The 144,179-nt window shown below is 38.1% G+C and overlaps 1 non-coding gene across 1 annotated transcript; it reads right to left on the bottom strand.

The window, feature by feature from the left end:
- Positions 1-51,593: 51,593 nt before the first annotated feature.
- On the bottom strand, positions 51,594-51,718 carry LOC149234215 (U6atac minor spliceosomal RNA). Its single transcript, XR_016246925.1, has one exon. It is a non-coding gene; the product is annotated as a U6atac minor spliceosomal RNA (small nuclear RNA).
- Positions 51,719-144,179: the final 92,461 nt, after the last annotated feature.

The raw sequence follows: 144,179 nt of genomic DNA, 5'->3' as shown, positions 1-144,179 counted from the left end.
TGCTTGGTACACCATGATAGATAGCTACTTCACTGGGTTGGGCTTCACGAAGAGTGAAGCAGGATACGAACCCGTACCACATAGTGGTGGAAGGTAAAGTGTTGATCATTATACTTTATGTTGATGATCTCATACTCACAAGTGATGATCAACTGATCAAATCTTGCAAGGAGAACCTTGCAAGAGAGTTTAAGATGAAGGACATGGGGTTCATGCATTACTTTCTTGGCATGGAGGTATGGCAAGAAGATGGGGAGTTGTTTGTGTCTCATGGCAAGTATGCCAACTAGATACTCAAAAGATTCCACATGGAGAGCAGTAAACCCATGGAGACTCCTCTAGCAGGTAAATGGAGGAAGGAGGATGCTACTTTAGGGGAAGTATTAGAAGCTATTGTTTACAAGAAGCTTGTGGGTTCACTCATGTAATTGGTGAACACATGACAGGATATGTGCTATGCAGTTAAACAGCATAGTTAAGCGATGGTTAGGCCTACCAAGCTGTATTGGAAAGCAACAAAGAATGCGTTGAGATACCTCAGGGGAAATTCTTGTTGGGTTGTGTTATATTCTTTCCATGTAGTTAACAAGGCGTTTGAGGGGAACCCGTAACCCCACTTTATGGGGTTCGGGGCAACACCCCGGAAAATTTTGGTTTTAGACCCTATGTTAAGTTGGGCGGACCCACCTATGGTTTTGTGCATGATTTTCGCACATGTTTTTTGGACGCGATGGTTTTCGGTCCATGGTATTGGACGTGATGGTTTTCGGTCCATGGTATTGGATGCTTCAACATGTATAAATATGTATTATAACATTGAAAGGAACATAATGAAAAATCAAGCTAGTAGTCTCAGTTTTGGGATCCAAGGGAAAATCTCTGTGTATATGTGTTTTATGTGTTCTACTCTCGCATTATTTTATTTTTTTTAGAATTCGTATGCAGGTAATCTCTGTACGGGGTTAAAACCTACATTTGGTATCAAAGCAGTTTTGGCTTCAAGGGGACGCCTTTGTTTGCTGAGGAGTTTTGCTTGGGCCTGTGGTAGACCCTGTTCAATGGGAGATCTGCGAGATCGATTCTGATGGTGAAAGAAGATGGTGAGTAGTGGAAAGATAGAGATCGAGAAATTTAATGGTCAGAGTTTTGAGTTGTGGAAACTCAAGATGGAGGATCTGTTGGTGGATAAAGACCAGTGGATCGCAGTAGATCCAGGTACTAAACCAACGGGAGTGTCCGATGAAGAATGGAAGAAGTTGGATCGGAAGGCAAAGAGCACAATACGATTGTGTGTCCCAGATTCAGTATTGTTGAATGTATCAGGGGAAGCTACAGTGAAGGCTTTGTGGGACAAGTTAGGGACTTTGTGCCAATCTAAGTCTCTAGTGAATAAACTGTTCCTGTGTAAAAAGCTGTATAACCTAAGGATGAAAGATGGAGACTCGGTGACAGAGCATTTGAATGCATTTAATACTATGGTAAGTCAGTTAGCATCTGTTGATATTAAAATTTCAGATGAAGATAAATGCATCAGTTTGTTGTGTTCTCTACCAGATTCGTGGGATAGTCTAGTTATTGCAATAGGTAGCAAGGCAACTGCCTTGCATTTTGGTCTCATCCTTGCTGACGGAGGAGATGAGAAGGAAAAATATGGAGATCCAAAATGGTGATGCCTTGTCTATACGAGGGTAGACCGAGAATAGAAACAAAAATAAGTCATCGAGTGGGAGATCTAAATCTCCAGGAAAACCTATAAAGGTGGTGTGCTGGAAATGCGGAAAGGAAGGCCACTTCAAAAGGGACTGTAAATCTAAAGCTCCTGACAAAGGAAAGGGATCTGATGAGACTCCTTTTGCAGAGGTGAAAACCACCTCAGATGAAGGTAGGGATGTGTACTTGGCTTCTTTAAGTACACATGTAGATCATAAGGCATGGTTGATTAACTCAGGTGCAGCCTTTCACTTCACTCTCCATAGAGAGTGGTTCTGCGAGTATGAGAAATATAATGGTGATGATGTCTTCTTGGGGGACGACAGGAAGGCTAGAATCATTGGTCGCGGAAAAGTAAAGTTGAAGTTGCAAGGTGGAAGGGTTAGAACACTTCTAGTTGTTCTACATATTCCTGCATTAGCCAAAAATTTGATTTCTGTAAGCAAGCTGGATGATGTAGGTGTAAAAACAGTGTTCGAGAAGGATACCTACAAAATGGTTCAGGGAGCACTAGTATTGATGCGAGGCGTTTGGATGGGAACTCTGTACAAGCTACAAGGTAGCACTGTTATTGATGGGTGCAATAGTTCTATGGTTCCTGAAAGTGGAGTGTTAAATCTAGTGGTTTTTGGAGAGAAGACCATGTTGTGGCATCAAAGGCTTGGACATATTGGAGAGAAGGACCTTAGAATACTTCATGGTAAAGGTATGGTAGAAGGTATGAGTAATAGCTCTCTGGATTTTGATTTTTGTGAAAATTGTGTATATGGGAAGCAGAATTGGGTGAGTTTCCCCTCTGGTGGTAAGAGGGTGAAACATATATTAGAGCTTGTGCATAGTGATGTGTTTGGACCTGTGAAGGTTCCATCATTAAATAAGTCTATGTACTATGTATCATTTATAGATGACTTCTCAAGGAATACATGGATATATTTCCTTAAGAAGAAATCTGAAGTCTTTGACAGGTTTAAAGAATTTAAGGCTCTAGTGAAAAACTAGACAGAAGAAGATAAAGGTGCTGAGGACAGATCATGGTGGAGAGTTTTGCAGTAAGGAATTTGAATAATTCTGCAAGAAGTGTGGTATAGCATGGCAGAAGACTACTCCATATACACCTCAGCAAAATGGAGTTGCAGAAAGAATGGACAAGAAGTTGATGGAAAGGGCAAGAAGCATGCTCAGTGGTGTCGAGTTAGGACAAGAATTCTGGGCAGAGGCAATGGATACTGCATGTTACCTGGTCAACAGGTCACCTTCATCAGCGTTGGAGGATAAGATTCCACATGAGGTATGGACTGGTAAGAAACCCTCTCTTTCACATCTAAGGGTATTTGGATGTGATGCATATGTACATGTTCCAAAGGAGAAACAAACCAAGTTGGATAGTAAATCTGAAAAGTGCATCTTTATTGGGTATAAGGATGGTTTAAAGGGTTATAAGCTTTGGAACCCAGTCACACAGAAGGTTGTGTGTTAGGCCCCTATACTACTAGTGTAACCCCTTATTGTTATTAGTATAACCCACTTATTATATTGATGTACCCATCTAGTGCCCATCTTGTTACTATTGTACCCCATAGAAGCCCACTATTGTTATTATTGTGCCTTTACATTATTATTGTTATGTCGGCTTTGATTATGTTATGACCCCTTAGACTCCTATATATAGAAATGAGGTATTTTCATTTGTATCATCGAAGAATTGTTCATTTATGTAATGTAAAGGAGGTTGCCCCCTCGAAGAGGCTGGATTCTAAGGTGTTGATCTATCTTTTCTATCTTTTCTTGAGTTGGTTTCATAACATTTGGTATCAGAGCTTTGGAATCTAGGGTTTCGCTGCTCCAAACAGGTCATCGTGGCATTTTCGCTATAACTTTTTTTCTGTAACGTTTCAGAAGTCGCAAAAAAACCCCATTTGAGAAGAAATCGCGTTGAACCTTGGGTCCAAATTTCAGAGCCTTTTGCACGATATTTGCGGAGATATGATCTGAGGAAGTTGGTCTTTTAGCAGACTCCTGAATTACATTCAAAACAGGTGACCTGGGGAAAATTGTCATAACTTTCTCTCTGGGAATCAGATTGAAATTTCGTAAGAAGGTACAGAAAGAGGATGGACTGTAGTTTGTTGTATATATTTTTTAGAACCAAATATCGAAAATTATACACGTGGCACGTCGTACAAGTTCGCTCTACTGAACTAGTCTATAATCAGGTCATCTTGGGAGATTGTGCATAACTCTTTCTTGGAGAATCCAATTTGGATCAGACTAGTGGCATTGGAAAGAGGACACAAAGGGCTACTACATGTCACAATTTCAGAACTTAAAGATCGGAAAGTACATAGTTATAGTCGTTTCAAGGTAGAGCTCCTAAAATCAAGAAAAAACAAGATGAGGAAGTTTGATGGCAAGGATCCGGTAAATTGGATACTTCAGATGGAGCAATATTTTGATATACATGGTGTACAACTGTTACAAAAGGTATGTATTGCATCTTCATATTTAGAACTAGATCAATTTTTATGGTACAAAGGGCTTTGTTCTCGTAAACAACTTGTTACGTGGTCAATTTTCACGGAGGAAATGATAGCACATTATGAGGATACAAAGAGCAACACCTTCTTTAGAGCAACACCACAACAATTGGAAAGAGTAAAAGGGATTTGTGACATAGTGGAAAGAAAAATTATGGAAACCAGGAAGTGTACCCCTCACAACTATAAAGATGGAAGTGTTGTTTCTCCTAGCCTTCCACAACCTACAAGGGTTACACCACAACAATTGGAAGAAAAAAGAGAAAAAGGGCTTTGTTACAATTGTGATAGCAAATGCACTAAAGGTCATAAGTGTGCTGAGAAGAAATTATTTTTACATAGAATATGAAGAGGAGGAAGAAAAGGATCAAGAAACGACAAAATAAAAAGATATACGCCAGGACCCCACCCCAGAGAAAGAAGAAATGAATCAGACCATATCTTGTAAAGCATTGGCAAGAATTACCACTCCTCAAACTCTCAAGATAGAAGGACATATCAAGAAGAAAAAGGTGCAAGAAGTGAAAGATCACATTGAGAAAGAAGAAATTGTTGGCATTATGATGCATGTGTTGTACTTGATGGCAACCCTCTCATAGAAGAATATCTCACTTATGTATAACTGGATGAATCTTCAGAAGAGATATCAGATGTGACTGATGGAGGATGGCTCAAAGGAATCAGATGATAGTTCTAAGTGTGACAAGTTAGCTTTGCCATCAAGTCCAAAGGGGGAGATTGTTGGCATTATGAGACAAGTGTTGTCCTTGATGGCAAACCACACTGATGACAAATCATAGTGCAGAAGGTCAGCAGCAATGAATTGATGATCAGACTATAAGAAGAAGAGAAAGTTTATACACGCAGGTTCATTAAGCCCAAGTAGCGTATACAAGCAGGTTCACTATATACCAAGTCGCGCATACGCAGGTTATATATATTCCAAGTAGCGTGTACAAGCAGGTTGGCTTCATCAAAAGAGCGTGTATGTGGAAATCTTATCTTTGGTCCACGGCGGTTATTCCTTGGAAGTTGTGCCTATGGTTTTGGACCTTGGTGTCTCGACGGACGTGCTGATCCCTAGTTTTGAAGTTGATGGTATTGGATCTCTATGGTTTTGGCCCTTGGTATTGAACAAGGCCTAAGGCTATATAAGGAGAAGGAAATCATTAGGCATCTGTATCTGAAATGTCTTGAATATCTAATGAAGCATTAGATCCAGTATGCAGGGTTATGGGTTGATGATGCATTGCTTGATCTGAGCTAAGGAGAGATGTCACCGGTTGATGGAGAACTAGATCTAAGGAGAGATCGGGGTCAAATGGTTTGAAATGAACTATCTTTATGATGCTTATTCTAGATCTACATACTGACGCATGTATAGTTCTATAAGTGTTATGAGTACGACTGATGTCTGGTACAGCTGCAAGTTATGAGAAATTATTTTTAGATCTGTACGCGGGTTGTCTTTGGTAAAAGCGCGTATACACACGGGTTTGATTCATCGAAGTAGCGTATACATTGTAAAGCTTGATATTTTGAAGTTGCAGATGGATCTGATGGTTATTACAGAGTTCTGTATCTGCTCTGTGTTCTGGTGACTGTTGTTAACAGGGTTTCAGTGATTCAGAGTTTGATGATTGTTTTGAGCTTCAATGATAGTTATGGGTCCAGTATGAAAAGTGGATGAAAAGTGGCCTTACAGATTATGTGTTGTGCTTCAGTGTATCCAGTCTGAAAATTGATGAAACGTGGTACCTGGAGGTGAGAAGATTGTAGGCAAGCACCTACGTACTAGTATCTAAGCTAGTACAAAAGCTAAAGGAGATCTTTGGAGCATTGTAGCAGGTAGCAGCCTGCGTACTAGTAAATGGATCGGCTAGTACAAGAGCAAAGGGGGTTGTAGCTCCCGTACTGGTATAAGACTGCACCAGTACAAACATTGTAAAAGGATTTTCTTATTAAGAAGAAGATTGAGATGACTTGCAGCAGGTGGTTTTCACCCACATTGGGTTTCCACCTTATATCTTTGTGTTCATGTGTGTGGCTCTTGTGTGATGTTCTGTTCTGTTATTCTGCACCTGTTTACTGTTAATATGCTTAATAATGATCTGATGCATTTACTGAAGATTAAGCTAACTGAATTATAAGATCTCTGGATATACGCGAGTTTCATTAGACACAGTAGCGTGTACACGCGGGTTCACTTAATTGAAGTAGCGTATATGTTTCTGAGTATGAAATTGAAAAGTTTGATTGATCTGATAATACTGATTCACCCCCCCCCTCTCAGTATTATTTCCAACAGAAATGAATCCAACCATATCTTGTAATTCATTGTTCGAAATTACCACTCCTCAAACTATTAAGATAGAAGGACATATAAAGAAGAAAAATGTTCCAGAAGTGAAAGATCACATCAAGCATCAAGAAATAAATCCGACCATATCTTGTAAAGGATTGGAAGAAATTACCACTCCTCAAACTCTAGAGATAGAAGGACATATCAAGAAGAAAAAGGTTCAAGCAGTGAAATATCACATCGAGCATCAACAACAAGTTCTCCAACTTTTAAAGGATAACACCACTTCGGTGCAAAATCAAACGAAACAACAGGCACTTAAAAAATGGCGACCTTACTGAATGGGAAGACTCTTCAAGGATGAGGATGTGGAAGCATTGTTTTGTGCTATTTATATTATCCAACCAGATTGGATAAACGAAGCAAGGGATGAATGGAAGAAGGACGAAGAAGTATGGCCACTTATTCAAAAGTTGCAAAAGATCCCAATTCAAACAATATTGCCAGAAATTAAAGAGGAAGGAAAAATCATATTGGAACCTGGAGCAGTCACAGAAACAAGAACCCGACAGCTACGAAATTGATCAATTTCAGAGTATCTCATCAAGTGGAAGAACTTACCTGCTGAATATTCCACATGGGAGGACAAGAATTTTATACAGAAGCATCAAGAACTACTCAAGCGTTGAGAACAACGCTTTTTGAAGGAGAGGGGCATGTTAGGCCCCTATACTACTAGTGTAACCCCTTATTGTTATTAGTATAACCCACTTATTATATTGATGTACCCATCTAGTGCCCATATTGTTACTATTGTGCCCCATAGAAGCCCACTATTGTTATTATTGTGCCCTTACATTATTATTGTTATGTCGACTCTGATTATGTTATGACCCCTTAGACTCCTATATATAGAAAGGAGGTCTTTTCATTTGTATCATCGAAGAATTGTTCATTTATGTAATGTAAAGGAGGTTGCCCCCTCGAAGAGGCTAAATTCTAAGGCGTTGATCTATCTTTTCTATCTTTTCTTGAGCTGGTTTCATAACATTGTGTACAACCGAGATGTGGTTCTCATAGAGGTAAAATATGTTATTAAACATGAAGTCCAACCAAAGGAACCTGAGAAGACAGAGTTTGAGCTAAAGGAGGAAGAATCAGACTCTATAGCAGAGGAGGAATCGAAAGATGAAGAGCCACAAACTTCGGCTGTGAGAAGATCAGTTCGAGAAAGAAGGCAGCCTGAAAGGTATAGTCCATCTGCTTTCTGTTCAAATTTTGCTTTGTCTGTTACTGATGATGATCCCAAAACTGTGAAGGAAGCAGTGGATTCAGAGGATGGAAAACTCTGGAAAGAGACCATGGTTGATGAAAGGGCATCTTTGCACAAAAATGAGGCTTGGGATCTGGTGGAGTTGTCGGCTGGAAGGAAACCCATTGGCAGCAAATGGGTGTTCAAAAAGAAGACAAATGAAGAAGGAAAAGTGGAGAAATACAAAGCTCGGTTGGTAGCAAAAGGTTATTCCCAGGTGTCGAGAATTGATTTTGGTGATATTTTTTCTCCTGTTGCCAAGGTAACTTCTATTAGATTACTTCTATCTGTTGCTGCTATTTTTGATTTTGAGGTAGAACAGATGGATGTGAAGACAACATTTCTTCATGAGGATCTGGAAGAGGAGATCTACATGAAGCAAGCTGAAGGCTTTGTGTTGAAGGGTAAGAAAGAACTGGTATGTAAGTTAAAGAAGTCTCTATATGGGTTAAAACATTCACCAAGGATGTGGTATCAGAAATTTGATACATTTATATGGGGACTTGGCTTCACCAGAAGCAAAGCAGATCACTGTGTGTATTTTAAATTAATTGGTGACCATGTTATTTATCTAGTCTTGTATGTGGATGATATGTTGTTGGTTGGAAATGACAAAGAAGTTATCCAGGATTTGAAGACCAAATTGTCCTCCAAATTCGACATGAAAGATCTTAGTGCTGCAAACTATATTTTGGGCATGGAAATTAAAAGAGATCGAGCAAAGAGGAAGTTCTGGTTAAATCAAAGGAAGTATGTCGAGACAATATTGCAGAGGTTTAATATGCAGGATAGTAAATTGGTGAAGGTTCCTATTCCTGTAGGTGTGAGGTTATCTGCTGAACAGTGTCCCAAGACACAAGAAGAGGAAGAGGACATGTCCCGTGTTCCATATGCAAGTGCAGTCGGTAGCCTGATGTACGCAATGGTCTGTACTAGACCAGACATTGCACATGCCGTGGGAGTATTGAGCAGGTTTATGTCAAAACTAGGGAAGGAGCACTGGACAGCAGTGAAGCGGGTTTTTAGGTATTTGCGTGGCACTAGTGATTATGGTTTGTGCTACCAAGGAAGACCAGGATTGGACAGAGTGTTGGATATCCATGGCTTTGTTGATGCAGACTGGGTTGGAGATCTAGATCAGAGAAGATCTACAAGTGGGTATGTATTTATCCTATTTGGAGGTGCAGTCAGTTGGATGAGTAAGAAACAATCTGTAGTGGCACTGTCAACTACAGAGGCAGAATACATGGCAACCACTCATGCAAAAAATGAAGCAGTTTGGTTGCAGAGATTGTGTTTAAGTATGGGGTTAGTACAGGAAGCTATAAGGATAGACTATGACAGCCAAAGTGCAATTTTCTTGGCAAAGAACCCCGCATATCATTCAAAGACAAAGCACATTGATGTTTAGTATCATTTTGTGAGGGATATGATAGAAGACAAAAAGGTGTTGCTGGTAAAGGTGGACACTTTGAAGAATATTGCAGATGCATTGACAAAATCTGTGAGCTCTGAGAAGTTCTCTTGGTGTAGAGAGACAATGGGCATTTCAGGGCTGGAAAACTGACTAAGCTCTCTTGTGGCCCCCCTATGGAAAGAAAACAACAAGTGGGAGAATGTTGGGTTATGTTATATTCTTTCCACGTAGTTAACAGGGGGTTTGAGGGGCACCCGTAACCCCACTTTATGGGGTCCGGGCAGCGCCCCGGAAAATTTTGGTTTTAGACCCTATGTTAGGTTGGGCGGACCCACCTATGGTTTTGTGCATGATTTGCGCATATGTTTTTTGGATGCGATGGTTTTCGGTCAATGGTATTGGACGCGATGGTTTTCGGTCCATGGTATTGGATGCTTCAGCATGTATAAATATGTATTATAACATTGAAAGGAACGTAATGAAAAATCAAGCTGGTAGTCTCGGTTTTTGGATCCAGGGGAAAATCTCTATGTATATGTGTTTTATGTGTTCTGCTCTCACATTATTTATTTTCTGTTTTAGAATTCGTATGCAGGTAATCTTTGTATGGGGTTAAAACCTACAATTCTCAATATGGATTATGGTACATACGGATAGAGGGAGTGAAGCTTCAAGGCTTCACCGATGCAGATTGGGCAGGGAGTCCATTTGACAGGAAGAGCACATCAAGAGGGACCTTCAGTATTGGGTCAGTGACAGTTTCTTGGTACAGTAGGAAACAAATATTGGTTGCACTCAGTTCGACAGAGGCAGAGTACATGGCTGCGAGTCAGGCAGCATGTGAGGCCATCTGGATGAGGAAGATCCTGGTTGGTTTGTTTTGGCAATAGATCGATCCGACTATGATTTACTACAATAATCAGAGTTGTATCAAACTCTCTGAGAATCTAGTTTTTCATGATCGGTCCAAGCATATTGATATCTGAATCTCAGAGATTGTGTATTGAGGAGGATTATGTTGTTAGAGTACATTCCCATGGAGGAGAAATATGCTAACATTTTGACAAAGACATTTTCAAGATGTAAATTCGAGTTTCACAGAGACAGGATCGGGGTAGGTGATAATCCCTTTCTTGTTGAGAGGGAGTGTTAAGAAATGGCAATAAGAAATTCCAGTTTAATTTGTCCTTGAATTAAACTGAGAATTAAAATCAAATTATATTCTCATAGCAACTTGTAAATAGTTAATTAAGTTTAATTCACTTAATTACCTTAGGAATTTCGAGTTGGAAGTATTTATAAAGTCATGTATATGTTATCCCTATATTATAGGGGTCCAAGATGAGTTAAGTATGAGTTGTAATTAGATAACTCAGTTTACTGAGTTAAGTTCAGTTAAATTAGTTCCAAACTGTTTGAGGAACTAATAGTGAGTTAATAGTCAGTTGGTGCACTAATGCATTAACTAGTGCTAGTCCAGGTATCTGAAGATTCGCTCATCAGAAACTCATGCATGTCAATTCTGAGAAAGGCCCACTTGAGACTAGAGTGCAGGGACAATGTGCTTTCAGTTGTATGATTTACTGAGTTGTATAGATCATGCATGCAATTAGAAACTGGACCTTGAAGGGATTGCATAGTTTTGGATGCACTGGTTTCCATTAATATGGGCTAATCATCCATAGGAATTGCATAAGGAAATAGGGGCTTGGAGAGTAGGAGAATTGGCTAAGTGTTGGCCAAGAGTTTTCTTGTGAGCTGGAGATTGATTTTATTGAGTCTTGGGATTATTCTTGTGAGAACAAGCATTGTAATATCATCTTGGATTTCTAATATATGCTGTACAGATAGGGCGGTTTTGAGTTGTGGCTTTCCCCAGATATTTATTATGTTATGTGTATTTGATTATCTTCCTCTTGTCAATTATTTTTTTCATCGATCTATTGACTTCCATTAAAAGAAAGTAGAAGTAGATTCTTATCCTATGCTTTATCACATTGCATGAGCTTGTGAATCTACAGGATTTTCTACAATATGTAGTCAAAAAACCTTTTTAAACAACACAAATCAAGATTTCACCACAAATGTTTCCACCATATTATGTCTATAAAACCACCAGAAACTAATATTATATAAATTTCACGTCTCTGTATATTAAAATATTCTCATTTTATCATTTTATTAAAACTTTCATTTAATCTGTGTATGAATATCTATGCAAAACTTTTAGTGGGTGTGAGGGTAGAGGGTTTAGATAAAAGAAAAAAATATATATTTCTTTCTTTTAGATTTAATTAAAAAATGTTTTAAAATTAAATTGAAATAAAATATTTTGATTGTAAAATGAGTTATGGTTTTTGGGAATGTGATGTTGATAATCCAGGGTATTGGTCCATGGTATTATTAGAAAACCTATTTACAAGTGAACATAACTCTCCATTTTTTATTATTAAAGGAGATATTTTTGAAGGTTTATCTCTCTTTTCTCTTTTGTTCTTGGGTTATGCACTATATTTTATGTCATTGCTTTGAAGATTTGTGGTTAAATACACTACAATTTTTGGGTCATATTACTTAATTGTGTGGGAATGTATGGGCCAACACATAATTCCTTTGACATGGTTTTTTGGCAATGAAATGGATTATGTTTCTCAAATTTTGTGTAGACTTCTAGACATATTCCATTATAAAATGTTCTCCATCAATTCATGGTGATGAAAATGGAAACATTTTCATACTAGTTGATATTAAAGGATCAAAATTCCTTACTTAGGTGACAAAAATGTGTTTATTCAATGTTCCCTTAATTGGACCTCCAGATGTCAAATCATTGTCCAACATAAATGTAACAACCCTGGTGAAAATTCCATGTAATAAAAGTTAATAAAGGAAAAATAATAACCACGGTTATGGGACACTTATTCCAAGCTGAATATTGGGCAAAGACATCCTAGTGTGGGTGTTCATTTGTTTTATTATGGCTAAGGAAATTGGAAAAGGAAATGAAAAAGCATTTGAAAAAGCAAGAGGAATTAATTGACATTTTATTTATGAAAATAATGGAAATTAGGAGAAAATGAAGGTGAAAGGTCACAGGTTACATGTGATGAGGAAAATGAAGGAAAATAATGGAAAATGAAGAAAATAGAGACCAGACATTGCACATGAAGTGGGAGTATTGAGTAGGTTTATGTCAAAACCAGGGAAGGAGCATTAGACAACAATGAAGCGGGTTTTCAAGTATTTGTGTGGCACTAGTGATTATGGTTTGTGCTACCAAGGAAGACTAGGATTGTACAGAGTTTTGGACATCCATGACTTTGTTGATGCAGATTGGGCTGGAGATATAGATAAGAGAAGATCTACAAGTGGATATGTGTTTAACCTATACGGAGGTGCAGTTAGTTGGATGAGTAAGAGACAATTTGTAGTGGCACTTTCAACTATAGAGGCAGAATACATGGCAGCCACTCATGCAAGAAAGGAAGAAATTTGGTTGCTGAGATTGTGTTAAAGTATGGGGTTAGTACATCGAGCTATAAGGATAGAGTGTGGTAGCCAAAGTGCAATTTTCTTAGCAAAGAACCCTGCTTATCATTCAAAGACAAAGCACATTGATGTTCATTATCACTTTGTGAGGGATATGGTAGAAGACAAAAAGGTGTTGTTGGTAAAGGTGGACACTTTGAAGAATATTGCAAATGCATTGACAAAATCTGTGAGCTCTCAAAAGTTCTCTTGGTGTAGAGAAACAATGGGCATTGCATGGTTGGATTAATGACTAAGCTCTCCTATGGCCCCCTATGGAAAGAAAACAACAAGTGGGAGAATTTTGGGTTGTGTTATATTCTTTCCACGACTAGACCCAGTAGTTAAATCAGGGGGTTAGAGGGGGGCGGTAGGCCCCCTCTATAGGGTTCGGGGCAGCACCCCTAGAATTTTTTTTTTTGGACCTTATATTAGGTGGGCAAACCTACCTATGGTTTTGTGCATGGATTTCACACATGATTTTGGGCGCGATGGTTTTCGGTCCATGTTATTTTGTAGATCTGGTCAAGGGAACTACGGTGATGTTCTAATCCAGGGTTAATGGATTGATTTTTATAAATGCTTCGATATATGTGTGTGTGTGTGTGTGTATTGTAACATTGAAAGGAAAATAATGAAAAATCAATCTAGTAGTCCCAGTTTTGGGATCCAGGGGAAAATATCTGTGTATATTTTTTTTTGTGTTATGCTCTCGCCATTATTTATTTTCTGTTTTTAGAATTTGTATGTAGCTAATTTATATACGGGATTGAAACCTACAACCTCATTAATAAAAAGTCTTATGAGGATCAGTTCATGGATTTTGGTCAGTTCAGTTTTGGAGCTCTCTCTCTATTCCCTCTCTCTCTAACGTTGGGGCACTTAGAGTTTTCTTGGAGCACTTCAACATTGGATCAAGAAATGAACATAAGGCAAGAGGAAGCAAATATCAAGCAAGGAAGAGCATGCTCTAGCAGGTACAATGGGACTATTTGCACGTATCGTTTTGCATGTGTGATTTCCTTGCTAGATTTAGCATGCATGATTATGCATGTGTGTTCGTGGTTCTCTTGTTGTCATGGGCATGGGTTTTTCTAGGTGTGACAATGTTTTTTAGCCTAGCCTTGGTATTTTATGAGAAAATGTATTGGTTCATATGAGACATTTATGGATGATGTATCTTTGATATTTATGTTGGTTGTATGTTGGTTATGAGCATGCTTTATAACAACAATGATGTATGTTTCTCATAATGTTTTGATTGGTAAATGAACTTACAATGTATATATGACCTAATAGATGATAATGTAGCTAATGTGATAAGGCATCAATGCTTCTTAGCAATTCTTAGATAAGTATGAGACCCCTATGCTCATATATGTTGTTATGACCTGTAGAATGCATATTTGTGACATGTTTGATGAAATGCCTGTCATGGCTAGTAGGGGTATAGTCAAGTGTTTGTTCAAGTATTTGCATTTGTATCATTGTTTTGATGTTACTTTTCATTCCTGAAATTTTAATGGAGTCTTGGCCCTGAAAAAGTGGCACAAAATTTGGGGTCGCGGGCTCAAAACTAGCCACAAAAGAGACCATTCGCTTACATGCCCATGCTGTGAGAGAAACTAGATGACCCTAGTCTCATGCATGCCCATGTCATGTGAACGAATGAGGCTCTAGTGAAGTGAAGTGTTAATTTGTTGCGGGGGTTGATCACCTGGAAGGGTTGGTTGGTTCTTGTAGGTTATGTGGTATGTGCAGAAGGTCAAATTGGTTGTGTTGTGTCAATTACACTTCCTTAAGGTGACCTAGGAGGTTGAATCAAATTGTAGTAGCCTCTTGTCACATGTTTACCCCAACAGACTGGTCAACTTGGGTAAATGTGGAAGGAATGTGTTACAGTAACGCTCATCTTCAATATCTCTATAGTAAACAATGAACCATAGTTTTTTTCCAACAAACCTAACTGTTAAGTAATTGATATTTTAAATAAATTATATTGATTGAAACATCTGAATGATAATATATATGAAGTGGTTATTTGAATTTTCTTTTCCACACTCATTTAATACAAGTAACATTCTACAATCTCGTAAATTGCTAAAAGATGGAAGATTTCTTAGCATCGAGAAACACTTTAACTCGTAGTTACCAAGTTCGAGTTTGAATTCAAATTCAAGTTAGGTATCATATATGAAAACAAATTGTGTCTAAAATTTATAAGAAGAGAACAAAATTCAAATAGCTATATATATCTATATATATATATATATATATATATAGAGAGAGAGAGAGAGAGAGAGAGAGATATCTATATATATGAAAAAATAGGCATTATTTTGGGATAAATTTCATAGTTGGATGCCAAGTCCTAAGCATCATGGTGATAACAGTAAATATGGATTCATAACCTTGTGTAAATGTAAATCATGCTTCTTATAAAATGTCAAAATGAAATCTCGTTGGTCACTTCCAAACATACTCAAATAAGGGGAATGTTGTTGATTTGTCTACTCTCCTTATAGATGCCAATCACTTAGAATTTGATCATAAACCCAATTCAATTCAATTTGAACCAATAATTAAGTTTAATGAAATGAATTAATGAATATCCAAATTTATTTCATTGATTTAGTTAAATTTGTTAACTATTCTTTAACTAAATTGAAACTTCAACAATTGTCCACCAATGATTAAGGATATTATTGGTATCCATCAAAAGACTAGTGTACTAATTAAGAATCAATCACTTATATGTTGTGAATGCCAGAGCACCTATAAAAAAATTGTGTATAATAACTATAAAATACTTATGAACACAAGTGCACAAAATATATTAGCATAAGCCTTGTATCCTTGTAGTGGTTCAGGGCATCTTCAATTTTTCTAGTTTTGTCCATTCTCCACCATCCAACCTCTTCTTCATAATACAAGTGATAGCCTATTCAATTTGGTTGGTGTGTTTTCATCTATAAATGTCCTACTCCATAACTTAAAAAAAATACATTCATATAAAAATGAAAGACTCCATAAATTGATGTATTTTCATCTAGAAATGGACTACTCCATAAATGCTCAACAATGCTCATATGAATTCTTCTCATAAATTTGAGACACAATATAATTCAAATATCGGAAATTTATGGGGTCATAGTTGAGGATCTTTATCACCTCCACCATTTCTCCTTCTTTTTCACTCTCTCAAACATTGTGTTATTTGATGGCATTAAAGAGCTTGCTAAAGTTCATTTCTCATACTTGGAAACCATTGGGCATCTTCATGCTCTCTACCCACCCCACTCCTCCAATATTTGCATGCACTCCAACTTGAAGGTGATGAAATCATAGGTGGTTGATTGATGTAAAAGTTGAAGGATGTCCTACAAATTTGTCATTAAACAAAAGGTTTGCAAGACTCAGTAAATGGAAGACATAATATGAAAAAGGGTTGCATCTCACTGGTGAGACAATCTCTCACACAGGAGACTGCACCACTCATGCACTTGCATTCACCAAGACAACAATATCTTAGATATATAGGATTACATTCTTATGGAACAAATTCCTAAAATATAGGACCTAACAACTAATCAAGGATTAATTAGGAAAACAATCGAAACAAACATAACACGCTCTATTATTAGGAGAATCTTCTAGATTTCTCCATTATTCCAACACTCCCCTTTAATGGAGAAATGTATTTTCTACTACACCTAATTGATTCCCACATACTTAAAATTTTTCCTTTCCAAGAGGCTTTGTAAAGATGTTAGCCCCATTTTCATTGGTATTACAATAGACTAAATCAATTTCCTAGACTATATATTTTCCCTAACAAAATGTGTTATAGATATAACCCAAAAAATATATGAGAATAGAAATAAACCCAAGAATAATAAGATCCAAATATAGCTCTGATACCACTTGTTATAGATCTAACCCAGAAATACTATAGATCTGATATGAAAATATAAGATAATGCAAATAAATCCAGAAATAATATGAAATGATTCTTTATTGATCAAACCCTTAAGGTAGGGCAACACCATACATTCACTCCTTAAGGAAGGAGAACACTCCACAAGCCATATGCTTGTTCATACGATAATCCTTCACAATATTCCTTCACATCTCTCCATGTAGAGTCTCTAGCCTCTATATAGGCCCCATACATTCAATACCATGGGTCATAACCATGGTTCCCTCATACCATCAAATTAATACCATGGGCCCATTACATTATTACTAACTACTTGTGGTCCCTTACATGATATGGGTTAACCACCTTATTTATTGCTATGGCCCATCCCATTATTACATTATTACCTTGGGTACTTCCGTTGGTACCCCATATTATCCCCCCTAGGTATGTAACATTCCAACCCCCTTAGCATGTTTTGTCCCCAAAACATGGGAAGAACACAAATAATAAGATCTACACAAAAGAGTAGTCCACTAGTACCATGCACGTGCATCTAGCCATCCAAGAGAAAGGTGAACCCTCGGTCTCGCTGGTGCCTCGTGTTATCACTCAGGTTGTCTTTTTGATCAGTGCAAAAGGATACGGCCGAGGTAACCACAGACCAATCTTTGGACTGCAGGTTCTATCCCACCTGCAATCAGAGAGGGCTCTCTCTTCTGATTTAGCTTTGTTGGAGATGATTTTAGGCTAGTTATTGAGTTCAAGGGGGTTTTGTTTAAGTTTTGGTGGGAAGGATGATATTTTCAAGTAAAGAGGCAGGGATAGCACGAAATTTTTAGAACCATTGGGCGTGGAGTCAAGGAGTAAGACTGCTGGTGCGTTTTCTTGGTCACAAGAAAGAATATGGAGCAAGCTAGCTGCATATGAAACAATCATTCAAGGTAAAAGATGGATTAAAGGCTAAGGAATGAGAGGCAATTAAGAATCTCTCAGTTAGTTTAGCAGAAAGGAGATAAATGAGCCCTATCTAGGAGTAGTTAAGAATTCCTAGATAACAGTCATTCATATGTGAAATAGATCAAACATGAGCCATAAAGGAATTCATATTTATGCCTAAATCAAGAAGAAAACATTAATAAGCCACAGAAACTGAGCATAGAGTGTGGCTAAGCAAATTCTAAACCAATCCTTTGTTCTGTAACTTAAGCATATGTGAAATTGGAATAACAGAGGTAAGAAACACTTATTGATTCATACTACAGCACAAGAATTCCACATTCATTTCTTCAGACCATTAGACAAAGATCATATAGGCATTCCTCCAAGCTTTTCAACAATCTTTGATTAAGTAAAACATTTCAGATATCCAGTGCGAGTCTCTAATGAAAACTATCAACCAACCAACCCTTAAAACAATACAGAGGGTGGTATATATAGGGAAAAATATCAAAACCTATCTATTACAGCTTGACCTAAACAGGTCCTAAAGAAAATGATCACTTTAACCTAATCCTATCCAGCAATAAATGCAAGAAAATATCTTTGAGCTGCGCTGAGGGCAGCCATATCAAAACTGAGTTAATGTGTTGTCCTTGGTGGCTTGGTGTAGTGTTTCTGCAATAACTGTGCATGGGTCTCTGCTCCATTTCCGTTCGGCAGCTTTAAATGCTTTAACTGTGATTTGAGAGCTTTAATGGGCTTACATCGCTTTATTTGACTTTGTTGGTGGCCATTCAATGCTAAGCTGCCTTGGGAAATGAAGATTTTGATTAAAACCTCCAACTGATACTCTTTGCCGCTCCATCTTTCCTCTGATACTCTTTCGCAGTTGAATCAGGCCGTTTCTCTCTTTTGTTGTGTATGAAATTGTCAAATCAATAGTTAATGGCCGTTGTTTGGCCTTCTGTTGCTTTAAAACCTTCGTTTGCCCCTTTCTAAATGCTTCGCGAAGAAAAACGGGTCATTCTGCGCCTTTCGGGCTTGCTGGGGGCTGCGCGATGAGGGTCTTTCCACTTTGGCCCATTTCCCGTAGCCATGTGCGATTAGTGCTAGGTGCTAATCGTGCATGAAAAAGTGCCTCAGAATTTGAATCCGGGCTTCCCAAGCACGATTTTCGCCTTCGCACCTTTTTTGCTGATGACGTCAGCGGGTGGGACCTAGTACGGCGGCGACGTGGCAGGGTGACGTCAGCAGGGTGACGTCAACATGTACGGCAGGTGACGTGGCATTTACACAGTGGCAGTGATGCGGCAGGGTGACTAGGCAGTGCGGTGGTAGGAGGCCGACGCAGGCAGATGACGTCAGCGGGTGACATGGCGCTGACGCAGGAGGGCGGAAGCGGTTTTCGGTTTTGGGCGCACCACCTTTGGGCAGATGGCGGTATCGGAGGAGGGGCTCCGCCACAGTCGAGAGGGTGACGCGTGGCGGGAGTACGGCGGGAAAACCGCCCATCTCCCGGACGCTAACCCTCGGGCTGTTTGGGATAGGAGGAGGCCCGCCCACCGTAGATCTGGGGCGCGGGCGATCGGACGGCCGACGGCATGGACGAGGCGGTTGAGGGTTAAGGGACAGGTGCGCGAATATTCAAATTTTAATACAATGCCGCGGGGGGGTTTAAAACTTAGGAAATGTGGGTTTTTGGGGATTTTAAAAGTGAGCGGGTCGAATATTTGGTGGGTAAGACCTTAGGATGAGGCGGAAAATGGGTTTTTTCAGGGTTAGGGCTTAGGGGAAATGGTTATTAGTTTGACCAGAGGTCAAACTAACCCCTGTAAGGACACGGATGGGCTAAAAACAGCCCCAGCTGGACTGTTTTTTCCCAGACTTAGATGAATAGGGCTATAGTGCTAGGGACGGGGTATTATTATATTTTTGGGATTTTTTATACATAGTTTTAGTAGGGGAAAGGAAAATAGATAGGGGGCTATATAGTACAGTCAGTAGTTAATATGACAAGTAATAAGAAAGCGCTAAGTATGTGAATCTTAGGCTGCAAAGGGAAAATAGAAATTTTAGAAAAGGTATGAGTGCCTCTAAGTAAAGCAGATCTGTACTTAGGCAAATGATATGAAAATGATGAAACTAAGAGGAATCAAGCAGATCTTGACCTCTTCGGGGAAGTTAGTAAGTGATTTAGGGAATAAGAAGAAAGGGGAGTTAGTGATGTCCAGCTTGAGCTCCTCCAAATGGAAAACTGCCTCCAACCTGTGATCTGAAAAGATATAACACTTTAAAACACAGAATTGATCATGAATCATCATTTTGCAACCTCAAAACTACCTACCCAGCCTACTGGCCTAACATTTTTTCTTCTTTTTGGTTTGGGTGCACTTAGACTTGTAGCCCCAGCTTTACAATTTTTCTTTTGACTGTCCTCCTATCTAAATCTACACTTATTTCTGCCAAGGACCCAGATTAAGCAGTTGGGCTTCTTTTATTCTCTACCTATCTACAAATCTGCCAAGATTAAGCTGTTTGGACAGATATCATTCTCTATATTCTAAAACAAGAAATTGAAACCTAGGGAGGCCAAGATTAAACTGTTTGCCCTTCCCTTAACTGAAAACTCATCAAAATTGGAATACAGCAGTGGCATTTGGACTAGCACACTTTCATGGCCTTTTCTTTGACCTCTTTTGGAAATATGGAACCTTGCAACATGAAAGTTGACATATTTGGCATGTAAAAATGTCAATCATGAAATATGAACACCTGTTGCAACAAGAGGCTAACAGTGGCTCCACTTGGGGATGGTTTTTCCTTGTGAAAAGCCAAGAACAGCAGGTCAGACTGCCTTGATCTTCTATGGTTGCTGTGGATTGAAAGAATTTATTTGTACTGGCTGCTGCTAAAAGTGTAAAAACTTTGAAATATGAACAACTCTTTTCAATAACTGGGCTACTGTGAACTGTATAGCATCGCCTGCTTTCTTCTGCGTGCTTGCTATTATGTAGCATGTTGCTTGAGCATTGTGCCTTTGAAACAATCTCAGAACATGGATCAAAACTGATGTGTTTGCCTTAGCCATTGGTCTAGAGACAGCTGTTGATATGAAACTTAAGACTGCAAGAATACAAACAACTTCTTTTTGCCATGAATTGCCATGATATGACAGTGTTACTCCTGCTATTTTGTTAAGATTAGTGCAGATACAGAGTTTTTTAAAACTGGAATACTTGCATTGGTTGTGTCTTTACAAAATTTACTGCTGCTCCTCCAACATTCGGAAAAGTAAAACAAAGTGTTGATATATACAAACATTATTGTACAAGAAATATATACAGAGCTGCATCGTATCCCTTAGAAGGGATCATGGTAATGTTTCAGCATACGGCCATTACCGGGGCCTTCTTCAGCAGAGTTGCCCTCTGCAGATTTGAGAAAATATGTGTTATTTCCTTGAACAGCAGAAATAACGAATGGCCCTTTCCATAAAAAATCAAACTTGGCATGTTTGCCCTTGTCTTCTCTTCGTGAGTCCCACCTTAGAACTTTGTCACCAATGTAGAAATCCTCAGCCTTAACTCTCTTATCAAACATCTTTTTGAGCTTTTCTTGCAAAATTTGAGCTCTGTCATAAACTTGTTCTCTAGTTTGCTGAAGATGAATGGTCTGATTAATCCTTCTTTGAATGTCATTTGGTTCAGCCTGAATTTCCTGTAACAGTCTGATAGTAGGGATGCCCAAGGATGAAGGAAATCTGGCCTCCATGCCATATACTAGCTCATAAGGGCTCATCCCAATAGATCTCTTTGTTGAAATTTTGTCTGCCCATAGGGCATTTACCAGCTTCTTGTGCCAGTTCTTCTTGTTTTCTTCTAGCACTTTCTTTATGATGTTGATGAGGCTCTTGTTGGATGATTCAGCCAAGCCATTACCTTGAGGGTAATAGGCTGTAGAGTGGCCCAAGGTAATATGAAATTGGTGGCAAAAATTGATCATCTTTTTGGATTTGAAGGCAGCGACATTGTCAGTGATGATCTTCTCAGGGCAACCAAATCTAGAAAGGATATTGCACTCAAGGAATTGGATAATGATGGTGTCATTGGCTTGCCTACATGGGATGGCTTCAACCCACTTGGTGAAATAGTCGGTAGCTGTTAGAATCCATTTGTGCTGGCCTGAGGAAGAGGGATGGATTTCTCCAATGAAGTCAAGACCCCATTGTTGAAAAGGTTTTTCAGTTGAGATGGGTTTCAGGGGCAGGGGAAACAGCTTTATTTTTCCCTCAAAGATTTGGCATTTGTGACATGACATGGCAAATTTCTTTGCATCTGCAAAAAGAGAGGGCCAGTAGAAACCAGCCCTTAAAATTTTATCAGCAGTGGACTTCCAATATAGATGTCCTCCACAGTCACCTACATGGAATTCTTTCATGATATTTTTAGTTTCACTCATGGTTAAACAATTAAGCAATATACCTTCATGATTTCTCCAAAATAATGCACCATTTATGACACAAAAATTTAAAGCCTTCATTTTCAAAAATCTTTTCTTGGTTCTGGACAATCCTGGGGGAGCAAACAGGTTTAACAGTACAAAACATATATCAGCATACCATGGGGATTGCAAAAAGGTTTCACTGATCTGTGGAGTCACCAGCTCCTGTTCATTGTCCAGTTGGTTAATGTCCAAGGCTCGAAAGTTTGTTTCGGACATCAGTTTGGCTAGACCTTGTCCCTTTATCAGTTTGGTTGGTTTTATTTCTATGTCATACTCAAGGATGTTTGCAATCCACTTGCCTCTTTTGCCTTCTAATCCCTCTTGGGTTAGTATGTCTTTTACAACAGCATTTGGGACATAGGAAATCACATGTGAATATAAAATGTACACTCTGAAATCCTTGATGGCCTTAACGAGTGCATAGGCCTGCTTCTCCATGATTGGGTACTTCAAAGGGGCATCTCTTAAGGCTCGGCTGAAAAATGCAATCGGCTTTTCAGCTCCCTGTTCATCCTTTTGCAGAAGGACAGCAGCTATGGTGTGATCAGATGCAAAAGAAAAAATGATAAAATCTTTGTCAAATTGTGGGCTGGTGAGGACAGGGGTTTGGGTTAAGGCAGATTTTATACTCTCAAAGGCCTGCTTGGTTTCAAGAGACCATTTTACCTTGGCATCCTTTTTTAACATGTTGCTTAATAATCTTATCAGCTCAGCTAGATTTGGAATAAATCTCCTTAGGAAATTGATCTTTCCAAGGAACACTTGCAGCTCTTTTATGTTTCTGGGATATGGTATTTGGAGGATGGCTTGGATTCTTTCAGGATCAATTCTAATCCCATCTTTTGATATGATGTGGCCAAGTAATTTTCCTTCTTCAAGGCCAAAGAGAGACTTCTTGGGGTTCAGGGAAATGCCATATTTCCTGCATGTCATGAATATTTGCCTTAAGTGTTTGAGGTGCTCTTGATCAGATTTGGAAAATGGGGTCAAGTAATCAAGCTAAACAACTAGGAAATCATGTATTTCCTTGGCAAATGCAATATCCATTGCTCTTTGAAAGGTGGCACCAGCGTTTTTTAATCCGAATGGCATCTTTACATACTTAAATGTTCCCCACGGTGTGGTAAAGGCTGTCTTGTCTTGGTCATCCGGGTGAACAAGTATTTGATTGAAACCTGAAAAGCCATATAGCAAAGAGATTCTAGATGACCCCACTACTCTTTGTAGGATGTGATCCATCCTGGGTAAAGGATAGTGGTCTTTTAGGGAGACTTGGTTTAAATTTCTCAGATCTACACAAAGTCTAATCTCACCTGTTTTCTTTCTTGTGGCAACAACATTGGATACCCATCCAGAAAATCTGATGGGTGCTATGATACCTGCTTCAAACATTCTTTTTACTTCCTTTTCAATCAAAGGGAGAAGCACAGGATTGATTCTCCTCAGTTTCTGTTTGAAGGGCTTTTGGTTTGGTTTTAAGGGAATGGTGTGTTGAATTACTGAGGTGTCATAGGACTTCAAGTCCTCATAACTCCAAGCAAATACATCTTGGAATTCTTTGAACAAATCAATATATTTGGGCTTTTGATCAGGTGGCAAATTTTTGGATAGTTTGATCATTTTTGGCTTCTCTGCTGTCCCAATGTTGTGTTCTTCTATATCAGAATTCAATGGTTGCATTTTTGGTTTTTTAGGAACATCATTTGCATCAAACATGTCTTCTAATGGAGTTAGGCCAGCAGGCAAAAAGTTATCCTTTAAGTCAATGATCTCTACCTCTGTTTTGGCCATTTCCTCCAAATGCATTTGTTTCAGCTATTCTATTTTTGTTTTGTCAAAAACAGTTGGATTTAGGATTTGTTTGGTTGTTGCAGCTGTTACAGCCTGCTGAATTTCATTTGTTTGCTGTTGTTCATCCGTCATAGCATCCATGTCAATGTTAATATTTGCAAATTCATGCTCAAGAGTGAGGAAATTATTAATCTGGGCATCATTTTCGAACACTTGCCAATCCTTAACGTTATTTGGGACAACAGGCCTATGTTTTATTTCAGCTGTAAAATGATGGTTTGGCTCAAAGGGAAGCTTGCATGTACTAGCAAAAGTGGCTAGGCTATGTGCATGAATGTTATGCTCTCTTGAAATCTTGGCCAGCTTGAATTCAGTGAATGCATTGAGTATATTAGTGGCAGCAGTCCTATAAGCCCTCATTCTATTGTCATTGGTAACAAAGTTACCTTTCATCTGTTATATGATTAAATCAGAGTCACCTAAAATGGACACTTTTGCAGCTCCTAAAGCTTTGAGCAGTTTAAGGCCTAAAAGCAGACCCTCATACTCTGCCATGTTGTTGGTGCATTTAAAGTTTAGTCTGTAGGCATGGCCTTCTGCATGATTTTTATGTGTATTGTGAATCCATACACCTACCCCTGCTCCTAACTTGTTGACAGAGCCATCAAACTCTAAATACCATGTGATTTCTTGCTTGTGGTGAGTACTAAGAGTTTTAGTGATTCTTGCAGCGGGCAGATTTGAAATTTCTGTTTGGGGAGTTTCTTCTTGTATGCTGGTTGCATTAACTGTTTTGACAATTTCATCAGTATGTGCAACCGATTCTTCATTGATGTGTGCTTGTTGTTCTAGAGCCAAAGGCTCATCACCAGTTGGAGAATTTGTATCATCATTAAACAAAATAAAAGAATCCATATCAGAATAGATTGAGTAAATGGGAAAATTTTCAGGCTTGCTCTCACTACTTACCACATATTTCATGAGTGTTTCTCTGTACAGTCTCTTTGGCTGCCCAAAGACTGAAATAGTGGCATAGGAGAGGTCTAACTAAAGGGATCCTTGGAGCTTTGCTCCCCATGATCTTGATAGGAGCATACCGTACTTTGGTGGGATGTCAGCCACCACCACATCCATGAGGATGGTCTTGTTGGGATATTGGACTAAGGAGACACACCAGTCTTTGATGAGGCCTAAACACTTGACTTGACTTGAGTCAAAGGAAAATAGATCTTTGTAGGGTCTTGTGATATCAAGGTTCAACTTTTCCATAACTGCTTTGGGCATAAGATTGTGCGATGCACCTGAATCAAACATGGCATTGTGCAAGATTTTGTCATGTATATGTAAACTGACATAAAAGGGAAAGACAGATCCATGTGTTGATTTTCCATTAACTTCTGGACCAAACAACAGTTCAGGGCTATCATCCAAAACATTTACATCGTCCTTAATCACTGGGATTTGAAGTGACCTTTGAATTTTTTTCCTACATACATCGTGTTTGGCAAGTTCTGAGAGGGGGATGGATATCTTAAGTTTTCCAATCTCTGCTTCTAAGTTAAATGACTTTTCCAATGGAGTCTTGGTGTTGATAATGGCAGTTTTTTCTTCTTCTTTTAAATTACCAGCGATTTTCCCTTGTTTATCAGCATTATGGGAATTGATCGCTTGCAGTTTTTCAGTTTTAGGAGAGCTTTTTGGAACACTGGTCGAATTTTGCTCAGAGGAAGAAGGTGGCAGAGGCTGATCAATAGAAGGTTGTATTTCTGTTATGTCTTCTACAGTCACTTGATGCGGGTTTGGGACAGGTATATCAGCTGGTTCTGTTATGACAGCCTTGATTTTAGTCTTGTTGGGTTGTTTGCCATCCTTTGGCTTGCTAGGTTCAGAAATATCAATGGTCCTAGTTCTCAGCTTATATTGTTTGTGTACTTCATGCATAGCAGTACCATAACCTTGTTTAAAATCAAAAGACTCACCAGACTTAGCCTGAAATTGACTAAAGTCATGCTCATCTTTGTCTTCTTGGCTCAGGAAAGTTTGATGCTCACCCTTTAGATCCATCAGATTCATGTGAGTGTCTTCTATGGGTTCACTAGAAGTGGATGCCTCAGCATAGTTTTCTTGGAAAGGGGGTCTTATGTCATGATCTAGGCTTGACCTACCAACATTTGTGTTCTGCATTTTCCTAAAATTTGGGTTCCTTATGGTATTGGACTGTTGTCCTTCCCATGATGACTTCCTCTCAACACTCTCTACTCTGTCTCCCAGCCTTTGCATGCCACTGATAATAGCATCAAGCTTTTGTTCTAAGGCTGAGGGTTCTTCCTTAAAGGTGGTTCTTCTTTCCATTCTAGCTCTGTTTCTTTTTGAAATTAGGTTGGCGTCTACGGTAACAACAACATTTTGCATGTCTGCAAGGGTCTGAGGGGCTCTTTCCTTTAATTGGTATGCCATATCCGAGTCGAATCCATCAAGGAACTTATACAAGGCAAGGTCAGTTGGTGGTCTTAGGTTTTGTGGTATTGCATTATAGACATTATTGAACCTTGCACAGTACTCCAAAACAGTCTCTTGAGGACCTCTTTTAATTGTATCATATTCAGCTAGTATGTGCAAGGGGTCTTTCTTTTTCTCCCATCTGTTGGTAAAGGATTGGTAAAGCTCATCCGGAGTGGTTATAGAATTTGCAGCAAGTGATCTGAACCAAGTTCTTACATCACCTGTTAGACTTTGAACAAAAATTTTCATTCTCACGCTATCATCATCTATTTCGTAGTTTTCAAAATAGTCCTGCATCTTCTTGGTATGCTGAAGTGCAGTGAAAGGACCAGTACTATCAAAATATGTAATTTTGGATTGGTAATCTTGGGGCAAGGCCCCAGGATTAGCAGGAAATTGCAGGGGTGCATATCTATTAGCCATATTCACAGGGATAAGTGGAACAATAGGAACAACAGGAACAGTTGTGACGACAGTAGTGGTAAAAGGAGTATGTGCAGTGAATGAAGGTGTGGAAGGAGTGCTTTGAGATGTGGATGATGAACAAGGAGAAGCAGGGGTTGAACGAAATAAAACCTTGACAGGAGTTGGAACACAGCTTGGGTGAGCTGCTTCAGGACTCAAATCAACAAAATCTTCTTGTCTTTCTTGCTTCCTAAGGATCTTTGGGATTAAGTTCGGATTTTCAAAAACAGCTGGGGGGTTTGGATCTGGATTTGACCTTGTGTATCGTGGATTCTTCTTGGGAGCCAGCTTCTGAATTTGTTTTAGGTATTTTTCTGGGAATTGCCTTTAGAATTAGCAAGGAACTGATCAAAATTTGGGAACAGCTATCTGCAGCTTAAAAATAGTGTGAAGATTGACTAAAGCAGCTTTTATTTACTCCTGAAAATGCAAAGTAAGAATAGTTTCAAAGGCTCCCTGGCTGATATTTAGACTTCATCTGTAGTTTTAAGGAGCAGACAACACTTGAACAATTGATTTGTCCTCAATGGAGTCGCCATTATGTTATCACTCAGGTTGTCCTTTTGATCAGCGCAAAAGGATACGGCCGAGGTAACCACAGACCAATCTTTGGACTACAGGTTTTAGCCCACCTGCAATCAGAGAGGGCTCTCTCTTTCTGATTTAGCTTTGTTGGAGATGATTTTAGGCTAGTTATTGAGTTCAAGGGGGTTTTGTTTAAGTTTTGGTGGGAAGGATGATATTTTCAGGTAAAGAGGCAGGGATAGCACGAAAGTTTTAGAACCATTGGGCGTGGAGTCAAGGAGTAAGACTGCTGGTGCATTTTCTTGGTCACAAGAAAGAATGTGGAGCAAGCTAGCTGCATATGAAACAATCATTCAAGGTAAAAGATGGATTAAAGGCTAAGGAATGAGAGGCAATTAAGAATCTCTCAGTCAATTTAGCAGAAAGGAGATAAATGAGCCCTATCTAGGAGAAGTTAAGAATTCCTAGATAACAGTCATTCATATGTGAAATAGATCAAACATGAGCCATAAAGGAATTCATATTTATGCCTAAATCAAGAGGAAAACATTAATAAGCCACAGAAACTGAGCATAGAGTGCGGCTAAGAAAATTCTAAACCAATCCTTTGTTCTGTAACTTAAGCATATGTGAAATTGGAATAACAGAGGTAAGAAACACTTATTGATTCATACTGCAGCACAATAATTCCACATTCATTTCTTCAGACCATTAGACATAGAGCAGACAGGCATTCCTCCAAGCTTTTCAACAATCTTTGATTAAGTAAAACATTTCAGATATCCAGTGCGAGTCTCTAATGAAAACTATCAACCAACCAACCCTTAAAACAATACAGAGGGTGGTATATATAGGGAAAAATATCAAAACCTGTCTATTACAGCTTGACCTAAACAGGTCCTAAAGAAAAATGATCACTTTAACCTAATCCTATCCAACAATAAATGCAAGAAAATATCTTTGAGCTGCGCTGAGGGCAGCCGTATCAAAATTGAGTTAATGTGTTGTCCTTGGTGGCTTGGTGTAGTGTTTCTGCAATAACTGTGCATGGGTCTCTGCTCCATTTCCATTCGGCAGCTTTAAATGCTTTAACTGTGATTTGAGAGCTTTAATGGGCTTACACTGCTTTATTTGACTTTGTTGGAGGCAATCATTTTGCATCTGCCCATGTGATAGAAATCCTGATCTAGGCACTAGAATTTCCGATCTACACTGCAACTCTCCCGTCGTCACCCAAAAATTATGAAAAAAAGAGCTGATTTTAAATCAGCGATATCTCCCTCATCCGGACTCTGATTCAACTGATTTTTTTTTTAATCGATTATTTTTCACAAAGAATTCAGATCTACAATCAGATTTTGTAGATCTTGCACAAGGACATCCATATCTACGCCGCAAACTCACTGCCCCGAAAAATTGTCTGCAACACCACTGATTTTTAGATCAGCGATATCCCCTTCATCCGGACTCCGATTCGACCGATTTTGTTTTTAATTTTTTTTTTTGAAATCAGGTAATTTTTCACATAGAATCCATATCTACAATTAGATTTTGCAGATCTTACACCAAAACATACAGATCTGATCTGCAAACTCGCCGCCCCCGAAATCTTGCAAAAAAAAAAAAAAAACTCCACTTTTTTGCCCAAGAAAGTGCTCTGATACCACTTGTTATAGATCTAACCCAAAAAATATATGAGATAGAAATAAACCCAAGAATAATAAGATCCAAATATAGCTCTGATACCACTTGTTATAGCTCTGATCCAGAAATATAAGATAATGCAAATATACCCAGAAACAATAAGAGAGAAATAGAAAGAAATCATTCACTTTATTGATATCGAACCCTTAAGGTAAGGCAACATCATACATTCACTCCTTAAGGAAGGAGAACACTCCACAAGCCATATGCCTGTTCATACAATAATCCTTGACACTATTCCTTGACACGGAGTCTCTAGCCTCTATATAGGCCTCATACATACAATAGCTCTGATACCACTTATTATAGATCTAACCCGGAAATACTATAGATCTGATATGAAAATATAAGATAATGCAAATAAACTCAGAAATAATATGAAATGATTCTTTATTGATCAAACCCTTAAGGTAGGGCAACACCATGCATTCACTCCTTAAGGAAGGAGAACACTCCACAAGCCATATGCTTGTTCATACGATAATCCTTCACAATATTCCTTCACATCTCTCCATGTGGAGTCTCTAGCCTCTATATAGGCCTCATACATACAATACCATGGGTCATTACCATGGTTCCCTCATACCATCAAACTAATACCATGGGCCCATTACATTATTACTAACTACTTGTGGTCCCTTACATGATATGGGTTAACCACCTTATTTATTACTATGGCCCATCCCATTATTACATTATTATCTTGGGTACCTCCCTTGGTACCCCATATTATCCCCCCTAGGTATATAACAAAATAATAATGTATCTAAATATGTTTTGATATTGCATGGTGCACAAGATTATATCTCTTATCTCCTTTCCTTTTCCCCTATCCTTTTCTCCTTTCCTTTTATTCTATTCCCTTCTCTTTTCTCCCTTCCTTCCCCGTGATTAGTTTGATAGTGCTTTGATTGTCACACTTGATAATCATTGGAATTTTTTGTACTTCTCCCACATCTTCAAGAACTTGTCTCAACCAAATTTCTTCACAAGTAGCATTGCACGAAGCTTTGTACTCAACTTCAGTTAATGACAAAGAAACAACTGGTTATTTCTTACTACTCCATGTGAAAATCCTAGGTCCAAGGTTGAATGTAGAGCTCGATGTTTATCTTATGTCATTAAGATTTTTTTCCCAATATAAATCAAAATAGCCTGCCAAATCCACATAAAAATCATTAGTATATTTAATACCCAAGTTAACAATTCCTTTCAAATACCGAAAAACTTGCTTCACTGCTTTCCAATGTCTTTCAAGAGGTTTGGCCATGAAATGACTTAGGATTATAACTAAATATGTTATGTTTGGCCTGGTTTTAGTGAGATAATTTAGACTTCCCACTAGCTAATGATACAATGCATCATCCACCTCTCTTGTCCCATCATCATGCTATAGAGTTTGGCATTTTGTTCTAAAGGTATTGATGCCTCCATACATTGGTCCATTTTGAAACTTTTGAGTATTTCCCTGCTATATTTACTCTGTATAATTAATTTATGACCATTTTCTCTCCATATCACAAGACCCAAGATATAATCTAATTCACCAAGGTCTTTCATTTCAAACACTTATGACAATTGTCTTTTAACTTGATTAATTAACTTAGACTAATTTCATGTTACAAAAATGTCATTAACCTAGAAGGAAATTATAATAGCATGCTCCTTTTGATATGACTTGACATAAAGATTATGGTCACTCTTTCTTTTCATAAAACCTTTATGAAGAAAGAAAGAATCAATATTTGTATAACAAGATCTTGGTGCCTATTTTAATCCATATGCTTTCTTTAATTTGCAAACAAGGTGCTCTTGACCCTTTTTAACAAACCCTTTTGGTTGAATAAGATATACTTCTTCTTTTAGTTCCTCATTCAAAAAGGAAGACTTAGCATCTAGCTGATACAATTTCCATTTATGTTTTGTAGCTAAAGCAATCGTCAGTCTAATTATATTTAACTTAGCTATGAGTGCAAAAGTTTCTTCATAGTCAATTACCTATTTTTGTGAGTAACCTTTTGCAACCAACCTGACCTTATATTTATATATACTTCTATGAACTATAATTTTGGATTTGAAAAACCATTTAGGTCCTATGGATACTTTAATTTCAGGATTTTTTGCTAATTCCCAAGTATCATTTTTCATTATGGACTCATATTCTTCCTTCATTGCATCTTTCCATTTTTTATGCTCTCTAACTTCTTTGAAATTTCAAGGTTCTACGATATTTATTAAAGCATAATATTTAAATCTTATTGGTGGTGTAGTTCAATGATATTACCTTATTGGAACTTCACTACTTCCATATCTTCTCCTACTTTGTGGTGAATCATCTCTTCCTCTTGGTGTCAAGTGGCTACTAGAGGTACCCATGTCACTAGATTCTTCCTTCTCTTTATATTCCTTCTAATCATCTGCTTCCTCTTTGACATCATCATAGTCATAAGGAATATGTCATCCATCATACCTATCATTCTTATGGCCTTCATCTGCAAGCTCATGAAATAATACCTCTAGTTGGTCACACTGATGCTTTTGTTAAAGAATCTGCCTTGTTCAAGAGTGGAAGGATATGAGGTTAGAATCTAGAGATTTGTTGGTTAATTTTGATGTTGTATCCTTATTCACCAAAATCCCCATCCAGGAGGCCATCGATATCATCAATCGCATAACTGACAAAGACACTGCCAAATTGGTTGAACTTTGCCTCACCTCGACTTTCTTTAGTTTCCAATGTGAGTTCTATGAGCAAACTTGTGGTGTTGCGATGCGTTCCCCTCTCTCCCCTATTGTTGCCAACCTATTTATGGGATATTTTGAAACTGAGGCTCTTTCAACAACTCAATTTTGCCCTAAAAAGTGGAAGAGTTTCGTTGATGATACTTGTGTCGTTTGGCCTCATGGTCACTAGAAATTGGATTTGTTTCTAAACCACCTTAATTCTCAATCAAACTCCATCAAGTTCACGATGGAGGTGGAAGAGAATGGGTGCCTTCCCTTCCTTGACATTCTCCTTTCTAGGTTGGATGATGGTTTTGTTTGTCACCAGGTGTTTCAAAAGAAAAATCACACGAAACAATATCTCCATGCCAGCTCTCATCACTTTCTGGCTCAAAATTTGGGGTTCTAAACACTCTTGCTACCTATGCTCTAAGAATCTTTGATGATAGCCACCTCAATCAAGAGAAATCTCATCTTCTTGAGGTCTTTAGAAAGAATGGGTATAGCATGTCTCAAAGCCTCAAGGCCTTTCACAAAGCAGGAAAAGCCCCCAAAGTTAAACCTGCTCACGTTGATCCTGTCTCTAAGGTTCACCTCCCATATATCCAAGGAACCACAGATAGGATTGCCCATATCCTTAGGAAGATTAATGTCGCTTCCTCATTTAGGCCTCTCAATACCATTAAAAATTCTCTGGGATCAGTTAAAGACGCTATTGACCCTAAGGACATGAAGGGTGTCTACCTTATTCCCTGCTCTTGTGGTATTCCCTATATTGGGGAGACAGGCAGGTCGATCAAACAAAGAATCCATGAGCATGCTGCAGATATTAGGCACAGTCGGTCCCGCTCTTCAGCCCTAGTTGAGCATGCAGAGAAAACAAATCACCATGTTTGCATTGAAGAAGCCAAAGTCATTGCCAGGGTGGATCACTTCCACCATAGGAAACTTAGGGAAGCCATTGAGATTGAAAGGCATGCCAAAAATCTTAATAGGGATGACAGTTGGAAATTAAGTAAGAGCTGGATTCCGGCTCTCACCTCTTGATTCCTCTCTTTTCCCTGGTTATTTTTATTTCCAGGTTATTTTTAAGTGTTATTTTATTTATAATTTATGTATATAACCTTTTTATATTCAATATTAATAAGGGACCCCTTTTCCTCACTTGTTATTTTAATTTAATGAACCTTTCTTATTAGTTATTATAACATTAAGATAAAATACTTTCTTCAAAAATAGATTTTGGACTTTAATATTTCTTTAGAATATTTTATAACAGCTAAAATTTTAAATAATTTTTTTTAATATTTAAACAAGTCAATTATTATTAAAAGATATATAATATTAATTTATTCCTAACAGCTAGTTTTTAAATAGATAATATTTCAATACATTTTATTTATTTGGACTCCTAACAACTAGTTTTCTAACTAATATATATTATTATTTTAATAAACAACTCTTATTATCAATAATATTTTACCTACCTAATTAACTAATTTAACTAATCTACCAACGACTAGTTTTCAAGAGTTGACTCTAGGCAATGATGCATCCATGCTATTTATTCCTTAAGATCGATTGATTCTTCACCTTGTCCTGAGGATGGACCACATTAGTTGGTTCGAAATGTCAACCAAATCCTGATAATGTGATTAATCCGAAAGACATCTATCTACATTATGGATCACAAAAGTCTTAGATCTAACAATACATCTCTACCTGCAAAAAGTTTATGTGTGCAAGGATCAAAAAACATATATGCTTTATGATTAGAATGCTAACCTATGAAAATACACTTGATAGCTTTTGCATCAAGTTCTTTTGGAACATGAGAGAATGTTTTTATTTTGAATATTATTAGATGTCGTACTACTTGTTTATAACGATAAAGTGTTTCAAAAAACGTTTTATGATCTAAACTTTTAGCTGGGCTTATATTTTTCAAGTAAACAACAATGCTAACAACCTCAACCCAAAAAACATTGGTAATAATTTTATCTTTAACATACGCCATGCACATTCTACCATGGTTCTGTCCTTTCTTTCAACTACTCAACTCTGTTGGCGAGTATGTGGTATTGTGTGTTGTTGTACAATTCCACGAGATTTGAAGTACTTGATGAATTCATTTGAAATTTATTCTCCCCTTTGATATAATCAAAGGAACTTGATGTATTTCCATGTTTGCTTTTCAACTATATTTTTGAACTCTTTAAAATTTTCAAATACATCACTCTTCTTACTCATGAAGTAAAACCATGTATATTTTGTACAATCATCAATAAAGGTCAAGAAATAATATGTTCCACCTAATGATCTTGTTTGCATAGGGCCGCATACATATGTATACATAAGTTCTTGAATATCCCTTTTTCTTTTATCTGTGTGAGTATGGAAATCTTCCTTATGCATCTTCCCTAATGCACACCCTTCACATGCAGAATATTCATTCTTAAGTATTGGAAGCCCTTCTACCATTCCTCTTTTCTCAACTCGCAATAAATCATGATAATTAATGTGGCCATACTTTAGATGCCAAATAAATTATATTGCCATTGTTGTGGATGCCAATGCTTGATGACTTTTGGTTGTGGCATTAAGATTATACAAACCTCCAATTCTAACTCCTATTGCAATGACATGGAAGTGATGTTGCATATCTGTAATGAAAACATTTTGTATACACAACAAGATATTCAAAATGTCTGGAATATGTAAGAATCCATTATAAGACAAGTTATATATATATATATATATATATATATATATATATATATATAGATAGATAGATAGATAGATAGATATATATATATATATATATATATATATATATATATATATATATATATATAGATATAGATAGATAGATATATATATATATATATATATATATCTATCTATCTATATCTATATATATATATATATATATATATATATATATATATATATATATATATATATATATATATATATATATATATATATATGATTACAAATGAGGCCCTACTTATATATTAGGTAAGGCACCCTTTCATAAATAGTCATGTACCTTCAATATGCTAATTATTTACTAGTTATATATATATTATGTTCATAACATTGCCTTCCCCTTTAGAAAAACTTTTTCCTCAAAGATTAATGATGGAAATGCTTGATATCTTCTTCTATCTCAAAATGTCTTCTTGTATTTCTCAATTCTCAGAATTGACATCTTTGATGATACAAGATGATATGAACTTTGAGTGTTCTACAAAATTGTCATATTGTGAAATGATATAATCATCTGAAGTTAATCTTTTGTGGAACCTTGTGGATATTGGATACCTAGGATGAATTGTTAGCATAAGGTTGAATTGCGCTGAAATTGACTTTTGAAACATAAGTCAATTTTTTCTGCCCCGAGTCACATGGGTATACTGATTGGCTAATATGCCTTCTCTTGTCATTAGGATATCGATAAGGTGTCTGCATAGTGTTTCGCGTTGATTTTATTTCAATTTTTTATTCTATCCATGCATTGATGTTACATTATTAATCGATGATCTTTTGTCAATAAGTATGCTCAAAATTTCTATCATTTGTACTCCAACATCTGAATATTCTTTTGATTCAGTTGGTTTGACATCTTCTTGATTTGTGATATTGACTGGAACAATATTCGTTCCTTTTTCCTCAATTTGCAATTTTACATTAAAAGATTTCGATGCTTCCCTCTTGTTATGTTGTTGCACTTTGGTTGCCAATGACCTTTTATCCTTCTTAAGCTTCTTAATCTATGTAATTAATTTTTCATTGTGGTTCTTAAGTCGAGAAATTTTTTCATTGTTGTTAATGATAATTTTCTCAACTTCCTTTTTCATATTTTGCATTGACTTTTGAATTTCTTGAAGAATTACTTTTTAGATATATTTTTATGTCTTAGGTTGTTATTGAATCTGACTTCAATGTAATGTTATAGTGCTATTTTTTTCTTCTAGTAGGAAAATGTTAAAACTATTCATATTTTTGATGAAGGACCCTAGTGCTTCCATCTACGACCAATTCAAAATAATGCCACCTTTATCGTTCCTGTTGGGATCCCAAACTAAAACCCAAATGTCTTAGTAAATAGAGGCATCACTAGAGTTAACTAATACTTGAGAGGCAGTAAGGCACATGTTATGAAGCACACATGGAGCATTGCCAAGTCCAACGATTTCCACCCCAGCATGAGCGGGGGTCTTTTGAACTCGAGACCTTTGGCTCTGATGCTAATTGTTGGGATCATGATTGTGGTTACACCAAAACCCACATGTGTTAGTAAATAGACATATCACAATAGTTAATGGATTATTGATAGGTCGTTCAACACATGCCGTGAAATACACTGGGAGCATTTCCTTCTTGTTACATGTCACCGCATTAACGATCAACCTTGGAAATTAAGAAGTGAACTCTCAACAACAAACTTTCACAAAAGACTATCCAATAACAACAGGCTATTGCTATGGAAAAAGACTATCTCAGATATTGCTATTGGAAGGTAATGGAATAGCCTATTGTTATTGGTGAAATTAAGTGTAATTGACATATTGCATCTAATTGTGAATTGGGATTAATTTTATGTTGTTGGTGAGCTTAATGCATTAGCAAGGTGGCAAGAAAATCTCTAATATATTCATACACTCTCTCCTTCAAGGGATTCTCAGCAGTTCTCTACGAGAAACAAGCCCAAGTAATAGCTTGTAAGTTTTCAAATTTGTCCCTCCTTTTTGTTTGGATCTCTATGAGGGTTGGAATTACAGGAATATCTCGACAACCATATTCACCCTAGTGCACTCTGTAAACCTCAATCATAGGAAGGGATTCCAAGTAGTGCATTGTTACTTTATATAATGGGTTTCAGTTAAGTGGTGTTCTTTCCATGGACAAATAAAACAAGTTCACGCAACCAAGAGAAAGGTCGCAAAAACAAATAGAGAAATGCAATAAGGCTTAACATAAAATATACCATCTGTAAGCTAATGGAAGCATAATAATGATTCTATAATGCGGAATAAACACGTAAACGAATCGAAAACTTGAATGCCCAAGAAATCATACCTCCAGCCATTGATGCTACTCACACTCCAATTTATTTTGTACACAACTGTAACATAAATTCCTTCTGCTGCTCGAATATGGAAAATCAAGACCTAGTAGTTTGGTAAAGACTCGAACGCCAAAGCCAAAGCATGTGCATGACAGTGGAAATAGAAAACCAAACGAGGTTATTGAAAAGAGAATAACAAAAGGATTCCTCGAAAAGGCAACACCCGCAAAGGCGGTGCATGAAAAACGAACATCAGTGAAGGCGGTGTCTGAAAAACAAACTGCAAGCAAGCTGCCCAAAATCGAACAGCATCAAAGATCACGCCTAAGAAAAATATGCCAAGTAGGATGTAGTAGGAATCAAACAATGAGGAGCAGCACCAGCAACATAGATAAAAAAATTCACCCAAAGTTTCTCATCCATGTGGCACTTCCAAGCTCTGCTCACTCTAACTTGATGGTGTAAGACTGAAGGGGATTGAGTTAGTGAGCTTGGGGACCAAACATAAGTATTTATAGCCAAGCTTCCATCAAGCTTCTATTGGCTATGTGTCAAGTGTTCCATAGAACATGGTAGAGAACTGCAGAAGGAGTAATGGACCACTCCAGGAGCTCCCAACAAGAAATTAATTAACTGCAGTTGGTTTCTGTAATTGAAGGAAATAACTGCAATTGGTTTCTGTAATTGAAGGAAATAACTGGCAGATTGTTTCCAAATTATCAGCGGCCGTTGGAAGCCGTAAAGGGAGCTTAACATTCTCCCACTTGGTCCATACTTCCAATCTAATGTCTCATCTTAAAACCCATTGATAATCTGTATTAAGTAATAGATACATGAATCATGGCGATAAGTCCTCTAATGATGAGTATTATCTTCCATGTATTACTATGTATTTATTCTTATTATAATTTATGTGGCAACAATTTCTTAATGAATAAACCTTATGTTTATTCTTGGTCCTACACAGATGAATTCTCTCAAATCAAATTAAGGTGCACATAACTATGAGGAAAACATCACAATAATTAAGAATTTCATTAAAATAACATTGTCCATACAATTAGAAACTACATAATGGAACCAAGTCCCATATTCATTACATGATCCTTGAATTTAAACGGTGGCATGCCCTTAGTCAAAGGATCAGTGATCATCAACTCAGTGTTGACATGCTCAATGACCACTTTCTTTTCTTTAACACGTTCCCTTATAGCTAAATACTTAATGTCGATGTGTTTATTTCGACTCCCACTTTTGTTGTTTTTAGCCATAAAAATAGATGTTGAATTGTCGCAATACATTCTCAATGGCTTAGAGATAGAATCCATAATTTTAAGCCTAGAAATGAAACTCTTAAGCCATACACCATGTAAAGTAGCCTGAAAATAGGAGACGAACTCGGCTTCCATAGTGGAAGTGGAAATCAAGGTCTGCTTGGCGCTCCTCCATGATACAACTCCACCGGCCATCATAAAAATGTATCCTGATGTTGATTTGCGTGAATCAACACATCCAGCAAAGTTAGAATCTGAGTAGCCAATTACTTCCAAATTGTTCATCTGTCTATACATAAGCTTGTATTTTTTGGTTCCTTGAAGGTACCTCATTACTTTCTTTGCAGCTCTTTAGTGGTATAAACCTAGATCACTATGATATTGTCCCAACATTCCCACAACAAATGCAATGTCAGGTCTTGTGCAGACCTTAGCATACATTAGGCTCCCCATAGCAGAATCATATGGAATGTTCTTCATTTGTTCCCTTTCAAAGTCGTTCTTATAGCATTGGTTCAAATTGAACCTATCACCCTTCACAATGGGAGCTACACTTGGTGAACAATCCTTCATCTGAAATCTCTCTAAAATTTTATTAATATAGGTTTCCTGCAACAGACCCAAGATGCCTCGAAATCTGTCTCTACAGATCTTAACACCAATGACGTATGATGCTTCACTCATATCCTTCATATCGAAATTTTTAGAGAGGAATTGTTTCACCTCATGCAACAAACCCTTATTATTGGTTGCTAGCAAAATATCATCCACATATAAAACAAGAAAACGGATTTTACTCACACTAACTTTCAAGTATATATATTGATCCATAATGTTTTCTACAAAACCGAAAGTAGAAATTACATTATGGAATTTCAAATACCAATGGCGGGATGCTTTTTTAAACCGTATAATGATTTCTTGAGCTTGCAAACCAATTGCTCACCATCACTAGAGGGGAATCCTTTAGGTTGTTTTATGTAAACCTCTTCCTCTAGATCTCCATTGAGAAATGTCGTTTTCACATCCATTTGTTGCAATTCCTAGTCAAAATGGGCTACTAATGCCAAAATAACACGCAAGGAATCTTTCTTAGATACAGGAGATAAAGTTTCCATGTAATCGATTCCTTCTTTCTGAGTAAATCCCTTAGCAACAAGTCTTGCCTTGTATCTCTCAATGTTGCCCAATGAGTCTTTCTTTGTCTTAAAGACCCATTTACATCCAACAGCTTTTGCACTATTAGGAAACTCAACAAGATCCAAAACTTCATTAATCTTTATAGAATTCATCTCTTCCTTCATGGCATCGTACCATAATTCTGATTCTTTGCAACTCATGGCTTGTGAAAATGACTCGGGATCATTTTCGGCTCCAATGTTGTAGTCAGATTCTTGCAGATACAAAACATAATCATCAGGAATTGCTAATCTCTTTGGTCTAGTAGATCTTCTTAATGTTGTACCATCATCTTCCTGAGAAGCATGTGGTTCAACTCGTTGTTCAAAAGTTCTTGTCAACTCTTGAACTACTTGATCTATTGGAATGTCGTCAGCAGCTTGTGGAACTTCAACAATTGGTTGTTCAACACCAGTTTGTACTTGAGGGGTGTTGTGAACAATAATCTATCTATCACTTGAGGTGGAAGGTTGAGATTCTGAATGATCCTTCTTAGAAACTATGTTCCTGGTTTGATTGCTCCCACTGATCAAGTCATTTTCAAGAAACTTTGCATTTCTTGATTCCACAATCCTAGTGTTGTGAGATGGACAATAAAGTCTATAACCTTTAGACATTTCAGCGTATCCAATGACATACCCACTAATGGTCCTTGGGTTAAGCTTCTTCTCTTGTGGATTATATATTCTCACTTTAGACGGGCATCCCCAAACACGCATATGTCACAAACTCGGTTTCCAACCTTTCCATAATTCAAATGGCGTTTTAGGAATAGCCTTGGTTGGAACTCGGTTTAATATATACACTGCCATCTTAAGTGCTTCAATCCACAAGGATTTAGGAAGATTGGAGTTGCTAAGCATACTCCGCACCATGTCCAATAATGTTCACTTTCTTCTTTCTGCTACACCATTCTGGTCAGGTGAACCAAGCATGGTGTATTGGGCAACAATTCCATGCTCTTGAAGAAATTTTGCAAATGGCCCAAGCACTTGTCCATCTTCTGTGTATCTACCATAATATTCTCCACCTCTATCTGATCTCACGATCTTAATTTTCTTGCCGCATTGTTTCTCTACTTCAGCCTTAAAATTCTTAAAGGCATCTAATGCTTCGTTCTTGTTATGAAGCATGTAGAGATACATATATCGTGAGTAATCATCTATAAAAGAGATGAAGTATCTCTGACCATGTGAGTCCATGCCTGGACTACATATATCAGTATATATGATCTCTAATATGTCTGAACTCCTATTGGCACCTTTTTTTGACTTGTTGGTCTGCTTTCCTTTTATGAAATCCACACAAGTCTCAAAATCAGTAAAATCCAGAGTATTAAATACCCCTTCATTTACCAATTTTTTAATTCTATGGAGATATGACCTAATCTCCGGTGCCATAATTTAGAGAAATCTTCATTAATAACACATCTTTTAGTGCTAGTGTCAACATGCATTGAATCATAAGTGACATTGTTTTGTAAATTAATGCAGTAAAAACCATTAGACAAAATACCATTCCCAACACAATCAGATTTAAAAAAAAATAAAAAAATCTGAAGGATGTTTCTGAAAAGTTAAAGGAATATCCAAAAGGTACAAGCCTTGAAATTGAAATCAAGTTTCTAGAAAAACTTGGAACATAAAAGGTCTTTTCTAATTCTAAAACAAAGCCACTACTTAAAGTTAAATAGCATGTTCCTATAGCTTCCACATGCGAGCCTATCTTGTTTCTTGATAAGATGCTTTGCTCACTTCCCACTAGCTTCCTTAAGTTTTGCAAACCCTGCAAGGAATTCCAAATGTGAATTGTTGATCCAAAATCAATCCTCCATGTGTTAATATTGACATTAACCATATTAGATTCATAACAAACAAACGATATTGGACTACCTTTGTCTGCAAGCCATTTCTGAAATTTGGCGCATTCCTTCTTCATGTGTCCCTTCTTTTTGTAGAAGAAACACTTGGAATCCTTCTTGATATCGGCTTAGGGAGGTACTTTACCTTTCCCTTTCTTATTGGCTTGATATTTTCGCTTTCCTCGCTGGTGGGCTCCAGTATTGCAACAATAATGTTGCAACTCCTGGGACTCCCTTCTTTACTTTTATCAACCCGGTAGTTCGTAACAAACTTGGAAGCGACGGTGTTATATGCACAATACTAGCTCTTGCCGCAGGCTTTCACTGGATCAGCTGGCACAAGTCCGGTAGGAGCTTAAGCCAACTTCTATGAGCTCTTAGAAGAAGCTGTTAATGGTGATGGACGAAAGCTAACTCAAAGGAAGCTAGTCTACTTGCAGAAAGAAGCTAAAAGTGGAAAAGGAATACAAACCCTAGCAAACCCTAGTTTTACAGACTAACCCTACCGGTGCAAGAAAAGAGATGAAAGCAGTGGAAATGGATGCCATTCACTTCTAGAAATTTATAATGCATGTGACTAAGATACTCTTGCAGTGAAATCTGAAAAGGAATGTCTTTTTTTATTTTTGAGTAATCTTGTAGAATTATTATGCATGTGCTTAACTGTTTTGACTGTGCAGAGGTTGATTGATGGAAGGAAATGGTGAGGGTGCTTGCAGGAGGTTGGGAAGGTGAGAAGAGGGCCTAAGGGGTCCCTAACACCCTTCCAGAGAGTTTCACCGTGATCGGATCTCGAAAAACTGCTCTCGTGATCTTCTACAGGAAGTCTGCAGGGGTTCTACAGGATGTTCTACAGGATGTTCCGAAAGGAGATTTTGGAGGGTTGAAGGTGGAAGAAAGGTGGAGAAGTGGAGATGGAGGTTGGATGAGGGTGTGAAGAGGTTTAGAACTTGGAAAATGAAGCTGAGAAGTGATGAGGATGGTTGGATTTGTTCAAGGATGGATAGAGCAATGTTGCACAAAAATATGGAAATTAGGTCAAAGTGAGAAAATGTGGCAAACGAAGGGAAAGAATCTGAGTTAGGGGATGGAACAGGTTGCACTGATGGCGGAAGGGTAGGCAGGGAGGTATCATAGGTGTTCTGCACACTACTTCTTGAAACTGACCAAACAAAGACCATGCAAACCAAATATCTAGCTATTCTAACCTAATTTGACCTAGGAACCAGCACCCATGATGAACAAAAATTCATTGGTAGAAAATTATGTAAAATAACTTATGAAAACCAAGCAAGAATGGATCTAAGCATGTAATCACATCCGGTATCAACTTTTTCAACTAGGAAACTAACACTAGCAATTGCATGAAGAAGCAAAAATAGTGTTTTTCTGGCAGCAAGGACACTTGGGTCTCAGCTCATGTTCCCAAGGAGGGAGAGGTGAGATCCAGGGTTGCTTGATGGCCTTTTTTGAAGATCCTTTCTGTTGTCAACCTATCAAATCACTCTGAACCACGAAAAGCTCTCTCAATCATCAAAAATGACCTAGATAACCAAGCAAGATTCTAATCTACTAGCAGAAATTATTTTATGAAGACAACAAAAAACATATAACAGTACACAGAGGAGGCCCTGGTGCTTGGGTTGGGCCCAACCCCAAGAGCTACAGGCTCCTAAAAAGAAGCTCAGAACTGATGCAACATGAAACTGGTTTCCAGTACTCAAAAAACTGTTGAAAATGCAACAAGATGATGGATCTTAGTGGAAAGGAGTCGCCTTCACTAAGTGGGCCCGTAGGCTATTTTTGGCGCAAAGTCTATTTTTAGAATATGTCTATTTTTAGACATATGGATCATGGTCTATGAGTTGCAGGATGCTATTTGTGGATGATTGGTCATGTTGGTAAAAATAGATGGACTTCTATTTTTGGTTCACAGCGGAGTGATCAGAGTCTATTTTTAGACTTCCAGGCTAAAAATAGAAACAGTCAAATATTATTAGCCCTTAGTAATATTTGGACTCTAAACATTATCTTATTTGTTGAAAAGTGTGCAACAAGAAATGCTTGTTGAGAGTGCAACAAGATGATGGAGCTTAGTGAAAAGATTCGCCTTCACTAAGTGGGCCCGCAGGCTATTTTTGGCGCAAGTCTATTTTTAGACTATGTCTATTTTTAGACATATGGATCATGTCTATGGATTGCAGGTTGTTGTTTATGGATGATTAGTCAAGTTGGGAAAAATAGATGGACTTCTATTTTTTATGAAAGTGTGAGTGATCACAGTGTGAGTGATCAAAGTCTATTTTTAGACTGGCTGTCAAAAATAGAAAAGTCAAATATTATTGTCTCATAATAATATTTGGACTATAAACTTGATCTTATTCTCTTGGAGCACTTCAAGATGAGCTACGGATGTGGTACATGCAAATCCCAGAGGGAAATACGTGGTTACCTATGGGATGACTAATATTTGCATGCAGGACTTCAGTTAGAACTCAAGTGAGTTGAGTTTAGTGGACTGGAGGTGCAGTTGATGGAGTTGTGTTCAGTTTAACTTTGTTAAACTAGTTGTATTTAGTCTAACTGATCAATAGACTAGAGATGAGTTGGGTGAATTAGTTATTAATTAAATCACAAGTTATTAACTCATAATACAACTATATAATACATCAGTTAACTCAGTTGCATGTTAGTGCATGTTTAGTTCAACAGGGACAGGTGGTAGAGAATCAGATTGCTATCAGTTGTGACTATAGTTGTGCACCAGATCTTGCACAATCAAGGGATTTAGTATGCCAATGAGTTTTCTCACGTATTTGCCCAGTATTGTAGCCTTTGCTCACGTCCAACAAAGTGTGAGTGATTATTTTGAGGTGAAATACGAGTTTGGGAAGCCATTCTCATCAGTTCTTGAGCAGGTATTGAGCTGGAGAGGCAGGCAAGCAGTGGAATATATTTGGAGATCAGATCTGAGCTGTATTGTGTGTAACAGGTGGAGCTGGTACTGAATTGCTTGTGATAAGCATTGTACTTTGTAATTTTACATGATTCAATCAATATAATATACAGATAGTGTGGGGTTTTTAGCAAGATGCTTTCCCCGAGATACATACTGTGTTTATGAGTTTGATTGATGCTTCTATGTGTGCCTGTGAATGTTTCTGCTTCTGTAAATTGATGATCAACGTAGAGGAGATAATGTATTATACATGTTCCGCTTATAATTGTATGATCAGGATAATCTCTGTGAATATGTGTCATATTATTCAAAATTTCTACATTATTCTCTTGGAGCACTTCAGTTCGAGCTACGGATGTGGCAAATGCAGGTAACAAAAGGAATCACATGGTTTCTTATGTGTTAGTTGAGCTATTGCATGGAGGACTTCAGTTAGAACTCATGCATGTGAGTTCTGTGGAGTTGGATGTGGAGTTGATGGAGTTGTGTTCAGTTTGACTTAGTTGAACTAGTTGTATTTAGTCTAACTAAAGAATACACTAGTGATGAGTTGTGTGAATTGATTGTTAATTAATTCACTAATTATTAACTCATAAAGCAACTAAAGGATACATCAGTTAACTCAGTGCATGGACAGTTCAACAGAGACAGGTGTTAGAGGTAAGTGAAAGGGTGAGTTGTGACTATCAGTTGTGCATGAGATTTTGCACATGCATGGATTGAGTAATGCCAATGAGGATTACGTAGTGTGGGCCAATATCAATTCAATTGTAGCTTGTGCTCACGTGATTTTCACCAAGCATTGTGCAGTGGAGGCAGGCAAAGCAGCGGAGGAGATTTGAACCTGTGACTTGTTCGGATCTGAGCTAGTTTTGTGTGTAACAGGTGGAGATAGTACTGAGTACTTGTGAGGAGTATTGTACTATGTATTGTTACATGTTCTCAATCATTAATATACAGATAGTGTGGGGTTTTCAGCTGTATGCTTTCCCTAGGTTACATATTGTGTTAATGTGCGCATGCGGTTGGTGTTTCATTGTTTTTAATGATGCTAAATTGATGATCAACGTAGAGGAGGTTATGTATTGTGCATGTATTCCGCAATAGTGTATAATCGGGATAATCTCTGTGAATAAGTGTTTATTATTCAAAATTTCTACATGGTATCGGAGCTGTTGATCATCAGATCTATTATTCAGAAAGTGTTTACATTTTATTTCTTCAGGCAGAGTCTGTAATCGGGCCAGGTAGCCTCTGGATTCATCCTTCTTTTAGAAGGTGAGATATCTGGTGAATGCCCATACAGTCGATCTCTGTACAAGAAATACTTTGTTCTCACGAATTTTAGATCAGAAGCGGTTGAGTTTTGAGCTGGTGGAATGGTGCTCAAGGATAAACTCAGAAACATCAAAGTTGAGAATGGAGATGCCACAGATTGTTCGCAGAAGAAGAAAAACAAGCAAGCTGTTGGATCTGCAGCAGGAGAGGCTCTAGCCTCGCAGTTTGAGCTTCATTTTTCATTGATCGCATGCTTGGTTTCAGGTGTGATGGGATCGATGTGGTTCTTGGACAGTGGTGCGTCTTTTCACATGACAAGAGATCGAGATTTGTTTTCTGATCTGGAGGAGAAAAATCTTGGATTGCACATCGAGATGGGCAATGATGGTAGATACAGTGCGACCGGTATCGATACCATTTCCTTTGAGAGGGAGTCTGGTAAACCCTTCAGATTGAAGGAAGTGATGCATGTTCCAGGATTGAAGAAGAATCTTATCTCTGTGGCGATGTTAGAAGACAAGGGATATGATGTTGTCTTCAGTGAGGGAAAGGCTTTCCTGCACAGCAAGACAACTGGAGAAACCCGGAAGATAGGGGTTCAAGTCAGGAACCTTTATCAGTTGCATGTAGATGCATGCAAAGCCTTGAGCAGCAAGGCAACTAATGGAGACTTGGTGGTTGAGAGGGAGCGTATATTACCTCTCAACATGTAGAGCCAGAAGAAGTCTTAGACGATTGTGGAGGAGCCACGATTGGTGCAGTAGCTTCAGGAGGTTGTGGAGCAGCCACAACAAGGGAAGCTGAGAGGAGATCGAGTAGAGACATCTACTCATGTAGAGACCTCCAGTAGGGGGAAACTTCGATCCAGGTGGGCTAAGGGATCGCATGCAGCTATACCTCCAAGTAGGAGGTGGGGTGATGTGGATTGATCATCCCAAGGAGGAGGGGCAGGATCCTTGAGGTACCCAACCTCTTGGATGAGACCTTGCTACGAGAGCCCCGATGTGGAGTAGCAGGAACTGACTGATTGGGTAGAGATAGATGCGGATGGAGCGGCAGAGAGAGCGACAGTGTAGGGAATCCCAGGACAGCGCATAGCTAGTAGGCTGTAGCAATGCGAGAGGCACACGTGTTTTGCACAGTGTTAGGTGCCACAGAGAAGTGTGTAATGGTGCGAGATGCATGGAGATGTTGCAGTAGCGCAGATGTCAGAGAGGGATCACTTGTCAGCAGCAGGTAGATCTTCAGCATCAGAGTATGTTCCTAGCCCAACAGAGTGGTTAGTTGGGAGTGTTTTTGTTCCAAGTGTTGTTGGAGCAAGTGGATCGGGCAAATGCATAACATTCTAGAGTTGCAGGATAGGGGTTGCAGATAATCCATATCTTGTTGATAGGGAGCGTTGAAAATGCAACAAGATGATAGATCTTAGTGGAAAGGAGTCGCCTTCACTAAGTGGGCCCGTAGGCTATTTTTGGCGCAAAGTCTATTTTTAGACTATGTCTATTTTTAGACATATGGATCATGGTCTATGAGTTGCAAGATGCTATTTGTGGATGATTGGTCATGTTGGTAAAAATAGATGGACTTCTATTTTTGGTTCACAGCGGAGTGATTAGAGTCTATTTTTATACTGCCAGGCTAAAAATAGAAACAGTCAAATATTATTAGCCCTTAGTAATATTTGGACTCTAAACATTATCTTATTCTCTTGGAGCACTTCAGTTCGAGCTACGGATGTGGCACATGCAGCTGACAGAAGGAATCACGTGGTTTCTTTTGTGTTAGTTGAGCTATTGCATGGAGGACTTCAGTTATAACTCATGCATGTGAGTTCTGTGGAGTTGGATGTGGAGTTGATGGAGTTGTGTTCAGTTTGACTTAGTTGAACTAGTTGTATTTAGTCTAACTAAAGAATACACTAGTGATGAGTTGTGTGAATTGATTGTTAATTCACTAATTATTAACTCATAAAGCAACTAAAGAATACATCAGTTAACTCAGTGCATGGACAGTTCAACAAAGACAGGTGTTAGAGGTAAGTGAAAGGGTGAGTTGTGACTATCAGTTGTGCGTGAGATTTTGCACATGCATGGATTGAGTAATGCCAATGAGGATTGCACAGTGTGGGCCAATATCAAGGCAATTGTAGCTTGTGCTCACGTGATTTTCACCAAGCATTGTGCAGTGGAGGCAGGCAAAGCAGCGGAGGAGATTTGAACCTATGACTTGTTCGAATCTGAGCTAGTTTTGTGTGTAACAGGTGGAGATAGTATTGAGTACTTGTGAGGAGTATTGTACTATGTATTGTTACATGTTCTCAATCATTAATATATAGATAGTGTGGGGTTTTCAGCTGTATGCTTTCCCTGGGTTACATACTGTGTTAATGTGCGCATGCGATTGATGTTTCATTGTTTTTAATGCTGCTAAATTGATGATCAACATATAGGAGGTTATGTATTGTGCATGTATTCCACAATAGTGTATAATCGGGATAATCTCTGTGAATAAGTGTTCATTATTCAAAATTTCTACAAAAACAACCATGTCCAAAATGTGTAACAGCAGAAGCTCCAAAATGGGTTGAGAAACAAAGCAGCACTATAGTGCGAAATACAAATGTTCAACAAGTAAACTACGAAGGCTGGAAGCCTTCCTACTTATGCAATACGAAGACCTCCAGCAGTCCTCCTTAATTCAAGGGGCTTCGCTGCTCAAAACTGCGAGTACTCAACCACTTTACAAAAGCTGCTCAGCTGCCCTTGGAAATAAACTTTGGTGGGCTGCTGAACTCCGAGATGATGGTGGAGAACTCGAGGAAGGGGCCATTTAGTGCAGGAGACACCCTTCCTATGAATCCTCAGCCTTGTCCCCTTATATTTGGCTATCAAATGGCCCATAAATGCTTGACCTTGGTCCAAAAGTTGTCCAAAAATATACAACAAACACGTATTAGCCTTCATGGTCAAGTGACTATTCTCATTCATTCAATTAAAATAAACATACTTCAAAAACATACATAAACTATGAAGAATGGTGGATTAATGGAGAACAATAGGCAAAATGAGCCCAATAAGTTACCCATTTTTGGGGCTCATCACTCGCGTTGCTAGCATTGCACTTTATCCCAATTCCATCACCAGTCTCCCTTCCTCTTGAACACACATGGTCATGAGTTCATTAATTGACTATTTATCCTCATGTGTGTTGTATGAGATTTTGAAGGGTCCGTATTGGTGCGAAAGGGTGTTCAAGATATAGTGCACCAGGAAGGACTTCGATATTTCAACCTCGAGTTTCTTCAATTGAGCCACAGTGTCCCTCATTTGTATGATGTGCTCATGTACACCTTTCACATTGATGAGCCTTAGGGATGAGAACTTCATGATTAGGGTGCTTGCTAGTGCCTTGTCTGAAGTGACGAATTGATCATCAATGGCTTTTAGCAAGTCTCGAACATTTTCATGCTGATCAACGGAACCACGAATACCAGCTGAAATTTTAGTCTTAATGAACATCATGCTTGGGCAATTAGATTGCTCCCATCGTTCATAAAGCGTGATGTATGCTGCAGTGTTGGTATTAGTGAGTGCCGGTGGTTCATCTTTCCTAATGGCATAGTCTATGTCCATCCACCCCAAATGAAAAACTCTTTTCTTCCAGATCTTATAGTTATCTCCCTTAAGTTTAGGGATATCACAACGAATATCAGAGAAATTTACAGGTTGTACAACTGCATAAAATTAAAGATCACATGCTTGTGTTAAAATTGAGGTCTAGATAAAATTTCATGCTTTACTAATGTAAATCATGCTTAAAATTGAATCTAATGACATAAAAATTGTCTGTGGACTAAATTTTCAATTCAAGCAGATTTTATTATTCTTTATGATAGAATTTATCAAATTATTCACTTAATTCATAATTCTAAAGGGTATATTATGATTATAATTTGATATAAATTCTATCTTAGATTTGAACTTTATGATAAAACTATTAATTCATAATCCCTATGGGTAAGTTATGAATAATTTGATATTCTATCATAATTAATTATATAAATATAATAAAAATTCTTGTGGGATAAAATTTATTATATTTAGTATAATTAATTACAATTAATGTCTAAATATTCTTTATGTGATCCTAATCAATCATAATATATAATATTATTTAATTAGAGATGTTGTGGCTATTCTCTAATCAATTAAGAATTATATGGATCACTAGACATTATTTTTTTTATGCATAAAAATTAGCATGAAATAAACTATAATATTCATGTATAACATTCAACAATGGGTCTCGTATACTCATCCAAAATAACATGTTTTAATTTAGAGTAGAAATAATCAATTCATGCAAATTAAATATGAACATAGTTAATAAATTTGCACAACAATTATCTAAATTGCATATAATTAAACCAAATAAATATTATAAACATAAAAATTGAGCAAAAATTAGACATATTTCCAAATAAATGCCTTAATTCAGAAAATTCTTGAAAATAACATTTAGCCAAACATGTCTATAAACATCAAGGCAGAGATAAAAATGACTCTGATACCAAATGTAAGCTAATGGAAGCATAATAACAATTCTATAATGCGGAATAAACACGTAAAAGAATCTAAAACTTGAATGCCCAAGAAATCATACCTCCGGCCATTGATGCTACTCACACTCCAATGTATTTTGTACACAACTGTAAAATAAATTCCTTCTGCTGCTCGAATATGGAAAATCAAGACCTAGTAGTTCGGTAAAGACTCGAACGCCAAAGCCAAAGCATGTGCATGACAGTGGAAATAGAAAACCAAACAAGGTTATTGAAAAGAGAATAACAAAAGGATTCCTCGAAAAGGAAACACCCGTAAAGGCGATGCATGAAAAATGAACATCAGCGAAGGTGGTGTCTGAAAAACAAACTGCAAGCAAGCTGCCCAAAATCGAACAGCATCAAAGATCACGCCTAAGAAAAATACGCCAAGCAGGATGCAGCAGGAATCGAACAATGAGGAGCAGCAACAACAGCATAGATAAAAATTCACCCAAAATCTCTCATCCATGTGGCACTTCCAAGCTCTACTCACTCTAACTTGATGGTGTAAGACTGAAGGGGATTGAGTTAGTGAGCTTGGGGACCAAACAGAAGTATTTATAGCCAAGCTTCCATCAAGCATCTGTTCCCTGTGTGTCAAGTGTTCCACAGAATATGGTAGAGAACTGCAGAAGGAGTAATAGACCACTCCAGGAGCTCCCAACAAGAAATTAATTAACTGCAGTTGGTTTCCGTAATTGAAGGAAATAACTGCAGTTAGTTTCCTAATTGAAGGAAATAACTGGCAGATTATTTCCAAATTATCGGCGGTCGTTAGAAGCCGTAAAGAGAACTTAACACCATCGACTTAATTTACCATGGTCTTGATTTTCTTTGTTTTTGTCTATCACCGTCACACTCTCTTGCTCCAACCACAACCTCTTGATTTTGCTCTCTTTTAATCTTTGAATCGTTCCTTCAATCGTTGGCGCAACTGCACAAGTACTGTCTCGCGCCACTGCAATTTAGGACAATACCTTACATTAAGTCTTTCCAAGGACATTAAATGTTCCACGCCTCACAAAGATTCTATCTTATGGCATTCTCCAATAAATAATTCTTGAAGCTATGTGAGCTGCTCCAAATCTTATATGCACTTGAACTTGGAACATGCATAAACCTCCAAACACCACAAATTTTTCAAAACTAGTAACTCTTCTATCTCAACGAGGTCATAAACATATAGGATTCTAAGCTTTGTGAGGTGTTCCAACCCTTGTATGGTCTTGGGTTTACTACATTCAAAAACGTTCAACATAAACAAAGATGTCAAATGTTTCCCTTGTATGGTCTTGAGTTTAATACATTCATAGACGTTCAACATAAACAAAGATGTCAGATGATCCAGAGATGACAACTCTTCTAGCTCATCATATTTTTAACAGTGTTAAAAGCAAAATGGGTCGAAAAACATTTTAACAGTGTTAAAAGCAAAAAAGGGTTAAAAGCAAAATGGGTCGAAAAACATTTTTAACAGTGTTAAAAGCAAAAAAGGGTCGAAAAACTTGTGGTACCATCCACCGAGTCTTAACGGCGTGTGATAAGAAAGTCCGAAAGCTATTCCAGTGCTTGTCAAATTAAAATGCCAACCATCTCTCCGTTTTACAAGCATGCTAATTTACTGTTGTTCAAAAATAATATATGCAATAAGAATAATTAAGACGGTGGCAATGTGGGATAAATATGTAGTTTCATTGCCACAGCCATGCGTGCCATCATCGTCATTAGCGTAGTCCTACGTCTGGAGGAAGAAGAAGAATACCTTCGCTTTCTCAGACGTGTGTCTCATAACGTCTTTTATTCCATCAATCGATTGGCTACGCACGTCCTCCAAATTTTATTTTCTGGGCTTGATGTGGGACCACTGTGCTCTTTATAAATGTATTTTTATAGTCTAAAAAGTATCAGGTTGAGGAAGGAATTTGTCTTCCAATGGGAGGTCACTCAACTGCAAACAAAGGAATTTCCTTTGGCTTTACTTAGCTATTACCGCATTTTCGTGTTACAACAAATGAAACCAATTACGAAGGCAATTTATACCTTCGTGATTTCTAAAGTTTATTATGCATAACAAATAATTAACAATTATTCAAAATTTAACAATTTTGAAATTAAAAATTTAAATAATGAATATACTAAGTTAAATTAGTAAGATAAATATCATATAAAAAAATTGTGAAATAGTTATCACATAATATTATATTGTATAAAAGAAATTCAAATTATATAAATAATATTATCGTGTATAAAGAAATTTAAATTATATTTTAATATTTTATATATATATATATATATAAAATTGTATTTTTTTATTTATATTGAAAAATAAATATTTATTTTTTCAAAATTAAACAATATAATTTATATTAAACTAATAAAATATACTCATTTGTTTACGAATTTTAATAATAATAATTTATGATTACTAGGCTAATTACGAATAAGACAACTATGGCCAAAATTTAGCCGTTTTCTTATTAAAATAAAAAAACATCATTCATATATATATATATATATTCTTTAAAAAACGACATAACCATTTTCCCATTAAAATAAGAAAACATCAAAAATAAATATATAAAAAAAAAAACAGTTATTCATTATTGAATAAAAAATATTTCCATCAAACATGCTCAATTAAAAAAACTCAACAAAACCCAAAAAAACAACTCCAACTAAACCTCTAAACACTGACAACAATCCAAAAGAATCTTTGCATCGTCTGTCCCGACTGCCAAAGATGAGATCAGACCCCAAAAAAAAAAAAAACCAGAGTTTTGACCAAATATAAATACAGCCGACAGGAAATCCATAGCCAACCTGAAATCTCCAACATTAACTAAAATAAATAAATGAATGAAAAAATTCACCGCTTCAATTCCGGATAGATATTTTAGCCCTCCATTTGACCCTAATCTTATAATGGACAATATGGCTTTCAAACTATTTATATGCACGATTACAAGAATCTAAGGTGATATCGCAGCTGGGCCCCAGTGGTTTTAAAAACTATATTTCCTTTATTTTGTGATAAAATGTGTCACACGGGAATTGGTCTATTTATATATTCTTTATTGGTGTTTTGGATTAAAAAGGAAAAAGAAGTTTGGATATATGGTTATTTTTTCTTAAAAAAATAGATGGTACGAGTGGTTGAATATTTTCTTTTACAGTAGAAATAGATTCATCATTATCAAAAGATTTTGGGCATTTAAAATCTTGAATTTTCACAGTTATAACATAGATTTTTAAACAAAATTTTGTTAAAATTTTACTTGAATTTCCATTGTTTTTAAGCAAATTTGCAACTCGTTAAATTCCAAGGCAAAATTTAGCTTTTTCTCAGAAGGGTGTTATTACCAACATTCTTATACACTTTGATGCTACCTGGAATTTAGTTTAGATGTAATTGCATTTCATATTTGAAAATGCACTCTCAAATTTAGTTAGGATTTAATTTTCATTTTCTATTTGAAAATATTGCAATACTTTTATACTCAAGCATACCTAGGCTTTCTTTAGGATTTAATTTTCATTTCTTATTTGAAAATATCATAATACTTTTATATTAAGCATACCTGTGTTGCATGACATTTTGGTTTCCCAATTAAATTTTTATATTGGTGAAGTTGTTATTAATCTTAGGTATTTACATAATTTCGTGGGATCTCATACACCAATTTGGTGTCTGGCTTGGCCCTGACCTTAAAATTGGATAATAATAACATGTTTAAGTATGGTTGGCATATCAAGGAACAAGGTTTTATTTATATTTTTTTAATGACAAGTTCATCATCATTATACATTAATGGGTGAACTCTGCACAATCAAAGTGCCCCAAGAGTTTTTGAGACTGTTGAATCCATATATGCCATCAAAAAACCAGTTTAAACAACACAAATCAAGATTTCACCACAAATTTTTCTGGTTCTATCTATAAATACACCAGAAACTCCACTAAGTCACACTCAAAGACAACTCCAGTCTAGCCTAGGCACAATGATCATTTACACGATACTTTAGCCAAAGCATAAGAAATTAGGTAAGTTGTAAAGTTGTTTGCATATTTATACTAGCATAGGTCCATTTTAACTTCGATCTACGTGTCGAGATGATCAAATCTCTTCAAGTGCAAACCTTTTTTTGGAGTGAAAAGAGATTTGATTAAGATGGATATGGGCTAATATTATATAAATTTCACATCTCTATATATTAAAATATTCTCCTTTCTCATTTTATTAAAACTTTCATTTAATCTATATGAATATCTAAGCAAAAAAAATAGTGGTAGTGAAGGTAGAGGGTTTAGATAAAAGAAAAAATGTATATATTTTTTTATTTTAGATTTACTTAAAAAATGTTACAAATTAAATTAAAATAAAATATCTATAAAATATTTAAATTGTAAAATGAATTATGGTTTTTTGGCATGTATATTGATAAGCCATGGTATTGTAAGAAAACCTATTTACAAGTAAACATAACTCTCCATTTTTTATTATTAAAAGAAATGTTTTTGAAGGTTTATCCCTCTTTTCTCTTGTGTTCTTGGATTTTGCACTATATTCTATGTGATCACTTTGAATATTTGTAGTTAAATACACTACAATTTTTGGGTCATTTTACTTAATTGTGTGGGAATGTATAGGCCAACACGTAATTCCTTTGACGTGATTTTTTTGCAATGAAATGCATTATGTTTCTCAAATTTTGTGTAGACTTATAGACATATTCCAACATAACATGCTCTCCATCAATTCATGGTGATAAAAATGGAAACAGTTCCATACTAGTTGATCTTGAAGGATCAAAATTCCTTACTTAGGTGACAAAAATGTGTTTATTCAATGTCCCTTTGAGTGGCCCTCCAGATGTCAAAAAAGTGTCCAACATAAATGTAACAACCCTGGTGAAAATTCCATGTAATAAAAGTTAATAAAGGAAAAATAATAACCATGGTTATGAGACACTTATTCCAAGTTGAATGTTGGGCAAAGACATCCTAGGGTGGGTGTTCATTTGGTTTGTTATGGCTAAGGAAATTGGAAAAGGATTTGAAAAGGAAAGAGGCATTAATTGACATTTTGTTTATGAAAATAATGGAAATTAGGAGAAAAAGAAGGTGAAAGGTCATTGGTTTCATGTGAGGAGGAAAATGAAGGAAAACAATGGAAAATTAAGAAAATAGTGTTAGCCTCACTCTCCTAAAAATAAAAAATAAATCCAATTATTAAATTAAAAAATAAAAATAATGAGAATTCCTCAAACTAAGGGGTCTAGTTTTGGATGAGAGATTCACTCCAACTAGCTCTCCTAAATTAGTGTGTAAGTTGAGAAATTGTCTCAACCAAGTGAGTTTAAGATGGACGCACTATCTTAAGACCACTTGCTCATGTATTTAAATGTATTATTAAATTATTTGAATAAGAGAGAATTACATGAGTATGAGAGACCACCAATTCATGCATATTGTTTTGTGTCCCAATCATCTAATTTTTAAATTATATTTGATTCAGGAATCACCAATTGGTTTGTGATTTTAGGGTTTATATAATTTTTATTTTCGACGGGAGTGATAGAAATATTAACATATTTTCATGCCAGAATCCCCTCAATTCTAAATAACATTGGAGCGTAGCTATATGAGGTTTCTAAAAATATTCCTTCCTTCATTTTCGAATTATAATTCATTATTTTTTCTTCGATGATTGACTCCATGCATTCATCAATGTTGGCTTAGGGGGTCCTGTAGGTTTTAACCCTGTACAGAAATTACCTGCATACGAATTCTTAAACAAAGAAAATAAACAATGCGAGAGCATAACCCATAAAACACATATGCATAGAGATTTTTCCCTGGATCCCAAAACCGGGACTACCAACTTGATTTTTCATTATGTCCCTTTCAATGTTACAATACATATTTATACATGCCGAAGCATCCAATACCATGGACCAAAAAACCATCGCGTCCAATACCATGGACCGAAAACCATCGCGTCCAAAAAACATGTGCGAAAATCATGCACAAAACCATAGGTGGGTCTGCCCAACCTAACATATGGTCCAAAACCAAAATTTTCCGGGGCGGTGCCCCGGACCCCATAAAGTGGGGTTACGGGTGCCCTTCAAACCCCCTATTAACTACGTGGAAAGAATATAACACAACCCAACAATCTCCCACTTGTTGTTTTCTTTCCACAGGGGGCCACAGGAGAGCTTAGTCATTTTTTCAGCCCTGAGATTCCCATTGCTTCTGTACACCAAGAGAACTTCTCAGAGCTCACAGATTTTGTCAATGCATCTGCAGTATTCTTCAAAGTGTCCACCTTTACCAGCAACACCTTTCTGTCTTCTATCATATCCCTCACAAAGTGATACTGAACATCAATGTGCTTTGTCTTTGAATGATAAGCAGGGTTCTTTGCCAAGAAAATTGCACTTTGGCTGTCACAGTCTATTCTTATAGCTCCCTGTACTAACCCCATACTTGAACACAATCTCTGCAACCAAACTGCTTCCTTGCTTGCATGAGTGGCTGCCATGTATTCTGCCTCTGTAGTTGATAGTGCCACTACAGATTGTTTCTTACTCATCCAACTGACTGCACCTCCAAATAGGTTAAACACATAACCACTTGTAGATCTTCTCTGATCCAGATCTCCAGCCCAGTCTGCATCAACAAAGCCATGAATATCCAACACTCTGTCCAATCCTGGTCTTCCTTGGTAGCACAAACCATAATCACTAGTGCCACGCAAATACCTGAAAACCCGCTTCACTGTTGTCCAGTGCTCCTTCCCAGGTTTTGACATAAACCTGCTCAATACTCCCACTGCATGTGCAATGTCTGGTCTAGTATAGACCATTGCATACATCAGGCTACCCACTGCACTTGCATATGGAACACGGGACATGTCTCTTCCTCTTCTTGTGTCTTGGGACACTGTTCAGCAGATAAACTCACACCTACAGGAATAGGAACCTTCACCGGTTTATTATCCTGCATATTAAACCTCTGGAGTATTGTCTCGACATACTTCCTCTGGTTTAACCAGAGCTTCCTCTTTGACCGATCTCTTTTAATTTCCATGCCCAAAATATAGTTTGCAGCACCAAGATCTTTCATGTCGAATTTGGAGGACAATTGGGTCTTCAAATCCTGGATAATTTCTTTGTCATTTCCAACCAGCAACATATCATCCACATACAAGACCAGATAAATAATACGGTCACCAATTAATTTAAAATACACACAATGATCTGCTTTGCTTCTGGTGAAGCCAAGTCCCCGTATAAATGTATCAAATTTCTGATACCACATCCTTGGTGACTGTTTTAACCCATACAGAGACTTCTTTAACTTGCATACCAGTTCTTTCTTACCCTTCACCGCAAAGCCTTCAGGTTGCTTCATGTAGATTTCCTCTTCCAAATCCCCGTGAAGAAATGTTGTCTTCACATCCATCTGTTCTACCTCAAAATCAAAAGTAGCAGCAACAGATAAAAGTAATCTAATAGAAGTTACCTTGGCAACAGGAGAAAAAATATCACCAAAATCAATTCCCGGCACCTGGGAATAACCTTTTGCTACCAACCGAGCTTTGTATTTCTCCACCTTTCCTTCTGCATTTGTCTTCTTCTTGAACACCCATTTGCTGCCAATGGGTTTCCTTCCAGCCGGCAACTCCACCAGATCCCAAGCCTCATTTTTGTGCAAAGATGCCATTTCATCGACCATGGCCTCTTTCCAGAGTTTTCCATCCTCTGAATCCACTGCTTCCTTCACAGTTCTGGGATCATTATCAGTAACAGACAAAGCAAAATTTGAACTGAAAGCAGATGGACTATACCTTTCGGGCTGCCTTCTTTCTCGAACTGATCTTCTCACAGTTGGAGTTTGTGGCTGTTCATCTTCTGATTCCTCCTCTGCTGCAAAGTCTGATTCTTCCTCCTTTGGCTCAAACTCTATCTTCTCAGGTTCCTTTGGTTGGACTTCATGTTGAATAACATCTTTTACCTCTCTGAACAACACATCTCGGCTGTACACAACCTTCCGTGTGACTGGGTTCCAAAGCTTATAACCCTTTAAACCATCCTTATATCCAATAAAGATGCACTTTTAAGATTTACTATCCAACTTGGTTCATTTCTCCTTTGGAACATGTACATATGCATCACATCCAAATACCCTTAGATGTGAAAGAGAGGGTTTCTTACCAGTCCATACTTCTTGTGGAGTCTTATCCTCCAATGCTAATGAAGGTGATCTATTGATCAGGTAACATGCAGTATCCACTGCCTCTGCCTAGAATTCATGTCCTAACCCGGCACCACTGAGCATGCTTCTTGCCCTTTCCATCAACATCTTGTTCATTCTTTCTGCGACTCCATTTTGCTGAGGTGTATATGGAGTAGTCTTCTGCCGTGCTATACCACACTTCTTACAAAATTCTTCAAATTCCTTGCTGCAAAATTCTCCACCATTATCTGTCCTCAGCACCTTTATCTTCTTCTCTGTCTGATTTTCCACCAGAGCCTTAAATTCTTTAAACCTGTCAAAGACTTCAGATTTCTTCTTAAGAAAATATATCCATGTATTCCTTGAGAAGTCATCTATGAATGATACATAGTACACAGACTTACCCAGTGATGGAACCTTCACAGGTCCAAACACATCACTGTGCACAAGCTCTAATATCTGTTTCGTCCTCTTACCACCAGAGGGGAAACTCACCCGATTTTGCTTCCCATATACACAATTTTCACAGAAATCAAAATCCAGAGAGCTATTATTCATACCTTCTACCATACCTTTACCATGAAGTATTCGAAGGCCCTTCTCTCCAATATGTCCAAGCCTTTGATGTCACAACATGGTCTTCTCTCCAGAGACCACTAGATTCTCTACTCCATTTTTAGGAACCATAGAACTATTGCACCCATCAACAACAATGCTACCTTGCAGCTTGTACAGAGTTCCAATCCGAACTCCCCGCATTAATAGCAGTGCTCCTCGAACCATCTTGCAGGTATCTTTCTCGAACACCGTCTTTACACCTGCATCATCCAACTTGCTTACAGAAATCAGATTTCTGGCCAATGCAAGAATATGTAGAACACCCGGAAGTGTTCTAACCCTTCCACCTTGCAACTTCAACTTTACTTTTCCCCGACCAATGATTCTAGCCTTCCTATCATCTCCTAAGAAGACATCACCACCATCGTATTTCTCATACTCGCAGAACCACTCTCTATGGGGAGTGAAGTGAAAGGATGCACTTGAGTCAATCAACCATGCCTCATGATCTACATGTGTACTTGAAGAAGCCAAGTACACATCCCCACCTTCATCTGAGGTGGTTTTCGCCTCTGCAGAAGGAGCATCATCAGATCCCTTTCCTTTATCAGGAGCTTTAGATTTACAATCCCTTCTGAAGTGCCCTTCCTTTCCGCATTTCCAGCACACCACCTTTGTAGGTTTTCCTGGAGATTTAGATCTCCTCTAGATTTAGATCTCCCACTCAATGACTTATTTTTGTTTCTGTTCTGGGACCGTCCTCGTACAGACAAGGCATCACCATTTTGGTTGTCCATATTTTTCCGTCTCATCTCCTCCGTCAGCAAGGCTGAGACTATTTCATCAAACTGCAAAGCAGTTGCATTGCTACCTATTGCAATAACCAGACTATCCCACGAATCTGGTAGAGAACACAACAGACTGATGCACTTATCTTCATCTGAAATTTTAATATAAATCAACTGACTTACCACAGTATTAAACGCATTCAGATGCTCTGTCACCGAGTCTCCATCTTTCATCCTCAGGTTATACAGCTTTTTCTGCAGGAACAGTTTATTCACCAGAGACTTAGATTGCTACAAAGTCCCTAACTTGACCCACAAAGCCTTTGCCGTAGCTTCCCCTGATACATTCAGCAATACTGAATCCGAGACACACAATCGTATTGTGCTCTTTGCCTTCCGATCCAACTTCTTCCATTCTTCATCGATCACTCCCACTGGTTTAGTACCCGGATCTACCGCGATCCACTGATCTTTATCCACCAACAGATCCTCCATCTTGAGTTTCCACAACTCAAAATTCTGACCATTGAACTTCTCAATCTCTATCTTTCCACTGCTCACCATCTTCTTTCACCACCAGAATCGATCTCGTAGATCTCCCACTGAACAGGGTCTACCACAGGCCCGAGCGAAACCCCTCAGCAACAAAGGCGTCCCCTTGAAGCCAAAATTGCTCTGATACCAAATGTAGGTTTTAACCCTGTACAGAAATTACCTGCATACGAATTCTTAAACAAAGAAAATAAATAATGCGAGAGCATAACCCATAAAACACATATGCACAGAGATTTTTCCCTGGATCCCAAAACCGGGACTACCAGCTTGAATTTTCATTATGTCCCTTTCAATGTTACAATACATATTTATACATGCCGAAGCATCCAATACCATGGACCACAAAACCATCGCGTCCAATACCATGGACCGAAAACCATCGCGTCCAAAAAACATGTGCGAAAATCATGCACAAAACCATAGGTGGGTCTGCCCAACCTAACATATGGTCCAAAACCAAAATTTTCTGGGGCGGTGCCCCGGACCCCATAAAGTGGGGTTACGGGTGCCCTTCAAACCCCCTATTAACTACGTGGAAAGAATATAACACAACCCAACAGGTCCTAACCTAGGTTCAAAGTTAGTTGCGCCAACCAACAAATCCCTACACTACTAGCCCTTTTGGCAACAACCCACGTAGCGCAAGCTGCAGCCTCACCCGAAGCAGTATGAGGGGATGCAAGAACTAAGTTTCCACATCCAGAGACGAGTATGATGTCTTTTAGTGCTCTAAATATGCCTTCGCGCAGATCTACAAGCCCCTAGGGCTCGGTACTGCAACTCTACTAAACGTACTTCAAACCTTCGCGAATGTCCACAATCGGTCTTTGCAAATCCTTAACAGTATGTTTATGTACTTACGCGCATCAGAGAACAACTCTAGACTAGGGCTTGCATAGATAAGCTCGGGTTATTAATAAACATTAGATCATTCATAAAAGTCTTCAAGGAATTACATAAACATGCTTGTGTACATCATCTAACAATTATTCAATAGAATCGTGCATCATTAGATCAATATTTCATAAACATATTATCCATCCACATCATATATCATAAGAAAAAGGTAGACAGGAATAAGAAAATACACACAATATTTCTTCGGTAATATTCTTTTATTGATCTTCAATATGGTGTTATAGAATCAAAACTACCCTACGAACTCAGCTGCAAAGGTCCGTGCACTCAACTGCAGACTCTGTCTAGGCCTCTGCGCACTCAGCTATAGAGCCATTCTCTCCTATCTGACTCACCTCTCTGTGTTATCTTCTATTGACCCATTACATACATGATCTGCCTTAGACTCTCTAAGACACGCCTATTTATAAAATCCCATTGTCCACGAACCATGGGTGAATCTCAAAGCCGACTCATCTTTACATAAACATGTCTATTTGGGCACATCACTCCCGACATTCAAATCAATACAATTAGGGCTCATCAAACCCTAATTCAGTTGTTACATGCCCTAGACAAGTCATCAAATTGAATGCTTCCATCCATGAAAGTTTCCTAGCTTGAAACCCTGCTGAGATGCCTCCTTGAGACACCAGCACAGTCTTGTTCTGGGGTAACTATGTTGCAGAGAAGGTAGGCCCGTTCAGGCCTGTACTGTAGTGCACTTAGGCCCTCTTTGATGTGTGCTGGGTGACAATGAGCGAAATTCACATTGGATTATGGGAATATTCTCTTATTCTAGAGCATTCTAGAAGGATGCCTAGCCCTTATCTCATCCTATGAGGTCGAATTTGGATAGGCTATAGATAAATTATCCCTCTATCCTCTCATCCCTTTCTCCATGGAAACTAACTCCAATTTTGGAAAGCCATTCAATGCCCAATTTATGACATAACCACCTGTATTTCCCTATAAATAGACCACTCATCATAGTGATCAGGGGGCTGAAATTTGAAGATTGTAGAGAAATACTGTTGGTTTGAGATTTGAGTTCATGTCAAGTAATGTTATGCTGCTGGATTGGTGTGCTTTTGGTGTGACGAGGGTTGGACTGAAGTTGGATGAGTGACACGGGATCGAACCACATTGGGTGTAACTCTTCCTTCTACAATAATAAAGTTGTTTATTCCTTTTCTCATATTCTTTTTCATATATATGATGATTATGTGTTTCAATGTTGTCAATTCCATTGGTTTATAGTAGATAGATCATGTATGCTTTGATCGTTGTCATTTTTTGTTTCTGTTGACAGGTACCAGTTGAGCGGATTTAGTTCAACTGGGAGCAATGGAAGCAATTCAAAGGAGATCAAGGAAATGAAAGATTACAAGTATGTTCCTTCATCTCATCTATATACTATAGGAAAAGGTTAAACCACTTCCTTTCTGTTGTTCTAAGTGTAGCTACCGACTTAGGGGAAATGTGTTTATCTGTAGATACAAATTCCATATAAAACATTGGTGACCATACAGGGGATCAACTATCGTTCATGGTAGTTTATCTTCATAATATTACATCCTAGTAGACTTTACTTGACTTCATTGATCTCTTTTTAGTCATTTTGAAGTGTTTTTGGTCAAAAACGTGCGCTTGAATGTCTTCTGATTGGACTCTCTAGCACCAGCGAAGTGTTGGTCTTGACACAATGCGCTGCAGAGCAACCTTAGCTTAGAGATAGTGCACTGCAATGCACTATCTCCCAATCTGGCCTGCGCTAATCCCTGTTAGGCTAAAAAACCCATCTTTAGCTTGGTTTTTTCCAAATTTGCTTCTAATGTTGTTTGTTGAAAGATCAATGTTTTCTATGGTTCTGAAATCAGTTTGTATTTCTTCTCCTAGCCCTACTTTGGCCTTGATTGTTTAGCGTTTCTTAAGTGATTTCTTTATCATTATCAATTCATTGTCAAAGTTATATTACAATCGATAGGTCTTTTCTGAAAAAAAGTGTCGTAAAGTCTTCATTTCTTTGAAAAAGAAACTGTCGTAGAGTCTTCGTTTCTTGTGAAAAGCATTGATTGATCATTTGTGCATTTAGTTTCCGTATGTTTATCTAAACATTAAAGGAATTAAAAGAAAAACATGCATAATGCATTTAGAGGTTTGTGTGTGCTTGTAGGAATAATATAGGGAAAGTTGCATTAGATGTGCTCTATGCTCTTTGTTTAAAGATTCTGATTTCTCTATCCCTTTTAGTTAAGGTTTTCATTGTTCAAATCAAATGAAAAGAATGTTTCTCATCATAGTTGCATTCTAGGAATTTCAAAAACATCACACGGTGAACCTGAAAGACAAACTCTTAAACAAGATCAACTTAAAAGTTATCTCAATTAACCTAATGGAGCATTGTAACTTAATGCATAAAATTTAGAGGTTCTAGGCTAGAGACGTGTTCCGAAGTCATTAAACATAGCAATTGTCGCTAATTGTCTGCGATACATTCTGAGTGTGATACCTCATTCCACATACGTAATTATATCATAGCTCATCCACGTACCTTCGGGTATATATGGAAGTGTTATAGTACAAAAAGTATAAAGGAATGCTCTCACTGTGCGGTTTCGCATTAGACAGTGCTAACACAGATTGGACCTCCACATACTTTCGGGTATATATGGGAGGACTACATTAGGTTGCTATCCATCTTTAGGTAATCAAGTCAGCCGCCTTGTACACTGTGATACACTGAACACAACATTCGGGGAGATTGCATGCACGCATGTTAAGTCCTTGGTTTACTGAAGCAATATATTGTTGCTCACAATTACTTGGTAATCATTTTGCCTAGATTATCCCTATTTTGTTTTGTTATGTTATTTTGATTAAAATAAAATTAATTGACCGCGGATAACATCCTCCACGTCACTCCTTAGTTGATCTTAGGTTGAGACATATGGCAACAACTCCGGAGTCCACCGATCAAGGAATTCCTTTTGATGGGAATCCTAGTCCTTTTCCTCCTTTCGGAAATATTGGTGCTCCATATATGGCTACATTATCCCTTCCGGGATTTACCATTGGCTTGCCAGTATGGTTGTTTTCAACCTCCTTGGTTCAAAATGTCGTGATTTCTCCGCAATCAAGTACTCCACCTAGACAAAATCAACCTCTAATTGATCCTAAAGTTGACCCTTTACCTTCTTCGTTGGTTGTTTCTTCCTCCCCTTCTTCCTCTTCGCCTAGTGAAAGTATTAACACTAGTAACCAGGTGGATAATAAGAAGAAGAAAATTCAGCAGGGGGCAACCAAGCAACCATTGCTTCGAATGCAACTTCTGATGAGAAATCGTCCAATAAGCCTCACAAACTTCGATATCCTTGCAAAATTTGTACGGGAGACCATCTTCTTCGAAATTGTTCTGGTATTCCTCAGATCTTAGAAGAATGGTCTTCTTGTTCACATCATCATGTGTCATCAACTTCTAGAGATCATGCTGGTGACACACCATCAACTAGTGGTAGTAAAGTTCATGGAAAGAAGGGTAAAGTTAAGTTTCCCTGTAGGTTATGCAAAGGGAATCACCCCATTCACCTTTGTCCCTATCTGGATGAAGCCCAAAAAGTGTTGGATAACCATCCTGCTTCTCCGCAGCACCTTCCATCGGGTTATAAGAGACTCTCCCTTAATCCTTCACTCGTTGATGAAGCGACTTACCCAAATCAACCATCGGTCAAACGCACTCTCTCTAAATGTGAGTCCCATGAGTCTATACCTGACCAATCACAGGTCGAGGAAACAGTTGACCCGATTTCACCTTCAATTAATCATACCTTTCTCATAGAGAGTGAGTATGATACCACTCAGGTTCTTTTCATTTCTTCAGATTCCAATGAGCTTGGAGGCAACCCTCCTGTTCCATCAAGACAAGAGGAAAATCCTCCTGTTCTCGTAACTCAAGGGGGTAATTCTCCCGTTCTTACGGTACCCCCTCCAAGTAGTCTGGTCACTTCCTTTGATTGGAATCGACTGGCAGGATGTCGTCTTCCTTATTATGTACCTTTCCAGATCATAGTACAAGTTTATAATATGATTTTATCTGGCACTATTATAGATGAAGGTGCATCTGTGAGTATAGAGGAACCACTTGTACCTGTTGCCCAAAATCTATTAGCTTTTAATAGAGGAACCAATCAACCATTAGGGATCCTTCCTTAATCTCCTATTACTTTGGGAGGAAACATTGTTTATCTCAATATGATGGTAGTCCCGAGCCCTTTAGATTACAATTTACTTCTTGGGCACGACTATGTTTATGACATGGGAGCTATTGTTTCAACACTATTTCGAGTGATGTGTTTCCCGCATGAAGGCAGTATTGTCACCGTTGACCAACTTTCATTTCCCGGTCCAAATATGGCTTCCAATAAACCATATTCCCTAAATGGTCCATTTGTCCTAATGGTATCTTCCCCACCACAGGTCAATTATGTGGCAAGTCGTTCCATGCCTACATCAATTGACGATCAATTCCGTGATGTTGTGCATTATGTACTGGGGGCATTGGAATCAAATCTCTCTAATGGATTCCTTGCTACTTATCCCTTCCAAAGCATTGTTCTCCCATCTAATGGGAACCTCTTGGAATTCATGACCTATTATGGGTCGTGATCAGGGAATCATGAGGATAGTTCCTAGTCTTGTGTCAACCTCGTTAAAAATGAAACAAATAATATGAGCATATTTCCTTGTCTTGTGTCAAGCTCATTAACCTCATTAAAAAATGAAACAGGTCCCTAAGCATAGTTCCTTGTCTTGTGTCAAGATCGTTAAAAATTGAAACAAGGAATTTGAGCATAGTTCCTTGTCTTATGTCAAGCTCATTAAAAAATGAAACAAGGTCCCCTGGAGCAAAGTTCTGATTCAAGTCTTTGATTATATATTGTAAAATCCTAGTCGAGTCTTTCACTTGATCTCGTAAATGAACCTTCATTGCATCCACCTGATAGCCATGAGTATTATACTTAGGTGAATGTAATGAAGCTTGGGGGGCATGCACCTAGAATCGAGTCATCACACTGGGGGAATGTAAACAAATCTCATGTATAGTTTTTTCATGGTTCAAGCTTGTGTAAAAATGAACCCAGCTTGTGTAAAAATGAAACTGAATCCAAGCATAATTTTTCATTTCAAGCTTGTGTAAACATGAAAATGAATCCAAGCATAGTTCCCTATGGTTTAAGCTCCTGTAAAAATGAACCCATCTCCATTTTAACCCTCATGATTTCCATTCTATCAGTCTATTCCATCACATGAACCTTGGTTTTTCTCCTTTCATTGTCACTATCTGCTTGGTCGATCATACGCTTTCACTTGGTTGTTTTACCCTTTTTTAGGAACAATTGCAATTAGTGGTCTTATTAGCCAGCCTCTTCACATAAATTTCATGTTTTGAGAAGTTCCAACATCACCGAAATGAGTTGCTATCCTAGACAACACTCGTTCCTTTAAGTGTAGTCCTCTTTAAGCTATTTTCAGACTCTCGAAACATGAAAATATTGTCAAACACTTGTCCTTTTCAGCTCGTAAACGGATTGGAAATGACATCTACTCAGTATAAGTTTAACCCTTTTCCAAACTAATATAGATTACTTACGAAAAAGGAATACGTTGATCGAACATGGTCAATAGGTTCTCTCTTGTATTATTTTATGCTTTTTCGGACTTGAGAGACAAATTTACAAAAAAGAACTTGTGGAGTTTTCTTTTTGTCCCTTTTCAAACTCTCTAAACATGAAAAGGACCGAGTTCTCATTGTCGTTAAACTCATTAAAACATCAAATAGCGACAAACTTGTCCATCATGACAAGACCGAGTTTCACCTTCGCTAGGCTCGTTAAAACATCACATAGCGATGGATTCACCCGAAGGGTGGAATTATACTACAAGAATATGTTATCCTCCTTAATCTTGTTAAAAAATAAAGAGGTACTGGTCAGCAATGATTGAGGAAAATGGGAAAATGGATAAATCACTTTATGGTAGCAAGTCGCTCTTGAACATGACACTTTCACTTCATCTTTGTGACTATTTGGGTTGGGTTATCTGCTTGATGGTTATCATACCTATGGTCTATCACACAGTCCATCACTTTGGTTTTGAGTCAATGCTTCCAATTCATTCAGTGTCGCTGACATGTTCAAGAGAAGTCACTCAGTAAACTCCATCCTTTGCAATACTTCCTGAACCTTGTGTCGTTAGTCACATTCTGTCTTTAAAATCGTGTCGTTGATGGGGGATACAACAAGGCCCTCCTGCGATGAGTCGCTTCTTGTCGACATCAACACATTATCCAAGAAGTTGACTTAGAAACACCCTTCCAGTACCTTGGGGCTTGCATACATCAATGGCAAGTTTCTCGCTTCCTGTGACAGGTTGACATCACTGGCCTTCGACCGAAAGACTTTGTATGGTGTTCGACATAAAAACATTTATTCATACCATGCGGAATGTACTGTAGTACCTTGAGGATCATTATCATTATCGGTGATTTCTCTCGTGTCTGTTAACAGCTTACATCATTGGCTGGTAATCATACGATGTCTTCCAATGTTCGACTTTAGATCACATTTTCAGATGGTTAGACTCATACTTGATTGAATGATTAGATGAGATAGAAGACCCCGGATCTAGTTTCATCCATCCTGGCTGCGATTTCAGGAGAGTACTAAATCATCTGTACGATGGCCTTACACAGATGGTCATCCTATCATGGGTCTATATCTATAGACAACTATTTGATTTATGTACATGTAATGAAAAGTTTATATGTTGAGTATGGGTATGCCTTCCCTCAGGGATTCATGAAAAAATAAAAAATATCATGATATTAAGTATTGTAATCGATGCAGGACACCGTCCTCTTCAGATCCTCCCCGTCACATCAGAAAGCATATCACTCAACATTATCATTTTTGACTTCATGCTTTAGGGGGCAAATGTTACAGGTATATTTGGGCACATCACTCCCGACATTCAGATCACTACAATTAGGGCTTATCAAACCCTAATTCAGTTGTTACATGCCCTATACAAGTCATCAAATTGAATGCTTCCATCCATGAAAGTTTCCTAGCTTGAAACCCTACTAAGATGCCTCCTTGGGACACCAACATAGCCTTGGTCAAGGGTAACTGCACTGAAGAGAAAGTAGGCCCACTTAGGCCTGCACTGCAGTGCACTCATGCCCACTTTTACCTGCGATGGGTGAGAATGAGCAAAATTTACATTGGATTTTAGGAATATTCTCTGATTCTAGAGCATTCTAGAAGGATGCCCAGCCCTTATCGCATCCTATGAGGTCAACTTGGGATAGGCTATAGATCAATTAGCCCTCTATCCTCTCATCCCTTTCTCCATGGAAACTAACTCCAATTTTGGAAAGCCATTCAATGCCCAATTTATGACATAACCACCTGCATTTCCCTATAAATTGACCACTTATCATAGTGATCAGGGGGCTAAAATTTGAAGATTGTAGACAAATATTGTTGGTTTGAGATTTGAGTTCATGTCAAGTAATGTTATGTTGCTGGATTGGTGTGATTTTGGTGTGATGAGGGTTGGACTGAAGCTGGATGAGTGACACGAGATCGAACTGCATTGGGTGTAACTCTTCCTTCTACAATAATAAAGTTGTTTATTCCTTTTCTCATATTCTTGTTCATATCTATGATGATTATGTGTTTCAATGTTGTCGATTCCATTGGTTTATAGTAGATAGATCATGTATGCTTTGATCGTTGTCGTTTTCTGTTTCTGTTGAGAGGTACCAATTAAGCAGATTTAGTTCAAGTGGGAGCGATGGAAGCAATTCAAAGGAGATCAAGGAAGTGAAAGATTACAAGTAAGTTCCTTCATCTCATCTATCTACTATAGGAAAATGTTAAACCACTTTCTTTCTGTTGTTCTAAGTGTAGCTACCCACTTAGGGAAAATGTGTTTATCCATAGATACAAATTCCATATAACAACATGCTTACGTACATCATCTAACAATTATTCAATAGAATCGCACATCATTAGATCAATATTTCATAAACATATTATCCATCCACATCATATATCATAAGAAAAAGGTAAACAGGAATAAGAAAATATACACAGTATTTCTTCGGTAATATTCTTTTATTGATCTTCAATATGGTGTTACAAACTCAAAACTACCCTACGAACTCAGCTGCAAGGGTCCGCACACTCAGCTGCAGACTGTATCTAGGCCTCTATGCACTCAGCTATAGAGCCTTTCTCTCCTATCTGACTCACCTCTCTGTGCTATCTTCTATTGACCCATTACATACATGATCTACCTTAGACTCTCCAAGACACGCCTATTTATACAATCCCATGGTCCACGAACCATGGATGGATCTCAAAGCCGACTCATCTTTCCATAAATAAGGGGCTAAAACTCCTTTTACTCCTAATCATCTACACGCTCCACGTTCGCAATTCACGGAGACTTTACATCAGTTACAACAATTATATCAAAACTTGGGTTTTAAACCCCAAAAATGACCCAGGGGACCCCATCCCAACAGGCCCCCAACATAAATATCATGACTCGCCCTCAAGTCACTCAGCTGGTGTGGCGATCTTGCTGAGAAGATCCCCCAGCTCCACCTAAACTACTGCAACCTCAGCAGCGCTTTGCGTAGCTACCTACTTGACTTCTAGCTCTAGCTACTCTGTAGCTAGTCCTTCTGTGACCAGCTTCATCATCTGTTGCATCTGCTGCAAGCCCTTGAGCTTATCCTGAATATTTGTCGAGATCTAATAAGCTTCTTCCAACCAAGGCTCTAGCCTGGCCTTAAGCAAGGCCTCCTTTTTATGTGTTGCTTCCACCTGCACAAGGAGCTGCTTCCCCTCCTGCAATTTGGCTAGGCACTGCGCTAGTGTGATGGAATGCGTTGTTGCCCTGACTTCATCATACTGCTTCTGCAGGTCCCGGATCTCAATATTCAATGTATGCAGGTTTGGATCCTCATGTAGATTGGTGACCAAATCCATGGCCTGCTCAAATATTATTGTGCAGTCTGCAACTGTGGCATCCAGAGTAGCCAAGCCTTCCTTGATTGCGGCTCTGCATTTCTCCTAGACCTCCGGCAAAGTCAATGGATGAATCTTCAATTGCAGATCAGTTATCTTCATGTTGGTTTCAAATTAAACCTGATTAACCTCAACTTTTGCCTCGGGCACACCAACAGCTAATTTTCTAATATTCGCTTTTGGCTATGCGTCCTCAGGAATATGGAGTTCAGGCACAGTTCTACATGCCTCCATGAATGCTGACTCCAACCATGAATTATGTGCCTGGAGCGCCACCTTTTCTTCCAAAATTTGTGTCTTCTCGACGAACAACTACTGATTATTAACCTTAATCTCGTTGACAACACTAAGTGCTTGTTATTCCCAAAGGGAAAGCTCCTCCAGGACTCCCTGTAATAGCGCATGCAATGACTCCAGTTGCATCACAGAAAGATTCAGGACCATCTTCAGTACTCTATCAAGAAGGGCGGGATGTTCCTCAGTGTCGACGCGCACTGAACCTACACACAGGGGGAAGACTTGCGCATCCATCGATGGCCACGAAATTATCTCCGCACTTGTAGTTTGTCCTTGCGTTGAACTGCTTGCTACACCACTTACTTTTTTGACATTGGCCTGGATCTTGGTTGCTTGAAGCTGAAACTCGCAAAGATCCTTCTGGACTCCCCCTAAATTTTGTATGTACTACTATTCCAACTGCTGTAGTAATTCTGTGGTGACGTCCCTGACTTTATCACCAATCTCATCTATATCACTTTTTGTGAGCACCAAGGGGTCAACCTATGTTTTATGAGCCTTCTGCGTCTTCCTCAATCCAACTTATTGTTCCAATTCTTGCCTTTTCACAACGAAGGGGGTGCGCTACCCTTCCTCGCCTCCGTCACCTTTCCCTGTTTCTGTTTCTATTGATGTTGAAGGTGACTTGTCATCTTTCTAAGTCTCTCGCTGCTCTTGATCTGCCTTCTCCTTAGTATCACATTCCTCCTCGACCCGAGCCTTTTCTACAACATATTTCTTTTTCTGTGCAACCAAGTTTTGTGCAACTTGCTTAGCTTCCTCCTTCTATTTCTTTGCGGCCACACTTGTTGCACCTATGCTTGGCCCAATAGCTAGATCTGAAGGGGTGCACCACTCGGCTGGCCAGCACGCCACTACCTCCTACACATCAGACTCCGTTACCAAATAGGGCAGGTCATACCACTTCTATGCAGGATCCTTCTATGCCTAGATATAGACCCAGTGGAAGTTAGCCTTGAACACAGCATATGCTGAAAACTTCATGTACGAGGTTGGGGACAACCTTGGGCATTGGTTAACTACCATACGGAGATTTACTTCCATAAGAACCCAAAAAATCTTAGTCTTTGTGACTTGCGTGGGGTCCTTTGTAGCCCATAGGGAGGCGAACTGTGCGGCCTCCGACAATCCTTCTTCCAACGGAGGAAACTGGTTGTCCTTCGGCAACTCCCATGCAACCAACACAATGGAGAGCAGCAACCAATCGTAATGAAATGGCTTGGTGTCATCTTGGACCTCGCGGAAATTGATGAGGAACTCTTGGCATAGGTATCTCAACCAATTAAACAGTACACCTTTTGCGCACTGAGCCACTAGAGACACTACGAGCACCGGAACCTCATCCCCATGGCACTTCCTCATCACCTTTCCAACTAATATGTGCATGACCAATTGAATTGCAGGGTTGTTTATTGATAGGATGGAATACCCTCGTGCCTTGTTCACAAGTTCATAATCTTTTTTCATTTCCTCTGCCAACTCCTTCTCATCCGTCTTTCTGCCAAACTCCTTAGCTAGATTCATCCCTTCATGAGGCAAGTGTGTAATCCTGTGAATTAGCATATCTGTGATGGGTATAGGCCCTCCTGGCTAGAAATGCCCATCACGCACCAGAGTGAGGAGCTGGCGTATGCAAGTTGTGTTAATTAGGGTGCGGCGATAATGTGGCACCCAAAGCAAGTTGAGCAGCCCAAATTCCTCAACACCGCAGACCCATTCCTCTGTTTTCAGCGCTGTCACACCCGTGCCTTCATACTATACTCATTTCATGAAGTTATTCGTCATTAAGTGTGGGAACTTAGCGTGATCAACTAACTCCCATGCGAGCCACGATCCTTCAAAGGGAATCTGCTCTGGCAGCAGGGGTGTGGAAATGATAAATTTCTTAGAGTTCAGGTCTTTTGTAATCTTCGCCTTTCCCTTCCTCAGAGGGATATATTGAGGGAGATGTGTGAGGGGCTCCGCTCCTTCGGCATCAAAATATTTTGTTCCCTGGCCTTCTTCTGCCTCTAGGTCAACAACCTTCTCTTTGCCTTTTGCTGGTTGCTTGTCTTTTTTCTGGGATGGTGTCACGATATGATTTTTTGGGGAAGCATGTATCTGTATCGACTTCTTCTGCTTCTCTTTTTCCATGGATTGTTTCGGCCTTGGCGACCTTGGTGCTATGGGAACCACAGGCATAGCTTCAGCACTGGATATTTTAGGGCATGGGGCGTCAGATACTATTGCTTCCACACTCAAAGCCTCAGCGGGGTTGGTGGTAGTCATCTTCTCCATAAATAACTCATGGGCTTCAAGAGACATGTCTGTGTGGGCGAAGAATTCCTCCCAAAACACTCGGCTCATCGACAAACAACAAATTTCAGCAAAAACTCTAAGTGTGCAAAGTGTTCTCTATTGGACCAGCACGCATAATTTATAGGGGTGTTTGAATTCAAATCTGATCATTCCCCCTGAATTTTGACCAATAATGTTGTTTTGGCTGCAGATCTTCAAATATTTTGGCCTTAAATGGCGCCAACCTGCTCCCCTTAACTGTCTTCTAGCTATCAAATCATAAGCAGTGACTCCAACAATCACTTTCTTGTTGTGCTACGTGGCACCTCCCTCCATAGCGCAGCTTCGTACTCGCAGTTTCCTATATTGTAACTTCACCCTTTTCCACACGGCCCTCCTACTGCGTAGTCCTCCAACCCTGGCAGTGTAGTTTATAATCTTGCGCTCCCTTGTAACTTCCAGGAGCACTAAGATTATTCTGCCACCATATAGTTATTATGCAAGATCCCTTGTATATAGCTTTAATCAGATTCCATTCACTCTTCCTGAAAAAGGTTCTCCTCTCAGCTTCTCGAGCTGAACTATGCCTCCATCTGTAATTTCTTTGATAATATATGGCCCTAGCCAATGCATCTGAAACTTACATGGAAATTTAGTAAGCTTACTATCATATAACAAGACCGGGTCGTTTACGTTGAACGTGTGAAGCTTGATGTGTCAATCGTGCCATGCTTTTTCACGTTCCTTATATACTTGTTGATGGAATCCAACCAAGAATCTGTCTTCTTCAAGCTCCATCAGCTGCACGAGTCATTCCTCTAGGGCTTCATGATCTGTCATACCTATCAGAGATGTTATGCACAGACTAGGCACGATATACTCCATTGGCATCACAACTTCTACACCATATACCAATCTGAATGGTGTTTGTCTTGTTTGCTTCTTACAAGTAGTCGTATATGCCCATAGTATTGTAGGTACGCACACATCCCAGTCATTTCACTGCGCATTGCAAATCTTCGTCAGCGCGTTCTCCAAAATCTTGTTGAAGGCTTCAATAGTTCCATTCACCTGTGGGTGATATGGTGTAGTCTCTGATGATAAACCTGGAATTCTTTCGTTAGCGCGTTGGTTGTCTCGTTAAGAAAGTGTGTACCTTTATCGCTCATCAACACTTTCGGGAAGCCAAACCTAGTTAAGACATATTCAAACAAAAACTTCATTGTTTTAGCCCCTGTACAATCCTTAACCGGCTATGCCTCTGCCCATCTGGTTAGATAGTCTGTCGCGGTGATGATGTAGCATGCACCTGTCCTCTTTCCTGGGCGTTGAATTGGCCCAACAAAATCAATCACCCATTTTTCAAATGGTTGCAATGATACTTGAGGCTGTAATGGTAATTCATCCCTTCGCAATGGTCTACCAGTTCTCTGACACGCATCACATTCCTTACAATACACTTTAGAATCCTTACACAGCATTGGCCACCATAGACTGGTGTGCAAAATCTTCTGCACAATTGCCTTTCCTGCATAATACCCTCCCATATCCCCTCCATGAGCTTCAATGAAAATGTTGTTCCTCTCAAAATCTTTCACATATCGTCGCAATATCTCGTCTGCACCCATCTTATACAGATTCCTGTAATCACTGAAAAGTCTTATGTTCACACTACTAATTCCTTCTTTTGCTGACTTGTATACCTTTCTGGTGCCATCCTCATAGTAAAAAAATGGATGATATCAGCAAAATGATTATCCGCTACGCGCACCGCGAAGAGTTGCACATCACATACTTCCAGAGGGACAATATCACACAATACCTCCTTTGCAAAGGGCTTGATTCTATAAGGCATATGACACTGCGGGCTCAGATAGAGATCTCGCCCTTGGTGGAGCCACCCGATGGTGTACGACTATGGGTGTGGCCTTGTTGGAAGGTTTAGTCTCTTAACGACCTTGGCTAAGATCAGGTTCTTATGGATCCCACTGTCAATGATGAACTGCACCAACGAACCCTTTACCCACATTTGCGAGTGGAAGAGGCGCTCCCCCTATGGATACTCACGTTCGGCCTTTTGGAGCTTAGTGGTGGCTACCGTCGTAGTGAGTTTTACGTCAATGATCTGCTTTCCCTTGTTGGTTCCCTTATCGGGTTTCAGCTCAGAATAAGAGCATGCATATGTCTCTAATTCTTTTACCTTGGTCACCAGCGCGTTCTCTGCATGACATTCATTCGTGTTGTTTGTGGGAGTTTTATGGAACTCACACCACTTTCTGGTGTCCTTCTTCGTGTTCTCGATATTCTTGGCTTGCGGCTTCGAGGGGTTGTACTAGGGGTTGTGGCCTAGATTTTTCCTTTTCTCTGTGGCTTGGGGGCACCTTTTCTTTGCTTTGGGTTCGTAGATCCAAAGTCTTGCTTCTTCTGCTTGAATTTCTACTCAATCTTGATAGCATATCAGTATGTTGCACCAAGCGAGGAGATGTCCAGGAACTCCATTTCCTCCTAAATGTATTTGTGCAAATAACCATGGTACTTGAGAACGAGATGTTTCTCAAAATATTTAATACCTAACTTTGTGTGCAGGGTATGCAAAAGATTCGTTAGCTCATGCACATCTTGATCCCTTTTTTGTCACATCATGTTCCATTGTATGTACTTTTCATCATAGCTCCCAATAGAGTAATATTTTACCTTGACAACATCTCAGAAAGAGTTCCAAGAGGGTACAACTGAAAACAAAGAGGGTTCCTCAGCCTATATCTCATAGTAAGTTTCCCTCTGGTCCTTGACATGGGGGGTGACTTTAAGTAGTGCAAAAGTAATCTTCTCCTTGTCGGAGAAATTATGGACCAAAAAATAAACTTCCAGTAAATTTAGCCATTTATTTACAACATCTGCATCTACTTGACATTTGAATATAGGGATATCGAAGTTAACTTGTACCTTGAATGGGGCGGAGCCTCTTGTGGAATCCGCCGAAGGATTTGGGAAAAGTTGTCCATCATTTCATTCCTTTGTCACTAAAAGAATGGATATATTATCTAGAAATCCATCGTGAGCACTTTTCCTCTTAGAGGCCCCTTAGATAGTATGGAATGTGGGGAATGGGTGTAATATTAGGATAAGGGAGGATCCTTAGATGAGAAAAAAGGGAAATTTTCTTCTTTCGAAAATAATCTTATCACACCTTCATGATTTTGGCCTATTTCCTCTTCAATGCTTAAGTGTCTAATCACTCTAGGTTGGGGAAGGAGAGTGGAAATCTATATTAGAATTGGGATTATAAAGAAATTGACCCAAATCTTTAAGAGGCTTATAGTCTAAGCCATAAATTCATATTTTTATGTAAAAGGGAATTCGATAGGTATGTAATTGACTAAGTCAAACCTAATTAAACTTTATTCCCTTCGCAAACACTTTATAAGAAGGAAATAGGAAGAGAGTAAAGTTTGGGAAGGATAAGTCCCAAAATTGGCCTCATTGCATGTGATGGTTCTTCTTAATGGAATTATGCTTCTCTCTCTCTCTCTCTCTCTCTCTCTCTCTCTCTCTCTCTCTTCATATTTTTGTGATGTGTTCAATTCTTACATAGAAGGCTTGCATGTTGAGTGAGGAGGAGAGAAGATACACAAATATGCTATGAAACTAATCACAAGAATTCCAAGAGAGGAGGAGAGAAAATCTGGCATGAAATTAATCACAAGAATATTGATAAAAATGCAAGAATTGAATACATCATGAAAATTCTCTCTCCCTCTCTTCATATTTTCATGATGTATTTAGTTCTTGCATTTTTATCAATGTTCTTGTGATTAGTGTCATGCAATATTTTCTCTCCTCCTCTCTTGGCATTCTTGTGATGAGTTTCATGGCATATTTGTAGATTTTCTCCCCTCCTCTCTCGACTTTTAATCCTTCTATGTAAGAACTGAATACATCACAAAATATATATATATATATATATATATATATATATATATATATATATATATATATATATATAGAGAGAGAGAGAGAGAGAGAGAGAGAGAGAGAGAGAGAGAGAGAGGATTCCATTCAAAAGAACCATTACATGCAATGAAACCAATTTTGGGACCTCTCCTTGCTGACCTTCACTCTCTTCCTATTTCCTTCTTATAATGTTTTTTGTTGATGGAGTCAACTTTAATTAGGTTTGACTCCATCAATTAAATATCTATCAAGTCTCATTTTGCATAAAAATATGACTTTAAGACTTATACTTCTGAACTTAGAATATAAGCAAGCCTAAGACTCAAATTACTGATAATGGCGTCATTTTGTAGGCAGACTTTGCTTCAGCCTTATAAGGTTTTCAGATGAGAACAAGGACTCCCTTCGTCGATCAAAAAGTTCAAGTACTAAAGAATACATAACTAGGCTTGGTTATACTATTGAGATAGAGACTCAATTTATTCAAGAAAAGTAGTGGCGATGAGAATTTCTATGGAAAATTCTTACATAGAATTGTTCTTCTCCTACTCTCTCTCTCTTTCTTCGTATTTTTGTGATGTATTCAATTCTTACATAGAAGACTTGCATGTTGAGAGAGGACAGAAGATCTACAAATATGCTATGAAACTAGTCACAAGAATTCCAAGAAAGGAGGAGAGAAAATCTCGCATGAAATAAATCACAAGAATATTTATAAAAATGCAAAAATCGAATACATTATGAAAACTCTCTCTCTCTCTCTCTTCATACTTTCATGATGTATTAAATTCTTGCATTTTTATCAATGTTCTTGTGATTAGTGTCATGCAATATTTTCTCTCCTCCTCTCTTGGCATTCTTGTGATGAGTTTCATGGCATATTTTTAGATTTTCTCTCCTCCTCTCTCGACATTCTTGTGATGAGTTTCATGGTATATTTGTAGACTTTATGACTTATACTTCTGAACTTAGAATATAAGCCTCCCTAAGATTCAAATTACCGATAATGGCATCATTTTGTAGGCAAACTTTGCTTCAGCGTTATAAAGCTTTCAGATGAGAACAAGGATTCCCTCCGTAGATCAAAAAATTCAAGTAGTAAAGAATACATAACTAGGCTTGGTTATACTATTAAGATAGAGGCTCAATTTATTGGAGAAAAGTAGTGGTGGTGGGAATTTCTATGGAAAATTCATGTGTATCTCAAACACAATATTATCTTGTTCTTAGTTGTAAAAGAAGAGAGTTGTTGATGTGTGACAATGGTTTAAAAAGATGTAGGAATGTTCCCAACAAATGTTCCCTTTGCAAGATTTATGTTGAATCTATCTCACACTTGTTTATTTGGTGTCCACATGAAACAAATGTTTGGTCATAAGTAGCTTGTTCTCTTAATCCTAAATAAATATGGTTGAAATAAAGTTCCTTAATCTTAAAGTGTATGGTTCTTTGCCTTGTTTTTGCAAGGTTTATGGCTGAGAGATCCCAACCATCTCTCCTTTCTGCGAACAAGTTAATTTTTTTTTGTACATAAAAATTATATATAATAAGAATAATTAACACGGGGATCATGTGGGATAAATATGTAGTTTCATTGCCACAGCCATGCATGCCATCATCGTTGTTAGCGTAGTTCTACGCCTTCGGAAGAAGAAGAATACCTTCGCTTTCTCTCCTAACGTCTTTTACTCCATCAATCGATTGGCTACGCGCGTCCTTCAAATTTTATTTTCTGGGCTTTATGTGGTCGCACTATGCTCTTTATAAATGGTTCATCATATTTGTATTTTTATAAAGTCTAAAAAGTATCAGGAAGCGGCAGGAATTTGCCTTCCAATTGAGTTTGAGTGGCTTTTCTATTCAACCCGAATGGGAGGTCACTTAACTGCAAACAAAGGAATTTCTCTATTACCTCATTTTCGTGTTACAACAAAAGAAACCAATTATGAAGGCAATCTATACCTTCGTGACTTTTATGTTTATTATGCATAATAAATAATTAACAATTATTCAAATTTAACAATTTGCCTTCCAATTCCAATTGAGTTTGAGTGGCTTTGCTATTCAACCAGAATGGGAGGTCAGTTAACTGCAAACAAAGGAATTTACTTGTGTCAACACATAAAATGTGGCTTTGCTATATTTCCTTAATATTGTGATCAAATGTGTCACATAGAGCATATCGTGAAATGTGTTAGTATTTGTTTTGGATTGTAAAAGACAAAGAAGTTTGGGTATTGATGGTAAATTTGTCCACATAGTTAAAAAAAAAAAAAATTAGAATTTAATTATTTTTTCTTAAAAATTTTGATAAGTGATTGAATTGTTTTTATAGTCGAAATAGATTCACTATTAGAATTAATGGAGATTAGGTGATTCTTGTTACGTAATTGTTATTCTATTTTTCTTAGTCATTATGCTCCTATCATTCAGGGACATGATTTGTTGTCCCTAACAAATTGTATCTATTTAATATTGGAGTTTAATGTGAAGCCCAAGCGGCATATTTTCTTGTAGGAGCTCCTGGTGATCCGCACCTGTGAGCTCCTCTTGTGTTGTTTGTCAATTCATGTCTTCTGTGTGCAACTCTTGACATGGTATCAGAGCTGCAGGACTGGTAATCCTATAGGCTGAGTGAAGGGAGCGACTGTAGCGAAATCGTCACGAGTCTTGTGTGGAAAAGTGCGATGACCACCCTGTGATACTCCTCGTTTACTTGTTCAAAAATCAACATGAGTGGTTGATAGAACTTCGTGGATACACTTTGTTTTTTGGCGAAGATCTTCGTGTTCCCGTGGTGCATAAGAGTGCCGAGTGGATCCATGGTGGCTAAAGCTTCGCGTGACTACGAGGGCTGTGTGGTGGCTAGATCTGTTGTTGTTTTTACACAGGTGTGCCATGTGGAATTTGTTTTGGCGTGGCGCTTTGCAGCGTGCAGAAGGCTGCAAGATCGCCGCAGAGAGGAGCTCGCACCTACCTGTGGGAAGCCCTGTCATTTGACGGAGTGGAGGCCGATCGAGGCTACATGGAGGTGCTAGAGCTGTGGAGTGTTGAGTAGAGGCAGTGGGCTGCTGTTGGTATGCGGAACTGCCAACGGTTGGAACAATGCTCATTGAAGGAGCCATGAAACCTGGCCAGTGTGAGCTACGATGCCGCTAAAATCCAAATTGGCCCCTCGTTAACCATTGCATTTGCTAACATCTGCTAGATTTAAGTTTTTCCGACACAACCAGTGGCCAACTAACCGGATGCGTTACATCATGGAGTTCATCGTGTCAGTTCCAGAATGAAGCTCATCGTGTCTCGACAAGTGTGTCGACAGACACTTGCATTTTGAAGTTGGGCATGTAAAACAGCATATTGGCTCCCCGTGACTCAAAACACTTGTATTTACTTCGAATTTGGCAGTGGAATGCACACACACACGCATGTTCTACTCAGGGTTATGCAAAAGCCCTAGTTCTGATCTGGCAATCCCATTTTGGATTATGACCAGCACAAATTTTGCTTTACGGAAAATAATTAAGTGGGCTTGAGAGTTTTAAATCAAAAAAAAATTGCAATTCTTCTTTGATTAAAGGGGATTCTTCTTCTGATATTAAGGGCGTTGGGGTCAGCATTTTTTTTTGGAGATCTGGGTTTGTTGAAATTATTGAAGATTTTATTCATTCAAGATGAATAATCAAATTGTTGAAGCTTATCTCAATGAGAGTAATAAACTTGATGGTTCCAATTACAGAAATTGGAATTTTAACCTCCAGACTCTGCTTGAGGGACAAAATGCCTATGGCATTGCCACTGGTGATGAGGTCAAGCCGACTACTGCAGATGGTGGATCGAATACAATGATTCAAGACTAGGAGAAAAGGGAGATGAAGGCGAAGGTTCTTCTCAAGTTATCAGTCAAAGAATGCATCATCCCTCACATTCGGGATTGCAAGACAGCAAATGCCATATAGACGATTCTCAAAGAGATGTACGAGATCAAGAACACCAGTCAAACCTTGTACCTCAAGAAGAAGATTCTCTCAATCAAGATGGAGGAGAATGAGTCTGTTTCTTCATTCATATCCCGGATAAAGGAAGTTAAAGATAAACTAACTGATATCGGTCAGATTGTGGCGAATGATGATCTGGTGACAATTACCATGAACAACATGACGGATGATTATCAGATGTTTATAATGGGATTGAATGCAAGAGAAAAGCCTTCAGGCTTTGAAGAGCTCACTGCGATCTTGCTACAAGAAGAGGAAAGGAGGTTGTCTCTCAAACCTCAAAATCTAGATCTTGCATTGATGACAAAGTTCAAGCCAAAGGGGAAAGCAGTGGCTGATCACAGGAAAGGCAGCGCATCATGAAAAAGGACACCACAAGGTATGACCTCACATAAACATGACTCTGCTCCTAAATGCTTTTATTGTGGTAAGATAGGCCATATTGCTAAATTTTTCCATAAGAAAAAGGCAGATGGGGAGAGGTACAAGCAGAGAAGACATGCAGGTCATCTGGCTGATGCAGATCAGAATTAGGATGTCAGATTATTTATGGCTAAAACTGCACTTGCTACTGAGGAGGATGAATCAAATATTTGGTTCGTAGATTTTGGAGCCTCCTCATATATGATAGGTAAAAAGAAATGGTTTAGAAATTTTAGAGAATCCAACACTGGAGTAAAATTATACCTTGGAGATAATAGAGGATATGAGATCAAGGGACATGGAGATGTCCTTGTTACTCTACCTGATGGAAAGATCAGGAATATATCTGATGTGTGGTATGTTCCTGGTATTAAGAAGAACTTGATTTCTGTACCAAAAATTACAGATCAGGATCTCAAGGTAGAATTCTTTAAATTTCATTGTATTATTAAAGACTTGTTGGACCAAATGAAGCCTATTGCTATAGGTATTCGTATAGGAGGACTCTACAAACTAGATGTGAAGAGTACACCACAGCAAGCATTGATGTCATCAGATAAGTCTACTGAAAATTTGTGGCATCAGCGACTTGGGCACATCAATTTCAGTGATCTTCTTCTGTTGTAGAACAAAGGTATGGTAGATGGTCTTCCTGTTTTGAAAAAGTTGCATATTGATTGTGAAGCATGTGCATTCGGTAAACAACATAGAGATGAATTTCCTGCTGTTAAAGATAAGAAACAGAGGGATACACTCGAACTTGTACACACTGATTTATGTGGCCCTATGTAAACAAGATCGTTAGGTGGGGCCTACTACTTTCTAATCCTTATTGATGATTGTACAAGATTCACATGGGTGTATTTTCTTAGATAGAAGAGTCACACCTTTGAGTATTTCAAGCAGTTCAGAAACATGATCAAGAAGCAGATGCGAAAGTTCATCAGGATTCTTCGATCAGATCAAGGCAGAGAATTCAAGAAAGGGGATTTAAACAAATACTGTAAAGAGCATGGGATGCAGCAACAGTTTACAACACCTTACACTACTCAGTAGAATGGAGTAGCTGAGAGGAAAAACATAACACTAGTGGAGTGTGCTCGTAGTATGTTGAAAGGTAAGAATCTAACTAATGGCTTTTGGGCAGAAGCTGTCAATACTGCAGTGTATTTGAAGAATAGGAGTCCCACTAAAAGTCTTGATTATAAAACTCCTTTTGAAGTGTTGTTTGGCTTCAAGCCTGCAGTAAGTCACCTTAGAGTATTTGGTTGTAAATATTTTGCGCATGTTCCCAAAGAAAACAGGAAGAAGTTAGATTCAAAGGCCATTAAATGTACCTTCATTGGATACTACAGTGAGTATAAGGCTTATAAATTGTTTGATCCTTCTACTCACAAGGTGTTTGTTAGTAGAGACGTAGTATTCCATGAACAGGTTGATGATGGAAATCTTGTTCAAGATAATGAAGAATGGCATGTACCCTTACTTTCAGATGAGGATGTTGAAACAGGGATCAGTCAACAACAACAACAGCAACAACAACAACAACAATAGGATAAAGAGGAGGAAATTGAGTTTAGTCCACAAAGAGAAGAACAAAGAAGAATAGTTGACACCCCACCACTCAGGAGATTTAGCAAGCCGAAACAGTTACCAGCTCTATATAGGGATTGTGTGCTCATGACTGGTATGTTAAACATTGCAAAACCTTCTAATTTTTATGAAGCTAGTAAGAGGTTTTAATGGAAGGAAGCAATGAAGGAGCAATATGAATCTATTATTAAGAACAATACTTGGGATCTAGTAAAGCTTGCTCATGGTAAACAACCCATAGGTTGTAGATGGTTATTTAAGTTGAAAGTTAAAGCAGATGGGTCTATTGATAAGCATAAAGCAAGGTTGATTGCAAAGGGGTATTCCCAGAAAGAAGGTATTGACTTTGAGGAAACATTTGCCGCTGTTGCAAAATTAAATACCATTAGATTAATTATTGCTTTGGCCACTAAGCATCATTGGAAAATACATCAATTAGATGTTAAATCTTCTTTCTTAAATGGTGATTTAAAAGAAGAAGTATACTTAGTGCAACCTGAGGGGTTTGTTAAGAAGGGATAAGAGCACTTAGTATGTAGATTAAAGAAAGCTTTATATGGTTTAAAGCAGGCTCCTAGATCCTGGTACGAAAAAATTGATTCATTTTTCCTCATGCATGGTTATAAACGGAGCAAAAATTATCCTAATTTGTATACTGTGTTTAAAGATGAGGGACATATAGTGTTGATTTATTTATATGTAGATGATTTGATCATGACAAGGAGTGCAAACAATCTCATTGAAGAAATCAAGCAATAGTTATCATAGAAATTTGAGATGAAGGACCTTGGAGAAATGCATTATTGTTTGGGTCTAGAAGTTTGGAGAGATTCAAGCCAAACTTTCTTGTCCTAGGGTAAGTATGCTAAGAGTTTGTTGACTAAATTTAAAATGGATGAGTGCAAGGTTGCATTTGTGCCTTTACAGCAGAACAACAAACTTCAGGTGAATGATGGTTTGAAATATGTAGATGCAACATTGTACAAACAGTTGGTTGGTAGTCTTATCTATTTGACTACAATGAGACCAGATCTAGCTTATGCAGTGAGTGTTTTGAGTTAGTTCATGACTCAACCTCATGAGAACCATTGGCTTGCAACAAAAGGAGTATTGAGGTATCTGCAAGGAACTTCAGACTTTGGTATTTTGTATTCTGACTCATTTGATGTTAGCTTGACAGGTTATACAGACTCTGATTGGGCGGGAAATTTAGATGATAGAAGATCAATTATAGGTTACACCTTTAGCATTGGGTCCGGGGTCATCTCTTGGTGCAACAAGAAGTAGCATACTGTAGCCTTATCCTCAGTAGAAGCAGAATATCAAGCTATGTGTGCAGCAGCATGTGAGGCAGTTTGGTTGCGCAGACTTCTCCAAGATGCAGGGGAAGAACAGATAGAAGCTACGGTTATCAATTGCAATAATCAAAGTTCCATCAAACTGGCCTACAATCCTATGTTTCATAAAACCACTAAGCACATAGACACTCAATTTCATTTTGTTAGGGAAAAGGTGCAGTCCAAAGAGATTTGTGCTGAATATTATAATTCTTGTGATAATATGGCTGATATATTTAATAAGCCTCTAGGAAGACTGAAGTTTGAGTTGTTTAGGGACACATTAGGTGTGTTTAATAACCCATTCTCCATTAAGGGGGAGTGTTAGAATTAATGGAGATTAGGTGATTCTTGTTACGTAGTTGTTATTCTACTTTTCTTAGTCATTTTGTTCCTATCATTCAGGGATATGATTTGTTGTCCCTAACAAATTGTATCTATTTAATATTGGAGTTTAATGTGAAGCCCAAGCGGTGTATTTGCTTGTAGGAGCTCCTGGTGATCCGCACCTGTGAGCTCCTCTTGTGTTGTTTGTCAATTCATGTCTTCCGTGTGCAACTCTTGACATTCACCACCATCAAATTTTCTTGGGTACCCAAAATCTTAAAACATGACAGTTATAATATAGATTTCCAAAAAAAATCGCCAAATTTTACCAAAATCTTACCTAAATTTCCATTATTTAAAAAAAAATTACAGCTCATTAAACTACGCCAAAAGATTTGATAAAATAACGTTATTACCAATGGTCTTATACACTTTCATGATACCTGGAATTTAGTTTCAATTTAATTTCATGTCCTATTTGAAAACGCAGCCTAGAATTTAGTTAGGATTTAATTCTCATTTTCTATTTGAAAATATCGCAATAGAATTTAGTTAGGATTTAATTCTCACTTTCTATTTGAAAATATCGCAATGATTTTATACTCAAGCATATATAGAATTTTGTTAGGATTTAATTTTAATTTCCTATTTGAAAATTTCATAATACTTTTATATTAAGCCTACCCGTGTTGCATGATATTTTGGTTCCCCAATTAAATCGTTATATTGGTGAATTTGTTATCAATCTTAGGCATTTACCTAACATGTTTAATTATTGTTGGAGTCTCAATGAACCAGGTTTTATTCATATTTTTTAATGACTATGCAATTATGGGCATGTTGAGAGATATGCGGGAACCTTTTATGTTGAAACACCGGCTCATAAATATTTGGCTTTTAAAGAACTTTTTTTTCAACCCGTCCCTATATCATCTTTTTTCAGGGAACTATGCATTTGGCTCAACAGGTGATTATACATTTCAAGAAGATGCTCTCTCACTGGCATATGGCGGCTACAGATGTTGCAGGCCTCTCGGAGGTCTGGTTGCTCTATGGGACCCAAGATGGGTGAATATGAAGGCTTTCTCATGTTTTGCGGGCATGTTACTTCCTGGATATATCATAGGATTACCAGGTCACATTCATATACTGAATATATATGCCTTGTACAGGGACCAGGACTCATTCTGGAGAAAACTAGTTGCATCGGAGGTGTTGGGATTGGAATCCCTTGTCATGGTCAGGGATCTGAATTGTACCATTGGTTTGGATGAGGTTTGGGGGAGGTCCAGAAAAGTAGATGCCTTGGCTGACCTGATTAAAGATATAATCGTCGACTATAATTTCATGGATATATGTCCCTCTAAGATTGTTCCTACTTGGGACAATGGTAGGACAGGTGATGGATATGTCGCAAAAAGGTTGGATCGATTCCTTCTACATGAACAAATAGTTGAGAGGCTTGGGTCTGTCCAATCGGGCATTATGAATAATTTTATTTCTGACCATAGACCCATTATTCTCAAATGGAGGCAAGGAGATCTCAGACATGGGATGCCATTTAAGTTTAATCATGTGTGGTTGGAGGACCCGGAATTTGATGCTCTGGTGTGAGATGTCTGGAATATGGATAAGGCATGAGATATCTCTCCCATGGTGAATATCCTGGAAAATTACGGGCCCTTAAGGTGGTGGTTAAAGCATGGGATAGGAGGAAGAGAGCCCAAATGAAAAAAGAACTAAAAGATATATCCGTGGCCTTGGATACTCTGAGCCCACAATTGTTAATGCATAATCCCCCAGCAGCACTTAGGGATAAAATTCATTCTCTGGAACAAAAAAGAAAACATATCCTTCAAATTCGGGAGACTACATGGCGCCTAAAGAGTAGGGCCATATGGATTCAGGAAGGGGATAGAAACACAAAATTCTTTCACAGATTTGCCAATCACAGAAGAAAGATAAATTCCATTTGGGAGATTACTGACTCAGATCGGAACCGGGTACAGACACGACAATATATTTTTAGAGCAATTGTCTGACATTTTGAACAGGCTTAGTTTTGCAGGGAGATGGAATATGTCGAGGATCAGATTTGGGGGGTGGATGTATATCCCACCATGTTTGATGATGAATTGAACACGACCTTATATAAGGCAGTCACAGGGGAGGAAATTTTGTGGGTGCTTATATCTTTTAAAGGAGACAAGAGACTGAGACTTGATGGAGGGATGGCAGAACTCTTCACACATTTCTTTGACATATTTCAGAGGGATCTTCTTGCTATAGTGGAAGAATCAATAATCTGGGGATATATTCATCCTCATATAAATTCAACCTACATTGCTCTCATCCCAAAAAGGGCATCCTCTGAAACATTCTCGGATTATCGACCCATTTCATTTTGTAATCTTATATATAAGATTATATATAAGACTATTGTGAGTAGGATTAAGCACCACCTATTAAAATATATATCTCCAGAGCAGTTCAGATTTTTATAGAACAGAGAGATCCACAATGCTATGGCTATTGCCCAGGAATGCATACATTTGATCCATACTAGAAAATTAAATGTTGTTGTTATGAAGGTCGACCTATAGAAGGCATATGATTGCCTTGATTGGGGATATCTGAGAATGGTATTACTTAAAATTGGAGTACAGGTCAGGAATGTTGAGTGGATCGTGGCTTGCATCACAAATGTTAGATATGTCGTTGTTGTTATAAATGGATACCCCACATGTTTTTTTGGGGCTAGACGGGGGCTCAGACAAGGTTTCTCCCTTTTTCCATTATTATTTATATTGGCAATGGATGGTCTCAGCTTACATATCAAAAACGTTGTGTGGAGGGTAATTTTTGTGTATTAGTCGTGGGACGAGATGTCAGGATCTCACATAGTTTCTTTGTAGACGATGTACTGATTATGGGGATGATCAATAGGTTTTCTTAGCTGGCTTTATTTCACATCTTTACTAGATTTGGGAATGCCACAGGACTTATCATGAATCTACAGAAGTCTATCATTTTATATGGCACTTGTGATTTGGAGGACATTGCATACATCCATAGACTATTTGGGGTGGGGACTGAAATATTGGCGGGGGGCATGAAATACCTGGGTTATCATATCAAACCCAACAGATATAGGATAAATGACTGGATGTGGCTAGTGGATAGATTCTATAAAAAGATCACTCGGTGGGAATACAAATGTCTATCACTGGGTGGACGCATCACTCTCACCCAATTAGTGATCACATAGTTGGGAGTGTACTGGGCCCATTTATACTATCTTCCAGGTACAATTATTAAGTATTTGAATCGGATTATGGCAAAATATATCTAGTCTAGAGTAACTACCACTACCAAATACCATCTGGTTAAGTTGGACTACATTACCATTCCAAAAAGACTAGGTGGTTGGGGGATCTTGAATCTGAGGTGTTTTGGATGGGCGTTGCTGCAAAAGACATTGTGGAGAGGATTATTTGGGGATGACATATGGGGTAATATAATTAGACATAAATACCTTAAAGACAAAGAGTTTACTATTTGGATGTGCAGGGAGTCCATTGGGACTACCTCGGGATCAGCCATATGGCTCAATTTAAACAAAATCAGAGAAAGTTTTTTACAGAACCTGTGTTGGATATTTGGATCTGGGCATAAGATATTGATCAGACAGGACCATATTCTTGGCATGGGAAGGGACCTAAGTCTATCGGATGGCCTTATCCAATGTATTAACAGTAGAGGTATCTTCTTTTGGAACCAGGTCATTAGAGAATGGCATGGTTATATTCCTATCTAAAAAAGATCATAGGAGATGGGCCTGGAGGTCCATATGGCTCAGGAATGGGAGCAGATCAGGACAGAGATGAAATTGGTTGGTGTCATTCGAGAGGCAGGTGGAGATCAGATTGCATGGGTTGGCAAGATGAAGGAAGGAGGCGTAGTGGTGGTGGATGTCTATAATACTCTCTGCAACCAGGAGGTACACAATTCAGAGGTATGCTGGTTTTATAAGTTTTGGAAAACTAGAATTCCTATTAAGATCATATTATTTCTTTGGCTTGTTTGGAAAAACAAGAATTTAACATGGGAAAACCTACAAAAGAGGAATTGGCAGGGGTCGCGGGTATGTGTACTGTGCAGGAATGCGACGAAGGACAATATCCATATATTTTTTAGGTGCCCCATAACTATTCAAATCTGGAGTTATATTGCTCAATACATTGGTTTTCCATACAACCAATATGATAACATCACTGATTGTTTGTGCTGGTGGAGCAAACAAAAATCTCCATGGAGTACAATCCCATTATCATTTTTTTGGGAAATATGGAGATGGCACAATAGAATTATTTTTTAGAACTATAAGGAAAATGATACACAAGTGATGGATCGCATTATTGAATGGTATAAATTTGGAAATGATCACAACAGTGGCCCTAAGAAAACATTAAGCAGGAAGACAGGCCTTGGAAATGACTACCCAATGGGCTTCTTTGATGGAGCGGCACAAAGGGGCATTTGTGGGTGTGGTCTCTGGATCATTATATCAGAGGAACAAGAATATTGGGTCCACTAGGGTGTTGGTAGGGGCACAAATATGAAGGCTGAAGCTATGGCCCTATGGGGTCTCCTTTGGTTTTCATCTTATCTAAACATTCCCTCAATCCACATATATGGAGACTCACAGACTATCATTGATCATGTATGGGGCAACACAAAAATATATCAACCAATGCTACATGGCTGGCTCATATAACTTGAGAACAATTGGGGCTCTCATAGGGACTCAATGATTCAACATATTGGACGGGAATTTAACCAAAATGCATACAACATGTCTAAAAAGGGGCTACAGGATGCACTGGACAAGATGCATATAAAGATTAAGTTGGGTGACAACACAATAGATGTTGGGACACTTCCACTTCCTCGACAACCAAAACTCTTAGATGGGATTTATCAACTAATATTTGGGTTCATTTGCTTTATCCAGAAGGCAACTTTGAGATTGGTTTTTTGTTGCTTTTATATATGCATTGTATATATTATAAGTTGACAAATGGATGAATTCATTTTTGTTTAAAATGGGACAATATTCGGTACAGTTTATTTGTTTAATACTACCTCTAGGTACATAGGCACATATGTTAGATAGGTCTAATGTATAGTTGACATAAATGGATGGACTGTCACAGTGACAATACAGGGAATGAACTATGAAGGTATATGCACTGTATATTACCAGTTTTATGTGTATATATATATATATATATATATATATAAACAGATTATTTTTTCTTACTGAAGAATATATATATATATATATACAGATAATAAAAATAAAAAATAAATCAATAAATAAATTAAATTAAATTAAATTAAAAATAAAATAAAATAATAAAATAAAATAAATAAAAATAAAATAAAATAAAATAATAAATAAAAAGAAAAATAAATAAACGATGATGATGATGATGATGATGGTTAACATCCGCTAAGACCAAACATTGGTCTATCATACCTAAAGAAACAAATTATTTATTTTGATTTAAGATTTTATTCCTATGCTCAAAAAGCTTGGAGAGAAGCCTCCCGAGCTCACTATAATTTTGACATTGTAAAAGGCTAGGAAGGTGAGTATTGTAACAAAGATTGTGAACACTCTAAGAGGAAGTGGTTTTCATCCTCGATGTCCCTATTCTCGCATATATGGCAGATCTTTTCCATCCATGGCATTTTAGGAACTGCCCAACGACCTGTTTCACTATGGAGCTCATTAGAATTCGTTCTAATCTTTGCTATATTAATTTTCTTCTTTGAGCTAGTTAAAATAGAGAGATAGTTTTGATCTTCTAGGGTGGGGTTGATGACCTTCTTATAATAACTTAATTTTCTTTTAGCCGCTAAATCTTTCTCACACCACATTTTTTCTTTGAACTTAGAAGTAACAATATCTTTAATGTTATTTATGTTTTGCAATGCATCATTCTTTTTGATCTCCCAATAGTTTAACCAAGCCCTTGTGTCTTTATGCCACCCCCGATTGAGCCTTAGGTGGTTTTGGCTGGAATTTAAAGCTAGCTTAGGAAGTATATGATTGTCTATGTTATTGAGTTTGTGCTTATACAAGAAAAACCTAATCATAGCTAGGCTCTCAATAGGGGAAATACCTGCTTCTATAAGGAGAATAAGATAGGGTGTATTACTTTTAATTTTCAGGTTATAAGTTATAAAATGCTTATGGATTTGCTCAATCTTTCTCCATGATTCTCTGGAGATGCTACAACCCCAAACCTCACAACCATATAAGATAACAGGAGTGACTAAAGTTTCAAAGAGGAACTTCTTTTTATCCCACATTACAAGGTTTACTGTTTTACAATTATTTTCAAGACCAAAATAAGCTTTCCACCCCCCCATTAATCCTTTTCTCAATGCTATGGTTCCAATTGAACTTGTGATGAATATTAATTCCTAGGTACATGTAAGAATACACTTCCTCCAAGTTATTATTGTCATACACAAAATTAGCGTAAGTTTCCTTCTTGGATTTGATAATCATAACTTTTGTTTTGTCAGTGTTAACAGTCATACCCATGGTAGAGCAGAAATCCTTAAGAAGCCCGAGTTGCTTATCAAGATCAGATGGGAACCTTGCCAAAAGAACAATATCGTCAGCATAGAGAAGAAGGATGACGGCTATCCCAGCTAAGATCGTGCCATCACATCCTGCTTCCTCTAAATAGCCTTCGAGCTTATCGATGTAAATGCCAAATAGGGTAGGGGAGAGGGGGAAACCTTGTTTAACTCTGATGTTACACTTAATATCTTTCGACCACCCCTCATTGCTCTTTAGCTTGGCAATTACATTCTTGTATAACCTTATAGCAGCAGCTCTCAACTCGAGAGGAACCTTTAGCTCTTCTAATCTATTCCAAAGGTTGTATCTAGGAATCGTATCGAAAGCCTTTCTAAAGTCCACAAAGCAACAAAATAAATTGGATTTATCATTATGACATTCCTCCGCAATGATCCTAAGCGTAATGAGGTGGTCTATTGTTGAGTGATGCCTTCTGAAACCTGCTTGGCCTTTAGCCTGCTTACCTTCACTTTCAAGCCATATGCTTAACTTCTTTTCCAAAATACTACCATATAACTTGGCTAAGAGAGGGCTGATCATAATTGTCCGATAATTAGAGGGGTTATTTGTATCCCCACTTTTAAAAATAGGGATAATGAGGCTCTTAGTCCAAGGTTTAGGGAACCCTTGCTTGACTACTTGATTGAAAAGCTTGTGGATGTGGGGGATGAGGACAAGACCTCCAATTTTTAAGATTTCCACCTAGTAACCTTCAATGTCCTTAGCTTTCTCATTAGCGAGGTGATTAACCCCAAACTTAATGTCTTCTAAAGAGAAAACTTCTTTCGTTGTGAGCAGGGTTTCCAAATTATCCATGACATTTGGAGATTCATAAAGCTGTTTAAGGTAGGAATTCCAATCATGAAGAGAAATTTTATTATTATCTTTAGTCTTCCTAGTCAGAATCTGCCTCCAAAATTTCTTAGGAGCTACCTTAGAGAGGTGTAAGAGATTCTCTTATCTTTGACGAATGTACTGCCTCTTTTTCCTTTTAGTTAGGGCTTTATATATTTTTATCTTGTCCATTTTAAGAGATTCATCAATAGCTTCCTTAATTGCTCTCCTCACACTTTTACAATCTTTATCATACCATGGATTGGTTTTGCTATTTCTTTAATTATTTGAAACTCCAATTGAGAACTTGTTAATAGAATATGAGAGGGTTGTAGTAAAATTATGATAGAGGTCTTCTATGTTGTCTATACTAGATAAAGGAAGCAAATTAGTTTTTAATTCATTTAGAAAGAGATCATTTTTATTTCTATCAAATATTAAGTTCTTTTGGTTGTAAGTATTATTTTCTGTGGGAACTCTATGCATGACAAAATTGAGAGTTATAAGAGGAAGTGATTTTCATCCTCGATGTCCCTATTCTCACACATATGGCAAATCCTTTCCATCCATGGCATTTTAGGAACTGCCCAAAATAAAAATAAAAATAAATAAATAAAATTAAAAAATAAAAAATAAATAAAATAAAATAAAAATAAAAATAAATAAATTCAAAAATTAAAAATTAAAAATAAAAATAAAAATAAAAAATACAATAAATGAATAAATAAATAATAAAATAAATAAATAAATTGTGGTCTCTCCTCTACAGAGATCCGCCCATGAGTTTATGAAATGCCAGAGTGAAGTCTCATCTACCACCGCATGGTTAATTTTGAAACCTATCGCAACTCCATCTCTCAGCTTCGTAACCTGATCATAATCAAATTTAGAATGTTACAAAGAGAAAGAGAAAACAATGAGCTAATTCCCTGGTCAAATGAATTCAGATTTTTCATTGAACAAAAGGAAAGAGAGGCATTTTTCCTTTTCGAAAAATGATAGGGACAAAGCCTCTCCCAGTATTTGAGTTCCATAAAAGATGAGTAATACTTTTAAACACGACATAAGGAATTTTAGAAAGGGCATGAAGTCACCTGGACCACCATCAGAGGGAGAAAATGATCATTAACATTGATAGCACCATCTAGAACAAAAAGTTGGCGAACGATTAGACTGACCTCTGGCCCCATTATTTCTTGAATTCTGACATTTACGTGGATGCTTCGATTAACTCGGCATCGACAAAAGAAATTGGGTCCAACGTGGTATCAGAGATTTAAACGAGGGTCATAACAAGAGTTTCGATGTGGTGGATCCGATATCAGATTTAAATCAGACATAAAGTGGGATGGGGTATGGGCCTATCAGAAACTCTGAGCACATCGATTTGAAAAACCTCGACGGTTGGGAGGAGCCAATTCTACATTTAACTGGAGTGTAAAACATATCGGGTCCCGGTATTGGGACTTTGGCAAGCATCAAAGATATTACATAGGTGGAAACCCAAAAATCTGGCTAATGGATCCGATATTAGCTTTAAAATGTGGTGAAAAATGTCATCAGGTCCATCCAAAGGAGAGGTATCGAAACTTTGGTATGGCAGTGCATTAAACTCCAATATTTTTAAACAAAATCCGATAGTTTTATGAAGTGGCACGTGGATTTTGGATGGGGTATCGGAGAAATGGGAGTCAAGCAACATCGTAAGTTTGGGCTGTGATAACATTGGAAATCTTGGAGAGCTTCCCACACTATTATCGCGGATCGTTCTATCCAGTTTCATAGCAGTGGGCAATTGCTTATATTTTTGCAGCTCTACCCTAATGTTTCCATCGCGGTGTGGCCATATGATGTGGTGCAACAATCCTGCTGCAGAACGTATATCGCAGGCCAAGAGATCCCCTGCGGTGACCGTGGTGCTAACGATTTGGATGTCATTGCCAAAGTAAGAATAAGGTAATGGAGGTATCAATCTAGGTCGGTAGTTCACTGCGAGCTTGAAGGTCGCTGACTCCTGGGGAGACAGGGCATGAGCGAGTGTGATGGCCTGCCATATGTCAGCACAGAGTGCCTGGAAGGATGAGATTGTATTTGGCTCCTTTTTCAGAGGAATTTTTTTATATGCGCTCCTTGAAATACTTGGTCTTAAGACATTTCACAAGAATGAGAAAATGAGAACATATCCCTTGTGACATCCAAAGAAGCTAGCTTTGATATCAACTAATACATAAATAACTAGTTTAAATGAACCCAAAACCAAGGCACTTACTACTTCATCTTAATATCTTGCCACTATTATCATACATGCCTTCACAAGTTTTCTTCGCATTGGACTGTTACTTTATATAATAGGTTTCAGTGAAAGTATAATGGGTTTCAGTTAAGTGGTGTTCTGTCCATGGAAAAATAAAACAAGTTCACGCAACCAAGAGAAAGGTCATGAAAACAAAGAGAGAAATGAACTAAGGCTTAACATAAAATATACCATCGATTTAATTTTCCATGGTCTTGATTTTCTTTGTTTTTGTCTATCCCTGTCATACTCTCTTGCTTCAGTATCACAAACCATAGCCTCTTAATTTTTATTTATTTTAATATATGAATCATTCCTTCAATTTTTGGCGCAACTACTCCAGTACTAGCACCACTACAGTTTGGGATAATGCCTTCTGAAATGTCTGAAGACCAAGTATTTTAAGGAGCGCATATAAAAAAAATCCTCTAGAAAAGTTTTGAGTTGGACAGGCAGGTAATAATCCACAACATTTTTTTCCAAGTACTTTAGCTAGCTTATGACTTCCGTAAGCTGAAGCAAAATGTGCCATTTAACTGCCATGTAATTTAATTTCCATGTATTAAGACATCGGGTCTGCACCTAACCTCGGGACTTTTGTGATGGTTCTTGTTTATAAATCCCTGATATCCTAGATCTGATATGCAACTTAATTATGGTTTATAAACGATAACGGGTCTGTAGCATAATATCAGAACTTTTAAAGGATTACATGTATAAACCTCTGATGCTTCTGATTCTCTGATATACTACTCTTCCTTCCACCTGCTTATATCTTCTCTTTTCTTACATTCTTGCAAGATGCCATGAACTCCACTATTTTTTGTCGACACTACAACAATCTCAAGTGACGTGATCGGAATTAAAAACCCTTGTGAAAGCATAAAATGAGGAATGCATATCAAGAGTGAGGGAGAGAGATCCCCACACACCTGGTGGCAAGTCTTGCCATTTTCAGAATCATAAATTCTCCCTCCAATAACACGCACTCCTGGAGACTTTGTTCACTTCTGCACCCCATCCGAAGCTGAAACATTCTTTTTGGAAGAGCTCTTTCGGGGAGTGGAAATGTTCTCTTTGTTGTCTGCTTGTGATTCCTTATTGGGATCAAACCCCAAACCCTTTGAGATGGCATTTTCATTTGTTTTTTTGGTGATTCTTTGTTTTGGAAGAGCCCCTTGGGGAGGACAGTTTTGTTGTTGTTGATGTATGTTTGCTTAGGTCGTGATCTTTGTCACTGTTGAGATGAGATACAAATTCCTTTTTATGGGGCTGCTTTGGACTCACCAAGGTTTCACGACTTAAATTATTTAAACCAAATGTATGGTTTTCCCTTTGGTGGAGACCATGTTGATTGCGTGACTATATGATAAAGAATTTTTTTTGTAATTTATTTGGTACAGGTTTTAAAAATACCAAAAATAAATGACTTCAGGGGTGATCTCATCCTGTTGTTCCTGTTTGTTTGTTGGGAATTTAGTTAATTTTATGTAAACCTAGGGAATTAACTCTGTTTTCATATTTGGGTTTTATCAGCAAGTACTTGGTTTGAATCCCCTAAATTAAATACAATAACTTACTTGGACACATTGTTTACTTAAAATTGAACATCTTGTGTTGAGGAACTAGACCAAGAGCACAATGTCGTACAATAATGGATTATCCTTGAAGCAAACAACAATATCAGATCTAATGCACACTCACTCACTCTTCCTCATTTCTTGCATTACAGTTGATTCTTTCCTACGTCTGTGGATCAAAACACTCGTGCCTCCTCAAAAAATTAAACTACAACAACCTATAAATAAATCCATCAAGCAGGGAATAGATGCTAGTGGCTTTCCATACCTTCATCTACTGTTTCTTTCTAACATGCAATAGGTTTTCCTCTTCACCTGCTGCACAAAAATGTCAGGAGCTTCCACCACATCATCCACCATGATAATTCTCATAATATGTTCTTTTGTATGTTGGGCGGAGGCTAACAGACGGGTCTCATATCTCATCATGTATATTGTAATAATTTAAGTTCTATAATCTTGGATGTGTATGATATTTTAGTTAGTAATCCTGTAGGCCAATGTAGTTTACATGGGATCTTCTAGTGGTATGGAAAAAAACTATCTCAGATATTCCCATCTCCAAATGTTGGTTTCAGCTATTGGAAGGTAATGGAGTAGCTTGTTTTTATTGGTGAAATTAAGTGTAATTGACAGATTGCATCTAATTGTGGAATTGGGACTAATTTTATGTTGTTGGTGAGCTTAATGCATTAGCAAGGTGGCAAGAAAATCTCTAATATATTCATACACTCTCTCCTTCAATGGATTCTTAGCAGTTCTCTCTGAGAAACAAGCCCAAGCAATAGCTTGTAAGTTTTCAAATTTGTCCCTCCTTTTTGTTTGGATCTCTATGAGGGTTGGAATTATAGGAATATCTCGACAACCATATTCACCCCAGTCCACTCTGTAAACATCAATCATAGGAAGGGATTCCAAGTAGTGCATTGTTACTTTATATAATGGGTTTCAATTAAAGTATAATGGGTTTTAGTTAAGTGGTGTTCTCTCCATGCAAAAATAAAACAAGTTCATGCAACCAAGAGAAAGGTTGCGAAAACAAACAGAGAAATGCAATAAGGCTTAACATAAAATATACCATCGACTTAATTTACCATGGTCTTGATTTTCTTTGTTTTTGTCTATCCCCGTCACACTCTCTTGCTCCAGCATAGCAGACCACAACCTCTTGATTTTGCTTTTTTTTAATATCTGAATCGTTCCTTCAATCATTGGCGCAACTGCTCCAGTACTATCTCACGCCACTGCAGTTTGGGACAATACCTTACATTAAGTATTTCCAAGGACATTAAATGTTCCACACCTCACAACTCTTCTATCTCATGGCATTCTCCAACAAATAATTCTTGAAGCTCTGTGAGCTGCTCCAAACCTTGTATGCACTTAAACTTGGGACATGCATAAACCTCCAACCACCACAAATTTTCCAAAACTGGTAACTCTTCTATCTCAGCGAGATCAGAAACATATAGGATTCTAAGCTTTGTGAGGTGTTCCAACCCTTGTATGGTCTTGAGTTTACTACATTCATAGACGTTCAACATATACAAAGATTTCAGATGTTCCAGAGATGACAACTCTTCTATCTCATCACATTGATAAACATCTACTCTTCTAAGATTTCAGAGGTGTCCCAATGCTTGTATGCTCTTGAGTTTTCTACATCGACCAACATGCAACTCCTCCAAAGTTGTCCATGTTTCAAGACTGGTGAGCTCCTCTACTTTTTCACATCCCACGATGGTGAGATATTTAAGTTTTTCAGGACCACAAAGCCTTCCTATTTTCCTCAATTCCTTACAGTTAGAAAACTTAAGTTTTTGAAGGTTTTGGCAAACTCCTTCAAGAAAGGTTACCTCCCTTATTTCTACTCCATTCAGACATAGTTCTCAGGCCTCTCCAAACTGGTAGTAGCAGAGAAATTAATGTGTTGAAGATTTCTTAGCTTTCCCAAGGAATCAGGCAGCAATCTCATTCTTGTGAAATGTCTTAAGACCAAGTATTTCAAGGAGCGCATATAAAAAAAATCCTCTAGCAAAGTTTCGAGTTGGACAGGCAGGTAATAATCCACAACAATTTTTTCCAGGTACTTCAACTGCCCTATGGACTTCCAAAAGTGTGAAATGGGAGAGGAGAAGTTTAACTCTCGCAACTGAAGAGGCGACTGCAATGTCCACATTTCCACTATAAGAAATATTTCGAGATGATTCTCATCTACAAACTGAGATTGAAATAAAAGAAGTATAAACACAGAAAATTGTGTACCTGAGATTCATGTTGCCACAAGGTTTTCAATCTGCTCCCTCTCACTTCTAAGACTTTTAAACTTTGCAGCGGAACCAAAAAAAGGCATGGAAGAACAGGGGCATTCATACAAGTGGAGCCATATGAGACATGATGGGCGCACCCTTTACAATATAAATTCTACATAACAATCTTCACTTGTAAGAATTTACAAACCAGAAAAAATGATATGTATTGAATAGTTACAGATTGCCAACAACTCCTGACTACACCTTTTGAACCATGACATTTCTGAACGGACACCATGAACCAAGGAAGAAGATATTTTCAAGTTTGTTGTTGGAATTACGAACAAGCTTTTGACATTTGCGAGGAATATTTCAATGCATCTGGAAACCTGGTTGGATTTTCCTTTGTTTGATGATGAAGACGATACAAATGGTAAGTCATCATAGTTTCCTTCCCGCGTGCATGATTTGAGTGCTTATGTTTGTTTTGGCCTGTCATGAAAATAAGAAGGGACATTTTTCAGAATTTGTATAAATGCACAAGAGTTGACCGACAACACGTCAACAAAGCGAATATTCGGAGGCCAACAGATATGCTATAGTGTCGTGAGGAAGAACCTCACCATAAAAAGCCTATCAACTTAATTAATTCAATGCATGTTGTTCACTACAAAAAATGTGCAATTCTTTGGATATTCAATATGGAGTTGGCAAGTGGTGTGTGTGAGAGAGAGAGAGAGAATCTCCTAACAGTGTGGGCACCATTTTGAATTCCCATGTAGAGGAAGATAGCTTTTATTTGGAAGACATTTAGTTTGGGGTTAAGCAGTTTGATAATGGGAAAGCTAAGGTCATTAAAACCAAGCTGAAATTTTTAAAATTGATCAATTTAGTTATGAAGCAAGGCTTTCCTAAGCCTTGGATGTAGAGCCTTATTGTTCCTATCTTTAGGAGTGGGGATAAAAACATTCCCTCACTCTTATTACTGGACTATTATGATTAACCACATTTTAGACAAGTTATACATGCATATTTTGTAAAAGAAGATTAGTCTTCAGCTTGAAAACCATGGTAAAAGAGTTAAAGGCCAAGATGAGTTTAGGAAATATCATTCAACCATGGACTATCTTTTTCTTCTTATGATAATTGCAAAAGAATTCCACAATAATAAAACTATTAACTTTTGTTGTTTTTTTGGCTTCAAAAGAGTTTTTGACACTATTCCTAGAACAAAGATATGGAATAGGCTAGAGGAGATAATGGTTCCTCTCGAGTTGAGGGTTGTTGTCACAAGGTTGTATGAGAATGATATTGCCAAGCTGAAAACCATTAAGGGTCAGTTGGAAGAAATTAAATGCAATATTGGAATCAAGCAAGGATGTCCCTTATCCCCTACCCTTTTTAGAAGATATATTGATATGCTAAAATAGTGTTTGGAAGATGCACGTTGTGTTGGCCCCACGCTCACTGATATGGTTAGAACTCTTCTCCTTTATGCTAGTGATATTTTTCTTTTGGAAATGAGCCATTATGATCTTATCAAAAAACTCTGAATCCCCCAAGATTTCTACTTCAAGATGGATATGACTGTAAATATCGACAAAACTAAAATCATGATAGATAAATTCAAAAAAATCACCTATAATACTTTAATTTATGATAATAGCTCCCTGGAGGAAGTTCCTTCATACAAATATCTAGGAATCAACATCCATCATAACCTCAATTGGAATTATAGCATTGAGAAAAGGATAAATGGAAGTTGGAAATCTTACTATGGGTTTGAAAACAATTCTAACTCTATAGATCTTTGGATTTAGGATAAAAAAAAATAAAAATAAAAATATGTTTTTGAGACTGTCATCACTCCTGTTATTTTATATGTGAGGTTTGGGATTGTAGTATGTCCATACAATCATGGAGGAAGACCGAATAGTGCATCCAAAAGATGTTTATAACCTACAACCTCAAGATTAAAGGAAATATCCCCTACCCTATCCTCTTGATTGAAGAAAACCTTTCCCTCATTGGAAGCATGGTTATGACTAGGTATCTTATTTATAAGATGGAGTTATACAACGTGGATTCGAAGAGGTTTCCTAAAATTGATTCTAACTCTAGCCAAAACCTTTAACTTCGGCTCAAGCGAGGGTGGCATAGGGATGCCCAGTCTTGGTTAGACCATTAGAGAATAAAGGACAACGCTATCTTGTAGAATCTCGATAATATTAAAAATATTTTTACTTCCAAATTTAAGGAGAAATTGTGGGGAAATATAGAGCTAGAGGGGAAAAAAAATAAACTACTATATTATAAGGAGGTGATGAACCCCAAGCTTGAAAACCAAAATTATCTCTCTATCTTGACTAGCCATAAAAAGAAAATGAAAATTGCCAAGATCAGAAATAATTCTCATGAGCTTCTTGGTCAATTCCCCAAACACCATGGAATGAAAGAGTTTGTCACCTATGTGATCCTAAGAAGGTTAAAGATGGAAAACACTTTCTCTTAGATTGTCCATCTTATACTCACATACCATCTAATTTTCAAAATATTTGTCATACTACCAACCTTCATGACTTTTTAACTAGACAAAACTCTCGTGATCAAACTTATCTAGTTTATTTTTTGAACATAAAATTAAAATATTAAAAAAATTTAATTAAGCTCTTACCTTCTTAAGGTCCAATAAAACATATAAATCTTAATGAATATTAATCATTCACCTATCATCAAACCAGATGACCATCGAGGCACATGTTTCCGAATTTCTCTAATTTGGAGAGGTTCATTTAATAGTATTTCCCTATAAAGGGCAATAAAATCTTTCTCTTCCATTGAATAACGCTTATCCCGAGGTATACCCGTGCGAGATATTAGTAGTATTGTCCACTCATATTGCGCCAAACACTCGAAAAGGAAACACAGAGTTTGGGAACCAAAGGATAAAAAAGTTGGCTATTCCCTCAACTTCAATAGGATGGAATTGAATACAATTTTTTATGAATCGTCAATCCAAATGGCTCTGGATAGAACCTATAACAGGGTCTGGAAAAAGAAGTAATTTCTTTTGGGCTTGTATCCTCTTTCTGGGTTCACTAGGATTTTTCCTAGTCGGGATCTCGAGTTATTTTGGTGAGAACCTGATACCCCTATTGTCATCTCAGCAAATACTCTTTGTTCCACAAGGAATTGTAATATGTTCCATCATCAACATTATATATAAGTATATTCTATCTCAATTCTAAATCTATTATATATCTCCCAAAAAAAACACAAATTCAAAACACAAAACTCTTATTAAAATATAAAAGATATCTTAAAAATCACTTCACATAAGTTATTCCTCTTAACCCATATTTAAATGCAAGGAAAACCTAAAGTACAAGATAAATTTACATCAATCTTACCCACTAATATTATGCAATGGATATATGGTTGAAATGTCAGGCAGAGCGTGGCAAATGCAGTGGGCAGACCAGCTTTTCGCAGTAAACCTCGAAGTTGGAACGAGTATGCAGGCTGCCGAATCAAATTTTCCACATGTGCGAATAATTCGAAAGCTCTGTGTTCGCACGTGACAGTTTAGTGAATAGTGTACCGTCCCTGAACACCCGGATAGATCATGGCATTACACGATACTGACCAACAACACCCATTTTTAAACACAAGTTTATTCATTGTCTCACCGGATTAGTCACTGCCGGATTCGTGAAATATAAATGTGGAAAGCCCGCCGCTCGCCGTATTTCGTTCGGAAAGATTTTTTTAATTTTTTACAATGAGCACCGCCGCACCAGGGGGCCTTTAGGCAGTGATGGCGAAGTCACAGTAGCATTAAAGCAGTTGAGGCGCAGATCCGTTTTGAGTACGAGTCTCATCATTGCGGAGGTTAACAAGCGTTACATCGCAAGATTGTGGAAAGTAGTGAATGGCAAATAATGTAGTTTTGGTTTATTCAGTTTGTTGTGCCACAGTTAATGCGCAAGGCTGGGATTGTATATGGTTATTGTTGGATTTAAGTAAGTAGATCATTTAAAAGTGGGCATATACAGCTAATACACAGTGGTCACATATAGGTAATGGGCAGGAGTTATATATGGTCAGTTTCAAGTAAATAGATCATCTAAAAGTGGTCATATACAGAGCTGAACATTAACTGAGACGTAACAGTCTAGATAATTCTTGCAGTCCTTATTTCTCCATTTTTACAGGTCTCACCTTTAGTGGGAAAACCTCTTTTTTTTAATATATAGTGGGAAAAGCTATCATAATTTAATTGTAAAAACAACTTTGCTTATAGTTATTATTGGTTGTGATTATTAATTCATTACCATTATTTAAGAAAAATCAAATTACTCTAACCAAATAATTCTGAGTCTTGGATCATTAACATAAAACTTTTTCCCAACAAGACTAACTCAAAAATAAAACATACTCCAAGATCAATCTTTTATCCTCTAATAATATTGATAAGGCATAATGATAAGAAAAATACTAGATTATTTTATTTATAATTAAAATTATATATATATTTTTTTATAAACTCCAAACATTGAAAGGGAAAAAAAATTGATACATCATATATTAAATTATAAAAGACACCTCTAAAGAAATTAAAATTATGTTACAAGGATTTCATTTAATTAAATATACTTGTTTTTTAATTATATATATATATATATATATATATATAATCCTTGTAATTTTGATTTTCGATTTTATGTTAATTTAAATAGATAAATATACGTTTACTGTATGTGTTAGAAAAATAAAGGTATTCGCTCACTTGATTAGAAAAAGAATATCTTGCAAGACAAACGCTTATAATTTTCATTTTTAAAATTCAGGAAAAGAATCATCTTACAAAACCTTTTTGAACACACTCACTAGCTTGATTGATCATAATGTGGTTAAAAGAATTATTTTGGAATACAAACACTTATAATTTTCATTTTTAAAATTCAGAAAAAGAATCATCTCACAAAACCTTTTTGAACACACTCACTAGTTTGATTGATCATAATGTGGTTAATCTCTGTCCATATAGACAATTTACCTTCCCAATCAATTAAAAAAAACACCTCAGAATGTGGTTAACCTCTATCCATATAAACAATATACCCTCTCATCAATAATAATAATAATAACAACAACAACAACAACAACAACAACAACAACAACAACAACAACAACAACAACAACAACAATAACAACAACTACTCACAATGTGGTTAACCTGTATCCATATGGACAATGTACCCTCTCAATCATAAAAATAAAAAACCTCCACTGCAACTTTGCAAGATGCCAAGTACTACTATAAGTTTTAACAAGAATCCACACATTTTTACCAAGAATGCACACATTTTTAACCAAAATCCACACACATGGAATAAAAAAACTAAATAAGAGAACGTGTGACTCTAAAAGAATCCTTATCTTTTTAGTGCAACTCATTAGTATATGTTTGTTAAAGCATTATATTCATGTGTTTAGGGAAAAATAAATAAAATTAATAGAATACACAATTTTTCACTCAACACCCAAGTACATAATATGATTATATTCCTGTAAAAACAAAAAACAAAAAAATTGATTCACACATTTTCAATTGACACCCAAATATACAATGAAATAATACCTTATTATGAATATAATGAGACATAATTTCTACATAAATTTAGAGATTATTGTGTTCATATGTAAAGTGATTAAAATAAATTATTAAAATAAAAATACAAATATATTAAAATTAACATAACAAACCACACGTTAACATATATTTTTTTATTAAATATAAAAAATTGAAAGTGAAAAACGTTAAGCATATTTTTTTATTGAATACAAAATAATTTACAATAAAAATAATTTTAAAAATTTTTAGATTATAATTAATATACATCAAATAAACAAAAGAAAATATATAATGTACACATTTATTGAGAAATCGAATTTGTATTTTAAAAAAATATATATAATAAAGATTATTTTTAACTAATATTTCTATAAATAGTTTATGGGATTTTGAATAGATGATGGTTAGTTGTATTTATAAAGCATTTCTTAATGTTAATGTTATCATTTCTAATTATAAAAAATCTATATAAATAAAAATCTTAAAGAAATCCTTCAAATGGGGTCATTAAAGTGGCAAAAGGAGGGGTAGGAGGGGAGCATGTTACCATCGCCCCCACCTGCCCACGAATTGGTAGGGCATGACAACATGTCCCTTGGATAGTAATTAAGCGATGTATAACAAAATTGTCATTGCAAGGTGCCACCCGACATGCCTTCTCTACATTCATTGCCATAGTGGGCCACCCATGCGAACAAGCACTTCAAGAGATATACCAAGGCATGTAATGGGTTAGAGTACTATTCTCACACAGAAGCCATCCCACTGCAATCCTGTCAATTCCATCACATTCAATGGTGAGTCATTGATGGATGCCTCATTAGGATTCTACACGTTGCTTGAGGCTTTCTTCAATAAATTTGGAGACGAAACTCCTTAACTTGGGGTGGTCTCAACAGGTACTTTCCTTGCCCTTCTAACCAGGTCCTCCCTTTGTTGGACATATGTTGTCATTGATGGAAAAGGCGAAGGCAAAGGAAATGGCAAAGATTGGTAAAGAAAATTGCATTGGTAAATATTTTTTCATTAGTGATCAAGGTAAAGATTTATGGCAAAAGCAATAGTAGAGGTGGCACAGGCAAAGAAAAGGCAGAGGAAAGCATGGTAATCATTGGTGGCAAAGGAATAGTGCAGATACTTTAGAGCCAGTTTTTTAGCACCATATCATCTCAAATGCAGGTGTAACCTAGCAAGTTGGATAGATCTCTAAGGAGCTTTCCAGTGGTATTTGGAAGCCCTAAAATGGCCTCTTGGATTGAAAGATAGAGTGAGCCAAAGCTCTATGAACCCAAAGTAAAATAATAGGGTTAAATGTGAATGGAGGATCCTTTAGCGCGTAGCCAAAGTTGGTAGAATAACCAAACACGACAGTTGACCTTAGCGGAGCAGCCAAAAGGTGGAGTCTGGGCAGACATGGACGACAGCGTAGTAGTGGAAATGTTTTTTATTGGGCAAGTGGAACCCACCTAATGATATACCCTGACGGTATTTTTTTGGTGCATAGGTCAAAGTGTCATAATGCATTGAGCGAGTGGAGACCACCTAGCAGTGATAGCCCGACAGGTTCACCCCAGAGCAATCCTTTCGACACACAAAGGGAAAGACCAATGTCGACCCAGTGGAAGAATACAAGGACTAGTCATCGGGCCTCGTGTTGGCTTTTCGATGGCACCAGAGATAGGCCTTTAAACTAGTATTGTGGTCACATAAAGTGGTTTCCCGCACAGTTGATCGCATAGATCAACAATGGAGATCCACCCTGGGGGCACCCCTCCTGAAACCACGATCCGTTCAGAAGTCGTGTCGAAGATGGTTTTTGAATCTGGTGGTTTTTGCCTTTCAAATTTTTATAAAGGAAATTGGTCACAAAACAAGGCCTCGAGGACCCTTTCTCTCTCCTCTGACAGAAGCCAGGTGGCAAAAAATGATTGGACAGGGATAACGTCAAAGGATGATGTTAGCACGGACATGTGGCAGGAGGATTCATCATTTTTTGTCCCCCGAATGACCCTTTTCTGGGTGACACATGTCACCACTCACAAGTCGACATGTGGTAGGAGTGACATCATCTCGAAGGTATGACCTTGGTGGTTAATGAAAAGGCGCAAAGGGAAAGCGCTGGGAGAATTTTTCCAAGATATGATGGCAAGGGACAAAGAAACAACCAATGAAAAATGTGTCTAGTGGACCCTACCAGCTAGCTCATCGCGCTGGATGGAGCCTCATGGTTTATTTTGGTGTGCAGAAAGGTAGTGTCGGGCAGTGGTTGTTGGGACAGGTTGGCACATTGAAAAGGAGACAACCAATCATATATCACCAAGCGGTCTCCATTTGACACATCGACCCACAGATCGACCCCAAGGGAGGTATGGAGGTCATAAAAATGAAAGTGTCAAGAGAATGGGCATTAGGATACGTTGGCACCAACAAGCAACAACGACAGCCAATGGGGAGCGTGTCGGGCGATCCCCACGGGACATGTCAACCCGGAAGGCAGACCCCGATGAGTTTGTTAACATGCACAAGAGGGAAGTGCGTGGATAAGGGAGTTTTGAGCTTAGTGCCTGGACACTACCGTCGACTTGTTTCACATAGAAATAATATCCGGGGCATAGAGAAAAGAGTCGCAGAGGCTCTGGGAGTGTCTAAGCACTAGCTCCTTGGATTGTTTCGCGTAGAAAGAAAGGGGCCAACACATAAGAAACAAAGGGGCTATCAAATAGGGAGCTTCATCCTTTAGGTTGATGGGTGGTCATTTCGCCTAAAAACGTGACCAACGACATGGAGCCATTAACAAAGGAAAAAGGCCTCCTATAGGACTTAAAAGGGCTTAGTGCCTAGGGCCTAAGCCAATGGTCGCCGTGACCCGGTCTTATGGTGGATAACAGGAAAGGTGCCAACAAAAGGGACCTAAAGGCCAAACTTGAGAGAATTGGAAGAAAAAGGCCTAGGGAAAAAAAATTGGTAGCACAACCAATTTCATGGCATGACATGATTAGAAGAACATGCAGAAAAGAACAGTTGGCAGCAATATTCAACAAATCCTTTGGACTTTGGCATGAATAATCGACAATTTTCTTTTTATGAGACTACCAGTTTAGGTGGCAAATTTAGTAGAAGGACATGTAAGCAGCAGAGAAAAAGGACTTAAGCTCAAATTCAGCGGAATTGCTAGTTTGGTAGTATATTTGGCAGTTAAGCCAAAAATAACATTAGTTAAAAATAACATAAGTCTAGCTAAATCTGGTAACAAAGCCAGAATTGAGGAAAATAATAGTTTAACTCAAAAATTGAGCCCAGAACTATGGATCATAGATTGAAAATCAGTGAACATAGTAAGTGGACTAAAATTAACAAGACAAAGGCAAAAATATTAACTCATGCAGCAGATTTGAAGAACAATTTAACTAAAGATCAATTAAAAATATCAATGCAAAAATATATAAAGCAGAGCCTGAGAAATAGAGAGATGTATGAGAGCTTAGTAGCACTAGGTGGCTACTGGTAGGTTATGAGTGAGAGTTGTTAGGTTGTGCAGTAAAATTGTGAATAGCAACAAAGGATTGTTGGTGTGTTAGAGAGAGCAGTAGGGTGCTACAGAAATAGGGGTTGCATAAGCAAGAGCAACAGAGAGTTGTTGGAGTTGGGTGGTTGCATGAGTGTCTGTAGCAAGATGGTGAGAGAAGAAAAATGTTGTTGGGGTGTTTCATTAGAGAGCAACAAATTATGAGAAAGCAACAGAGTTGTTGGTGTAGCATAATGGTGAGTAGAGCTTGGTAATCTTATTGGTGGTTGTATCAGTAGCCCGAGATTGTTGAAGATGTTTATGGTGGCTTTGTTGAGAGGTTGTAGTGGCAGAATTTGTTTGTTTATGAGGTAAGAGGTCTATTGGTTCTAGTGCGAAAATGGATGAAGCATGGACCAACAAGACCAACAAGTGGTAGCTTGCAGATCAGGGGTAGCAGCTCCTTCTAGTGTGTGTTAAAAAACATTTAGGGGTAGCAGTCCCTTTCAGCAGAGACTGATAGATGAGCAGGGGCAAGAGTCCCTTCCAGTGAGTATTGGTAAACAAGCAGGGGCAGCATTCCCTTTCAGTGGTAGCTGATAAATAAGTAGGGATTGAAGTTCCTAGTAGTAGAAACTGATAAACCTACACGTGGTAGCTCGTGGGGCCATGATGTAATCAAGTTGAAGCTTGTAATAAAAAGAAGATTAGCGTCTCATGTATATGTAGTTCATGTGCTTGATGTTTATGCTATTATGTTCTACATGATTGAGTTGTGTTGTTGATCCATGAAAAATTGTTAAAGTGATTAAAAAGTGAAATTTGTGAAGAATTGTATAATTTTTCCACACTACTAATTCAACCACCCGCCCCCCCCCCCCCCCCCCCCCCCCACCCCCTCTTAGTAGTGTCCTAGTTTCCATTGTTTCTAAAAATTGGTATCGAAGCTAGTGTCCTTCAGGATCAATTTAATAGCTAGAAAGAAGATCAAGGATCATGGAGAACCAGGACTGGATTACCTCAGATGGAGTTCCATTTTTGAATGGCTCAAATTATACAACTTGGAAGGTAAGGATGAGAATCTTCTTGCAAGATCTTGATTTAGATGTATCGCTATCGGTGGAGTATGGCGTAATAAATGGTAAGTTTGATAGACAAGCTAGGAAGGAAATCATGAGAGGGTTGTCTAAGTTAGATATTGAAAAAGTAATATGTTTTAAAATTGCCAAGGAGATATGGGACAAATTGCATTCCATCTATGAAGTAGACATGCAAGTTGCATGTGATGTCAAGAGGTTTTCCATGGAGGATGAACCAATCAAATATTCAAAGAGCATTGAAGATCATCAATCATATGATGATTTTGTTGTATCAATAGGCCAAGTTAATGATCAATACCCAAAGAATATGCAATGTGCAAGTAAGTTGTTGTTTTGTTGTTATTGTAGAACAATAAACAATTTATCATCAAATTTCTCAGCAGCAAGTACTAGTGAAAGTAAGAGTTGCTCATCAAGTTGTAATGAAGATATATCTACCTTAATAGTGATACCAAATCTAGACATTAATTAAGAAGACAAAGGTTCCACCTCTGGTGAAGAGGAAGAAACGCCATCTCACGTATCAGTAAAAGAATCCCTAGATTCATCAAGGAACAAATTTTCGAGCGTGAAATAGACACTTGTTGTGAATCCAGTTGCTCCTCTATTTACTTGGAAGATATTGATGAAAAGATATATTTGAAGAGGCAACTCATAAAATCTCTTAAGGAGATCAAGAAAATAAAAGACATGAATATGGATCTAGAGAAGGAGAGTAGAGCATTAAAAGAGAAATTCATGAATCTTCAGTTACATGCCGAGAATTCTGAAGCATTGAAGGAGATTCAAACCATCCATTGTTCCCCTCAAACTAATACAATAGACAGAGGTGAAAGTTACTCAGCAGCAATGCAACACCAAGGAGATTGAAATACTTTCATAAATAAAATAAAAGGTACAAAACCCCTTATATGATTTTATTGCAGTAATATAGGGCACTTTTCCTCCATGTGTCCTGAGAGGAAAAAGAAGGTGCAACACCAAACGATGAACGTGTTATTTTAGCCACAACCATGAATTGCTGAGAGAAATTCGACTAGGAAAGTACAGAGAGCCTTTACCTCTCAAGAGAAATATTTTTAGTGGCCTAATAGCAGTAAGAGAGCTAATTAAAGTCTAAGAAATTGGACATGCACAAGCTTTGGTAAGAATTTTAGTTCCTTTGCCCCCTTCTTGAACAATGTTGAATGCTACAGGTGTAATAATTTTGGGCATAAAGTAGCTACATGAAAATTTGGCAAGAAATTCTCTTTTTAGAATACTACAAATAGAGGTATGGATCATGTTGAGAGAAAGAGATATTTCAACACCTATAAGAAAGGCAGATTGAATGGTGCATGGAGGCGGGACAAAACAATGTTTAATTTTGAAGATTCATACTCAAAAATTCTGGTGGCTGATCTATCCTATATAACCTGCAATAGGAAAATACTCAAATTAGTTAAAAGAAGCAACATCATCCCTAAAATATCTTAAAAGGAATATAGTTGGAAAGTATAACAATAGATGTATACATGCTCAAGAAATGGTATAAATCCACCCAGTCAAGGAGATCAGCGCAGGAAACTAGCTCATGGTGTTGAGCAAATTCAACATATGCAGATGTGGAAGAAAAAGGAAGATAATCTACTTAGGGGGATTTGATCTGTTGTTCATTTTCATTGAAAAGAAGGGGTTGGCTTCAGGGAAGCTAGAAATATCAGCTGCAAGGATAAAAAAGGAACATACCAAGGAATGAATCTAAAGGATAAAGGGAAGTATACCATTTTATGTTGATTACTGAGTAGTGTGGTTGATTGAATGTTCTTGTCAAATCAATTGGTAGTATAATTATGTGTAGATGGTGATGATATGTTTACTGCTGAAGTTTCTTTAGCATGTATTGTTTACATTTTCCTAACACAAAGAGGGAGCATGACCACAGGGGGAGTATACTCAAGTCAATATTTGAGTATGAGATTATGCATTGAGAATTGGTATCATTAACTAGTATCAGTTGTGTTTTGCATGATAGAGGCTAATGGTGTTTGTTGCATATGAATCGATTGACTATTATGATATCATTCTAATTGGTAATTAGTATCATACACCGGATTTATGGTGAAAGGAACATGATCATAGGGTGAGGACACTTAGCCATCAAGTGCTCAATTATTGCGTGGCATCGATTCAACAATTGGCCTCATTTTAATTTGGTATCACTTCAACAATTAGTATCAACGTTATTGTCAATTAGTATTTACAGTCATTAGACTCTTCGTCAGAGTATGGTGTTCATGTTGTCTGGAATTGATAGGCCAGTATTGACGAGTCAAATGTTCATGGTGAGTTTGTTGTCATTAGAAGTCTGCCTGTAGAATTTTTCTACAAATTAGCTAGCTCTGATACCATGTAGAAATTCCCACCTGTAGATCACCTGATAATGAAATATACTAAAGCAAAATACTTGATCTACTTCTACAATCGATTCAGCGGAAGCTTAATCAATTTGAGCAACATCAATAAGAACACATATAACTGATATGGAGAAATCAATCACACATAACACAGAAGATGTAACCAGGGGAAAGCACCAGCCTAAAACCCCATATTTGTATTATCATACAAGTGGAAATATAGCCATTATTACAAAAAGAATAAGCTCAAAAGCTATCCTGCTCTCTCTGCAATACCTCTGTTGCTCATAGATAGTCAAAGGTCTCTATCCAACCTCTAGTCTGCCCTCCAAGCCTCCTATTTCTTTGCGCAATTTTGATTGGGGTCCAGTGCAGCCACTTATGTGAATTGGCCTCTTCACACACTCATTAACCTCTTATCCAACTACGTAGTCCTGAAGGAGATAAATCCTTCTCATGGATGAGCTTCCTTTATAGGAAAAACATTCATCCAACTGATAGTACATTGTCCCTTCTCTGATCTCAACTGGGTCTCTATCTGAACTGACGTGCATGAGTTATTCATGAGAGAATATTCAGTTATCTGAAGTACAACAGTTATATGCTAGCATGCATTAACTAACTGAACTTACTTAATTTAAACAAACTGTTTAAATCAATTATAACTGGACTTCATTATGTTAACTGAGCCAATTAATCTCTACTCAAATTAGAACTCATCCTTATCTCTTTAACTGATGGATAAATTCCTCAATTAATAGAGAAATTGTTGCATGTCCTCACATACACTTCATGTTTGATTTTTCACAACTAATTAACTCATGGAGAAATAATTAATTTATTTTCAAACAGTTGTTAAGTTCAAATTCGAATTTTACTTCCTATTTTTAGTCCAGGGACTGACTAAAATTGGAATCCATCCTGAACTGCTAAAAATAGAATGCTATTTTTAGCACTTCAATTTTTCATTCCCTGTTGCCCAAACCAGCGCTGGTACTCAAACTGCTATTTATAGCAGTGTTATTTTTAGAATTTCTTGTTGCTATTTTCAACACTCCCTCTCAACAAGAAAGGCATTCGACTCGATCCCGATCTTGTACCTCTAGAATGTTCTGCATGCAACACTTCTACCAAGTGTGGTTGCTCTAGCAACTCTCGGAACAAAAAAAACTCCCAACTGACCTCTCTGTTGGGCTAGAAACATACTCTGATGCTGAAGCTCTACCTGCTACTGACAAGTGATCCCTTTTCTGACCTCTGAGCTGCTGCAACAGTCCATGCATCTCGCACCGTTGCACATGTAATGCCCCACTTAAATCTTATCCTGCAAATTTTATTATTGTTTACATTATCTGAAAATATTGAGAATATTAGTCTAATATAAAAATTCATGATTTCTATTATTCAAATTCCCAACTTACCTTCTCAAATTGAATCTTAGGTAGGATATGGTCTCCTTCCATTATTTCAAATAATATATATACTCATCTCACATTTCCCAATGTACCCTCACATTACTTGGGAGAAGACATAGTCCTCTCTATTTAATTATCAATATATATATATTCATCTCACATTCCCAAATGTACTTTCAGATTTACTTGGGAGAAGACATGGTCCCCTCCCATTAATTATCAATATATATATTCATCTCACATTCCCCAATGTACCCTCACATTTACTTGGGAGAAGACATAGTCCTCTCCATTTAATTATCAATATATATATATATATATATTCATCTCACATTCCCAAATGTATTTTCAAATTTACTTAGGAGAAGACATGGTCCTCTCCCATTAATTTCCCAATTTTATATTCATGTCACATTTCCAAATGTACTCCCAGCTTTACTTGGGAGAAGATAAGTCAACTGTAAGGATGGATGAGAAGTTAATGACATTAATGAGAGGTGGGTGAGATGGAGAAGAGAGGGAGGGTATAAAAAGGGAAGGGGGAAGGGAGAAAAGGGGGAGGTGGGGTCTTGCTTATGATTTTGGGGGTTGGTTGTGATTTTAGGATTTGTTGTGATTTTTGGAGACCTTAGGAACCTGTGGAGGTTTCTTGGGTTGTTGAGAGGAGGGAAATATTGTTCATCTTGGTCTGGATCATTCATCTTGGACACACACACTACATCTGGTTGGACTTGGGCTTGGAGGGCTAGGGAATCTATGGACGTTTCCTGGGCTAGAAATTATTTCCTAGTTGGCTGGGAGGTAAATCCAGTTGGGTCAGTCAAGAGGAGCGTTCAGCAAGAGCAGCAGCTCAAAGGCATCTCCACCAGCCACCGGTACAAGTATTCCTCTATAGATTACTCAGGTAAATTTATTAAAATGAAATGTTCTCCATAAGTTATAAGGATTAGAATGTAAATGGTAAAATTTTATTTGTTTAAAAGTCTTGTAAGAAAGTAAACTATTGTCTCTTATTGCATTTAAATTCATCATAAATAGATCTGTTAGAAGACCCTAGGATAGGGCTCTTACACATGGTATCAGAGCTTTGGTTCAAAATCTGGACCCAAGCCCACTAAACCCACAATTTATACTTCCCACTAATGACAACCTTGCATATAGATTTGAGCCCCATGCTTACACACTCCACATATTTTATGCAGCAACACTACATAATTTTATGTGGCAAGTACACTCTCACTAGTCCAAGAATAGGTAAGTACATGCCAAAAACTTAAAAGTGCCTAGCACACTCTATGTAATTTGTAACTACATAAATAAATGGAGCCCTAACCAACTCAGACAAACCACTTTCTTAGCAGATGTTCCCAGCGGCAGCACATTGTAGGTCATCATTTATTGCGAGGGCCAAGCATTGGTGTTATCGAGAAATCTAGTGTCTATGCAGAGCTGCTAGTCCCACTAAGACTGGTAGCTATCTTAGAAACAAACAAACTAAAACTACTTTCCTTTTCCTTTATGAGAAGTAGATAAGAGGGGAACAAAGGAGACCAACCTCTGTCTTGTGCTTGGTTCCTTACTTGATTCCTCTCCCTTCTAATAGATCTTTGCCATTCGCTTCCTTGTCTACCCAGCTTCAAAGAGCACCTGTGGAATCAAAGCAGCATAACACTATCCAAAAACAAAGATCTACTATGACAAACAATATAGGACCAGATATATATTGACCACACAAATGCATATATCATCAATCGTACAAGAATGTGGAGGAAAACTTGAATAGCTTTATTAAAATCGAGAATAGCAAAGAGTATTACAACCAATTGTTTTGACCCAGCGTCATCCTCTCAGCAAGAAATCCCTTCTTCACCTCATGAAAAGCTTAGATCACCCAACACTATGATGTTGCACCAAGAAACCAGCATCACTTCCTTACAAGATACAAAATTCCAGCCCCCTGGATCATTGGGATGAGGGGTCCATATATAGATGATTGCAGGGAGGTGAGTCAGCTTCTAAGATTTGATTAGTGTTGTCTCTTTGGTAGTTCTTGATTCCACTTGGAGATTGATAATATCTTACTCATCCCTGGGCGAATTTAGAGAGGCAAGTGTCATAGGAGAAGTTTCTGGAAGATTCCATGTCAAACCACCTTGCAAACTGTCTCTGCCATTTGTCCACTCTTGTTCATCACACCATGCAGAAGAGCTATCCAGTATGCATCGCTCCTTTTACTCTGGGTAGGTGGGATGCATTGCACCTTCTGCACTGGGCAGTCTGTATGGTCCGGATTTGACCAGTTCTGAGTAGTTTTCTGTGGAGAAATTCTGGGAGATGATGTAATCAGCTGACCTTGTTCCTTTAGGATGTGAAACAACACTTTTAGGGACTTAGGAGCCCTTGGTTTATGGACATATATGATTGGGGTTGCAGTGCCCAAAAATGTCTATAACAGTTGCCCCCTAAAGCATGAGGTCGTTAATCTTTTGATGTCGGGTGAAATGCTTTATCATGAGGATCCAAAGTTTTTTCAAGCTAGAAGGCGACCTGTAATAAGATACAATACAATACATTATCTTCATAATATTTTCATGATCTAGCTGAGGCGGGCATTCCCATGCTCAGCTTTATAAATTCATTTTCATGTACATAAGACAGACAATCGTCTGTGTGCAGACTGATGATTCTAGTAGAGCCATCATCCCTTAGATTGGATGATTATCTGTGCAGCAATGATGTACATTTAATGTCTTTATTTTCCTGAATATATATCGCAGCCCAGATGGATGAAACTAGATCCGGGGTCTTCAATCTCGTTCGATATTCACTCAAAGTACAAGTCGATCCATGTGAGAGATGTTCTGGAGTCGAACATGGAAAGACATCGCCTGATTACCAGCCAGTGATGTAAGCTATTAACAAGCGCGAGAGGAATCACCGATAATGATGATGACACTCAAGGTACGACTATACAATTCATGTGGTGTGAAAAAGGGACTTGGTGTTGAACACCACGCAAAATCTTTCGGTCGAAGGCCATTGATGTAAACCTATCGCCGGAAGTGAGAAACTTGCCATTGAGGCATGCAAGCTTCAAAGTACTGAAAGGGTTGTTCCTAGATCGACTTCCTGGATAATGAGCTGATGTCGACAAGAAGCGATCCATCGTAGGAGGGCCTTAATGAATCCCACATCTACGACTTAGAATGGAGCAAATGATTTTAATGGAGGTGAAAACGATCTAATGATATAAGGTTCAGGGTGGCGGTCATGAAAGAATGGAGCGTGAATGTATTGTAGTGGATGAGACATAGGTGAATTCTCTAAGCGACTTCTCTTGAACATACCGATGACACTGACATGATGGATTGGTAGCGTTAACCCCAAATGTGGATGGTGTGATGGACCAATGGTGATATGACCAGTGAATGGAACAATTCAACCCGAATCGGATGCGGAGTCAAAGTGTCATGTTTAAGAGTGACTTGCTATCAATAAAGTTTCTTCAAGTTTTCTTCCCAATTTTTCCCCAATCATTGCTGACCAGTACCTCTTTATTTTTGTCAAGCTTGAGGAGGATAACATATGCTTGTTCTATAATCTGCCCTTCGGGCAAACCCATCTCTATGTTTTAATGAGCCTAGCGATAGTGAAACTCGTTCTTGTCTGTATGGACAAGTTTGTCGCTATTCGGTTTTAATGAGTTTAACGACAAAGATAACTCGGTCCTTTTCAATTTTAGAGAGTCTGAAAGGGACATAAAGAAAACTCCAGTAATACTTTTTCGTCATATAATCCCTTAGGTCTGAAAAAGTATAAAATAATACAAAAGGGATGAATTTTCAGTAATTTTAACGAGCCGAACAAAACAAGCGCTCGATCTTTTTGTGTAATAATCCCTCAGGTCAAAAAAGATTAAAATCTAAAGGAGGGATAGCACTTCCAGTCACTTTAACACACTGGAGAGGCTAATTTCTCGGCAATATTTACATATTTTATGAGTCAAATGAGAAGAGCTTAAAGGAGACTCGTTTTTCGGGGAACGAGTGATAAATTTGGGTAGCGGCTGATTCCAGGTAAGGTTTGGAATTTTCCAATCACAACAGTGTCACAAGGATGGCTAACAGGATCACTCTTCACAGCTGTTCCTCAAAAAGAGTAAACAATCAAATGGAGGTGAATGATCGGCCAATACAGAGTGGAGGTGATGATGAGAACACGACCAAGGCTTCAAAGGCTGATGATAATGTATTCACGATGGTTATTTACCGGAAATTGGTTCATTTTTTAATGAATGAGCTTAAACTCTGGGGGAAACATTTGCTCACTGCTTATGTTTAATTTTTAACGAGCTTGAACTCCACATAAAAACAGCTCGATCCAGTCATATAATAAGGATGTCTCATCTAAGATGCCATTTTTTATGTAGCTTGCACCTTATAAAGCTTTGCCCTGCATCCTTTCTTTATGCAAGTTAGGAAATGACCAATCCTACGAGTTTAAAGGGTTAGAGGACCTACAAATTTAAAAAATAAATGGTCGCTCTTCGCTTGCATGCCAAAAGGTTTGCATGCCCCCAGGTATAGCGAAAAATTTCCAAGTTACCAAAGATTGTTCCATCCGCACTGCAGAAAAAACACTTCCTCGGCGATGTCTACCGAAATAGACAAAGGTGAGTGGCGCAACTTGCCTCCACTCACATAACTTTGACGGAGGAATATTATTCCAGTCTAATCTCATAAACCAGTCATATATCCTTCGCGGAAACCTACCCTATGCCCAAGGTTTTCCTGCCGAAACAGACCAGGGTGCATGCCCCCTGGGTTTCAGTCATGTCCTCCCGAATAACTCGCGCTCATCCGGTGGATGGATGGGGATTGATGAGACATTCCTTGCGTGAAAAGACCATTTAGGGATGGTATTTGACTATTTGCTATGTGTGAGCCGGGGAATGAAAGCTGGTCTACGAGCTTGACCACTCTTCCTTCATGCGGAAAACACATTACTCTAAAGAGCGAGGAGACAATGGCTCCCATGCAATAAATATAGTCGCGTCCAAGGAGTAGATTATAATCTAGGGGTCCTTGGACTACCATTACATTCATGTGAACGATTTTCCTTCTCAATGTTATCGGCACATTGGGAAGGATCCCTAACGGTCGACTGGTTCCTTTGTCAAAGCCTGTTAGATTTCTCATCTTAGGCAAAAGCGATGGCGAACCAAGCGCTTTCCAAGAAGTTGAGGAAAGGATACTCACGGAAGCCCCTTCATCTATGATGGTATCGGCCATGACCATTATGTATATTTGTGCAATGATTCAAAATGGTACACTAGCCGGTAAATGGGGTTTGCCTAGTAGATTCCAATCGAAGGAAACAACTAGGTTGCTTGGAGGTGGGACTGAATAGACGACCGGATATGACTCTGACAAACTTCCTTCTTGCGGTAAAGGAACGGGTAGACTACCCCCATGTTCATCGAAGTCTGTGTTTACAAAGAGAATTTGAACGATGTCGTTCTTGTTCTCTCCGATGACTGTATCATCTAAAGATGGACCTTCTGAAGGCAAGACCGGGTCAACTGCCGCCTCGACCTTTTGACTTTCGTTTGGTGTGAATTCAGATGGTTTATCTTCAATGATAGACGCTTCGACCGACCACAATGGCGTGTCAGTCGGATTTTCAACTAGTGATGGACTTGGCAAGAGTTTCTTATATCCAGGAGGAAGTCGTAACGGTGAAACCAGACGGTCGTCCAAAACTCTTTTAGCCTCGTCTAGGAAGGGACAACGGTGGACGACGTGATCGCCTTCACACAGTTTACAAGGGAATTTACTTTTCCTTTTCTGTCCCGACACTTCGCTTTCACTAGTTGACGGTGTACTTTCAACATGATCATCAGAGGTTGTTGACACCGGATTGTGCAAACGAGGAGACCAGTCCCTTAACATCCGGGGGATGCAAGGACAATCTCGATGATAGTGATATCCTTTGCAAATGACACATGGAGATTTAGGCTTTGACAGTGAAGTGTGTGGATTTTCACTAGATGATACCTGGTTGCCCCTTTTCACCTTTGGCTCCTTCTTCTTCTTCTCTTTCTTCTCCTTCCCCTTCTTCTCCTTCTTAGTTACTTGATTTTTGGCTTTACCAGCTCCATCAAGTGAAGAGGAAGGAAGAGAGGGAGAATCAGACGAAGTAGAAGGTTGGGGGGTAACTCTGGTATCATCTAGTTGCTGACTTGATTGCTCAGGAATCACGGTGTTCTGAACGACAGAGGTCGAGAAGAGCCATATGGGCAGGCCGATTGTCAATCCTGGAAGTGACAATGTGGCCATATGGGGTGCACCAAAATCTCCCCAAGAGGAGAAAGGAATAGGATTTCCTCCAAGGGGAAATCCTTGGTTGGTGGACTCCATTTTTCTCAACCTAAGACCAATGTAGGAAAGGTGACATTTATTCCGATTAAAATAAATTTTAGACACTTTGACACAACTTGTTTTTTCAATTTTTAAGAGTCGAGAAAAAACAAAAGATGACTCTAGTCGCCTTAGATTTTTAATGAGCTTGAAGTGACAAGTGCTCAGATGGACCTTTTCCTTTAAGGAGTCTGAAAAGGAACGAAAGAGACTACTCTGGAAGTCTACAGAGAGGGATTACCAAACCAATCGCAAAACTGCAGAATACTTTTTACGGTACAACAGTCAATCTTCCTGAATGCTGTGTTCAGTGCATTGCGATCGATAGGGCGACAGACACGGCTTCCTATGGATAAAGGATATAGCCTATTATGGTCTCCCAATATATACTCAAGTACATGGGAGCACAAGTCTGTACTGGCACTTGTTGTCTCAAAGTGGAGGAATCACCCAACCAGCAATGAAAACAACAGTTACCAGTTTTTACGACGCCGGAATACGTCTCTAGTCTAGACTTCTAAATGTTGTGCGTTAGGTTCCAAAGCGTTTTTAGATTCATTAAATTTATTTTACAGTTGATCTTGCTTAAGAAATTTTCCTTTCAGGTTCACCGCATGATGTAGATATACAATTCCTAAAATGCAATCTAAGATGATAAACAATCATTTAATCTTCTTTTTGCAATGAAAATCCTAGCTACTAAAGAAAGAGAGATGATATTCCTTCAACATAGAGCAGAGAGCACACACTATATGCACTGTCCTAACTCAAACCAACAAACAGTCTAAATGCAAAGGCACATGCATGTATTTGTTTTCAGCCTTCTTAATGTGTGAATGATAAAAAGAAAGCTAAGCGCAAATCCGAATTAATTTTCAAATCGACATTACTAACAAGCTTCTTTTCAAGACAAAATGAAGACAATGACGACACTTTGCGGTTTGGAATTGAAAACTTGCTTTTTACACTTGAAAAACTACTAATTCAAATCAAATACAAGAGTAACAGTGTAATCGACTATCAAGAACAATCGGATTCTCTTCTATGACTGAAAACGACACTTGCGACACTTCCAAATCAAGAAACGATAGTTCAATTACGCTACTTCTTTGTAAAAGAGAACTGAAAATGGCTCACAATACATAAAAACATTTACAGTTCTTTGCACAATGGAGGCGAAATAATGGCAAGGAAGGGGGTTTCCACAGAGGTATACTGACTACAGACAGCAAAACTCCTGAATAGAGCTGAAAAGAGTGAAGAAAAACCAAAGTCTGGAGGCAAAATTAGCCTTCTCTGACCATCACACCTGTTACACAGGGATTCTAGTATGCATCCCACCTACTGCACACGAGAAGTGCGATGCATACTGATATCTTTGAAGAGAGGGTGCGATGGTACAGTGCGAGACTTTTGATCCAGTTCTTGATCACAGTTTGCAGCATAGTTCAGGGATTTAGGCCGAGCAAGTGATAATCAGTAAATAAATCACAAGGGTAGATCTAAGGAGGTTACTAGAGCCACCACAAGGGCAATTAGGATGTTTACAAATCAATTTTTCAGTTTATAAACAAAACCCGGAGATAGACTGAAGCAGAATTGATCTACTTTGCACTTGCATAGCAAATGCAGTTCGAAGGCTTGCTGGCTTGACTTCAGGCTCCGTCTGTAAGTTTATAAAACGAACAAATATAGAAAAGTAAACAAGCTATTCGCTCCCCAGCGGAGTCGCCATTTTTCTATCGGGAAATCTAGTGTCTATGCAGAGTTGCTAGTCCCACTAAGACTGGTAACTATCTTAGAAACAAACAAACTAAAACTACTTTTGTTTTCCTTTATGAGAAGTAGATAAGAGGGGAACAAAGGAGACCAACCTCTATCTTGCGCTTGGTTCCTTGCTTGATTCCTCTCCCTTCTGATAGATATTTGCCACTCGCTTCCTCGTCTACCCAACTTCAAAGAGCACCTGTGGAATCAAAGAAGCATAACACTATCCAAGAACAGAGATCTACTATCACAAACAATATAGGACCAGATATATATTGACCACACAAATGCATATATCATCAATCATACAAGAATGTGGAGGAAAACTTGAATAGCTTTATTAATATCAAGAATAGCAAAGAGGATTACAACCAATTGTTCTGACCCAACATCATCCTCTCAGCAAGAAAGCCCTTCTTCACCTCATGAAAAGCTTAGATCACCCAACACTATGATGTTGCACCAAGAAACCAGCAACACTTCCTTACAAGATACAAAATTCCAGCCCCCTAGATCTCTTGGATGAGGGATCCATATATAGATGATTGCAGGGAGGTGAGTTAGCTTCTGAGATTTGATTAGTATCCTCTCTCTGATAGTTCTTGATTCACTTGGAGATTGATGATCTCTTACTCATCCCTGGGTGAATTCAGAGAGGCAAGTGTCATAGGAGAAGTTTCTGGAAGATTCCATGTCGAACCGCCTTGTAAATTGTCTCTGAAATTTGTCCACTCTCGCTCATTGCACCCTGCAGAAGAGCTATCTAGTATGCATCACACCTTTTACTCTGGGCAGGTGGGATGCATCGCACCTTCTACACTGGGCAGTCTGTATGGTCCAGATTTGACCAGTTCTGAGCAGTTTTCTGTGGAGAACTTCTGGGAGATGATGTAATCAGCTGACCTTGTTCCTTTAGGGTGTGAAACAACACTTTTAGGGACTTAGGAGCCCTTGGTTTATGGACATATATGATTGGGGTTGCAGTGCCCAAAAATGTCTATAACAGTTGCCCCCTAAAGCATGAGGTTGTTAATCTTTTGATGTCAGGTGAATTGATTTATCATGAGGATCCAAAGTTTTTTCGAGCTGGAAGGTGACCTGTAATAAGATACAATACAATACATTATCTTCATAATATTTTCATGATCTAGCTAAGGCGGGCATTCCCATGCTCAGCTTTATAAATTCATTTTCATGTACATAAGATAGACAATCGTCTGTGTGCAGACTGATGATTCTGGTATAGCCATCATCCCTTAGATTGGATGATTATCGGTGCAGCAATGATGTACTTTTGATGTCTTTATTTTCCTGAATATATATCGTAGCCCGGATGGATGAAACTAGATCCGGGGTCTTCAATCTCGTTCGATCTTCACTCAAATTACAAGTCGATCCATGTGAGAGATGTTCTGGAGTCAAACATGGAAAGACATCGCTTGATTACCAGCCAGCGATGTAAGCTGTTAACAGGCGTGAGAGGAATCACCGATAATGATGATGACCGTCAAGGTACGACAGTACAATTCACGTGGTGTAAAAAAAGGACTTGGTGTTGAACACCACGCAAAATCTTTCGGTCAAAGGCCATTGATGTAAACCTATTGCCGGAAGTGAGAAACTTGCCATTGAGGCATGCAAGCTTCAAAGTACTGAAATGGTTGTTCCTAGATCGACTTCCTAGATAATGAGCTGATGTCGACAAGAAGTGATCCGTTGTAGGAGGGCCTTAATGAATCCCACATCTACGACACAGAACAGAGCAAATGATTTTAATGGAGGTGAAAACGATCTAATGATATAAGGTTCAGGGTGGCGGTCATGAAAGAATGGAGCGTGAATGTATTGTAGTGGATGAGACACAGGTGAATTCTCTGAGCGACTTCTCTTGAACATACCGACGACACTGACATGATGGATTGGTAGCGTTAACCCAAAATGTGGATGGTGTGATGGACCAATGGTGATATGACCAGTGACGGAACAACCCAACCCGACTTCGATGCGGAGTCAAAGTGTCATGTTCAAGAGCGACTTGCTACCAATAAAGTTTCTTCAAGTTTTCTTCCCAATTTTTCCTAGTCATTGCTGACCAGTACCTCTTTATTTTTGTCAAGCTTGAGGAGGATAACATATGCTTGTTCTATAATCTGCCCTTCGGGCAAACCCATCGCTATGCTTTAATGAGCCTAGCGATAGTGAAACTCGTTCTTGTCTGTATGGACAAGTTTGTCGCTATTCGGTTTTAACGAGTTTAAGGACAAATATAACTCGGTCCTTTTCAATTTTAGAGAGTCTGAAAGGGACATAAAGAAAACTCCAATAATCCTTTTTCGTCATATAATCCCTTAGGTCTGAAAAAGTATAAAATAATACAAAAGGGATGAATTTTTGGTAATTTTAACGAGCCGAACAAAAAAAGCGCTCGATCTTTTTGTGTAATAATCCCTCAGGTCCAAAAATATTAAAATCTAAAGGAGGGATAGCACTTCCGGTCACTTTAACAAGCTAGAGAGGCTAATTGCTCGGCAATCTTTTCATATTTTACGAGTCAGATGAAAAGAGCTTAAAGGAGACTCGTTTTTCAAGGAACGAGTGATAAATTCAGGTAGCGGCTGATTCCAGGTAAGGTTTGGAATTTTCCAATCACAACAGTGTCACAAGGATGGCTAACAGGATCACTCTTCACAGCTGTTCCTCAAAAAGGGTAAACAATCAAATGGAGGTGAATGATCGGCCAATACAGAGTGGAGGTGATGATGAGAACACGACCAAGGCTTCAAAGGCTGATGATAATGCATTCACGATGGTTATTTACCAGAAATTGGTTCATTTTTTAATGAATGAGCTTAAACTCTGGGGGAAACATTTGCTCACTGCTTATGTTTAATTTTTAACGAGCTTTAACTCCACATAAAAACTGCTTGATCCAGTCGTATAATAAGGATGTCTCATCTAGGATGCCATTTTTTATGGAGCTTGCACCTTACAAAGCTTTGCCTTGCATCCTTTCTTTATGCAAGTTAGGAAACGACCAATCCTACGAGTTTAAAGGGTTAGAGGACCTACAAATTTAAAAAATAAATGGTCGCTCTTCCCTTGCATGCCAAAAGGTTTGCATGCCCCCCTATGAATCGAGCTTAATTGGAGGGTTTCCGGGAAGGTATAGCACTCCTTCCACATAACACCCATTTTTCCCCAAAACTTCCAGCGCGAACCTTTTTTCTGTTGAAATCATAGTAAATCCTCGCGTGTAAACGGGAAATGTTCATACTGCCGCCGAGGGAGAACAAATCGACGTCAACAGACGAACTCCTGCCTTTCCTGCCGAGAGTTATCGAGTAGCTCTACATGTAGAACTCGAAATCTTTCCCCTTCAGCTTAGCAAAGTCGGCATCAGGCTGTTCCATGACGCAATCTTTCTTTTTCCTCTGTCAGCAATCTAGAACTTGGGATCAAAATGTCAAAAAACCCTGCAAATCTTCCTTCAATATGGAGAGATTCACAATCTGTAGATGCAGTCACGCTTTTGAACGATGGTGCAGAATGTATTTAACATAATAACGCCATGATTTGCGACCAGGTCACCATTAGGGTTGGTAATCAATGAAATTCGATATCGTGACCAAATTGAGCCGAACTAGAGTACTGACGAATCCATAGGACTATATTTGTTTTCTAGAAGTTGCGTGGTCTTGAAAATAATGGGAAAATTTATTTGCATTGTCATGCTTTCCTCCATGGTTAAAATTTGTTAAGTGGCACTGGGGATAATTTTATATATTTTAATGTATTTCAGCAGATGGATTCAAGATTTTCCTCACATGACCTAATAAATTATACAGCTTCTGTAACCCTAAAAGGCCAACTCTTTTACATCTTTAAAGGGTTTTTCAGATTTCTAATAATTGAACACTATTTTACAATTCTTTTGTGTGCAACAGCCTTAAAGGGCCATTCATATGTGTTTTCTCCTTAGGTTGAAATAAGTATTTGGTAAGTTCTCGGAAACTGCATATTCTCTATTAATTTGGTGAAAAGCATGTATTTCAGAATTCTATGATCCGGGATGGAAACTGTGGGATGTCTGTAGTTCCTGTAACTATAGTTCAAGTTCAGGGAGGGTGTAACCCTGGGAGGCGATTGAACACGAGAACTGTGACATCTCCAGAAACATGTGACCTGTGTGACTCTGATTCTTTTATGGAGTACAGTGAAAGAAGTAGGAGACATTTTAAACTAGTTTCTGATCCTAGTAGCAGATCTATGCAAGATAGGATTACTCCTGAACCAGAACCTTCAACGAGTTTCCAGAATGGGAGTCTGAATAGAGGCAAGGCTACCAAAAAGAGAAGGTTGGAAAGAAAATTATATATGGTAGAGAATCATGTTAATATTGTGTGCAAAAAGTAAGTTAATAAGTGGACTAGCTCAAGGTTTTTCTGATTGAAATTCTTCCCCAAAATTGGTAGAAATTTTGCTAGAAGTTATAGTTCCACCCGACTGATGGGATCTTTGACCATGGAATTTGCCCTTAAAGATTTAGCACATTTTAAGAAAACCTAGATTGTCAAAATTTTAAAGAATAAGTGGATCATGGCAGAACTTTTCCTTGCTGGAGAAAAAAATGGAGTCACCAAAAAGGTTGAGTTTGCCTACTTAATAACTCACTCCCTATGCACATTCTTTGTCATATTACAAAGAAATACAAACAAAATCAATTAACAGAAGAATATAAATCAAAGGTTAAGGCATTATGACAAGATTCCCAAATTGTAAAATTCACCTTTTCAAAAATTAACATGTTCTTTTTCATGAATGCATAGTTTAGAATACAAAATAAATTCAGCCCAGTGTTTGCAGTCCATGCCCAAATCCTGAGTGCTTCCATGGAAACTGATATACGTTGTAACCACAATTATCTAAGCCTTAAAAGAAAAATAATTCCAAATGCCTATTCGGGTAATACAATGTAGAATTAGGTGACCTTAATCTCATTTGTCGGATAGTTGATATTGAACATGGTTTGATACAACATATTTTATAAATATTTCATCTTGGCATACGATGCGCAAGTTATGGTTGCACATATGTTACCGTACTTCATGATATTTTGTGCCTCCTCATGTTCTATTCATTATTTTAATCAAGACACATGTTTAATTTTTTTGTAAGTGTAGGATTAGCTATTCAAATTTCATATGAACAATAAAATTCACATTCAAACTGGAAATTTGGCTAGGTAAACCCCAACCGATTTTCTTAGTTAGCACTTGTGCTAACTTGAAAGATTGTGCATAACATGACAAAAAATATCATGAATAGTTGATTGTTTGCTAAATCTGTGTATGTCCCAACCAAAATAAACATGAATAGTTTTATTGTTTGCTAAACCTTGCCTTCTAGCATCTAGACAGTGGTAGATATGGGCTGGACCCTACCTTCCATAACCTAAGCTAACATAATAGAAAGTAGAAAGCATAAAAACGAGAATCTTAGAGAGTGATATGAGCCAGAGGACTGTTGTGCTAGTTATCCGTTTTTGCTAGGAAGATGGGGTACTAGTTGTTGGCTCCTGCCTTGATCTTTGGGTTTGCATTTGTAGCATTAGAATCTTCCTACACACCTAGTTTCTTAATCTCTTCTAGTCCCTTTTTGGAGCCCTGAATGGTCATGAGGATGTGATGGCCCTTATCATTGAGTTGGTGTAATTCATCAAGAATGATGTTTAGACTAGAATTGTCTTTCATTGAGGTTGTGTCCATGTGACATGCAATTGACTCCTTGGTATGCCAATATAAATCCAATGTCAGGCAGTAGCTGGTGGTTAAGCTCCTTGAGAACCAAGTGTCCAAAACAATGTTATCCAATTCCTTGTCGATGTGTTTGCTATTGTTGCTTCCCTTTTCGCCCTGACCTTATTGTTTAGATTGTCCAACATTTGAATGTATTGGCCTTGTGCCTATTGGAAAATCCACTTGCAATGTAGAAAGCTTTCGAACTCTAACGAGTGGAGTAGGTCCTCTTCCCTTCCATGTTGGCCTTTAAATCCCCATGAGCTCTGTTCTTGGGGGGTTTTCCTCTATTATGAGGTTTAGGTAGAGTTTCTTCCATTGTCTCCCTTTCCTTCTTTAGTTTATCAGCCATGTAAAATACGACAAGAATATTGTAGTCCATACCTATAGCAATTCCTTTTGTCTTCGACTTGTTTCTTGCTTGCCAGCTATGGAGACAATGTGGAATCAGGTGATCAACAACAACATTTGGGTTCTTGGTTATGGTGAGGAGGAGCATGAGTCCATGACCATGAGTGAGAACCATGGTTCATAATACCTTCCCTGTCTTATCTTGTACCTTTATTATTATTTTTCTTGTGTGGGTTCATTCCGAGACAAATCCTCCATGGTGTGGTCATATTCATTCCTCCCATTTGACCATGTTAGCATTGCATGCTTGTGGTTGTACAAATTTTATAATCCTTATTTTCTTTAAAACTTCACATGATTCATAAGAAAGAGGGGAAGGAAATCTTTTATCATTATCATTATCATCCTTTGGTATTTGATCAACGTCACCAATCAAACCTCGAACAATACTAGGATCAACTTTGTCGACTCTTATGTAAGTATCATCTTCCTCAAAAAATTGTGCCATCTATTGAAAAACACAATATCCATCTTGCAAATGGGATTTCGTGCATGCTCTACATCATGACAAGTGCTCTGACCCAACAATATCAGAAGATTTTTATGTAAAACACTGTTGTTGCTGGTCAAAATATTTTACTTCCTCATCACATGCTATATCATTGTTATCTTGATCAACCTCTTCTTTTGCACACACAATGATAATTTTCTAGGTTTTAATAGGAATTTACATTGTTCTAAAGTCTTTGGGTTGCACTTTCCTAAAGAAAAAGTTGAACTTTGGATGGAGAGCAAGAGCATTGATATAGATCATTATAGCAAAAACCATCATTGGTTTATATGATGGATGATCTGCCAAATATATCTTAATGAATTGAACATGAAGTTCCCAAATGACTCATCTCCCTTTCTTCAACACATATGAACTCATGAAACTTGGCCTTGTACTCTGATGTCCACCATTCCATTTGAGAATCCATGATGAATATAAAGAAATCATTCCATGGACACTGTCCCAACCTTTCAACCATGGAGCCACTAGGTGAGGTCTTCTTGGTCTTTAACACGACCACTTACTCTCTCCACCCATACAAGCAGCAGCACTTTAAACTTGAAATGGAAAGGGATTCCATTTTCAGTGGAGTTGCCAAATGAGATGGAAGATCTTCAATAAGCATATCTCATCAAAGTTGTGGATTATTTATTGATTTTGAGGACTTGATATAGAACACTGTTTTTAGCTCTTGAGCACCTCTCACTTTGGGTTGGTTTGTGCCAACACTAGGGTATATCCTTGAGTCCTATCAATGGTCTATTGACGGGGCCAAAGAATATGAATCAGACAGTTAAGTAGATGAAACTCATAGAAAATAAGACAATACCAATTCATGATGGATCTGGGAAACTAGTGCCTGCGATCAGGTCATGGAGTCAAATGAGGACCAAAGCAAGTGTTTGTTACAAATGGAGAACTTCAATGAGGCATCCACTCTGGATGAATCTCATTCAGTGTTTCAAATATTGGTGACATATTTGCCAACATGATGTTTGCAATGTTGATCTCATTGGATTGATATGTCCTGAACCTTATGATCAATTTTGGAAACATAGTCCTATCCTGGTCACTCAAACTCATATCAGGGGCAAATTTCCTAAGCTACAAACCTTTGTGGTGAAGGAAAACTGCTCAGATTCATAACAATTCCATTAAAACCAGGGGAGAGAGACCCACACAATCTTATAAAATTGACTTAATCAGATTTGAATGAGAAGGCTGCAAACATCAATAATAGAGATCGATACACAAAACAGAGAGGAAATCTATAGACCAGGTGCCCAACCTTCATTCATTATCCATACCTTTTGATGACTACAAGTAAAAAAGAGATTGAATATCAAAGACAAAGATCAACTCTTTGCAAATCCAACCCCAACGCAGTCTGTTTTTCCTGTGTAAGTAAGTTCTCTAGATAATGATGGATAAAGACAAATCCACAATAGGAAGCCTGCCTTTACTTCAAACTCATGTGCCCCGTATATATGCTAGTCAATTGGAAATAGGAAGAGATAAGGCTCAATTATGACTCCATGAAATACTTGACATGTTGTCCAGAAATAGTAACATTTCTCCTTACTAGCTGCTTTCTAATCCTCCTCCAGATACTCATCATGCATATGGATAAGCAACTTAGCATCCTTCCAGATGGAGCAACCACATTTGCCTTGAATAGCACTACCATTGACCATGAGCTGCATGGGTTTGAAACTGCTGAAATAGATAGATTGAAATTAAGTCTGATTTGAAACATTCTCAGAATATCTATCCTCATATGCTGTTCACTCACCTTGTGATCCATCTTATCCTCGTTTGTTGGGATAACTCCTTTGCATGTTTTGACTCACAGAGATAAGAGTTAGGCTAATCTGTGACCTTCTTGTCCTGTCTAGAAGCCTGCTATAACTCAATGCTAACTGTGGTTTAAACTTACAAAACATCATACTTAGAAAATATTTAAAATAGAACTTAAACTTCCCTTCTGCATGCTTCGTTTAATGGATAAGGTATAAAGTTATTCGGTGTTGTGCCCTCCACCTGTGCAATGCAACTGAAAGTTTCACTAGATAAGACTTAAGTTTACAACCCAAATGTATGTCAATCACTTTCTCTAATGCACCTGCTTCAAACAGCAGACAACTTTAACTAGCACTGGGAGTGTATGCACACCTCCACTCAAGCTTGTATAAACCTTTGATGTGCAAAGAACAGATCAGACAAAGGTGCCACTTCTCCATCACCATATATACATCGCATGCTGTCATGCAAAGTCTTGATGATGCATGAGATAGCAAATGCAACAACGAATTCAAAGTATAAAGGCAGCAACAATGAAGAAGCTGTGGGAAAAGTAGCTCACTGTAGGTAATGACCTCTTGCTTATAAGTTTCTTGGTAGCTACCCGAAAGTGCCAAAGGAAAAATCTCTTCTCCTGCTGTTACATATATCTCTCGAAAATATCTATAGGAGTAGCCCCTAACATGTGCCTTTCCGCTGGGTGTAAGCTACAAGAGAGTGCCTAAAGTAAGTTCCTTCAATACACAAGGATTTTGACATTCGGATTGAAGGCACTGATGAAAAGCGCACCCTCTTCCTGCTACCATGATGATGAAGACCATTCTAGAGAGCACATGTGGCAGCATCCTTGTGCTGGTTTGCATCAATCTTCACAAATCAGATCCTCCCTGACAAATAAGTGTGCCTTCTCTGTGTTCTGGTATACCTACTTGAACTGTTCTCCAAGTTCCCTTCATCTATGGGCATAGGATAAGACAAAAATTTTAGCATAGCAGTTTATATGAAGCTTAGATATACCAGTCCCATACCATTCCTCCTCGTTGCAAATGTGTCCCAATCTAATAAAAAAAAAAAATGTAGTCAGTTCTATTTTACATACGAGGGTGGCTTTTAATTCTGTTGATAGTAGATTATCATTATTCTTATTTAAGATATAGTAGATTTTCCATTCAGACAGTAGGATTATCTTTCAGATATTATATTTGTCATTCTTCATGGAGGAAGTCATAATAACAAATCTCGAGTCTGAGAAGTAAACGACTATGAAGCATGGGAATTCAGATTAGGATGTGTTGAAATATCCTATATGTCACATTAATGATTATTCTATGGGTGGTGGAATTTTCTAGTAAAAACATAGATTGAATACCATGGACTTGTGTAAGGCTTACTGTGATAGTTGTTTTTAATGATCTTAAATTAAATGAGAAGATCAATTCGTAGAGAATTTGGGATTTTAAAATGGAAGCTTATTTAGTCAATAAAAGACTAGTGAAAATATTAGAATACACTCTTACCCTTATTCTAGTGTTGAATAAAAATGCCATGAAAAATAATGTGTCTCTAGTTTTGGATAAAAGGACCCTCAACTTTCTTCGCAACTTTTGTGGTCACTGGCCACTTGTGAAAGGAGTAGGCATCTTTAGAGATGCGGTGCCATTTGGAAGGGAAGTACTAATAGCAGCAGAGCAAAGGCAATTATTCCATTCGTTTAATTATTTCTCATTTGTCTAGTCATATTGTGAGCTGCATTATATATCATGAAATTGTTTTAGTACTAGTAAACAATGATTAAATATATAATAAATTTGAACCTTTGACATTTAGAGGACATTTCTCTCAATTTTAAAATAATAATAATAATAATGAAAATCATGTTGGAAACAATTCTGAAGTTTTGAGTCTTTCATTTTCAAGATTAACTAATTGGTTTGGAAGATGAAAAAAAAAAACCATCAAATTGGAAGAGTGGGACTTTTATATCCACTAAGGTTTTAAAGAAACTATATGCATGAAACTTATACTAGTACCTTCTAGTGGAATTGATAGTGCACTAATCCATTGCTTGCCATTATTTTGGTTTTGGTACCACCTTATAACATATCTAGGTTCAAAATGCTATTTTCCATGACAAACAGTTGAGTCTGTTTCAACTCTAATTGATTCAAGGAGTTCCACAAGGATGTCACATGAGCATTTATGATGCCCGTTTTGACGTAGACAGCTACCTATGTTAAGGTTTTATTTTGTAGTTCCATGTTATTTATTCATGAACATTGTGTAATATTGATGCATTTGGTTGAACATGTGAAACTACTTAGGTTGGATTTTGATGACGGAAATATTTGATGTATGACTTACTTGGTGATGATTTATCTAGTACATGACTTATCAGAGCTATTTTTGTTTCATGTATGGCTTAAGTGGATATGATCTATCTAATGAATGACGTAGTGAAATTATGATTGTTTCTAGTATGAACTACAAAATTGACACGTTGATACTAGACTTAATAGTGTGATGATTATACGTCTTGCTATTATATAAATGCATGAATGAGAGCTAATCCGCAGGGGGAAACAACTATATGATAGCCGAGAGCTACTCTTCCATTGAGGGAAGGTCGAGACATCTCATGGGGAAGGTATAATGCACATTGTTCTATTACGTTTGGTATCTACTTGATATGCACTCTTATGACGTGAGTAAAATGCGAATGATAGGTGGCAAAGACTACCCGACTGGATTATTTGATGACAAGTCCAACTAGCTCTGTAGTGTGGTCTGTGTTAGGGTGTAAGGAGGGGTGGAGGCATTTCCCACTATGTATCCTTTGAAACTTGGAATCGTGGGAGGGCAGTGGTGGACACGCTCCCCTAGACGTGTGATGACGATTGCCAGTTGCTTGCTGGGGAAGTTAGGTCGATGTATTTGACGCTTCCACCATGTCGGTTTTATCAGTTGTTAATATGGCCATTGCCACTGATAAAGCAGCTGAGAACAGATAGGGTTGGGACAGAAGTAGGCCAAGATGGATAGGAGGATATAGATCAGTTGGAGACTCTTGATGGGAAGTAATGTCATTGTTTGACTTATCAAATTTTATTGCTATAACTCTCTCTAATTTGCTATGCTTTCGAACTCCTTGTATCTTTTCATTCTAACTTCGAGACGATGTTTTTTGAAGTAGGGGTGTATGTAATTCCCCACTTAAATCTTATCCTGCAAATTTTATTAATGTTTACATTATCTGAAAATATTGAGAAATATTGGTCTAATATAAAATTTATGATTTCTATTATTCAAATTCCCAACTTACCTTCTCAAATTGAATCTTAGGTAAGATATGGTCTCCTTCCATTATTTCAAATAATATATATACTCATCTCACATTTCCCAATGTACCCTCACATTACTTGGGAGAAGACATAGTCCTCTCTATTTAATTATCAATATATATATATATATATATATATATATATATATATATATATATATATATATATATATTCATATCACATTCACAAATGTACTTTCAGATTTACTTGGGAAAAGACATGGTCCCCTCCCATTAATTATCAATATATATATATATATATATATATATATATATATATATATATATATATATATATATATATATATATATATATATATATATTCATCTCACATTCTCCAATGTACCCTCACATTTACTTGGGAGAAGACATAGTCCTCTCCATTTAATTATCAATATATATATATTCATCTCACATTCCCAAATGTACATTCAGATTTACTTGGGAGAAGACATGGTCCTCTCCCATTAATTACCCAATTTTATATTCATGTCACATTTCCAAATGTACTCCCAGCTTTACTTGGGAGAAGATAAGTCAACTGTAAGGATGGATGAGAAGTTAATGACATTAATGAGAGGTGGTGAGATGGAGAAGAGAGGGAGGGTGTAAAAAGGGAAGGGGGAAGGGATAAAAGGGGGAGGTTGGGTCTTGCTTATGATTTTTGGGGTTGGTTGTGATTTTAGGATTTGTTGTGATTTTTGGAGACCTTAGGAACCTGTGGATGTTTCTTGGGTTGTTGAGAGGAGGGAAATATTGTTCATCTTGGTCTGGATCATTCATCCTGGACACACACACTACATCTGGTTGGACTTGGGCTCGGAGGGCTAGGGAATGTGTGGAGGTTTCTTGGGCTAGGAATTATTTCCTAGTTGGCTGGGAGGTAAATCCAGTAGGGTCAGTCAAGAGGAGAGTTCAGCAGGAGTAGCACCTCAAAGGCATCTCCACCAGCCACCGGTACAGGTATTCCTCTATAGATTACTCTGGTAAATTTATTATAATGAAATGTTCTCCATAAGTTATAATGATTAGAATGTAAATGGTAAAATTTTATTTGTTTAAAAGTATTGTAAGAAAGTAAACTATTGCCTCTTATTGCATTTAAATTTATCAGAAATAGATCTGTTAGAAGACCCTAGGATAGGGCTCATACAGCACACCTCTCTGTGCCATCCTGCACTGGTGCAACACTCCTGTGCCTCTCGCATCGTTGCAACCTACTAGCTCCACATAGTCCTGGGACTCTTGCACTGTAGCTCTCTCTGCTGCTCCATCCACATCTGTCTCTACCCAATCAGTCAATCCTGCTGCTCCTCGTCGGAGCTCCCGTAGCAAAGTCGAATCAAAGAGGTTGGGTACCTCAAGGATCCTGCCCCTTAGCCTCCGTTGGATCATTACTCCACATCGCCCCACCTCCTACCTAGAGGTATGGCTGCATGTGATCCCTCTGCCCACCTAGATCGAAGTTTCCCTCTATTGGAGGTCTCTGCATTAGTGGATGCCTGCACTCTGTCTCCTTTCGGCTTCCCTAGTTGTGGCTGCTCCACAACCTCCTGAAGTTGCTTCACCAATCGTGGCTCCTCCACAATTGTCTGAGACTTCGTCTGGCACTGCATGTTGAGAGGTAATTTACTCTCCCTCTCAACCACCAAGTATATAACCTTTGCCTTGCTCCTCAAGGCTTTGCATGCATCTTGTACCTCAACTGCATATAGGTTCTTGGCTAGCACACCAATCTGTTTCATATTTCCCGTCGTCACGAAATTTTCTTGAAAAAGCGCTGATTTTAAATTAGCGATATCTCCCTCATCCGAACTCCGATTCAACCTTTTTTTTTTATTTTAGGTATTTTTCTGCAAGGAATCCAAATCTGCTATTTGTTTCTGAAAATTTTCTACAGAAATTTTCGTATCTACTCTGCAAACTCTTGGCCCAAAACTCAAAACTTTGAAATCTCTTTTACCATGTAGAATTTTTCTACAAATCAGCTAGCATTGATACCACGTAGAAATTCTCACCTGTAGATCACCTGATAATGCAATATACTAAAGCAAAATACTAGATCTACTTCTACAATCAATTCAGCGGAAGCTTAATCAATTTGAGAAACATCAATAAGAACACATATAACTGGTATGGAGAAATCAATCACACATAACATAGAAGATATAACCAGGGGAAAGCACCAGCCTAAAACCCCATCTTTGTATTATATACAAGTGGAAATATAGCCAATATTACAAAAAGAATCAGCTCAAAAGCTATCCTGCTCTCTCTACAATAGCTCTGCTGCTCATAAACAGTCAAAGGCCTCTATCCAACCTCTGGTCTGCCCTCCAAGCCTCCTATTTCTTTGCGCAATTTTGATTGGGATCCAGTGCAACCATTTGTGTGAATTGGGCTCTTCACACACTCACTAACCTTTGATCCAACTACGTAGTCCTGAAGGAGATAAATCCTTCTCACAGATGAGCTTCCTTTATAGGAAAAAAATTCATCCAACTGATAGTACATTGTCCCTTCTCTGATCTCAACTGAGTCTCTGTCTGAACTGACATACATGAGTTATTCATGAGAGAATCTTCAGTTATCTGAAGTACAATAGTTATATGCTAGCATGCATTAACTAACTGAACTTACTTAATTTAAACAAACTGTTTAAATCAATTATAACTGGACTTGACTCTATTAACTGAGCCAACTAATTACTACTCAAATTAGAACTCATCCTTATCTCTTTAACTCATGGATAAATTTCTCAATTAATAGAGAAACTGTTGCATGTCCTCACATAGACTTCGTGTTTGATTTTTCACAACTAATTAACTCATGGAGAATTAATTTATTTATTTTCAAATAGTTAATAAGTTCAAATTCAAATTTTACTTCCTATTTTTAGTCTAGGGACTTACTAAAACTGGAATCCATCCTGAACTGCTAAAAATAGAATGTTATTTTTACCACTTCCATCCCTGTTTCCCAATCCAACACTGGTACTCAAACTGCTATTTATAGCAGTGCTATTTTTAGCACTTCTATTTTTAGCATTTCTTGTTGCTATTTTCAACACTGCCAAGTGAAGTACAAGTTGAGTTGTTTAATTATGCATTGGTTAGGGTCCCACTATGTTTGTCAAAGTGTCATACTTAGTTGACAATTGATAGTGTCATGCATAGAAACATTTTTTCTTGTTGCTAGAGGTTAGGTGTATGTGTCCAAGTAGACATTGTTATGAATGTAATCCTAGATGAGATTTAGACCAATGGGAATCATTTTCTCATGGCTCAATTGTACAAGCATGTCTCGTTTTAGCAAGAGATATCTCTTTCCTGCTTAAGGCAAAGATTGGGAGTAATTACTCTTCTCCCTTATTCATTCTTCTTCACAGGACAAATAGGAAGTTAATTAGATCATAACAGAGCCACCTTAGGTTTTCAGCAAAAGATGTAGTAGTTGACTGGTCCACGGGATCATAAGACAGAGGGAGATTGTTGACAGGGGGAGCACATTAGTATATTTGTCATTGTTGTGAAAGGGGGAGAAGTATTTCTAATCAAACACAAGATGGTAAATTATCATTGGAAAAGCAAAAGGAGAAGTATCAATGAAAAGTATTGATCATTGGTAATGATGCGTTTTTGATCTTAGTGTTTCCATCAATGCCAAAGGGGGGAATTGTTGGAAATATGTTTTCATTGGTGGCAAAGGAAAAGAAAAATGAAATGGAAAATATTGGTAAAGGAAAATGCATTGGTAAATATGTTTTCCTTGGTGGCCAAGGTAAATATTTATGGCAAAGGAAATAACAAAGGTGGCACAAGTAAAGCAAAGGGAAAGGCAAGTATGGAAATCATTGGTGGCAAAGGAATGGTGCAAATATTTTGGAGCCAGGTTTTGAGTACCATATCATCTCAGATGTAGATGTAACCCACCCAATTGGATAGAGCTCTGAAAGATATTTCCTATGGTATATGGAAGCCCCAAAATGGCCTCTTGGATTCAAAGATAGAGCCAATCAAATCTCTCTGACCCCAAAGTCAAATAATAGGGTTAAAGGTGAATGAAGCCAACTTTGGCATGTAGCCAAAGTTGGAAGAATAACCAAACACGAAGGCTAACCTTAGCGGAGTAGCCAAAAGGCGGAGTCTAGGCAGACATGGATGACAACATAGTAGCATAAATGTTTTTTATTGGGCAGGTGGAACCCACTCGGTGATATACCCTAACAGTATTGTTTTGGTGCACAATTCAAAGCATCAGGATGCATTGAGTGAGTGGAGCCCACCTAACAGTGGTATCCCGGTGGGTTCACCCTAGCACCATCCTTTTGGCACACGAAGGGTAGGACCAGCACTAGCCCGAAGGAAGAATATAAGGGCTAGTCGTCAGGCCATGTGTTGGCATTCCAATAGCACCTAAGACAGGCCTTTAGATAGGCATTGTGGTCACTGGAAGTGGTTTCCCTCACAATCAATCGTGTAGATCAATGACAGAGATTCACACTGGGGGAACCCCACCTGAAACCACAATCCACTTAGGAGGGGTGTTAAAGATGGTTTTTGAATCTGGCGCACTTTTCCATCAAATTTTTTATAAAGGAAAATGGTCGCAAAATAAGGCCTCGAGGAACCTTTCTCTCTACTCTGAGAGAAGACAAGTGGAAAAAATAGATTAGCCAGGATAACGTTAGAGGATGATGTCAGCACAAACACATGGCAGGAAGATTCCTCATTTTTGGGCACCCTAATGGCCCTTTTCTGGGTGACACATGTCACCACTCACAAGTTGACACATGGCAGGAGTGACGTCATCCCAGAGGTATGACTCTAGTGGTTAATGAAAAGGCACAAATGGAAAGTATCAGGAGAATTTTTCTGAGACACGATGGCAGCGGATAGAGCAACAACCAATGAAAAAGGCACCAGGCAGACCCTACCGGCTAGCTCATCCCGCTAGATGGAGCCCAATGGTTTATTTTGGTGCATAGAAAGGTAGTGTTAGGCAGCAGTTGCCATGCCAAGCTTGTTGATAGGGTGGAAACCAAGCATAGAGCACTATTTGGTCCCCACTGGACATGTCGAACTGACAGATCAACCCAAACGGAGATATAAAGGTCTTACAAACGAAAGTATTGAGAGAAGGCACACCGGGATACGTTGACACCAATAGTCAATAGTGGCAGCCAATGGAGAGGGTGTCGGGCGGTCCCCATAGGACATGTCACCCCAAAAGGCAGATCCCGATGGGTTTATTTATCCCCTACAATGTCCTAGGCTGAGGAGGAGATCGAAAGAGGTAACTTCAAACCAATTGTAGTTCAAGAGCTATCCCTACTAAACCAGAGAGGGATCTCTCTAAGGATTTCTTAGTCAATGGCTGGAAGAGAAATGGGATTTAGGCTAAATATAATAGCTTTAGTTGAGTTTTTGAATATTTAGGGTTTTTAGGTTGTTGGCCCTGGGATGAGAAAAAGCAATGAGGTTAAGGTCTCAATGGTTTGCAGTAGCATGCATAAAGAGGAGCAAGATAACAATCTCTTGTGGTGGATTTAAGATTCTGGTCAATGTAGTGTAGGGTCTGAAAGCTTAAGAAATCATAATGAGCGTGTATTAGCACGAATTCATTAATCTAGAAGAAGAGATACATAAAAATGATTTTCCACATAAACAGAGCTTTGAATCTAAAGAATTATGCCTATATGACTGTAAGGAAAATCACATGAAGAAAGAAAAGCATGTTAAGGGAGATGAATTCATTCATAAAAAACTGATATGGAAGAGGAAAAAAAACCACAAACTCACTGCACATGAAAAATCGCTGCAACTGCTCCTTGATTAACTGTATGAAAGCATAAGATACAAATCCTCTCCTCTAAAATCCAACCCTTCTCTCTGAATGAGAAATGATACATATAGACTCAATTAAACAGCATCCCCACCTTCAGGAATTCAATCCCTAAGTGGTGGAATTGTTTCCAAGAATCTCTCAACCAACAAGTGAGAGTGAGAAGGTCAAAAACAAACTCCTCTTAGTCTTTGATTTGAGTTTTGCTTCCTTTATGAGGCCTAATTAACCATAAAAACAACATATCATGCATATTTATTTATTATTACATCATCTAAAATTTGAACTACTGAAGTTACATCATGATTTTAACTTTGACCAAGTCAAACTAAAAACCTGAGAAATTATACAGTGAAATTTTTAAATAAAAACTCAGAAATTTGCAGAAGCGCAGCGCCACATTTGAGGCCACTTTTAGGTGCCTTCCTAAGGACAAATTTGAAATATGAGAGAATAGTCAACTAGCCTTTCCTATATAGTTTCCATAAAATCTTGAATATTTGAAAATGGACCATGGGACGGCCTTCAAAAATTGATTCTCCCAAGGTGTCTCCAAAAGCGCAGTGCCTATCAAAAAGAGTGGCAAAATGTTGATTTTTTACCCCTTTTTCTCATTTTTCTTAGAATCTGAGCCCTGTGTGAGAAATATGATGAAATGGGTTTTGAGAGGAGGTCATCATATTTCCAAAAGTGTAAGCCACTTTTCATTTGGATGCCTGAGGAAAAAGCGCAGTGCTAAGGCGTTGTGTTTCTGCGACTAGTCCAATTTCTGAGTTTTGCACCAAAAATCACAAAAAACCAAAAATGCTCAAAAAACTCCCAAAATTGATCATGAAGTGAAAAATGAGGTGTTTCATGCTCTCATGGATGCTTCAGCAAGCATATCGAAGTTATCTCTCTCATTTTTGTCTTTTAGGTTTTCCTTTAGCTTGTTTTTCATTTGCTTGAGCTTGATGTTGCAAATCATGTTTCTAGTCTGATAATGGTAGGCCATGTGCCTAAATGGTTGGTTGTGCCTGTTGGATTTTTCATAAAGATGCTCTAGGTGGCCATTGAACTTACTTAGCCAATACTCTCTATCTTCATTGATTTCCAAGGCAATTCTGTCTTCAATGTCCAAGTCTTCATCCAGTAGGTTTTGTTCTTTTTCTTTTTACAATGCCCTTTTGAGACCCTTGGTCCTTGGTTTCTTATTTCCAACCTGCTTTTCCTGTTCATCATGTTCAATCACTGCTTAACCTTTGTTTTCTTGCTGCAACATCTTGGATTTCTCTTTCTCCTTGATTAGTTCTTTGGCCTTGAGCTGACTGTTTTCTTGCTCAAGGAAGTGAGGGGTAGTGTTATATTCTTTCCACGACTAGTCTATGTAGTTAACTAGGGGGTTAGAGGGGAGGCGAAGCCGCCCCTTCGTTGGGCCGATTGCATAGTGGGGCGGTCACAGGGGGTTTTAGGGGGGCAGGTAACCCCCCTCTATGAGGTTTGGGGCAACGCCCAAAGGAAATTTTTTTTGGACCCTATATTAGGTTGGGTGGACCTAGCTATGGTTTTGTGCATGGTTTTCACACATAGTTTTGGACGCGATGGTTTTCACTCCATGGTTTTGGACGTAATGGTTTTCAGTCCATGGTTTTGGACGCGATGGTTTTCGTTGCATGGTATTGGATGCTTCAGCATGTATAAATATGTATTGTAACATTGAAAGGAACATAATGAAAAATCAAGCTGGTACTCCTGGCTTTGGGATCCAGGGGAAAATCTCTGTGTATATGTGTTTTATGTGTTATGCTCTTGCATTGTTTATTTTTCTGTGTCTTAGAATTCGCATGCAAGTAATTTCTATATGGGGTTAAAACCTACATTTGGTATTAGAGTTGTTTTGGCTTCAAGGGGACGCCTTTGTTGCTGAGGGGTTTCGCTCGGGCTTGTGGTAGACCCTATTTAGTGGGAGATATGCAGGATTGATTCTGGTGGTGAAAGAAGATGGTGAGAAATGGAAAGATAGAGATCGAGAAATTTAATGGTCATAGTTTTGAGACATGGAAACTCAAGATGGAGGATCTGTTGGTGGATAAAGATCAGTGTATCATGGTAGATCTAGGTGCTAAACCAACGGGAGTGTCCCATGAAGAATGGAAGAAGTTGGATAGGAAGGCTAAGAGCACAATACGATTGTGCGTCTCAAATTCAGTATTGTTGAATGTATCAGGGGAAGCTACAACGAAGGCTTTGTGGGACAAGTTAGGGACTTTGTACCAATCTAAGTCTCTGGTGAATAAACTTTTCCTACGGAAAAAGTTGTATAACCTAAGGATGAAAGATGGAGACTCGGTGACAGAACATCTGAATGCATTTAATACTATGGTAAGTCAGTTATTATCTGTTGATATTAAAATTTCAGATGAAGATAAGTGCATCAATTTTTTGTGTTCTCTACCAGATTCATGGGATAGTCTGGCTATTGCAATAGGTAGCAATGCAATTGCCTTGCAGTTTGATGAAATAGTCTCATCCTTGCTGATGGAGGAGATGAGACTGAAAAATATGGAGAGCCACAATTTTGATGCCTTCTCTATACGAGGACGGTCCCAGAATAGAAACAAAAATAATTCATTGAGTGGGAGATCTAGATCTAGAGGGAGATCTAAATCTCCAGGAAAACCTGTAAAGGTGGTTTGTTGGAAATCTGAAAAGGAAGGGCACTATAAAAGGGACTGTAAATCTAAATATCCTAACAAAGGAAAGGGATCTGATGATGCTCCTTCTACAAAGGCGAAAACCACCTCAGATGAAGGTGGGGATGTGTACTTGGCTTCTTCAAGTACACATGTAGATCATGAGGCATGGTTGATTGACTCAGGTGCATCCTTTCACTTCACTCCCCATAGAGAGTGGTTCTGCAAGTACAAGAAATAAAATGGTGGTGATGTCTTCTTAGGGGATGATAGGAAGGCTAGAATCGTTGGTCACGAAAAAGTAAAGTTGAAGTTGTAAGGTGGAAGGGTTAGAACACTTCCGAGTGTTCTGCATATTCCTGCATTGACCAAAAATATGATTTCTGTAAGCAAGATGGATGATGCAGGTGTAAAAATAGTGTTTGAGAAGGATACCTACAAGATGGTTCGGGGAGCACTGGTATTGATGCGGGGAGTTTGGATTGAAACTCTGTACAAGCTGCAAGGTAGCACTGTTTTTGATGGGTGCAACAGTGTTGTGGTTCCTGAAAGTGGAGTAGAAAATCTAGTGGTCTCTAGAGAGAAGACCATGTTGTGGCATCAAAGGCTTGGACATACTAGAGAGAAGGGCCTGCGAATACTTCATGGTAAAGTTATGGTAGAAGGTATGAGTAATATCTCTCTGGATTTTGATTTCTTTGAAAATTGTGTATATGGGAAGCAGAATCGGGTGAGTTTCCCCTCTGGTGGTAAGAGGGCGAAACAGATATTAGAACTTGTGCATAGTGATGTGTTTGGACCTATGAAGGTTCCATCATTGGGTAATTATGTGTACTATGTATCATTTATAGATGACTTCTCAAGGAAAAAATGGATATATTTCCTTAAGAAGAAATCTGAAATCTTTGACAGGTTTAAAGAATTAAAGGCTCTGGTGGAAAACTAGACATAGAAGAATATAAAAGTGTTGAGGACACATAATGGTGGAGAGTTTTGCAGTAAGGAATTTGAATAATTTTGTAAGAAGTGTGGTATAGCGTGGAAGAAGACTACTCCATACACACCTAAGCAAAATGGAGTTGTAGAAAGAATGAACAACACATTGATGAAAGCGCAAGAAGCATGCTCAGTGGTGTCGGGTTAGGACAAGAATTTTGGGCAGAGGCGGTGGAGATAGCATGTTACCTGGTCAATAGATCACCTTCATCAGCGTTGTAGGATAAGACTCCACAAGAGGTATGGACTGGTAAGAAACCCTCTCTTTCACATCTAAGGGTATTTGGATGTGACACATATGTACATGTTCCAAATGAGAAAAGAACTAAGTTGGATAGTAAATCTTAAAAGTGCATCTTTATTGGGTATAAGGATGGTTTAAAGGGTTATAAGCTTTGGAACCCAGTAACAAGGAAGGTTGTGTACAACCGAGATGTGGTGTTCAAAGAGGTGAAAGATGTTATTAAACATGAATTCCAACCAAAGGAACCTGAGAAGATAGAGTTTGATCTTAACGAGAAAGAATCAGACTCTACAGCAGAGGAGGAATCAGAAGATGAAGAGCCACAAAATCTGGGTGTGAGAAGATCAGTTCGAGAAATAAGGAAGACAGAAAGGTATAGTCCATCTACTTTCTGTTCAAATTTTGCTTTATCTGTCACTGATGATGATCCCAAAACTGTGAAGGAAGCAATAGATTTAGAGGATGTCAAAATCTAGAAAGAGGCCATGGTTGAGGAAATGGAATCTTTGCACAAAAATGAGGCTTGGAATCTAATGGAGTTCCCGGCTGGAAGGAAACCCATTGACAACAAATGGGTGTTCAAGAAGAAGACAAATGCAGAAGGAAAGGTGGAGAAATAAAAAGCTCAGTTGGTAGCAAAAGGTTATTCCCAGGTGCCGAGAATTGATTTTGGTGATATTTTTTCTCCTGTTGCCAAGGTAGCTTCTATTAGATTACTTTTATCTGTCGCTGCTACTTTTGATTTTGAGGTAGAACAGTTGGTTGTGAAGACAAGATTTCTTCACGGGGATTTGGAAGAGGAGATCTACATGAAGCAACCTGAAGGTTTTGCGGTGAAGGGTAAGAAATAATTGGTATGCAATTTAAAGAAGTTTTTGTATGGGTAAAAACAGTCACCAAGGATGTGGTATCAGAAATTTGATACATTTATACAGGGACTTAGCTTCACCAGAAGAAAAGCAGATCATTGTGTGTATTTTAAATTAATTGGTGACCATGCTATTTATCTGGTCTTGTATGTGGATGATATGTTGCTGGTTGGAAATGACAAAGAAATTATCCATGATTTGAAGACCCAATTGTCCTCCAAATTCAACATGAAAGATCTTGGTGTTGCAAACTATATTTTGGGCATGGAAATTAAAAGAGATCGGTAAAAAAGGAAGCTCTAGTTAAACTAGAGGAAGTATGTCGAAACAATATTGTAGAGGTTTAATATGTAGGATAGTAAACCGGTGAAGGTTCCTATTCCTGTAGGTGTAAATTTATCTGCTGAACAGTGTCGCAATACACAAGAAGAGGAAGAGGACATGTCCCGTATTCCATATGCAAGTGCAGTCGGTAGCTTGATGTATGCAATGGTCTGTAATAGACCAGACATTGCACATGCAATGGGAGTATTGAGCAGGTTTATGTCAAAACCACACGGAAGGAGCACTAGACAGCAGTGAAGCGGGTTTTCAAGTATTTGTGTGGCACTAGTGATTATGGGTTGTGCTACCAAGGAAGACCCGGATTGGACAGAGTGTTGGATATTCGTGGCTTTTTTGATGCAGACTCGGCTGGAGATCTGGATCAGATAAGATCTACAAATGGGTATGTGTTTAACCTATTTGGAGGTGCAATCAGTTGGATGAGTAAGAAACAATTTGTAGTGGCACTATCAACTACAGAGGCAGAATACATGGAAGCCACTCACGCAAGCAAGGAAGCAGTTTGGTTGCAGAGATTGTGTTCAAGTATGGGGTTAGTACAGGGAGCTATAAGGATAGACTGTGATAGCCAAAGTGCAATTTTCTTGGCAAAGAACCCTGCTTACCATTCAAAGGCAAAGCACATTGATGTTCAGTATCACTTTGTGAGGGATATGATAGAAGACAAAAAGGTGTTGCTGGTAAAGGTGGAAACTTTGAATAATATTGCAGATGGATTGACGAAATCTGTGAGCTCTGAGAATTTCTCTTAGTGTAGAGAAACAATGGGCGTTGCAGTGTTGGATAAATGACTAAGCTCTTCTATAGCCCCCTGTGGAAAAAAAACAACAAGTGGGAGAATGTTGGGTTGTGTTATATTCTTTCCATGACTAGAGTACGTAGTTAACCGGGGGGTTAGAGGGGGGGGGGGCAGAGCCCCCCCTTTGCGTCGATTTCGCAGTGGGGGGGTCATAGGGGGTTTGAGGGGGCGGGTAGCCCCCCTCGACGGGGTCTAAGGCAGCGCCCCGGGGAAAATCTTTTTGGACCCTATATTAGGTAGGGCGGACCCACCTATGGTTT

This window comes from Pinus tabuliformis, chromosome 8 (genome assembly GCF_031772625.1).
Source record: "Pinus tabuliformis cultivar Carrire ecotype Pingquan chromosome 8, CPIR1, whole genome shotgun sequence".
Lineage (NCBI taxonomy): Eukaryota > Viridiplantae > Streptophyta > Pinopsida > Pinales > Pinaceae > Pinus > Pinus tabuliformis.
This window is presented reverse-complemented; position numbering and strand designations above follow the sequence as displayed.